Source organism: Nicotiana tomentosiformis, chromosome 5, assembly GCF_000390325.3.
Source record: "Nicotiana tomentosiformis chromosome 5, ASM39032v3, whole genome shotgun sequence".
Lineage (NCBI taxonomy): Eukaryota > Viridiplantae > Streptophyta > Magnoliopsida > Solanales > Solanaceae > Nicotiana > Nicotiana tomentosiformis.
The window spans coordinates 138846271-138990449 of record NC_090816.1 but is presented as its reverse complement, the minus strand read 5'-3'; the positions used below and the strand labels follow the sequence as shown (position 1 = coordinate 138990449).

The window sequence follows — 144179 nt, the reverse complement described above, 5'->3', positions numbered from 1 at the left end:
AAACCCTAAACCCTAAACCTTAAACCTTAAACCCTAAACCCTAAACCTTAAACCTTAAACCCTAAACCTTAAACCTTAAACCCTAAACCTTAAACCTTAAACCCTAAACCTTAAACCTTAAACCCTAAACCTTAAACCCTAAACCCTTAAACCCTAAACCCTAAACCTTAAACCCTAAACCCTAAACCTTAAACCCTAAACCTTAAACCCTAAACCTTAAACCTTAAACCCTAAACCCTAAACCTTAAACCTTAAACCTTAAACCTTAAACCCTAAACCTTAAACCTTAAACCCTAAACCTTAAACCTTAAACCCTAAACCTTAAACCTTAAACCTTAAACCTTAAACCTTAAACCTTAAACCTTAAACCTTAAACCTTAAACCTTAAACCTTAAACCCTAAACCTTAAACCTTAAACCCTAAACCTTAAACCTTAAACCCTAAACCTTAAACCTTAAACCCTAAACCCTAAACCTTAAACCTTAAACCCTAAACCTTAAACCTTAAACCCTAAACCTTAAACCTTAAACCTTAAACCTTAAACCTTAAACCTTAAACCTTAAACCTTAAACCTTAAACCTTAAACCTTAAATCCTAAACCTTAAACCTTAAACTTTAAACTTTAAACCTTAAACTTTAAACTTTAAACCTTAAACCTTAAACCTTAAACTTTAAACCTTAAACCTTAAACCTTAAACCTTAAACTCTAAACCTTAAACCTTAAACCTTAAAACTTTAAACTTTAAACCTTAAACCTTAAACTTTAAACCTTAAACCTTAAACCTTAAACTTTAAACCTTAAACCTTAAACTTTAAACCTTAAACCTTAAACCTTAAACCTTAAACCCTAAACCTTAAACCTTAAACCCTAAACCTTAAACCTTAAACCCTAAACCTTAAACCTTAAACCCTAAACCTTAAACCCTAAACCTTAAACCTTAAACCTTAAACCTTAAACCTTAAACCTTAAACCTTAAACCTTAAACCTTAAACCTTAAACCTTAAACCTTAAACCTTAAACCCTAAACCTTAAACCTTAAACCTTAAACCTTAAACCTTAAACCTTAAACCTTAAACCTTAAACCTTAAACCTTAAACCTTAAACCTTAAACCTTAAACCCTAAACCTTAAACCTTAAACCTTAAACCTTAAACCTTAAACCTTAAACCTTAAACCTTAAACCTTAAACCTTAAACCTTAAACCCTAAACCTTAAACCTTAAACCCTAAACCTTAAACCTTAAACCCTAAACCTTAAACCTTAAACCCTAAACCTTAAACCTTAAACCCTAAACCTTAAACCCTAAACCTTAAACCTTAAACCCTAAACCTTAAACCTTAAACCTTAAACCTTAAACCTTAAACCTTAAACCTTAAACCTTAAACCTTAAAACCTTAAACCCTAAACCTTAAACCTTAAACCTTAAACTTTAAACCTTAAACCTTAAACCTTAAACTTTAAACCTTAAACTCTAAACCTTAAACCTTAAACTTTAAACCTTAAACCTTAAACCTTAAACCTTAAACCTTAAACCTTAAACCTTAAACCTTAAACCTTAAACCTTAAACCTTAAACCTTAAACCTTAAACCTTAAACCTTAAACCCTAAACCTTAAACCTTAAACCCTAAACCTTAAACCTTAAACCCTAAACCTTAAACCTTAAACCTTAAACCTTAAACCTTAAACCTTAAACCTTAAACCTTAAACCTTAAACCTTAAACCCTAAACCTTAAACCTTAAACCTTAAACCTTAAACCTTAAACCTTAAACCTTAAACCTTAAACCTTAAACCTTAAACCTTAAACCTTAAACCTTAAACCTTAAACCTTAAACCTTAAACCCTAAACCTTAAACCTTAAACCCTAAACCTTAAACCCTAAACCTTAAACCTTAAACCCTAAACCTTAAACCTTAAACCTTAAACCTTAAACCCTAAACCCTAAACCCTAAACCCTAAACCCTAAACCTTAAACCTTAAACCCTAAACCTTAAACCCTAAACCTTAAACCTTAAACCCTAAACCTTAAACCTTAAACCTTAAACCTTAAACCCTAAACCTTAAACCTTAAACCCTAAACCTTAAAACCTTAAACCTTAAACCCTAAACCTTAAACCTTAAAACCCTAAACCTTAAACCCTAAACCTTAAACCTTAAACCCTAAACCTTAAACCTTAAACCTTAAACCCTAAACCTTAAACCTTAAACCCTAAACCTTAAACCTTAAACCTTAAACCTTAAACCCTAAAACCTTAAACCTTAAACCTTAAACCTTAAACTTTAAACCCTTAAACCTTAAACCTTAAACCTTAAACCTTAAACCCTAAACCTTAAACCTTAAACCCTAAACCTTAAACCCTAAACCTTAAACCCTAAACCCTAAACCTTAAACCTTAAACCCTAAACCTTAAACCTTAAACCTTAAACCTTAAACCCTAAACCTTAAACCTTAAACCTTAAACCTTAAACCTTAAACCTTAAACCTTAAACCTTAAACCTTAAACCTTAAACCTTAAACCCTAAACCTTAAACCTTAAACCTTAAACCTTAAACCCTAAACCTTAAACCTTAAACCCTAAACCTTAAACCCTAAACCTTAAACCTTAAACCCTAAACCTTAAACCTTAAACCCTAAACCCTAAACCTTAAACCTTAAACCCTAAACCTTAAACCTTAAACCCTAAACCTTAAACCTTAAACCCTAAACCCTAAACCTTAAACCCTAAACCTTAAACCTTAAACCCTAAACCTTAAACCTTAAACCCTAAACCCTAAACCTTAAACCTTAAACCCTAAACCTTAAACCCTAAACCTTAAACCTTAAACCCTAAACCTTAAACCCTAAACCTTAAACCCTAAACCTTAAACCCTAAACCTTAAACCTTAAACCCTAAACCTTAAAACCTTAAACCTTAAACCTTAAACCCTAAACCCTAAAACCTTAAACCTTAAACCCTAAACCTTAAACCTTAAACCCTAAACCTTAAACCTTAAACCCTAAACCCTAAACCCTAAACCTTAAAACCCTAAACCTTAAACCCTAAACCTTAAACCTTAAACCCTAAACCTTAAACCTTAAACCCTAAACCTTAAACCCTAAACCCTAAACCTTAAACCCTAAACCTTAAACCCTAAACCTTAAACCTTAAACCCTAAACCTTAAACCTTAAACCCTAAACCCTAAACCTTAAACCTTAAACCCTAAACCTTAAACCTTAAACCTTAAACCTTAAACCCTAAACCTTAAACCTTAAACCTTAAACCTTAAACCTTAAACCTTAAACCTTAAACCTTAAACCTTAAACCTTAAACCTTAAACCTTAAACCTTAAACCTTAAACCTTAAACCCTAAACCTTAAACCTTAAACCTTAAACCTTAAACCTTAAACCTTAAACCTTAAACCTTAAACCTTAAACCTTAAACCTTAAACCTTAAACCTTAAACCTTAAACCTTAAACCTTAAACTCTAAACCTTAAACCTTAAACCTTAAACCTTAAACCTTAAACCTTAAACCTTAAACCTTAAACCTTAAACCTTAAACCTTAAACCTTAAACCTTAAACCTTAAACCTTAAACCTTAAACCTTAAACCCTAAACCTTAAACCTTAAACCCTAAACCTTAAACCTTAAACCCTAAACCTTAAACCCTAAACCTTAAACCCTAAACCCTAAACCCTAAACCCTAAACCTTAAACCTTAAACCCTAAACCTTAAACCTTAAACCCTAAACCTTAAACCCTAAACCTTAAACCCTAAACCTTAAACCCTAAACCCTAAACCCTAAACCCTAAACCCTAAACCTTAAACCCTAAACCCTAAACCCTAAACCTTAAACCCTAAACCCTAAACCCTAAACCCTAAACCCTAAACCCTAAACCCTAAACCCTAAACCTTAAACCTAAACCCTAAACCCTAAACCCTAAACCTTAAACCCTAAACCCTAAACCTTAAACCCTAAACCTTAAACCCTAAACCCTAAACCCTAAACCCTAAACCTTAAACCCTAAACCTTAAACCCTAAACCCTAAACCTTAAACCCTAAACCCTAAACCCTAAACCCTAAACCTTAAACCCTAAACCCTAAACCCTAAACCTTAAACCCTAAACCCTAAACCCTAAACCCTAAACCCTAAACCCTAAACCCTAAACCTTAAACCCTAAACCCTAAACCCTAAACCCTAAACCTTAAACCCTAAACCCTAAACCCTAAACCCTAAACCCTAAACCCTAAACCCTAAACCCTAAACCCTAAACCCTAAACCCTAAACCCTAAACCCTAAACCCTAAACCCTAAACCCTAAACCCTAAACCCTAAACCCTAAACCCTAAACCTTAAACCCTAAACCCTAAACCCTAAACCCTAAACCCTAAACCCTAAACCCTAAACCCTAAAACCCTAAACCCTAAACCCTAAACCCTAAACCCTAAACCCTAAACCCTAAACCCTAAACCCTAAACCCTAAACCCTAAAACCCTAAACCCTAAACCCTAAACCCTAAACCCTAAACCCTAAACCCTAAACCCTAAACCCTAAACCCTAAACCCTAAACCCTAAACCCTAAACCCTAAACCTTAAACCCTAAACCCTAAACCCTAAACCCTAAACCCTAAACCCTAAACCTCAAACCCTAAACCCTAAACCCTAAACCCTAAACCTTAAACCTTAAACCCTAAACCTTAAACCTTAAACCCTAAACCTTAAACCTTAAACCCTAAACCCTAAACCTTAAACCCTAAACCTTAAACCCTAAACCCTAAACCTTAAACCCTAAACCCTAAACCTTAAACCCTAAACCTTAAACCTTAAACCCTAAACCTTAAACCTTAAACCTTAAACCCTAAACCTTAAACCTTAAACCCTAAACCTTAAACCTTAAACCCTAAACCTTAAACCCTAAACCTTAAACCTTAAACCCTAAACCTTAAACCCTAAACCTTAAACCTTAAACCCTAAACCTTAAAACCTAAAACCTTAAACCCTAAACCTTAAACCTTAAACCCTAAACCTTAAACCTTAAACCTTAAACCTTAAACCCTAAACCTTAAACCTTAAACCTTAAACCTTAAACCTTAAACCTTAAACCTTAAACCTTAAACCTTAAACCTTAAACCTTAAACCTTAAACCTTAAACCTTAAACCTTAAACCTTAAACCTTAAACCTTAAACCCTAAACCTTAAACCTTAAACCCTAAACCTTAAACCTTAAAACCCTAAACCCTAAACCTTAAACCTTAAACCTTAAACCTTAAACCCTAAACCCTAAACCTTAAACCCTAAACCTTAAACCTTAAACCCTAAACCCTAAACCTTAAACCTTAAACCCTAAACCTTAAACCTTAAACCCTAAACCTTAAACCTTAAACCCTAAACCTTAAACCTTAAACCCTAAACCTTAAACCTTAAACCCTAAACCTTAAACCTTAAACCCTAAACCTTAAACCCTAAACCTTAAACCTTAAACCTTAAACCTTAAACCCTAAACCTTAAACCTTAAACCCTAAAACTTAAACCCTAAACCTTAAACCTCTAAACCCTAAACCCTAAACCTTAAACCTTAAACCCTAAACCCTAAACCCTAAACCCTAAACCCTAAACCTTAAACCCTAAACCTTAAACCTTAAACCCTAAACCTTAAACCTTAAACCCTAAACCTTAAACCTTAAACCCTAAACCTTAAACCTTAAACCCTAAACCCTAAACCCTAAACCTTAAACCCTAAACCTTAAACCCTAAACCTTAAACCCTAAACCCTAAACCCTAAACCCTAAACCCTAAACCTTAAACCCTAAACCCTAAACCTTAAACCTTAAACCCTAAACCCTAAACCTTAAACCTTAAACCCTAAACCTTAAACCTTAAACCCTAAACCTTAAACCTTAAACCCTAAACCTTAAACCTTAAACCCTAAACCCTAAACCTTAAACCCTAAACCTTAAACCCTAAACCTTAAACCTTAAACCTTAAACCTTAAACCCTAAACCTTAAACCTTAAACCCTAAACCCTAAACCTTAAACCTTAAACCCTAAACCCTAAACCCTAAACCTTAAACCCTAAACCTTAAACCCTAAACCCTAAACCCTAAACCTTAAACCCTAAACCCTAAACCCTAAACCTTAAACCCTAAACCTTAAAACCCTAAACCTTAAACCCTAAACCCTAAACCCTAAACCTTAAACCCTAAACCTTAAACCTTAAACCCTAAACCTTAAACCTTAAACCTTAAACCCTAAACCTTAAACCTTAAACCCTAAACCTTAAACCTTAAACCCTAAACCTTAAACCTTAAACCTTAAACCCTAAACCTTAAACCCTAAACCTTAAACCCTAAACCCTAAACCCTAAACCTTAAACCTTAAACCCTAAACCTTAAACCCTAAACCTTAAACCTTAAACCCTAAACCTTAAACCTTAAACCCTAAACCTTAAACCTTAAACCCTAAACCTTAAACCTTAAACCTTAAACCCTAAACCTTAAACCTTAAACCCTAAACCTTAAACCTTAAACCTTAAACCTTAAACCTTAAACCTTAAACCTTAAACCTTAAACCTTAAACCTTAAACCTTAAACCTTAAACCTTAAACCTTAAACCTTAAACCTTAAACCTTAAACCTTAAACCTTAAACCCTAAACCTTAAACCTTAAACCTTAAACCTTAAACTTTAAACTTTAAACCTTAAACTTTAAACCTTAAACCTTAAACCTTAAACCTTAAACTTTAAACCCTAAACCTTAAACCCTAAACCTTAAACCTTAAACCCTAAACCTTAAACCTTAAACCCTAAACCTTAAACCTTAAACCTTAAACCTTAAACCCTAAACCCTAAACCCTAAACCTTAAACCTTAAACCTTAAACCTTAAACCCTAAACCCTAAACCTTAAACCCTAAACCTTAAACCCTAAACCTTAAACCTTAAACCTTAAACCTTAAACCTTAAACCTTAAACCTTAAACCTTAAACCTTAAACCTTAAACCTTAAACCTTAAACCTTAAACCTTAAACCTTAAACCTTAAACCCTTAAACCTTAAACCTTAAACCTTAAACCTTAAACCTTAAACCTTAAACCTTAAACCTTAAACCTTAAACCTTAAACCTTAAACCTTAAACCTTAAAACCTTAAACCCTAAACCTTAAACCTTAAACCTTAAACCTTAAACCCTAAACCTTAAACCTTAAACCTTAAACCTTAAACCTTAAACCTTAAACCTTAAACCTCTAAACCTTAAACCTTAAACCCTAAACCCTAAAACCTTAAACCCTAAACCTTAAACCTTAAACCCTAAACCCTAAACCTTAAACCTTAAACCCTAAACCTTAAACCTTAAACCCTAAACCTTAAACCTTAAACCCTAAACCTTAAACCTTAAACCCTAAACCTTAAACCTTAAACCCTAAACCCTAAACCTTAAACCTTAAACCCTAAACCTTAAACCTTAAACCTTAAACCTTAAACCTTAAACCTTAAACCTTAAACCTTAAACCTTAAACCTTAAACCTTAAACCTTAAACCTTAAACCTTAAACCCTAAACCTTAAACCTTAAACCCTAAACCTTAAACCCTAAACCCTAAACCTTAAACCCTAAACCCTAAACCTTAAACCTTAAACCTTAAACCTTAAACCCTAAACCTTAAACCTTAAACCCTAAACCTTAAACCTTAAACCCTAAACCTTAAACCTTAAACCCTAAACCTTAAACCTTAAACCCTAAACCTTAAACCTTAAACCTTAAACCTTAAACCTTAAACCTTAAACCTTAAACCTTAAACCTTAAACCTTAAACCTTAAACCTTAAACCTTAAACCCTAAACCTTAAACCTTAAACCTTAAACCTTAAACCTTAAACCTTAAACCTTAAACCTTAAACCTTAAACCTTAAACCTTAAACCTTAAACCTTAAACCTTAAACCTTAAACCTTAAACCTTAAACCTTAAACCTTAAACCTTAAACCTTAAACCTTAAACCTTAAACCTTAAACCTTAAACCCTAAACCTTAAACCTTAAACCTTAAACCTTAAACTTTAAACCTTAAACCTTAAACCTTAAACCTTAAACCTTAAACCTTAAACCTTAAACCTTAAACCTTAAACCTTAAACCTTAAACCTTAAACCCTAAACCTTAAACCCTAAACCCTAAACCTTAAACCCTAAAACCTTAAACCTTAAACCCTAAACCTTAAACCTTAAACCCTAAACCTTAAACCCTAAACCTTAAACCTTAAACCTTAAACCTTAAACCCTAAACCCTAAACCTTAAACCCTAAACCTTAAACCTTAAACCTTAAACCTTAAACCTTAAACCTTAAACCTTAAACCTTAAACCTTAAACCTTAAACCTTAAACCTTAAACCTTAAACCCTAAACCTTAAACCTTAAACCCTAAACCTTAAACCTTAAACCCTAAACCTTAAACCTTAAACCCTAAACCCTAAACCTTAAACCCTAAACCTTAAACCCTAAACCTTAAACCTTAAACCCTAAACCTTAAACCCTAAACCCTAAACCTTAAACCTTAAACCCTAAACCTTAAACCTTAAACCTTAAACCCTAAACCTTAAACCTTAAACCCTAAACCTTAAACCTTAAACCCTAAACCTTAAACCTTAAACCCTAAACCTTAAACCTTAAACCCTAAACCTTAAACCTTAAACCTTAAACCCTAAACCTTAAACCTTAAACCCTAAACCTTAAACCCTAAACCTTAAACCTTAAACCTTAAACCTTAAACCTTAAACCTTAAACCTTAAACCTTAAACCTTAAACCTTAAACCTTAAACCTTAAACCTTAAACCTTAAACCTTAAACCTTAAACCTTAAACCTTAAACTCTAAACCTTAAACCTTAAACCTTAAACCTTAAACCTTAAACCTTAAACTTTAAACCTTAAACCTTAAACCTTAAACCTTAAACCTTAAACCTTAAACCCTAAACCTTAAACCTTAAACCCTAAACCCTAAACCTTAAACCCTAAACCCTAAACCCTAAACCCTAAACCCTAAACCCTAAACCTTAAACCTTAAACCCTAAACCCTAAACCCTAAACCCTAAACCTTAAACCTTAAACCTTAAACCTTAAACCTTAAACCTTAAACCTTAAACCTTAAACCTTAAACCTTAAACCTTAAACCTTAAACCTTAAACCCTAAACCTTAAACCTTAAACCCCTAAACCTTAAACCTTAAACCCTAAACCTTAAACCTTAAACCCTAAACCTTAAACCTTAAACCCTAAACCTTAAACCTTAAACCCTAAACCTTAAACCCTAAACCTTAAACCTTAAACCCTAAACCTTAAACCTTAAACCCTAAACCTTAAACCTTAAACCTTAAACCTTAAACCCTAAACCTTAAACCTTAAACCCTAAACCTTAAACCTTAAACCCTAAACCTTAAACCTTAAACCCTAAACCTTAAACCTTAAACCTTAAACCTTAAACCCTAAACCTTAAACCTTAAACCTTAAACCTTAAACCCTAAACCTTAAACCTTAAACCCTAAACCTTAAACCTTAAACCCTAAACCTTAAACCCTAAACCTTAAACCCTAAACCCTAAACCCTAAACCTTAAACCTTAAACCTTAAACCTTAAACCCTAAACCTTAAACCCTAAACCTTAAACCTTAAACCCTAAACCTTAAACCTTAAACCCTAAACCTTAAACCTTAAACCCTAAACCCTAAACCTTAAACCTTAAACCCTAAACCTTAAACCCTAAACCCTAAACCCTAAACCCTAAACCTTAAACCTTAAACCTTAAACCTTAAACCCTAAACCCTAAACCTTAAACCTTAAACCCTAAACCTTAAACCTTAAACCCTAAACCTTAAACCTTAAACCCTAAACCCTAAACCCTAAACCTTAAACCCTAAACCTTAAACCCTAAACCTTAAACCCTAAACCTTAAACCTTAAACCTTAAACCTTAAACCTTAAACCTTAAACCTTAAACCTTAAACCTTAAACCTTAAACCCTAAACCTTAAACCCTAAACCTTAAACCTTAAACCTTAAACCTTAAACCTTAAACCTTAAACCTTAAACCTTAAACCTTAAACCTTAAACCTTAAACCTTAAACCTTAAACCTTAAACCTTAAACCTTAAACCTTAAACCTTAAACCTTAAACCCTAAACCTTAAACCTTAAACCCTAAACCTTAAACCTTAAACCCTAAACCTTAAACCTTAAACCCTAAACCTTAAACCTTAAACCCTAAACCTTAAACCTTAAACCCTAAACCTTAAACCCTAAACCTTAAACCTTAAACCCTAAACCTTAAACCTTAAACCTTAAACCTTAAACCTTAAACCTTAAACCTTAAACCTTAAACCTTAAACCTTAAACCTTAAACCTTAAACCTTAAACCTTAAAACTTTAAACCTTAAACCTTAAACCCTAAACCCTAAACCTTAAACCCTAAACCCTAAACCTTAAACCCTAAACCTTAAACCCTAAACCTTAAACCTTAAACCTTAAACCTTAAACCCTAAACCCTAAACCTTAAACCCTAAACCTTAAACCTTAAACCCTAAACCTTAAACCTTAAACCCTAAACCTTAAACCTTAAACCTTAAACCTTAAACCCTAAACCTTAAACCCTAAACCTTAAACCCTAAACCTTAAACCTTAAACCCTAAACCCTAAACCCTAAACCTTAAACCTTAAACCCTAAACCTTAAACCTTAAACCCTAAACCTTAAACCTTAAACCCTAAACCTTAAACCCTAAACCTTAAACCTTAAACCTTAAACCTTAAACCCTAAACCTTAAACCCTAAACCTTAAACCTTAAACCCTAAACCTTAAACCTTAAACCCTAAACCTTAAACCTTAAACCCTAAACCCTAAACCTTAAACCTTAAACCTTAAACCTTAAACCCTAAACCCTAAACCTTAAACCCTAAACCTTAAACCCTAAACCCTAAACCTTAAACCCTAAACCCTAAAACCTTAAACCCTAAACCTTAAACCTTAAACCCTAAACCTTAAACCTTAAACCCTAAACCTTAAACCTTAAACCCTAAACCTTAAACCCTAAACCTTAAACCTTAAACCTTAAACCTTAAACCCTAAACCTTAAACCTTAAACCCTAAACCTTAAACCTTAAACCTTAAACCTTAAACCCTAAACCCTAAACCTTAAACCCTAAACCTTAAACCCTAAACCCTAAACCTTAAACCCTAAACCCTAAACCCTAAACCCTAAACCTTAAACCCTAAACCCTAAACCTTAAACCTTAAACCCTAAACCTTAAACCTTAAACCTTAAACCTTAAACCTTAAACCTTAAACCTTAAACCTTAAACCTTAAACCTTAAACCTTAAACCTTAAACCTTAAACCCTAAACCTTAAACCTTAAACCCTAAACCTTAAACCTTAAACCTTAAACCTTAAACCTTAAACCTTAAACCTTAAACCTTAAACCTTAAACCTTAAACCTTAAACCTTAAACCTTAAACCTTAAACCTTAAACCTTAAACCTTAAACCCTAAACCTTAAACCTTAAACCCTAAACCTTAAACCTTAAACCTTAAACCCTAAACCTTAAACCTTAAACCCTAAACCTTAAACCTCTAAACCTTAAACCTTAAACCCTAAACCCTAAACCTTAAAACCCTAAACCTTAAACCTTAAACCTTAAACCTTAAACCCTAAACCTTAAACCTTAAACCTTAAACCTTAAACCTTAAACCTTAAACCTTAAACCTTAAACCTTAAACCTTAAACCTTAAACCTTAAACCTTAAACTTTAAACCCTAAACCTTAAACCTTAAACCTTAAACCTTAAACCTTAAACCTTAAACCTTAAACCTTAAACCTTAAACCTTAAACCCTAAAACCCTAAACCTTAAACCTTAAACCCTAAACCTTAAACCCTAAACCTTAAACCTTAAACCCTAAACCCTAAACCTTAAACCCTAAACCTTAAACCTTAAACCTTAAACCTTAAACCTTAAACCTTAAACCTTAAACCTTAAACCTTAAACCTTAAACCTTAAACCTTAAACCTTAAACCTTAAACCCTAAACCTTAAACCTTAAACCCTAAACCTTAAACCCTAAACCTTAAACCTTAAACCCTAAACCTTAAACCTTAAACCTTAAACCTTAAACCCTAAACCTTAAACCTTAAACCCTAAACCTTAAACCCTAAACCTTAAACCTTAAACCCTAAACCTTAAACCTTAAACCCTAAAACCTTAAACCCTAAACCTTAAACCTTAAACCTTAAACCTCTAAACCCTAAACCTTAAACCTTAAACCCTAAACCCTAAACCTTAAACCTTAAACCCTAAACCTTAAACCTTAAACCCTAAACCTTAAACCTTAAACCTTAAACCTTAAACCTTAAACCTTAAACCTTAAACCTTAAACCTTAAACCTTAAACCTTAAACCTTAAACCTTAAACCCTAAACCTTAAACCTTAAACCCTAAACCTTAAACCTTAAACCCTAAACCTTAAACCTTAAACCCTAAACCTTAAACCTTAAACCCTAAACCTTAAACCTTAAACCCTAAACCTTAAACCTTAAACCCTAAACCTTAAACCTTAAACTCCTTAAACCTTAAACCTTAAACCTTAAACCTTAAACCTTAAACCTTAAACCTTAAACCTTAAACCTTAAACCTTAAACCTTAAACCCTAAACCTTAAACCTTAAACCTTAAACCTTAAACCTTAAACCTTAAACCTTAAACCTTAAACCTTAAACCTTAAACCTTAAACCTTAAACCTTAAACCTTAAACCTTAAACCTTAAACCTTAAACCTTAAACCTTAAACCTTAAACCTTAAACCTTAAACCTTAAACCTTAAACCTTAAACCTTAAACCTTAAACCTTAAACCTTAAACCTTAAACCTTAAACCTTAAACCTTAAACCTTAAACCTTAAACCTTAAACCTTAAACCTTAAACCTTAAACCTTAAACCTTAAACCTTAAACCTTAAACCTTAAACCTTAAACTTTAAACCTTAAACCTTAAACCTAAACCTTAAACCCTAAACCTTAAACCTTAAACCCTAAACCCTAAACCTTAAACCTTAAACCCTAAACCTTAAACCCTAAACCCTAAACCTTAAACCCTAAACCTTAAACCCTAAACCTTAAACCTAAACCTTAAACCTTAAACCCTAAACCTTAAACCCTAAACCCTAAACCCTAAACCCTAAACCCTAAACCCTAAACCTAAACCTAAAACCCTAAACCTTAAACCCTAAACCTTAAACCTTAAACCCTTAAACCTTAAACCTTAAACCCTAAACCTTAAACCTTAAACCTTAAACCTTAAACCCTAAACCTTAAACCTTAAACCCTAAAACCTTAAACCTTAAACCTTAAACCCTAAACCCTAAACCTTAAACCTTAAACCTTAAACCTTAAACCCTAAACCTTAAACCTTAAACCCTAAACCTTAAACCTTAAACCCTAAACCTTAAACCTTAAACCTTAAACCTTAAACCTTAAACCTTAAACCTTAAACCTTAAACCTTAAACCTTAAACCTTAAACCCTAAACCTTAAACCCTAAACCTTAAACCTTAAACCCTCTAAACCTTAAACCCTAAACCTTAAACCTTAAACCTTAAACCTTAAACCCTAAACCTTAAACCCTAAACCCTAAACCTTAAACCTTAAACCCTAAACCTTAAACCCTAAACCTTAAACCCTAAACCTTAAACCTTAAACCCTAAACCTTAAACCTTAAACCCTAAACCTTAAACCCTAAACCTTAAACCTTAAACCCTAAACCTTAAACCTTAAACCCTAAACCCTAAACCTTAAACCTTAAACCCTAAACCTTAAACCTTAAACCCTAAACCTTAAACCTTAAACCCTAAACCTTAAACCTTAAACCCTAAACCCTAAACCTTAAACCTTAAACCCTAAACCCTAAACCTTAAACCTTAAACCTTAAACCTTAAACCCTAAACCTTAAACCTTAAACCCTAAACCTTAAACCTTAAACCCTAAACCTTAAACCTTAAACCCTAAACCCTAAAACTCTAAACCCTAAACCTTAAACCTTAAACCCTAAACCTTAAACCTTAAACCTTAAACCCTAAACCTTAAACCTTAAACCTTAAACCTTAAACCTCTAAACCTTAAACCCTAAACCTTAAACCTTAAACCCTAAACCTTAAACCTTAAACCTTAAACCTTAAACCCTAAACCTTAAACCTTAAACCCTAAACCTTAAACCTTAAACCTTAAACCTTAAACCTTAAACCTTAAACCTTAAACCTAAACCTTAAACCTTAAACCTTAAACCTTAAACCTTAAACCTTAAACCTTAAACCTTAAACCTTAAACCTTAAACCTTAAACCTTAAACCTTAAACCTTAAACCCTAAACCTTAAACCCTAAACCTTAAACCTTAAACCCTAAACCTTAAACCTTAAACCCTAAACCCTAAACCTTAAACCTTAAACCCTAAACCTTAAACCTTAAACCCTAAACCTTAAACCTTAAACCCTAAACCTTAAACCTTAAACCCTAAACCTTAAACCCTAAACCTTAAACCCTAAACCTTAAACCTTAAACCCTAAACCTTAAACCCTAAACCCTAAACCCTAAACCTTAAACCTTAAACCTTAAACCTTAAACCCTAAACCTTAAACCTTAAACCTTAAACCTTAAACCTTAAACCTTAAACCTTAAACCTTAAACCTTAAACCTTAAACCTTAAACCTTAAACCTTAAACCCTAAACCTTAAACTTTAAACCTTAAACCTTAAACCTTAAACCTTAAACCTTAAACCTTAAACCTTAAACCTTAAACCTTAAACCCTAAACCTTAAACCTTAAACCCTAAACCTTAAACCTTAAACCTTAAACTCTAAACCCTAAACCTTAAACCCTAAACCTTAAACCTTAAACCCTAAACCTTAAACCTTAAACCCTAAACCTTAAACCTTAAACCTTAAACCTTAAACCTTAAACCTTAAACCTTAAACCTTAAACCTTAAACCTTAAACCTTAAACCTTAAACCTTAAACCCTAAACCTTAAACCTTAAACCCTAAACCTTAAACCCTAAACCTTAAACCTTAAACCTTAAACCTTAAACCCTAAACCCTAAACCTTAAACCTTAAACCCTAAACCTTAAACCTTAAACCTTAAACCCTAAACCTTAAACCTTAAACCCTAAACCTTAAACCTTAAACCTTAAACCTTAAACCTTAAACCTTAAACCTTAAACCTTAAACCTTAAACCTTAAACCTTAAACCTTAAACCCTAAACCTTAAACCTTAAACCCTAAACCTTAAACCTTAAACCCTAAACCTTAAACCTTAAACCCTAAACCTTAAACCTTAAACCCTAAACCCTAAACCTTAAACCTTAAACCCTAAACCTTAAACCTTAAACCCTAAACCTTAAACCTTAAACCTTAAACCTTAAACCTTAAACCTTAAACCTTAAACCTTAAACCTTAAACCTTAAACCTTAAACCTTAAACCTTAAACCTTAAACCCTAAACCTTAAACCTTAAACCCTAAACCTTAAACCTTAAACCCTAAACCTTAAACCTTAAACCCTAAACCTTAAACCTTAAACCCTAAACCTTAAACCTTAAACCCTAAACCCTAAACCTTAAACCTTAAACCCTAAACCTTAAACCCTAAACCTTAAACCTTAAACCCTAAACCTTAAACCTTAAACCCTAAACCCTAAACCTTAAACCTTAAACCCTAAACCTTAAACCCTAAACCTTAAACCTTAAACCCTAAACCCTAAACCTTAAACCTTAAACCCTAAACCTTAAACCCTAAACCTTAAACCTTAAACCCCTAAACCTTAAACCTTAAACCTTAAACCTTAAACCTTAAACCTTAAACCTTAAACCTTAAACCTTAAACCTTAAACCTTAAACCTTAAACCTTAAACTCTAAACCTTAAACCTTAAACCTTAAAACCTTAAACCTTAAACCTTAAACCTTAAACCTTAAACTTTAAACCTTAAACCTTAAACCTTAAACTCTAAACCTTAAACCTTAAACCTTAAACCTTAAACCTTAAACCTTAAACCTTAAACCTTAAACCTTAAACCTTAAACCTTAAAACCTTAAACCTTAAACTCTAAACCTTAAACCTTAAAACCTTAAACCCTAAACCTTAAACCTTAAACCCTAAACCCTAAACCTTAAACCTTAAACCTTAAACCTTAAACCTTAAACCTTAAACCTTAAACCTTAAACCTTAAACCTTAAACCTTAAACCTCAAACCTAAAACCTTAAACCCTAAAACCTTAAACCCTAAAACCCTAAACCCTAAACCCTAAACCTTAAACCCTAAACCTTAAACCCTAAACTCCTAAACCCTAAACCCTAAACCTTAAACCTCAAACCCTAAACCTTAAAACCTCAAACCTTAAACCTTAAACCTCAAACCTTAAACCCTAAACCTCAAACCTCTAAACCTCTAAACCCTAAAACCCTAAACCCTAAACCTTAAACCTTAAACCCTAAAACCCTAAAACCCTAAAACCTAAACCCTAAACCCTAAACCTCAAACCTTAAACCCTAAACCCTAAACCCTAAAACCCTAAACCCTAAACCCTAAACCCTAAACCTTAAAACCCTAAACCCTAAACCCTAAAACCCTAAAACCCTAAACCCTAAACCCTAAACCCTAAACCCTAAACCCTAAAACCCTAAACCCAAAACCCTAAACCCTAAAACCCTAAACCGTAAACCCTAAACCCTAAACCCTAAACCCTAAAACCTTAAACCCTAAAACCCTAAACCCTAAACCCCAAAACCCCAAACCCCAAAACCCCAAAACCCAAACCCCAAAACCCCTAAACCCCAAAACCCTAAACCCTAAACCCTAAACCCTAAACCCCTAAAACCTAAAACCTAAAACCTAAAACCTAAAACCCTAAACCCTAAACCCAAAATCCTAAACCCTAAAACCCTAAAACCCTAAACCCTAAACCCTAAACCCTAAATCCTAAACCCTAAAACCCTAAACCCTAAACCTTAAACCCTAAACTAATTTGGTATACAACTCATACTAATTTGGTATTACTTTCTAAGAAGAAAGAGGTTGCTACCTTTTCAGATATGAGGCCTATAAGCTTGAGTAATTTCATAAATAAGGTCTTTTCTAGAGTTATACATGACAGTTTGGTACATTTACTACCTAACCTTATTTCCGACGAGCAAGCAGGCTTTGTGAAAAGTAGAAGCATAATTGAAAATGTACTTCTAACACAAGAAATAATTACCGACATAAGGTTGAGAACAAAGGTTGGGCCAAATGTTGTCATCAAGCTCGATATGACAAAGGCATATGATAGACTCTCTTGGTTATTTTTAACTAAGGATCTAAGGAAAATGGGTTTTTGTGAACAATTTATTGGTTTGATTTTTGGGATCATCTCGAACAATTGGTATTCTGTGCTCATCAATGGCCAACCAAATGGTTTCTTCAAATCGACGAAGGGTGTCAATCAAGGAGATCCTTTGTCTCCGGCTTTGTTCATATTAGCTGCAGAGGCACTTTCTAGGAGTTTGAATGATTTACATCAAAACCTATACTTTTGTGGATTTGGATTGCCGAAGTGGATCCCAAAAATTAATCACCTATCATATGCGGATGATATGATTATCGTTTCTTCCTCAGATGCTACATCTCTACGTTTGGTAATGGAGGTGCTGAGGGCATATCAGACAACATCTGGTCAATTAGTTAACACAGCTAAATCCTCTGTGTACATGCATCACTCTACTAGAATGGAAGTGGTTACCAAAGTAGAAAGAATCACTGGAATTGGAAGGCATGATTTCCCATTCACGTACCTTGGATGTCCAATTTTTTACTCGAGGAGGAAAATGGATTACTATCAAGGGCTAATTATTAAGGTGCTTGATAAGCTGCAATCATGGAAAGGGAAATTACTATCTATTAGAGGTAGGGCTATCTTAATATCCCATGTGCTTCAGAGTATGCCCATACACTTACTTTCAGCAGTAAGTCCCCCTAATTTTGTCATCAATAAACTACATAAGCTTTTCGCACAATTATTTTGGAGTAGTTCAATTTGAGGTAAGAGTAGACATTGGGCATCGTAGTTGAATTTGTGTTTGCCTTGTGAAGAAGGTGGAGTAGGTTTTAGATCATTAAATGATATTTTTAAATCCTTATTTTGTAAATTATGGTGGAATTTTCGGACAAAGCCAAGCCTTGGGAGCTCCTTCATGAGTCAAAAATATTGCAAGAAATTAAATGCAATAATATTTCCATGGTGGCAAGGATCACAGCTGTGGAAGAAGATGTTGGAATGTAGAGATATCATTGAGCACCAAATTGTATGGCATCCTAAAATGGGATCTTCTCTATTTTGGTTTGACAATTGGATGGGAATGGGGTCATTATATTTCTTAATGCCTCAAAACTTTGGAATAGACGAATCAATTCACAATGTATATGACATAGTGGAAGAAGATACCTGGAATGTGAACAAAATACTAGAAACACTACCTGAAGAATATGTTCTGCACATTGTCGAAAGAATAAAGCCTCCAACTTTACCTGGTGTTCTGGATAAACCATACTGGATGCTTGATTCTCATGGGAAATTCACTGTTAAAACAACTTGGGAGTATTTGAGGAGGAGAAATGACACAAGAATTGCGTACAAGATGATATGGGTAAAGGGGTTACCTTTCAAAATATCTTTCTTCATGTGGAAGGTGTGGAAAGATAAATTATCACTGGATGATTTCATGAAAAGATTGGGATATCTAATGCCATCCAAATGCTGCTGCTGTGAAAAACCACAAGAAGAAACGTTATCTCATTTATTCTTCACGTCACATGCTGCTAACAGAGTTTGGAATTATTTCCTAACAAGAGAAGGAATAAGGATGGAGGGTTTGACTTTACATCAAGTTGTTACCAGATGTTGGAATGCCCGGGTTTTGCATAGAATCAAACCTATTATGCAAGCACTGCCATCATGTATTGTTTGGGAACTATGGAAGCGAAGGAACAGTCGTAGGTATGGGGAGGCTGTGACTGTCAACAGAGTGATCTATCAAATTTCAACAACAATGCAATTACTAGTGAAAGTTCGCAAGCCTGGTTTACAGTCAGTTCCACATACATGGAATGAGCTACTACAAATGTTGGAAAATTATACACCTCGTCTGCAGGTGGAGAAGGTCTGTTGGGAATTTCCACTTGAAGGCTGGATGAAAATAAATATAGATGGTGCATCGAGAGGAAATCCGGGAAGGGGTGCAATTGGTTTCTGCATAAGAAATGATACTGGCGATGTGACATTTGCAGTTGGAAAGGAGATTGATGAGTCCACAAATACAGAAGTAGAAGCATGCACAATTTTGGAAGCCTTGAAGCACTACAGGGACAATCGATACATTCAGTTTTACCTCCAAATAGATTCCTTTTTATTGAAGAATCTAATTTATGGTACATGGAAGCCTCCTTGGATAATTGCAACCCAGATTGAGGAAATTAGACCGCTTATGTAGGGATGCAATATTAGACTGTCACACATTTATAGAGAAGGGAATAAGTTAGCTGGCCATCTTGCTAATTATGCACTTGATTTTGCAAACTTCGAATGGCATGGGTTTTGGCAACTGGACATAAAGGGCAGAAGAATCGTGCATGATAATAAATTACAATGTTCGTACCTTAGGGTAAAGGTAGCAAAATACTTGAAAGGAAGGGTGGGTTACAGCAGTACAACCAACTGCAGTTTTAGCCATGGACAACTTATCAGCTCCATTTTTCAATACAACTGGAGCAGACACTTTCAACAAATGGAACCACATGCCAACACTGAAGCCAGAATTTTCGTTTAATTAACCTGTTTGTTTTATCTATGCAGGAACAACTGTAGGAGGAATGCAAATCATAACGCATCATAATTGTAACAGCAGCACAATGTAACAGTATGCAAATGTTGAGACAAATCGGGACTTTCAGAGTTTTAATGTTAGTGTTTTGGAAGATTATTACCAGTGGTATTAGCATACAGTGCATGCTCATTCTGGGAATATTTTGACAACATACAACAACATTAAATCATTCACTAAAGGGAAGCTCAGCAGTCCAGTGCAATAAAGGGACTGATGCTACTCAATTGACTGCATCTGTAAAGCTAGAGCAGTTTCAGCAGTCTCTACTGCATAAACAAATGCAGTCCTGTACTGCTGTCCTTTAGAAGATGCTCTTCAGAGATTTGGAGTGAAGGATGGAGTGGAAGCCACAACTCATGGGGCTATAACAATTGAATGTGGTCCTTTGACATGGCCTAACAACATCAAGTAGAGCTTCACGGCAAGCATACACAGAACCAAATGGGTTTTCGCAACAGAAACAAAAAACAAGGAAAAAAAATAAAGCGAGGAAGAATGACAAGACATGCGTCATTTGCTGTTTTTGTCATTTTTAATTAGTTTAAATTGTACTACCATATTCAAGTATTTTTGCTCGATTTTGGTAATAGGGGATATGTATACGGCAAAATTATATTACCTACTATAGGTAAGACACTACTCTTAGATATTTTTGTTTTTTTATTTGATTTAGTTATATATATAAAATCTAGCCCTAGGCACTTGCCTAGTGGATTACCAAAAAAAACAATACCATGGAGTATTAGCAAAGAACTGAGGAAGATTAAGGAAATCAAAGAACGATTCAATGTCATATTTTAGCACGTATTCAGGGAAGGCAATGCAGTAGCGGATTATCTAGCTAACATGGTGTTCTCTTTTGCAGGTACTGTAGTTTCTCTAGTGCTGGTAGGACTCTAATCAATCATGACAAGAGTCAATTACCAAATCTAAGGATTAGGGTGGCAAGAAACAGAGCATCTGTACTGTGACATACACTGCCCACATCTGGAATCACAAACTTCATAATTCAGAACAAATCAGAAATATTCTATTTTTATATGCTTCCATACACATTGATATTATCTTTAGTTACTGCATATTGTGTGGCTAAGGCATCAGGTCATTGGAATATAATGTCTCAATATTCATTAAAGATTACATCATGCAATTATTGGTTGGGTATAGCTGGTTATTCACAAGCACATGGGCATGTACTTTGGCAAATGCTTCTTCCTTATTTCTGTGTTTACTGCCCCCTCAACAGATGGCCATTTGATGTAGTGGGTGGGGAGGTTTTGCATGCCTTTGTACTCAAATTGCAACAAACAAGAGGTTTATCAAAGACTAGTTACACGATTTGCCTAAGATTGAAGTTGTATGTGGTAGATGCATCATTTAAAGAGAAGTTACTGCCCAGCTATTCACTGAGGAATACACAAGCTCAAATACATATACATGTGATTTGGCTATTTCTTTGTATGTACTGTTGTGATTACTTTACATTCATGTGCTTCAACATGATAACCAAGCTACAATTCACCAGGTGGACTAAAGCTGCTGTGCTTAGGGAGGTACTGCATGGTCATGTAAAATCTAATTACTTCCAAGTGGTATTAGCATGGAATCATGCTCATACTGGGGGTGGTTTGAATTAACACAACAACAATTTACCAACTGCACAGCATCCACAACAGTCCACAAAAACTCAATACCCAATGTTCTTTACTAATGCCAGCAACCACAAGAACCTGTTAGCAGAATTTGTTATCCTAACCTGTTTGATACATATTGCAGATTACATAAAAACAAGTCACAACCAATTATCCTTAGTTAATCCCATAAGATAGCACTCCTACTCATCCATCATTACCATCCATCATAGTTTCACTACTCCCAGAATACACAAGTTACTGGAAGAACTTTTCCCCCTAACTTGTTTGTTACAATTCGCAGGATCTAGATATAAGCTCATACTCTTGAGGCAGATGCAGGTTGCTTTTACTTCTGCAGCACAAGCTCATAAGACCCTACAACTGGAGCAATGCTTGAATAGTTACAACAACAGTCCAAAATTTAATAGACTAATCATCTGGTACTGCTACTGCTGCAAGAACATTGAAGCTAGAACTCACATCAATATGGATCAGTGTTGCTGCTATAACACATATTACTGCTACTCAGTTTGTTTTGAAGATGTTGACGTATTTCTTCTGCTTATGTTACTACTGCTACTCATATTTTTCAACAAATACAACATGGATTTTTCAACATGGAAGATCTCTATTTCTAAAAGATGCAAAAAAATAGAAAGATATATACACTTTGCTCTACACTATTGGATACACTGAAGGATAAAAATGTGGCTAAAATAGCAAGTGTACTTCTACAAATACATCACCAGAGTTACATTTTACAAGAAGATCAAACTTTACTATTTTTGCACAACAACTGCCAACCGCTTCTGTTATTTCGAAGGTAATAACTGTTTGTTTTTTATCAAATCAATACCCAGTGGTATTAGCTTGTGACCATGCTCACTCTGGTATTGTTCGAGAGATTACAACAACTATACTTCAACAAGGCAGCTTTCAGTATACAACATGGGCACACAATTAGAAGATATAACTATACTGTTCATCAACATCATGGGACAGTTCTGCTACATTTGTTCACATAAATGTCAAATGGAGTATATCTATTCACATGAAATACTACAAAAACTGCTACTTGAATCTGTTCTTGTTTACTACAACATAGTGTTTTATCATCGTCCAGTGGTACTAGAGTGCATGCACGCTCAATCTGGAGATGAGAGAATACTATATTGTCCTCATATTTCAAGTACGTAGTATTGTCTCTTTGTTGCATGTACAGTCCACATTGAAAATCCATTTGAAGATCCACTGAAGAAACACTACTCCTGAAGTAACGCAGGCCCAAAATGCAGATGTCCAAACTGATTTGCTTCACAACTAATAGATTATACATACCTATTCCTTTGGATTGCAACAAATGGCGCCGGGTGAGAGCTTTGGAGGTGCTACAAGGAATTGTTTGCAACAGGAATGTGAATTCATTATCGTCGGCAACAATTAGATGTTTCAAATTAATATTTATGTACTTTTCAATTTTCATTATGCTATTGCTACACTGTATTTGGTAGCAATAGCCATTAGCTCTCTTTGTTTCTTTTTTTTCGTTTACTTGCACATTATGTAACACTATCCCACTTTTTTGGGAATTATTATATATATTAGCAATTAGGTGATTAACCTAGTAGTATATTTGCTAAAAACAAAACCCCATGCATGATTTTTACACCATGGTTCTTTCTAGTTCTTACTTTTTACATGCATGCTAGTAGGTGAGGCTATTTTATGCCTCGATAGTATTAGTAAGGTAAAGTTTAGCCCAGTTTGTGTTGCTTTTATCCTATATCTTTGGAAAGAAATCCAAACGGCTATGAGATTATATGCCCTCGTGAGACTTTGCCGGCAGATACACCATGATCATCTACATGAGGCTGGCATCATAAGGCAATGAGAGGTGCAGAGGAGTGACTATATAGCCAAGGCATATAGGCAACACTACTGGTGCTATTGTCCCCTTTATTTTGTACTCTTCTTGTGTGGTTTATTTTTTTATTTTATTTTATTATTATTAATAAAATAGCTACTAGGCATGCTTCAGTGTGCATGATCTGAATATAAGTCCATATTCTTGATGCAGCTACAGGGCTTTTGGACTTCTGGAACTAGAGCAATGTTTGAACTGTGGAAGCTCAAGCTCAATTGTTTCTGCACAACAACTGTCAACTGCTACTACCTCAACAAGGCAGCTCTCAGTATACGAAATGTGCACACAATTAGAAGATATCAACACACTGATCAGCCACATCATGGGACTGTTTTAATATTTGTTCACATAAGTCATGCAGTACTGTAGTCGGTATGCATTCATTTTACAGCATCAAAGGTGGAAATCATGCTGCCACGACTGCTTTTATTACAACTGCTACACTTTTGTCCACAAATACAACATGGAGTTACCAACGGGGAAAATCTCTAACTACAAAAGAGGCAAATAACAGAAGATCAAGCTTCACAACTTTTGCACAACAACTATCAGTTTGCTTATGCTCAACAAGACAGCTTTCAGTATACAATATGAGCACATATTTGGAAGATATAATTAAACATTTCAGCACTACATGGGACTGTTTTGCTACATTTTATCACATAGGTATAAGACTGCACATATGATCAGCCTTGTGGTTTCACATGACATGCTACAAAACTGCTGCTTGAATATTACTACAGTATAGTGATTTATCATTGTCCAGTGATATTAGTGTGCGCGCATGCTTAATCTGGAGATGAGAGAACACTATACTGTCCTCATATTTCAAGCACACAGTACTGTCACTTAGTTCCATTTACATTCCTCATTTAAGATCCATTTGAAGACCCAATGAAGCAACACTGCTGCTGAAGTAATGCAGGCCCAAAATGAAGATGTCCAAACTGATCTGCTTCACAACTAATGGATTATACATACCTATTCCTTTGGATTACAACAAATGGCACCAGGTGAGAGCGTTGGAGGTGCTACAAGGAATTATTTTGCAACTGGAATGTGAATTCATTGTCGTCGGCAACAATTGGATATTTCAAATTAATAGTTGTGTACTTTTCAACTTTTCATTATGCTACTGCTACATTGTATTTGGTAGCAAGAGCCATTAGCTGTCTTTGTTTATGTATTCTCGTTTACTTGAACATTGTGTAACATTATAACATTTTTGGGACCTATTATATATATACAAGCTACTAGTTAAACAACCTATTAGTATATTTTCTAATATAAAAAAAACCCAAACCCCTCCCCTCCTCAAAAAAATCCGAAACGCTCTCAATAAAGGCGACTGGTGTGAACAGTCGCACCGCTGCACAAACATGGAACCACAACCACCGTCCGGTGGTGGGAAGCCACCAGACCAGTCCCAAACGACGCGTCTCTCTATACCACACAAAACCCACCTTGTATCGACCAATTATTCCACTCCAGCAGCTGCAACGGTAAAAAATGGTGAAGGATCCACTGTAGCACAAAATCACCTGGAGAGCTCAACCATTATCTCTGGCAATTCTGCACCAAACCGAGTGATTCCAAGCCATGAATTATCTCCTACAATACAAATGCTGCATACAGATACAAACATGGACCATTTTGCTGTAGAAAATCACATCCGCCAAAATTTACAGAGCGCCGATGAACACCAGTTGGTCGGAAATGGCGTTCCGGTAGTCCAAGAGTTCCAAACTCAATATCAATCCCTTCAACAAGATGAAGATGCTATGAATACCAACCTAATTCAGCATGGGTATCAACCAATTATGCCAATTCTGGATTCGCGCACCATAGCTGTGTAGAATGGGTATCAACCATGACTTGTGCAGGAGGTCAAAGCAACCAAACCCAATGCGAAATGATACCTACAGGTAAAGAAAATGTCTCTGAATTACCACAACCACAGCTCATTAAACCAAGCTCCACAACATTGCACCAGGAACAAATTGTAGAAGTCAGTACACCAGGTATCGATTAAATACTGACACCCATCCTAGACCATCTCAGCCAATCCCAATTATAGGAGATCAATCAATAACTCACAAGGAACCTCACGACAAAATCTCATAGCAATCCAGCACAGGAACCGGCTACCTTGAATCTCTAAAAGTTTCAGTTATCTCTCAGTTAATCGATAATGGTAGTGCGACTGAGCAGGTGACATCATACCAAATGAAGTTGCTCTCGAATGCCTTATTCAATGTTTCTACCATCCTGGCGCAACCAAATGACCATCACAATTCCACAACAATCTCATAGAGAGCCTCAACTCCACATTTAGTAGAGAATGCTGCACCAATTGCCCCGTGTGATCACATTTATGTTAATGGAAATCCTGGCATCATGGCAAAGAGGCAAATACTAGATTCTGCCCAAACCAACCAACCAAAATATCAAACAATGCTCAACTCAAACCCAGGGATACTCCAATCTGCCACTGCAATTCAAGTTGTTAACAAAGAGGTTCCAACTCCTCCAATTATCGATAATACTCCCAAACCAGTTCATAATGCTCCTCCTAAGGTGTCCAGTAACTTTGATAGACCAAACATAAGTACAAATCATCAAAGAAATAATGCCAACCCTTCTGAACCAATACAAACCAATCAGCCTAATCAGCCTAGTCAAGCCAATGTTGCTAACCTTCCACATAATACTGCACCAAATAAAACCAAAGCGCCTATATCACAACACCCCCCTCCACCACCAATTGTGACCCACTCATATTCCACCAGGATGAGGGCCAGACAAAATGTAGAAATAGCCCCAATAGAATTCACTCCTCCCATCATTACCACCAAACAAGGTAAACCGGTAGTAATTTTCAGAAAACATAACTACATGGTAAAGTTTGCCGACAAATGAAAGTACACTGTGGTTGGCAAGTTTACCAGCACAATGCCAAGGATGGATGTTATTAGAAGGAGCTTCATAAAAAAAAATAGAACTCAGAAGAGGTGTCAAAATAGCTCACTTCAATGCAAAAACAGTGTATATCGACCTGGATAATGAGTATGATCATGCTACAGTCTGGACAAAGCAACACATGTACATCCAAGGCCAAATGATAAGAATTGAAGCATGGAATCCTATCTTCAAACCTAATGAGGATTCACCTATTATCCCTATTTGGATTATGATACTTGAACTATCATAGCATCTATACTACATGAACTCCTCTGTTGTCGTTAATTGGAAAATCATTATTTCTGGACTTAGCCTCCTTTCAAAAAACTAGAGGTAGTGTGGTGAAAGTAAAAATACAGATTGACCTCACCAGAGAAAGACCAACCCATGTTTGGATAGGATATGATGAAGACCAAGATGTAAATGGGGATGGGCAATGGATTGATGTCCAATATGATAACCTCCCAATGTACTGCACCCATTGCAGACACCAAGGTCACTCAATGCAGTCATGTCCAGTTAGGCTGAGGGAATTTGCAATCCAGAGAAAGAAAGAGGAAGAAACAGCTGCAATAACTAACTCACAGGACAATTCATAGCAGAAGCCCACAGAAGAGGCAGAAACAAGTAGAAAACATCAAAATAGTACACTGCAAGAAGCACCAAAAAGAGGAGGGCAAGAACAAAATAACAACAAAAAGGCAGCAGAACACCAACAAGATAAGCACCACCAAAATGATGTAACAGATCTCCCAAAAGATGACTGGCAAACACAAAAGAGGAAAAACTTTAAAGGTAATTCCCAAAGCAAGAAACAACAGCAGATGTATAAACCAAGACAACAGAATAATCAACAAGCTAATGTTGTGAATGAATCTGGGATCCAGAATCATGCTGCCCACTCCCCATCCCCAAACATCAATATTTCTATTAAAGAAGCACAAGGAGGACTGGAGAAATGTCAGGAGAAACATATAGAAGCCAAGGAAGGGGCACCATCAGGGGAGGGGATTCCTCATGTTTTGTATGAGTGTGCTAGTGCACAATTGACTAACCATAGGATGGACTGTCCAACCCCTATTACCACTGCCCTGATCTCTGGCAATAAGCAGCTACACCAAAATGCTGATGAAGATGAACATTGTGAAATGATCAGCTCTGATGAGGAACAATATGTGCAGGAGAATGAGAAAATAATAAGTCGGTTGAAAGGAAAAGCCTATGAACCTGCAGATTTCAGTATCCAGACTCTCAAATCCAAAAATAAGCCTAGCCAAAAGAAGAGGAACTCTATGAGGAAACAAAATGCAGGAATCAACATCAATGAACCTAATGATAACATGCACCCAAATACCACCAACACCCAAGGAGTTGCTGTTAAGTCACAAGTAACACCTACTCCTATTCCTAGAGACCCTGTTATGCTCCAACTCCTAAATGTGCCAATGAACCAATCTTGCCAGGAGATACCATCTCAAAATTGTCTGGACTCCCCAAAGTCAACAGCAGCAATAAGATTTGATAAGCAAGTATGGAGTGAGACCTGCGAGGAATCAAACCTCAGGGCAGATGTAATGGAAAGTTTGCCAGCTACAGAGCAGATCCATAAAAATCAAGCAGACAACCCACATCATTCCTTAGCCTCAGACCTTCAAACCACTGATACAGGGCAGAATCAACAAAACAATTACATCACACTGTTAGAGCACATATCCGGGCAGCAGGAAAATCTTTTTACTGCAGAAGCATCAAAAGACACAATGATCTATCACCTACAAACAGAGAGTGATGTGATTACAAAACTGGGGGAACAACAGATGAGGATCACAGTGGTGGAGAAGTCCATGCCAAGTACATGTGCCTCAACTACTAGATCACCAATTCAGATCCAATTAAATGTGCCATTGATACCTCCACACCCGGTATTACATGACATCATTATACACAAGGATTTCCCTATTGAGATTCAACAAACTCTACTTGATGAAGACAATCATCTGGAACATAAGATCTGTTAATACTCAACATACCTTTCAAAGGGTTATCAACATGCAAAAGCAACACAGATTTTGTATTGTATCACTGTTAGAACCTTTCCAGAAACAATGGTTCATACACAATTACAGGATAAGACTGGGAATGGAAACTGCATTATCAAATATCAATGGGAAGATATGGTTATTCATTGATGATGTTGTGGAGTGGGAACTCCTAATAGACATTGACCAGTAACTAACAATCAAAGTTTTGCATCATGGAATTGGCATGCACATCATCATGACTGTGGTATATGCAAAATACTCCTCACTTGAAAGATTAGAGCTATGGGACAATTTATATTACCTGGCATCTGATATGGAACTCCCCTGGCTAGTTGGAGGGGACTTTCATGTAATTCTTAATGAAGAAGAGAAGATTGGAGGACTCCCAGTGTATCCACCTGAGTATGAAGATTTTGCTTTTTGTGTCAACTCTTGTGAATTATTTGATACTGGACACACAGGCAGTCCCTTCACATGGTGGAATGGTAGAGCTAATGAAGAATGCATTTTCAAGAGATTAGACACAATTTTTGTCAACCAACAATTCAACTTATTATTCCCAAGGATTAATGTTGAACATCTCATAAGGACTGGGTATGACCATGCACCTTTGCTAATGACATGTGGGGAAGATGCTGCTCACTTTATCAAACCTTTCAGGTTTCTCAATTTCTGGACTACACATGAATCCTTCAATGAAGTAGTGAAACAAAACTCAATTGCAGACTTTGTGGGTGACCCTTTCCTTATGTTCAAGCAAAAAATGAAAAGACTAAAAGAAGCACTATCCCATTGGAGTAAGATCACCTTTGGGATATTTTCAAGCAACTGACAATTAGAGAGGATATTGTCAGGATAAAGGAGATGCTTTTTGAGGAAGAACCAACTACCGAGAACAGAATTGTACTACAACAGGCACAAGTTACACTAAAGAGGTACTTGAGCTTTGAAGTGCAATATTGGAAACAAAAGGAAAGCATGAAATGGTTTGCTGAAGGAGATAGAAATACCACTTTCTTCCACAATCATGTTAATGGAAAGAGACAGAAATTGCAACTCAAAAGGATTCAGAATGCCAATGGAGATTGGCATGATGACCAAAAGGGTATTGGTAATGCTGCAACTACATTCTTTCAGGCGCAATTCACAGAGGAAGGACAACTCACCAACATTGAACTCCAAGAACTCATAATGGCCATATCGGGTCCTGAAAGCTGTCTTAAGAATATTTGAATCCCGAATCTTGAGCTGGTGATAATCGGACCTCAAATCAATCTTGGAGAACACCCTCGCTCCCTGAAACTGGTCGAATAAATCATCAATACGAGGCAAATGATACTTGTTCTTGACTGTGACTTTGTTCAACTACCTGTAATCAATACACATTCTCATGGAAACATCCTTCTTTTTCACATATAGAACTAGTGCACCCCAAGGTGACACACTAGGCCGAATAAACCCCTTATCAAGGAGTTCCTGAAGTTGTTCTTTCAATTACTTCAACTCCGCCGGTGCCATATGATACAGTGGAATAGAAATCGGCTGAGTGCCCGGTACCAAATCAATAACAAAGTCAATATCCCTGTCAGGCGGCATACCCGACAGGTCTGCAGGAAATACATCCGAAAAATCACATACCACCGGAACAGAATCAATGACAGGAGTCTCTACACTAACATCCCTCGCAAAATCCAAATAAGATAGGCAACCCTTCTCAACCATACGCTAAGCCTTCAAATATGAAATCACCCTACTTGCAATAGATGAACAAAATGGTATCAGAGCTATAGATTAAAAAAAAATGAACAAAGAAGAATTTGCAATAGATGAAAAAACCTATGAAAACCAAGACGGATTAAAAATAAAAATAATATTTTCAAACTTAGGCAGAAGATATAAAAAAATAGGAGACCAATTATACTTAATGATAGAAAAAGAAACAGCAAGATTAGAAGATAGCTTAACAGCTATGACAAGAATAAGTAGAGAAAATGAGGAAATTGATAAGAAAAAAGAAATTGAAATTATTAAAAAACAAGCAAGCAAAGAAATACAACAATTGGAAGAAACCAAAAATACAAAGATTATAGCATTAGAAAAAGAATTAAATATGTTAAAAGCACTATATGAAAACAAGCAAAGAGAAAAGAATAAAGAAATAGAATTAACAGATGAAATAAATAAATTTAAACAAATATTACAAACAGAAGAAACTCTCAGAATTGAAGAAATAGATAATAATATAGATGACCAAGAGTCAGAATCAAGCGAAATAAGTGAAACATATACAGAACTTTTAGAAAGTATAGAAAAAACAAAAAATGTAGAAGTAAATACAGGAGATGTAAATATGGATGAAAAACCTAGTACATCAGGTGTAAAAAATCCAAAAGAATTATACCCAGATTATTATACAGCTAATTATGAACAACATGATAGATATAATACACTATGGGATAGTAGATTAAATAAAAAATCGACACCAAAACCAATATCAGAACAATATAACTTTTTAGATTTAGATTGCGTAGCAGATATAAATAAAACAATCCAACTATGGATAGGATATGTATCTAAACAATTGGTAGATAATAAAATAGGAATGACAGAAACACCAGAATATATAGAAAGAAGGAACGGTAAAATTATGGTTACAAAATTTAACTAGAGAAAGTATAGATACCTTAAGAAGCAATAAAAAATTTAATGGTGAAATAGTAACAACAAATATAGAAATATTATACAAATATGAAATAGCCATAAGAAACGAATTTAGTAGCATGACTACAGAAATTGAAGAACAAAATAAGGAAAAACAAATAAATAGAAATCTAATAACAAAATTAGCAATATGTAATATGTGTTATATAGACGAATATACTTGTGCATTTAGAGAATATTATTATAAAGGAACATATAATGCAGAAGAAAGAAAAAAAATAAGAAAATTATATTTCACAAAATTACCAGAACCTTTTAATTCTAAAATAATAAAAGAATGGAATGAAGCAGGATTAGCAGATACTTTAGGAGCTAGAATAAAATTTCTACAATAATGGTTTATACAATTATGTGAAAAATATAAAGAAGAAACAAAAATAGAAAAAATATTAATAAAAAACTTAAGATGTTGTAAAAATAAAACAGCACCACAATTTGGATGTACAGATAAATATAATAATAAAAAATGGAAAACAAAGAGATATAATAAATATAGATCAAAATATAAAAATAAAAAACCAAGAAAAAGATATTATGTAAAAAATTATCAGAATAAAAGATCATTTAGACCAAAAAAGAAACTAACAGAATGTACTTGTTATAACTGTGGAAAATTAGGACATATAGCTAAAGATTGTAAAGCACCTAGAAATCTAAAGAAAAAACAAATAACAGAAATCATGATTGATGATGAAGAATATATGCAAATAGAATATATAGATTATGAACTAGATAGTGAAGATAGTATATATGAAATATCAGATACAGAAGATGAAATAGAAATAGATAATGATATAACCAAAGAAGATAATAATGACTGAAAAAGAAATAGAAGTAATAACACGAGAAGAATATAAAGATGAAGAATCATCAGAACAAAAAATTATATTTGATAATAATATATTTGAACAAATAAAAGGAAAAGAGTTAGACCTCAGTGTCGAAAAAATATTTGAAGTACCCACAATAAAAAATTGGTTTAAAAGACAAAGAGAAGAATACTACGTAGTTAGTCAAAAAGAACATATAATTAACTGTAAATATACAAAAGGAAAAGCTAAAATACCAATAATAAATAAAAGAATAATAAATAAATAAATACAAGATATAAAGGCAAAAAACCCAATTAAATATGTACACCTAGGAGGAACTGAAATACTAATAAAAGCATGTTTTAGAGAAGGAATAGATACCCCTATAGAAATATATTTAGCAGATGATAGAATAATCCAACCTATAGAAAAAAGCATAATAAGTGCAATAAAAGGAAATCTTATATACCAAAAATTTAAATTCATAATAAGTGCCAATTATTCAATAGCAATAAACGATAGAAATATAGATAAATCATTAGTATTATACTGGAAAATGTCAGGAATAGAATTAACACCTGGAAGTAAGATATTTACAGCTAGATGTAAAAAAACAACAAAACATAAAATAGCAGCAAAAAATAAAATTAATAAAATAAAAATAGAAAATTCATTTGAAAGAATAGTTACAGTTATTGATAATAATGAATATAGTTATAAAGAAATTGACATGGAAGAAGACTTAGAAATAGTAAAAGAAAGATTAAGTACATCAAGTATACCAAACCAATTAACTTATGAAACACCAACATCATCAAGGATAAGTACATCAAGAAGGGAATATATAATCCCAAAAAACTTAATAAGAAACACAAAAGAAAAAATAAATCCATACCATTACTATATAACTGGAATCATGGAACAAAGAAAATATCAAATATTAATAAATACAGGACAAGAAGAAAATTATATCACAAGAGAATTAGTAACAGAAACTGAAATAATAACTACTGAACAATTATGCCCTGAATTACCTAAAGAATTAATAATAAATGAAGAAATCACAGAGAAAGAAATAATTATTGGAGGAATACCTTTGATAATACAATTTAAAATATATCAAGAAAACAAAAACGAAAATATTACATTAGGAATAAAATGGTTAGAAAAAGTAAAACCATACAATATAGGAGATAAACAATTAACCATAACATACAAAGATAAGAAAATAATAATAAAAAGAACAGAAGAATGAAAATATATATACTCGCAAAAATTATAGTAGAAGGATATTATAATAGATACTATACACCAATGATAGACACAGGAGCAGAAGCTAATATATGTAAATATAATTGTTTACCAACAGATAAATGGGAAAAATTAAAAATACCTATGGTAGTAACAGGATTTAATAATGAAGGCAGTATGATTAACTACAGAGCCAAGAATGTAAAAATACAAATATGGGATAAAATATTAACTATAGAAGAAATATATAACTTTGAATTTACTACAAAAGATATATTACTAGGAATGCCATTTTTAGATAAACTATACCCACATATAATAACAAGGACACACTGGTGGTTTACCACACCATGTAAAAACAAAGTAGGAGCAAAAAGAGTAAATAATAAACAAAGAAAAAATACAGAATGGATAAAAGGAAGTGAAAAAATCACACAAAAATTAGAAAATATAAGTAAAAATATAACTACTCAATTAGAAATTATTATATTTACAATAGACAAAGTAAAAATAATCCAGAATGAATTAGAAAAATTATATAATGATAACCCTCTAAAAGGTTGGAATAAACATAAAACAAAAATAAAAATAGAATTAATAGAAGAAAACAGCATAATAACACAAAAACCTTTAAAATATAACTTTGATGACTTAGCAGAATTCAAAATGCATATAAAAGAATTATTAGATAACAATTACATACAAGAAAGTAATAGTAAACATACAAGTCCAGCATTTATAGTAAATAAACATAGTGAACAAAAAAGAGGAAAAAGTAGAATGGTTATAGATTACCGAAACTTAAATGCAAAAACTAAAACATATAATTACCCAATACCTAATAAGATATTAAAAATAAGACAAATCCAAGGATATAATTACTTCAGTAAATTTGACTGTAAATCAGGATTTTACCATCTAAAACTAGAAGATGAATCTAAAAAACTAACAGCATTTACAGTACCACAAGGATTTTATGAATGGAATGTCTTACCATTTGGATATAAAAATGCACCAGGAAGATACCAACATTTTATGGATAATTATTTTAGCCAACTAGAAAACTGTATAGTATATATAGATGATATATTACTATATTCAAGAACACAAGATGAACATATAAAATTATTTAAAAAATTCATACATATTGTAGAAAACTCTGGTATAAGCTTAAGCAAAACCAAAGCAGAAATTATGAAGAATCAGATAGAATTTTTAGGAATACAAATAGATAAAAATGGAATAAAAATGCAAACACATATAGTACAAAAAATAATTAAACTTGACGAAAACATAGATACAAAAAAGAAATTACAATCATTTTTAGGACTAGTAAACCAAGTAAGAGAATATATACCCAAATTAGCAGAAAACTTAAAACCTTTACAGAAAAAACTAAAAAAGGATGTAGAATATGGGTTTGATGAAAAAGATAAAGAACAAATAAGGAAGATTAAAATATTGTGCAAGAAATTACCAAAATTATACTTCCCAGATGAAAACAAGAAATTTACTTATATTGTAGAAACAGATTCGAGTAATCATAGTTATGAAGGAGTTCTTAAATATAAATATGATAAAGAAAAAATAGAACATCATTGCAGATATTATTCAGGATCTTATACGGAAGCACAAGAAAAATGGGAGATAAATAGAAAAGAATTATTTGCATTATATAAATGTTTATTAGCATTTGAACCATATATAGTTTACAACAGATTTATTGTAAGAACAGATAACACCCAAGTTAAATGGTGGATAACCAGAAAAGTACAAGATTCAGTTACAACAAAAGAAATACGCAGACTGGTATTAAATATATTAAACTTTACATTTACAATTGAAATAATCACTACTAAGAAGAATGTTATTGCAGATTACTTATCAAGACAAAGCTACCCAAACTGAACCAGATGACACAATGAAAAATATACTCTTAGCTATGACTACACTTTGTAAAAAAGTAGAAAGCATAGAAGAAGAGATACAGATAATAAAGAAAACAGCTAGTGGTCAGCAGCATGACTTGAAAAATGCGGAGATAAGATGATCGGAAGTCTCTAAAATTCCAGAGCTAGAAGGTGACGTTGAGAAACACCTAAAAACTCATAACAGTTTGTTAAATGCAGTTGCAGGAAGCAGCACAGCTAGCAGTTTATCTGCAAAGAAAAAGGAAGAAATTAAACCTAGATATACAAATACAAATATGAACAATCTATTTTCAAAACCATTCATACAGAAAAATATCCAAAATACCCAGAAAGAAATATTCCTACCACCACAGATAAACACCTACAAAGAAAGCCTAAACCAAGCCAAAAAGACATACAACCATATAACCCGTACATATATAGACAACATATATAAAATACAAAACTTCCTAAACAAAAATCCAAGATCCCAAACTACCCAAAATCCAGATGAAGATTATATTACTCATTATCTAACAGGATATAATAAACTAATAGCATTACCAAATACAAATGCAAAACTAGTAGCCACTTGTTACAATTACGGATTGCTAGATACAGTATATACACAAACAGGACAAGAGATAGCTACCATACCAGAATTATACAGAGCATTTATGCAATACAAAAGGATAACCAAAGGAACATTGTTCTATATAAGATTTTATTCAGCTACAGCAGAAATACTATATGAAGAGATAAAACCTATCATACAAGTTATCAAGATCGGACTTACAAGAGAGATGCTCATACCAGAAAAAATAGAAGAACAAGAAGAGATAGAAAAAATAAATATTCCAGACTTTTATGCAAATAAAAGGATTATCGGAATATCCACAATACTAAATGAACTAGCAAACAACTACCTAAACCAGAATGCTATTTGGAGTTATTATTCAAGAGAACAGACAATGATATATTCAAATTGTAGAGAAATACGAGAACCAGATATGGAAGAATTAAGACAATGGGTCTTAAGTCTTTTGAAGCCAGAACAATCTACAACCACAAGAGCTATAAGGACAAATTTTATTTCTCCAGAATTATTAACAAGATATTGCAAGTTAATCAGTCACAAATATCCAGACCACATATGCTCAAAATGCAAAGGAGAAGATAATATTGTTCCAGACGTACAACTGGAATAAACAAGAAGAAGATTACTGAAGAAGAAGACGACAAACTAGACGACAAAGAAATATGGCAGACAAAATAATATGAAAGATATATTAGATTCTTTTCTTTTTTTTATGTTATTTTGTTTTTTGTAAAAGTCGTAAAGTAAATAGTAAGAGTCAAGAGTCAGTTTCATGAACAGTAAAGGTCGTTCATGAATAGTAAGAGTTAAGAGTCAGTTTCATGAACAGTAAAGGTCGTTCATGAATAGTAAGAGTCAAGAGTCAGTTTCATGAACAGTAAAGGTCGTTCATGAATAGTAAAAGTCATTTTGTAATATTATAAATAAGCCTTTCGTTTATGAAATAAAACAGGCTACATCTTCAGGCCAAGGGCTTCTCTCTCCTCTCTCTTCTCTTCTCACAAGAAATACTTACAGATAAAATACTTAAAGAAAAAATACAGGAAAGCTATGGAAGATAAGCAAGCTATGAATCAGCAAGAAAATATGAAAGATCAACAAGAAGACACCAAGAATCTACAAAAACAGGTATGTAACACTATAAACATGACTAGCTAAACTAGTATATTCCTGATAATCTCATACATGTAGATTATAATTATCCATCATATAATAGTACTGTTATAAAAATCATCTTGAGTAAGTTTGCCATGAAAATATGCTAAGAGTAGGTAAGCCCAGACTATGCATCCTAAAGTTGAAACCGGTAGGCAGAAGGCCGTTTAGGGGAGTAAACATGAGTTGAAGCGCTGTTAGGGTAACTGATTGAAGCAGAAAATCATGGTAGTGACCAGAAAAGGTGATTAAAATAACTTATTATAATATGATGAATAAGGATAATAAACATAGAGATTAAAAGGAATATGTTTAGCAAATCATATGATAAGATGAACACTTACTTAATAGATGACGATATTAGCTATAAAACACTTATACTATATATACTAAAAAACATTAATAATGATGTAAGAAGAATAATCTATGAAAAATTAATTAGTTTTGAAATAACAGAAATAATGAATCAAAACTGGACAGAACTAATTATACCAGAAACAGACTTATATGAGCTAGATCTATATTTTGATAACATATAATGAATCATACATATCTACAATACTGGCAACAAACTACAGATAAAATAAATTTACTAAAAAACCTAGTAAAAGATAATATAGAACAATATCAAAGAACCCAAGATATAGAATACATAGAATATGTATTAGAATGTATATCAGAAATAATTAGAATAATTCCACTACAAAGAGAATTTTATGAGAAAGCTTTCTCATCTGATTAAATTATAAATGAAAACAATAAGGACCTTCAAAATGGTTATCATATCAAAGTCGACCATACTGAGCAGCAAAAGGTCCACTTGGGTCTCTAGACCCCCAATAGTCACCACACATGACCGATATACGCAGTCCACAATAATAGTATCGCCCATAGGAGTAGATACATGTACAGATGAAACTAAAGACTCACAGGGCATATCCAGAAAATGGGCGAAATACGAGAAAACATATAAATACGTGGAACCAGGGTCAAATAATACTGAGGAATCTCGGTGACAAACTGAGACAATATCTGTAATCACAAAATCTGAAGCAATAGCGTCTTGTCTGACAAAGAGGGCATAGAAACGGGCCTGGCCACACCCTGATCTGCCTCCCCCTCTAGGGCGACCCCTAGCTGACTGACCTCCACCCCGAGCTAACTGGGCGGGTGGTGAGGTAACTGGTGCTGAAGTCGGAGGCTGACTTCTCTGCTGAGATAGACCTCCATGATGATGAGGACAATGCCTCCACATATGCCCAAGCTCCCCACACTCAAAACAACTCCCTAGTGGTGGTGGCGGAAACTAAAGGGAACCCCCAGCACCAAGATTACTGGTAGAAGAACCTGGCATGGAAGACCCCTGAACAGATGGAGCATGGGACGAACTCTGAGCTAGAAGGGCACTAAGTGATGAGTGGCCCTGGTGAGAACTGTGAGAACCATGGCCAGATGATGCACCCCGATGAAATGGCAGAGCTGACTGAGCCTGTCTGAAATGACGACCTTTACCGTGCTGGAACTGACCCCCAAAAGGAGCACTGTTGAATCCACCCTGACCACGAGGCCTTTTGTCCTCCCTCTCAACCCTCTCCTGACTGCAAACCATCTCAATCTGTCGAGCAATGTCGACAACCTCATAAAAAGTAGCACCCGAAACCCTCTCTCCAGTCATGAGAAACTGTAGATAATAAGTAAGACCATCAATAAACCTCATGATCCTCTCTCTGTCCGTGGGAACCAACCAGATCGCATGACAGGCCAACTCGGAGAACCGAATATCATACTGTGTCACAAACATATCACCTTACCGGAGGATCGAGGAACGAACTTCTCCAAAATGACCATGGAGAACTACTGCCAAGTAAGGGGTGCTGCGCCAATAGGCCTACGCCTCTCGTAAGTCTCCCACCATCTGAGTGCAGCCCCATAGAACTGAACGGTAGTGATTGAGACCCCACAAGTCTCCAGAATACCAGTAGTACGGAGTATCCTCTGACACCTGTCCAAAAGGTCCTGAGCATGCTCTCTCTCTGTGCCACTGAAAGGTGGTGGCTGGAGTCTCCCAAACCTCTCCAACCTACGTTGATCATCCTCATGCATAGCAGGAACCACATAATCTTGAGCAACTGCAACCGGTTGGGTTAGTGGTGCCTCCGGTGTCTGAAGTCCCTGAATAACCTTCTCGGGGACGGGAGTCTGAGTGCCTCCCCTAGCCAGAGAAGTGGCTACAGCCGTCGAAATAGAGACCGCCTGAGCAAGGCTGGTACACGCTGTCAGAATCTGAGATAGGGCCTCATGAAGTCTTGGAATCACAATAGGCATAGGTGGTGCCTGAGCTTGTGCATCAACAACTGGATCCTAGTCCTGATCTGGGACAATCGGTGGATCTACAGGTACTGCCCCAGCTGTTGTATGGGCTGCACCTCTGCCCCTACCACGACCTCTACCTCGGCCTCTCGCGGCCCTGGCTGGTGGTACTGGTGGCTGGCCGACATGACCGGTAGCACTAGTCCTGAAACATAAGGAACCCTGATCGCCTTAAATTTGCTGTGGAGACTCAAGGTAAATTTGTTGCTACATTCGCAAGCTTCGGAGTCACCTTCCAGTTTTCGTTTTGCACTGTTTATCCTTATTTCTAGACAGTTATATTTAGAAGTTTTCTAGCAAACACTCTATAGAGCTTATGACTTGTACCACCGGTTTTGGAAATTTTAAGAGATTCTATTTAAATAATATTGTTATTTTAATTATTGTTAGGCTTACCTAGTCCCTAAGACTAGGATGTCATCATGATACCCAACGGAGGAAATATTAGGTCATGACAAGTAGGTTTACCTTGAGTCTCCACAGCAATGACCCGCACATTTACTAACGAAACATACCTGGATCTGCACAAAACAAAATGTGTAGAAGTGTAGAATGAGCACACCACAGCGGTGCCTAGTAAGTATCAAGATTAACCTCAGCGGAGTAGTGACGAGGTACAGTCAAGACACTCACTAGTCAAATAACCTGTGTCCTACTAAAATAATCGAGAACAAATAGCAGTGATATAAACAGTAAGGCAGCAAGAACACCATAATTATTGCTCCGACAAATAAGAAAGAACACAAGTACAACCAATTAAACAAGTCTTTCACATAAAAACCCTTCAAATAAAATACCTTCCAAATATATATTTCCTTCAAATATGTATCCATCGAATATAAAATTATTTCAAATAAATATCTTTAAAATAAAATTCTTCAATTTAAAATTCACCATGTGACACCTCATTTCATAATCATCAAATACGGGTCTCAACCCACCTTTATATTTCCACGGCACCTTTTGCCCATGTTTCTATCACAACTGCACGGACTACTCGTGTGCCAATAATATCAATATATATTCCCAATAAGGTAAGTTTAAAATATTTAAATCAAGTAGGAAATCAACAAAAGAATGAGTTTATTTTAAAAATTATTTGGGTGGAGAAAATAACATTTCAATAAAAATAAAACACCTGATAGTTGCTGATTTGAATGTGAAACTTATAAGAATTAAAGCATCTAACAATTTCTTTTATTCAAAACAACTTAACCTTAAAAATTAGTAAAAGCTGGAAACACAAATCCTCAGAGTCTCGTACAAGGGTCAAAGCCAACACATTACAGCAAGGAATAAAAACACACAATAAAATCAAATAATACATCGCGAAAGAACACAAGGATTTACATATCACGGAAAAACAAAATAACAAAATGCAAGTGCAACCATAGAAAATATCAACAAAAAGAGTACTCTCGAGGTACCGCCTCGTAGTCTCAAAAGTAAATATGCAACATCAACAATGCCCCCAGGCCATCACAAATCAATCCCCGACAAAACCCACCTTGTCTCGCCACGTGTGCAATAGTAAAGTGAATGCCTACCTTGTCTCGCCACACGTGCACAATAATGTTTCTACCTTGTCTCGCCACATGCGCAACCCCCCTTCCCCCCTCCCCTCCACACACACACACATATATATATATATATATATATATATATATATACATATATATATATATATATATATATACATATATATGTATATGTGCAAATATCAATAGTTATAATAGCACGACAGAAACCTCGTGCAAACACACGAACATAACTCCCACAATATAATGTGCCAATATCACATCTTATAAAATGCACCTCAAGTGCTCAAATGTTACAACATAGCATAGACTGCACATCAAATGCTCAAATATTACAATTATCATAGATTGCACATCAAGTGCTCAAATATCACAACTTGCCACAAAAATCAACCATACTTTATTTTCCACAATAAGGAGCCCATGGCTCGATCATAATGTGCACAAAAATCTTAACAAAATATTCGAAAATTAACAACTCAACAAAATAATATTTCACATAAAAATCAAGGTGGCAATTACACCAAATCATCATGTAAAAATAATTTCAACAAACAAGGATCTAGGCATGACAAATAGAGAATTTAATAGGTGCAAATAATTTTCCATTTAATACATAAGGGCGTCTAAAGATTTTTAACCAATGTAATTTGCACATATAACCCAAGTACGTACTCGTCACCTCGCGTACATAGTTTTTAATTATACAAATTGCACATAAGACTCAATGCCTAAGGGGTAATTCCCCCACTCGAGGTTAGGCAAAATACTTACCTTTTGAAGTTAGGCCGATATTCTAAAATAGCCTTCTTGCTTGAAATGACCTCCGGACGGCTCAAATCTATCCAAATTAATTGTATAACTTCATTAAAATTCATCGAAAATAATTCCGGATAATAATACATTGACTAAAAATATTATTCTAAAAAGTCAACAAAAGTCAACGCGGGACTCGCCTCTCGGAACCCGACATAATTTTCATGAAATCCGAACACCTTTTCCGATACGAGTTCAACCATACCAATTTTATCGAATTCCAATAATAACTCGACTTCCAAATCTTAAATTTTCGTTTTTGGAAGATTTTATAAAATTCTTGATTTTCTTCCATTAAATCCGAATTAAACGATAAATATAATCATATATTCATGAAATATAATCACTTTAGGATATAGAACACTTACGCAAGTCAAAGTCGTGAAGAACTCCTCCAAAATCGCCCAGAAACCGAGCTCCAAAATCTCAAATCGAAAATGGCGAAATGACCATTTTTGGTCCTAAATGTTCTGCCCAGATTCCGCTTATGCGGACTAATTTCACGCACCTGCGAGCTCGCTTTTGCTAGAAATTTCTCGCTTCTGCGATGCCCACTGACCTCTCGCACCTGCGGAGAAGTTCCGCTTCTGCGGTCTCGCAGGTGCGGGATAATTTTTGCACCTGCGACCACCGCCCATGCCTGCTCCTTTCGCATCTGCGCTCCATTTCATCGTAGATGCGATGACACCAGTGGCAGATTTCCAGCAGTTCCTTCAAGTCCAAATTTTGGTCCGTTTAACCATCTGAAACTCGCCCGAGGCCCTCGGTACCTCAACCAATTATACCAACATGTCCCAAAATACAATACGAACTTAGTCGAGGCTTCAAACCACATCAAATAACGACGAAATTACGAATCGCGCGTCGAATCAAATTTTGAGTTCTCAAATCTTCCAACTTCTATATTTTGTGCCGAAACGTATCAAATCAATCCGGAATGTCTTCAAATTTTATACACAAGTCATAAATAACGTAATGGAGCTATTTCCATCTCCGGAATCAAAATCTGACCCTGTTATCCAAAAATTCACCCTTCGGTAGGATTTTTCCAAAAATCTTCTATTTTTCAACTTTTGCCAAAATGCATCAAATTGTCCTACGGACTTCCAAATCCGAATCCGGTCATACGCCAAAGTCCGAAATCGCCATATGAAGCTATTGACATCATCAAAATTCTATTCCGAGGTCGTTTGCTCAAAAGTTAACTTCTGGTCAATTCTTTCCATTTAAGCTTCAAAATGAGAATTTTTTTTCTTTAAATTAAATTCCGAATCTTCCGAAAACCAAACTCGACCACACATGCGGGTCACAATACATATTGCGAAGTTTCTCGAGACTTTAAGTCACTGAACAGGGCTTAATTTCTCAAAACGACAAGTCGGGTCGTTACACTAATATCCATATATAGCATGATTATGTAAGAATTGTTTCAGCAGTATTTGAGTTAATATTTCCATAAATTTCGATTCTACAAATGACATTTGATGTAAATATAAGTTTAGCATACTCGATTATCACTTTACTATTTCTCACCACAAACCTCACCTCTTTCGTATGAAATTAGAGTTGAATTTAAAGGCTCACATGAAAATTAAGCATTTGTCTCACTCGAATGGGGAAGGAGGTTAGACATGACAAATTACCAGTGCTTGTTGTAATAGCATAAGGGTGTGAACAAAATTTACATTTCCGAATTTTAGCAACTTTATTTGCCTCAAAATACTTGAGACACACTGATGTTGTGGACTTATGCATTGGTTTTGCTCTACGAGCAGCATTCCCTTTCTCTTTCTCTGAAGCTCCCAAACCGAGCTCGATGTCTACAGGTTCCATTTCTGCTCCCATGAAATAGAGAAAGAGAAAGAGATGAGATCATAAATGCATAGCAAATGCAGTAAGACCAACAAAGGTCAAACAGCTTTGTGAAAAGAATTGTATACAAATCTTTTTAATGAATCAATCAATTTAACTACACCTCAATCCCAAATTCAATTAGGGTCATCTAAGTGAATCTTCTACATCTATTCTGCTTTATTCAGTACTATATACAAACCTGATAAATAGGAGGGGGAAAAAAGCAAGTTCCTTTTTTCTTTTGTTTAAATAGATGCAAGGTCTTAAGTAGAAGAGTACCTCTTAAGGTCTTACAAGCACAATAAGAAGTGGAGTAAAAGGCTTATGTAAAGACTCGATTAGATAACCATGAATCAGAGAATACATATTGAAAAACATATAGAAGTAACCATTTAAATCCTACTAGTCTTGTACGTCACAATACAATGAACTTATTTAGGAATAGTATTCTCGTAAATGTTACTCCATCCATCCCAAATGAATGGTGTGATCCGAAGTATGAGAATTCTAAACGTAACTAATCAAATACTCCTTTCGTTCCATTTTATGTGAACCTATTTCCTTTTTGGTCCTTTCCGAAAAGAAAAAAGACCTATCACTTTAGTCCATTATCTTTTATTTATAGTTTCCTTTATTTACACATTGCACCCTTAATTTCCTTTTGTCTGTTATGTGAGAAGTCCAGACCAGTTAGTAAAGACTCGGTATGATATTTAACCATGAACCATAGAATACATAATGAAAAACATACAGAAGTAACCGAGATAATCCAACTTGTCTTGCACGTCACATTTAAATGAGCTTATTTAGGAATAGAAATATAGTAAATGATATTCCTTCCATCCCATAATGAACGGTGTGGTCCGCAGTACGATAATTCTAAAAGGATCTAATAATCAAATATACAAGTAACTTCCAGACATTGATTCATTCTTATAATCAAATATATACAAGTAACTTTCAGACATTGATTCATTCTTATAATCAAATATATACAAGTAACTTTCAGACATTGATTCATTCTTTCTCGGAAAATGGAGGTTCAATTTTAGAACTAAATAGATAATATCTTATACCATTTTTTTGATAAAGTAAGATTTTATTGATATTTGAAAAATACTTGATACCATGCTTTTAAATAATTGAAAATACTAAGAATGAGTTTGATCAAGTCTTGGTCAAACCAAGAATCGTTTGCTTCTTTAAAACAATACTCAAAATGGGATAGAGGGAAGTAAGAAGATAGACTTGTCAAAGCAAACATCAACTGTAAAGCAATATATATGGAAAGAAATGACAAAAAGACATAAAAGCCATCAATTTGGAAGAAAAAAAACCATGACATAAAAGTAAAATATATATGGGTCCGGGCCGCCGACCCAGATCGTCTAAAATTTTGTCGGACCATCAAATACTACCTAAGGAACAATAGTCACCGCCTCGCCATGATCGTTCCTCATTTTTTGGCTTTTTAGGGCCATAAAACTGGAATTTCGCCCGATTCCCAGATTTTTGTGTGCTATAGCCCACACCTTCTACATGGGCCAAGACGCCGGACCCTAATCGCCTAAAGTTTTGCTGGACCATGAAAAATGACATAAGGAACTGCCTCACCATGATTGTTCCTCGTTTTTTGGCGTTCTTGGGCCATTAAACTAGAATTCCGCCTCATTCCCAGATATTTATGTGTTATAGCCCACCCTCCTGCATGGGCCCAGGCCGTCGGACCCGGATCGCCTAAAATCTTGTCGGACCATCAAAATCGACCTAAGGAAATATAGGCGCCGCCTCGCCATGACAGTTCCCCATTTTTTGGTGTTCTAGGGCCAAAAAACTAGAATTCCATGCGATTCCCAGATTTTCATGTGCTATAGCCCACACCTTCTGTATGGGCTCTGGCCGCCGGACCCGGATCTCCTAAAATTTTGTCGGACCATCAAAAATCACCTAAGGAACAATACACGTCCTCGCCATGACTGTTCCCCGTTGTTTGGTATTTTAGGGTATAATACTAGAATTCCGCCCGATTTCAAGATTTTTCCATGCGATAGACCACACCTTCTGCATGGGCCCAGGCCGTCGAACACGGATCACCTAAACTTTTGCGGGACCATAAAAAATGACCTATGAAGCAATAGTCATCGCCTCGACTTGACCGTTCCTCATTTTTTGGCGTTTTAGGGCCATAAAACTAGAATTCCCCCCGATTCCCAGATATTTGTATGCTATAGCCCAAGCCTTTTGCATGGGCCCCGACCGCTAGACTCGTATCGCCTAAAATTTTGCCAAACCATCAAAAACCACCTAAGGAACAATAGTCACCACCTCGTCATGACCATTCCCCATTTTTGGCATTTTAGGGCCATAAAACAGGAATTCTGCTCGATTCCCAGATATTAGTGTGCGATAGCCCAATCCTTCTGCATAGACACAGGCTGCCGGACCAGGATCACATAAACTTTTGTCGGACCATCCAAAATTACCTAAGGAACTATAGTCACCGCCTCTCCATGATCATTCCTCATTTTTGGCGTTTACGGTCATAAAACTAGAATTCCACATGATTCTTTGATTTTCATGTGCACCCATGCCTTCTGCAAGGGCCTGAGCCGACGGACCTGGATCGCCTAAAATTTTGGCTGAATATAAAATACGACCTAAGTAACAATTTTCACTGCCTTGCGATGACCGTTCCTCTTTTTTGGCGTTTTAGGGCCATAAAAATAAAATTCTACCTTATTCCGAGATGTTCGTGTGCTAAAACCCACGCCTTCTGCATGAGGTCGGGCCACCGGACCCGGATAGCCTAAAATTTAGCTGAACCATCAAAAACGTCCTAAGGAACAATAGTCATTGAATCGCCAGGACCGTTCCTCGTTTATGGCATTTTAGGGCCATCAAGCTTGAAATTCTCCCCTAATTCCCAGTTTTTTGTGTGCTATAGCCCACGCCTTCTGCATGCATCGGGATGTTTGATCATCATAAACGACCTAAGGAACTATAGTCACCACCTCGCCATGACCCTTCCTCATTTTTTGGCGTTTTAGGTCCATAAAACTGGAATTCCGACCGATTTCTAAATTTTCGTGTGTTAGCCTACGCCTTTTGCATGGGCCCTAGCCGCCGGACATGGATCGCCTAAAAGTTTTTCTGACCATCATAAACGTACTAAGGAAAAATAGTCACCACCTCGCCATGACCGTTCCCCGTTTTTTTGGCATTTAGGGCCATAAAACTGTAATTCCGCCTGATTCCCATATTTTCGTGTACTACAACTCACGCCTTCTGCATGGGCCAGGGCCGCCAGACATGGATTGCCTAACAGTTTGCCGGACAATAATAAACAACATAAGGAATAATAGTCACCGCCTCGCCATGACCGTTCCTCATTTTGTTGGTGTTTTAGGGCCATAAAACTGAAATTCTGCCCAATTTTAAAATTTAGTGGGCTAAATCCCACGCCTTCTGCATGGCCCGAGTAGACGGTCCCGGATCACCTATATTTTTGTCGTACCATCAGAAATGACATAAGGAACAATAGTCACCGCATCGCCATGACCATTACTCGTTTTTTGGCATTTTAGGGCCATAAAACTGGAATTTCGATCTATTCCTAGATTTTCGTGTACTACAGCTCACGCCTTTTGCATGGGCCTGGGCCGCCGGATATGGATCGCCTAAAATTTTGCCGGACCATAAAAAATGACCTAAGGAACAATAGTCACCTACTCGCTATGACCGTTACTCGTGTTTTGGTGATTTACGATCATAAAACTAAAATTCTGCCAGATTCCCTAATTTTTGTTTGCTATAGCCCACGCCTCTACATAGGGCCGGGCCGCAGAACATGGATTTCCTAAAAATTTTCTGGACCATAATAAACGACCTAAGGAATAATAGTTACTGACTCGCCATGACCGTTACTCGTTTTTTGGCGTTTTAGAGTCATAAAACTGGAATTGCGCTCGATTCCCAAAATTGCTAATGCTATCGCTCATGCCTTCTGCATGGGCCAGGGACACCAGACCTATACCGCCTAAAATTTTGTCGGACCATCAAAAGAAACCTAAGGAACAACAGTCACCGCATCGACATGACTGTTCCTTATGTTTTGGCATTTTAGGGCCATAAAACTGAAATTTTGCCCGATTCCTAGATTTTCAAGTGCTATAGCTCATGTTCTGCATAGGCCTGGGCCGTCGGACATGGATCGCTTAAAATTTTGCTTGAATATAAAAAAACAACCTAAGTAACAACTGTCACTACCTCGCGATGACTGTTCATCATTTTTTGGCATTTTAGGGCCATAAAATTGGAATTCATTCTGATTCCCAGATTTTTCTGTGCTAAAGCCCACTCCTACTGCATGGACTCGGGCCGCTGGACCCGGATCGTCTAAATTTTGCTAGACTATCAAAAATGGCCCAAGGAACAATAGTCACCGCCACTCCATGATCGTTCCTCGTTTTTGGCATTTTAGGGCTATAAAACTGGAATCCCCCCCCCCCTGATTCCTAGATTTTTGTGTGCTATCACCCACGCCTTCTGCATGGGCCTAGATCGCCTAAAATTTTGCTTGATAATCAAAAATGTCCTAAGGAACTATAGTCACCATCTTGCCAAGACTGTTCCTCATTTTTGGCGTTTTAGGGCCATAAAACTGGAAGTCCACCTGATTCCCAAATTTTCATATGCTATGGCCCATGCCAATGCATTGGCCCGGGCTGCCAGACATGAATCGCCTAAAAGTTTTCTTTACCATCATAAACGACCTAAGAGAAATTAGTCACCGCCTGGCCATGACCGTTCCTCATTTTTGACATTTTAGGGCCATAAAACTGAAATTTCGCCTCAATCCCATATTTTCGTTTGCTACTACTTACACCTTCTACATGGCCCCAGGCCGCCGGACATGGATTGCCTAAAATTTTGCCGGACCATCATAAACGACCTAAGGAACTATAGTCACTGCCTCGCCACCACTGTTCCTCATTGTTTTAGCGTTTTAGGGCTATAAACTGGAATTCCACCCAATTTAAAGATTTTTATGTGCTTTAGCCCACGCCTTCTGCATGGGCCCGGGCCGCCAGACCATCAAAAACGACCTAAGAATTATAGTTACCGCCTCTCCATGACCATTACTCATTTTTTGGCATTTTAGGGCCATAAAACTAGAATTTCGCCCGATTCTCAGATTTTCGTATGATGTTGCCCACGCCTTCTATATGCGCCTGGGTCACAGTAAATTTTGCCAGACTATAAAAACAACCTACGGAACTATAGTCATCATCTCGTCATGACTGTTTCTCATTTTTTGGCATTTTAGTGCCATAAAACTAGAATTTTGACCGATTCCTAGATCTTCATTTGCTATAGCCTATACCACCTGCATGGGCCCAGGCCGCCGGAACCGGTTTACCTAACATTTTGCCGTTCCATAAAAAATGACCTAAGGAACAGTAGTCACCGCCTCTCCATAATTGCTACTTAGTTTTTAGCATTTTAGGGCCATACTATTAGACTTCTGCCCGGTTCCCAGATTTCCGTGTGTTATAGAGCATGCCTCTGCGTGGGGCCGAGACGCCAGATACAGATCGCCTAAAATTTTTCTGGACTATAAAATATGGCCTAAGGAACAATAGTCACCGCCTCGCCATGACCGTTCGTTTTTTGGCATTTTATGGCCATAATACTGGAATTCCGCCCGATTCCCATATTTTCGTGTGCTATAACCCACGCCTTCTGCATGGGCCCAGGCCGCCGGACCTTGATTGCCTAAAATTTTGCTGGACCATAACAAATGACGTAAGGAACAATCGTCACTGCATCGCCAAGACCGCTCCTCATATTTTGGCATTTTAGGGCTATAAAACTAAAATTCCGCCTGATGCCCAGGTTTTCGTGTACTACACCTCACGCCTTTCGCATGGGCCCGGGCCACAGGACATAGATTGCCTAAAATTTTACTAGACCATCAAAACGACTTAGGAAATAATAGTCATCGCCTCGCCATGACCGTTCCTCATAATTTGGCATTTTAGGGCCATACAACTGGATTTTCGCCCGATTTCCAGATTTTTGTATGCTATATAGCCCACTCCTTCTGCATGGGCCCGGACTGCTGGATCCAGATAGCCTAAATTTTGTCGGACCATCAAATACAACCTAAGGAATAATAGTCAACACCTCCCCATGATTGTTACTCATTTTCTGGCATTTTAGGGCCATAACACCGGAATTCTATCTGATTTCCACATTTTCCTGTGCTATAGCCTACGCCTTCAGCGTGGGCCCGGACCACCGAAAGCAGACCGCCTAAAATTTTTCTTGACCCTAAAAAATGACCTAAGGAACAATATTCACAGTCGCGCTATGACGGAAATAAAACTGGAAATCCGCTCAATTCTAGAAACTAAGAACAATCATGTCGGGGCGGTGACCGATGTTCCTTAGATTGTTTATGATGGTCCATAACACTTTTGGGCAGTCCGGGTCCGATGGACCGGTCCCACATGGAACCCGTGGGTTATAGCACACGAAAATATGGAAATTAGGCCGAATTCCAGTTTTACGGCCATAAAATGCCAAAACAACGAGAAACCATCATGGAGGGGTGGTGACCGATGTTACTTAAGTCATTTGTTATGGTCATTAGAACTTTTGGGCTTTCCGGGTCGGGTGGCCTGAGCCCACGTGAATGGCGTGGTCTATAGCACACGAAAATATGGGAATTGGGCCGAATTCAAATTTTATGGTTGTAACACGCTAAAAACGAGGAACGATCATGGCGGGGCAGTGAGAGATGTTCCTTAGGTCATTTTTAATGGTCCGTAATAATTTTGGGCGGTCCGTATTGGGTGTCCCGAGCCCACGCAGAAGGCGTGGGCTATAGCACGTGAAAATATGGGAATCAGGTTGTATTCCAGTTTTATTGCCGTAAAACGCAAAACAATGAGGAACGGTTATGGCAAGGCATGACCGATGTTCCTTAGGTCGGTGTTTATGGTCCATAAATATTTATGACGATCCGGTTCGAGTAGCCCGGGCCCACATAAAAGGCGTGGGCTATAACACAAGAAAATATAGGAATCGGGCCGAATTCCAGTTATATGGCCGTAAAAATGCCAAAATACGAGGAACGATCATGGAGGGGCGGTAACCAATGTTCCTTAGGTCATTTTTGATGGTCTATAAATATTTTTGATGATCCGGTTCGAGTAGCCCAGGTCCACGCGAAAGGCGTGGGCTATCGCCTACGAAAATATGGGAATCGGGCCGAATTCTATTTTTATGGCCGTCAAATGACAAAAATGAGGAACGGTCATGGCGGGGCGGTTACCGATGTTCCTTAGGTCATTTTGGATGGTCCGTAAATATTTTGGACGATCCGGGTCGAGTTGCCCGGCCCACGCGAAAGGCATGGGCTATAGCACACAAAATTATGGGAATCGGGCCGAATTCCAGTTTTATGGCCGTAAAATACCAATAAATGAGGAACGATCATGGCGGGCGATGACCGACGTTCCTTAGGTCATATTTTAAGGTCCGTAAGAATTTTGGGCAGTCCATGTCGGGTGGCCCGGTCCCACGTGGAAGGTGTGGGTTATAGCACACGAAAATATGGGAATCCACTCGAATTACAGTTTTATGGCCGTAAAACACCAAACAACGAGGAACGATCATGGCAGGTCGGTGAACGATGTTCCTTAGGTCATTTTTGATGGTCCATAAAAAGTTTGGGCGGTCCAGGTCGGGCGGCCAGGGCCCATGCGAAAGCGTATGATATAATACGAAAATATGGGAATCAAGTCGAATTCTAGTTTTATGGCCGTATAATGCCAAAAACCGAGGAACGGTCACAGCAGGGCGGTGATCGATGTTCCTTAAGCCGTTTTTGATGGTCCATAAAATTTTTGGCATGTCTGGGTTGGGCCCATGCAGAAGGCGTGGGCTATAGCAAACGCAAATATGGGAATCTAGATGAATTCAAGTTTTATGATCGTTAAACGCCAAAAAACGAGGAACAGTCATGGCGGGGTGGTGACCTATGTTCCTTAAGTCATTTTTTATTGGTCCGTAAAAATTTCTGAAGGTCCGATTCGGGCCCCCGCGGAAGGTGTGGGCTATAGCATATGAAAATATGGGAATCAGGCCGAATTCTAGTTTTATGGCCGTTAAACGCCAAGAAAATGGGGAACGTTCATGGTGGGGCGGTGACCAATGTTCCTTAGGTCATTTTTGATGGTCCGTATAAATTTTGGGCGTTCCGGATTAGGTGGCCCGGGCCCACACGAAAGTCGTGTGCTATAGCACCCGAAAAAATATGAATCAGGCCGAATTCCAATTTTATGGCAGCAAAATATAAAACGAGGAACGGTCATGGCGGGACGGTGACCGATGTTCCATAGGTCATTTTGGAATGTACGTAAAAATTTTGGAAGGTCCGGGTCGAGTGGCCTGGGCCCACGCGGAAGGCGTGAGCTCTAACATACGAAAATATGGCAATCGGGCCGAATTCCATTTTTATGGCCCTAAAACATCAAAAAAGAGAAAATGGTCATGGAGGGGCAGTGATCGATGTTCCTTAGGTCGTTTTTGATGGTCCGTAAAAATTTTGGACGGGCTGGGTCAGGCGGTCTGGGCCCAGGCGGAAGGCAAGGGCTATAGCACATGAAAATGTAGGAATCGGGCCGAATTCTAGTTTTATGCTCGTAAAATGCCAAAACACGAGGAACAATCATGACGGGGCGGTGAACGATGTTCCTTAGGTCATTTTGGATGGTCCGTAAAAATATTGGGCAGTCCGAATCAGGCGACCTTGGCCCACGCGGAAGGCGTGGGCTATAACACATGAAAATATGAGATCAGGCCGAATTCCAGTTTTATGATTGTAAAATTCCATAAAACGAGGAATGGTCATGGTGGGATGGTGACCGATGTTCCTTAGGTCATTTTGGATAGACCATAAAACTTTAGGAAGGTGTGGGCTATAACACACGAAAATATGGGAATTACGCTAAATTCAAGTTTTATGGCCCTAAAACACCAAAATAAGAGGAACGGTCATGGCGGGGAGGTGACCGATGTTTCTTAGGTCATTTTTTATGGTTCGTACAAATTTTGGAAGGCCCGGGTCAGATTTTCTGGGCCCACGCGGAAGGCGTGGGTTATAGCACACGAAAATATGGCAATCGTACCGAATTCCATTTTTATGGCCCTAAAACACCAAAAAAGAGGAACGGTCATGGAGGGGTAGTGACCGATGTTTCTTAGGTCGTTTAGGATGGTCCGTAAATATTTTGGACAGTCCGGCTCGGCGGCTCGGGCCTAGGCGGAAGGTAAGGGCTATAGCATACAAAAATATGGGAATTGGCCGAATTCTAGTTTTATACTCGTAAAATGCCAAACCACGAGGAACAATCATGAAGGGGCGGTGACCGATATTACTTAGGTCATTTTTATGGTCTGTAAAAATTTTGGGCGGTTCGGGTCGGGGTGCCTAGGCCCACGCGGAAGGCATGGGCTATAGTACACAAAAAATATAGGATCGAGCCGAATTCAAATTTTATGACCATAAAACATCAAAAAATGAGGAACGGTCATGATGGGGCGGTGACCAATGTTCCTTAGGTCATTTTTGAAGGTCTGTAAAAAATATTTGTGGTCCGTGTCGGGTGGTCTGCGCCCAAGCGAAAGACGTGGGCTATAGCATACGAAAATATGAAAATCAGGTCGAATTCAAATTTTATGAACATAAAATGCCATAACACGAGTAACGGTCATAGTGGGGCGCTGAACCATTTTCCATAGGTCATCTTCGATGGTCCATAAAAATATTTGGCTGTCCGGGTCGGGTCGTCCTAGGCCTACGTGATAGCACATGAAAATCTGTGAATCGGGCCGAATTCCAGTTTTACGGCCGTAAAACTCCAAAAAACGAGGAACGGTCCTGGCGGGGCGGTGAACTATGCTCCTTAGGTTGTTTTTGATGGTCCATAAAAAGTTTGGGCGCTCCGGGTCAGAGGCCCGGTCCCACTAAGAAGTTGTGGGCTATAACACACGAATATATGGGAATCGTGCCAAATTCTACTTTTATGGCCGTAAAACGCCCAAATACGAGGAACGATCATCGAGGGGCGGTGATAGATGTTCTTTAGGTCATTTGTGATGGTCCGTAATAATTTTGGTCAGTCCAGGTTAGGCCCACGCGGAAGCCGTGGGCAATAGCAAATACAAATATGGGAATCAGGTCAAATTCTAGTTTTATGGCTGTTAAACGTAAAACAATGAGGAACGGTCATGGTGGGGCAGTGAAAGATGTTCCTTAGGTCAATTTGGATGGTCCATAAAAAATTTTGGTTGTCCGTATCGGGTAGCTCGGGCCCTCGCGAAAGGCGTGTGCTATAGCTCACAAACATATGTGAATCAGGCCGAATTCCAATTTTATGGCCGTAATATGCCAAAAAATGAGGAACGGTCAGGATGATGGACGATATTCCTTAGATCATTTTTGATAGTCTGTAAAACTTTTGGAAGGTCCAGGTTGGGTGGCTAGGGCCCACGCGGAAGGCGTGGGCTATAGTAGATGGAAGGTTGAGAATCTGGACGAATTCCAGCTTTATGACCCTAAAACGCCAAAAAAGAGGAACTGTCATGGAGAGGTGGTGACCGATGTTCCTTAGGTCATTTTTGATGGTTCGCAAAAATTTTGGACGGTCCGGGTCGGGCAGCCCGGACCCACGCGGAAGACAAGGGCTATAACACACGAAAATGTGGGAATCGAGACGAATTTCAGTTTTAACGCCGAAAAATACAAAAAAATAAGGAACGGTCATAGCGGGGTGGTGACCAATGTTACTTAGGTCATTCTGTTTTTTTTGTAAAAATTTAGGGCGGTCCAGGTCGGGCGGCCAGAGCCCAATTGGAAGCCATGGGTTACAGCACACGAAAATATGGGAATTGGGTCGAATTCTAGTTTTATGCCCGTAAAACGCCAAAAAGAAGGAACGGTCATAGAGGGGCGGTGACCGATGTTCCTTTAGTCATTTGTGATGGTCCGTAAAAATTTTGTGTTGTCCGGGTCGGGCCCATGCGCAAGGCGTGGGCTATAGCAAACGAAAATATGAGAATCTGGTCGAGTTTCAGTTTTATGGTCGTTAAACGCCAAAGAACGAGGAACGGTCATGGCGGGGCAGTGACTGATTTTCCTTAGATTATTTTTTATGGTTCATAAATATATTGTGCGGTCCGCATCGGGAGGCCCAGGCCCATGCGAAAGGCGTGGTCTATAGCTCACAAAAATACGTGAATCGGGCCGAATACCAATTTTATGGCATTTAAACACAAGAAAATGAGGAACGGTCATGGCGGGATGGTGACCGATGTTCCGTAGGTCATATTTTATATTCCGTAAAAGTTTAGGAAGGTGTGGGCTACAACACACGAAAATATGGGAATCGGGCCGAATTCTAGTTTTATGGCCCTAAAATACCAAAAAGGAGGTACGGTCATGGCGAGGCAGTGATCGATGTTTCTTAGGTCATTTTTGATGGTTCGTAAAAATTTTGGACGGTGCGGATCAGGCGACTCGGGCCCACGCAGAAGGCAAGGGCTATAGCACACGAAAATGTGGGAATCGGGACGAATTACAGTTTTATAGCCATAAAATGCCAAACACGAGGAAATGTCATGGCGGGGTGGTGAACAATGTTCTATAGGTCATTTTTATGGTCCGTAAAACTTTTGGGCGGTCCGAGTCAGGTGGCCCGGGCCTACCCGGAAAGAGTGGGATATAGGACACGAAAATATGGGATCGGGCCAAATTTTAATTTTATGACCGTAAAATGCCAAAACATGAGGAACGGTCATGGAGGGGTGGTGACCGATGTTCCTTAGGTCATTTTTGATGGTCCATAAAACTTTTGTGCAGTCCGGGTCCAAGTGGAAGGCATGGGCTATAGCATACGAAAATATGGAAATCGGGTCGAATTCCAATTTTATGACTATAAAATGAAAACACACGAGTAAAAGTCATGGTGGGGCGGTAACTGATATTCCTTAGGTCATTTTGGATGGTCCGTAAAAATTTTGGGCGGTCCGGGTCGTGCGGCCTGGGCCCACACGGAAGGCGTGAGTTATAGCGCACGAAAATATGAGAATTGGGCCGAATTACAGTTTTATGGCCATAAAATGCCAAAAGATGATAAACAGTCTTGGAGGAGCAGTGACAGATGTTCCTTAGGTCATTGTTTATGGTCCGTAAAAATTTTGGGCAGTCCGGGCACATGCGGAAGTCATGGGCTTTAGCATTCAAAAATATGGGAATAGGGTCGAATTCCAGTTTTATGGTCGTAAAGCGCCAAAACAATGAGGAACGAACATGGAGGAGCGGTAAACGATGATAATTAGGTCATTTTTGATGGTCTGTAATAATTTTGGGCGGTCTGGGTAAAGTGGCCCGGGCCCACGTGCATGGCCTATAGCACACGAAAATATGGGAACTGGGCCGAATTCTAGTTTTATCCATAAAATGCCAAAAAATGAGGAACGGTCATAGAAGGCCGGTGAGAGATGTTCCTTATGTCATTTTTGTTGGTCCGTAAACTATTTGGGCGGTCCGGGTCTAGTGGCCCGGGCCCTGGAGAAAATTATGAGCTATAACACACGAAAATATGGGAATTAGGTAGAATTCCAGATTTATGGCCATAAAATTCCAAAAATGAGGAACGGTCATGGGCGGTCCGGGTCTAGTGGCCAGAGCCCAAGGTGTTAGCACACAAAAATATGGGAATTGGGCCAATTTCAAGTTTGTGGCCATTAAACACCAAAAACCGAGGAATGATCATGGCGGGGAGGTGACCAATGTTCCTTAGGTCAGTTTTGATTTTCCGTAAAAATTTTGGGTTGTGCGGATCGGGGTAGTCCGGGACCACACGAAAGGAGTAGCACACGAAAATAAAGGAATCGGGCTGAATTCCAATTTTATGCCGTAAAATGCCGAAAATCAAGGAACAGTCATGGCGGGATAGTGACCGATGTTCCTTAGGTCATTTTGGAAAGTCTATAAATATTTTGGAAGCTCTGTGTCGGGTGACCCAGGCTCACGCGAAAGGCGTGGGCTATAGCACACGAAAATATGGGAATCGAGCTGAATTCCAGATTAATGGCCCTAAAGCGTCAAAAAAAGGGAATGGTCATAGCAGGGCGGTGACCGATGTTCCTAAGGTCGTTATTGATGGTCCGTAAAAATGTTTGGCAGTCCGGATCGGGCGGCCCAAACCCATGCAAAAGGTGTGGCCTATAGCACATGAAAATATATGAATCGGGCCAAATTCTAATTTTATGGCTGTAAAATACCAAGAATAAGGAACGGTCATGGCAGGATGGTGACCGATGTTCCTTAGATAATTTTTTATAGTCCGTATAAATTTTTGAAAGACCGGGTCGGGTGGCCCAGAAAAACACCAACAAAAGAGTTAATGTTTCTTAGGTTGTTTTTTTATGGCTCGTAAAAAAATTTTGTTGTCCGGGTAGGGCGGCCCGGGACCACGTGGAAGGAGTGGTCTATAGCACACGAAAATGTGGGAATCGGGCTGAATTCTAGTTTTATGACGGTAAGACGCCAAACAATGAGGAACTGTGATGGTGGGGTGGTGACTGATGTTTCTTAGGTCATTTTTGATGGTCTATAAAAATTTTAGGCGGTCTGGGTTGGGTGGCCCGGGCCCACACGGAAGGCGCGCACACGAAATTATGCGAATCTAGCCGAATTCCAGTTTTATGGCCCTAAAATACCAAAAAAAGAGGAACGGTCAGGGCGGGGCAGAGGTCGATGTTCCTTAGGTCCTTTTTGATGGTCCGTACAAATATTGAACGATCCAAGTCGGGCATCCCGGACCCACGCGAAAATGTGGGCTATAACACAAGAAAATATGGGAATCAGGCTGAATTCCAAGTTTATGGTCGTAAGACGCCAAAAAAGAGTAACGGTCATGAAAGGGCGGTGACCGATGTTCCTTATGTCATCCGGGCCCATGTGGAAGGCGTGGGCTGATGACTTCGCATGCAATATAATTTACCTAACTATGAATCAGGGTCGAATCCCACAGAGAACAATATGTAGGCAATTAGGCGTGTAAGAGAATTATCACTTATTATGCTACGCCAAACACTTAGAAATGTTTGAGAAAATATATATAACTAATTGCAAAAATATAACTAACGTAGAAAGCAAGTAAAATGATCAATGGAAACAAGCATGGATGCATTGGGAATTTACACTCAAGTAACGATCCAATGTATTTCACGATTTTACAAATATGAGCGAGTTTATCATTAATTAGCCTCGAGTAATAATTCTATATTAGATTCTTCCGAAAACTAACAAGACTTCCTAATTGAATTATCCCTAAAATAATTAAGAGATTAAGCACACCCGAATATGGCTACAAGTAGTTCTATCCTATTCCTAGGTAGAATCTATAAAGTGAGGGTTAACGCCTCAAGTTCTTGTTAATTAATCTTTCCCAACCCCGAATTATTTTTCCCAAAATTAATTCGAAGTGAATGGGCGTGTCCTGGGGTTAGCTAATCCCTTTGGATATATTTAATAACAAGATTAATTAAGGAAACAACAACTCACTTCATAATAAATAAAAATCATTCAATACATAAGCACAACAAGGTATTTAATCCACACTTTAATTATGAATATTCCCATAAACAAGATTTAAATGCTGGAAAAAATACTATACACTTAGATATTCAATACCAAGCAAGGAAATGAAGAATTGAACATAAATGGGTAAGCAATTCTCAACCAAAAGCTCCAAATCTTCAAGACCCAAGTGTGTGTGCAAGAACATAGCTCCAAAAATTGATAAAAGCTGCAAAGGCTGCTCCCAGATGCCAAAGATACTGACAAATGAGCTCGGTTGTGTATTAAATTATTTGGGGGTAAAAAATATGAAATTCCAGAACTGCCCAGTATTTCCACCCATTTCTTCTTCGCGTTCGCGATCCTACCTTTGCGTTCATGAAGGCTTGGTTTCCAACAGCTTCGCGTTCGCGATCTGTCCTTCGCGTTCGCGAAGGTTTGGCTTGTGCAGCTTCGTGTTTGCGATGTATCCTTCGCATTTGCGAAGGTTTGGCTTGTGCAACTTCGCGTTCGCGGTCTATCCTTCGTGTTCGCGAATGTTTTGATTTTTGCTTGCTTCGCATTCGTGAAGGGTAATTCACTATGCAGATTTTCATTCTTCATTTTAGCTCCTTTTAGACTCGTTTTCACTTGGTTTCTTCACGATCACTTCTAAATCTCATAAAACCTATAACATAGAAGTAAAAGACATTAGACACACGATTTTATCAATCAAACATAGCAAAAATATAAGATCAAAGGCGAGATAAGTTGGTAAATTACCCACTTATCATGGTTTATAGCATTCAAAAATATGGGAATCGGGTCGTATTCCAATTTTATGTTGTTCGGATCGGGTGTCTCGAGCCCAAAATTCGGGAACCAGAATGTATTCCAATTTTATAATTGTAAAACGCCGAAAAATGAGGAACGATCATGTTCCTTAGGTCGTTTTTGATCTTCTGTAAAAATTTTGGATTGTCCGGTTCGGGTAGCCCGGGACCATGCGGAAGGGGTGGGCTATGGCTCACGAAAATATGAGAATCGGGATGAATTTCATTTTTTTGGCCGTAAAATGCTAAAACATGAGGAACGTTCCTGCTGAGGCAGTGATCGATGTTCCTTAGGTAGTTATTGATGGTCCGTACAACGTTTGGGCCATCTGAGCCCACGCGGAAGGTGTGGGCTATAGCACACGAAAATAAGGGAATATTGTCGAATCCCTGTTTTATGACCATAAAACGCCAAAACAATGAGGAACAGTCATGGCAGGGCGGTGAGAGATGTTCCTTAGGTCGTATTTGATGGTCCGTAAAACTTTTGGGTGGTCTGGGTCTAGTGGCCTGAGCCCACGTGGAAGGCATGGGATATAACACACAAATATATGGGAATCACGCCAAATTCCAATTATACGGCCATAAAACACCAAAAAAGAGGAACGATCATTTTGACATGTTCCTTAGGTCATTTTTGATAGTCCGTACAAATATTTGGGTTATGGTGGGACAGTGAACGATGCTCCTTAGGTTGTTTTTGATGGTCCGTAAAAATTTTGGATGGTCTGGATCGGGTGTCCCAGGCCCACGCTAAAAGTGTGGGCTATAGCACACGAAAATATGAGAATCAGATCGTATTTTAGTTTTATGGCCATAAAATGCCAAAAAATGAGGAACGGTCATGGTGGGAAGTGACTGATATTCCTTAGCTCGTTTTTAATGGTCTGTAAAAATTTTGGACCGTCTGAATCGAGTATCCCGCGCCCATGCGGAAGACGTGGGCTATGGAACACAAAAAATTGGGAATCAGACCGAATTCAGTTTTATGGCCATAAAATGCTAAAAACGAGCAACAATCATGATGGGGTGGTGACCGATGTTCCTTAGGTGATTTTTATGGTCTGTAAAATATTTTTGCGATCTGAGTCGGGTGGCCCAGGCACACGCAGAAGGCGTGGGCTATAGCATACAAAAGTCTAGGTATCATGCCGAATTTCAGTTTTATGGTCGTAAAATGCCAAAAAATGAGGAACGGTCATGTAAGGGAGGTGAACGATGTTCTGTTGGTCATTTTTGATAGTATGTATACATTTTGGGCATTCCAGGTTGAGTGGCCCGGGCCCACACGGAAGGTGTGGGCTATAGAAATGAAAATATGGGAATTAGGCCGAATTCCAGTTTATGGCCATAAAATATCAAAAAACGAGGAACAGTCATGGCGGTGCAGTGAGAGATGTTCTGTAGGTCGATTTTGATGGTCCGTAAAAATTTGGGTTATGGTGGGACAGTGACCGATGTTCCTTAGGTTGTTTTTGATGGTCCGTAAAAATTTTGGGCGGTCCGGATTGGGTGTCCCAGGCCCATGCGAAAAGCGTGGGCTATAGCACACAAAAATAAGGAAATCAAACCGTATTCCAGTTTTATAACCGTAAAACGCCAAAAAATAAGGAACAGTCATGTTCCCTAGGTCGTTTTTTGATTTTCTGCAAAACGTTTGGACGGTCCTAAAATATGGGAATCGGGATGAATTCTAGTTTTTTGGCCGTAAAATGATAAGAAAATGAGGAACGGTCATGGTGGGTCGGTGACCGATGTTCCTTAGGTCGTTATTGATGGTCTGGACAACTTTTGGGTCGTCCGGGCCCACGCGAAAGGCGTGTGCTGCCGAATTCTAGTTTGTTTTACCATAAAACGCCAAAAAATGAGGAACGGTTTTGGTGGTTCGGTGAGAGATGTTCCTTAGGTTGTATTTGAGGGTTCGTAAAATTTTTGGGTGGTGTTGGTCTAGTGGCCCGAGCCCACGCGGAAGGCGTGGGTTATAGCATATGAAAATATGGGAATCACGCCGAATTCCAGGTTTACGGCCATGAAACACCAAAAACTGAGGAACGGTCATAGCGAGACGGTGACTGATGTTCCTTAGGTTGTTTTTGATGGTTTGTAAAAATGTTGGGCTGTCCGGATCGGGCGGCCCGAGCGCACACGAAAGGCTTGAACTATAGCACATGAAAATATGAGAATCGGGCTGAATTCCAGTTTTATAGTTGTGAAATGCCAAATAATGAGGAGCGGTCATAGCGGGGTGGTGACCAACGTTTCTTAGGTCATTTTGGATGGTCCGTCAAAATTTAGGCAGTCCAGATCTGGTGTCCCGCGCCCACGAGTAAGGTGTGGGTTATAGCACACACAAATATGGGAATCTTGCCGAATTCCTGTGTTATTACCGTAAATCGCCAAAATAGGAGGAACGGTCATGGTGGGACGGTGACCAATGTTCATTAGGTTGTTTTTGATTGTCTGTAAAACATTTTGGGAGTTCCGGATCAGGCAGCTCGATCTCACGCGGTTGGCGTGGGCTATAGCATTTGAAAATATCGGAATCGGACCATATACCAGGTTTATGGCCGTTAAACGCTAAAAACGAGGAACGTTCATGGAGAGGCATTGACCAATATTCCCTAGGTCATTTTGTATGGTCGGTAAAAGTTTTGGTTGGTTCGGGTTGGGTGGCCAAGGCCCACATGGAAGGCGTGGACTATAGCACATGAAAATATGGGATTGAAGCGAATTTTAATTTTCTGGCCGTAAAATGCTAAGAAATGAGGAACGGTCATGGCGGGGTAGTGGCCGACGTTTCCTAGGTCATTTTTGATGGTCCGTCAAAATTTGGGCGGTCCGAGTCTGGTGGCCCACGCCGACGAGGAAGACGTGGGATATAGCACACAAAAATATGGGAATCGGGTCGAATCCCTATTTTATGGTTGTAAAACGCCACAAAATGAGGATCGATAATGGAAGGGCGGTGACTGATGTTCCTTAGGTTGTTTTGGATAGTTCGTAAATATTTTGGGTGGTGTGGGTCGAGCGGCCTGGGCCCATGCAGAAGGCGTCTGCCATAGCACACGAAAATATGGGAATCGGGCCAAATTTCAGTTTTATGGCCGTAAAACGCCAAAACACGAGAAACAATCATGGGCAATGACCGATTTTCCTTAGGGCATTTTTTATGGTCCGTAAAGATTTTGGGCGGTCCGGGTTGGGTTTGCCGGGCCCACGCAGAAGGCATGGGCTATGCACACGAAAATATGGGAATCGGGCCGAATTCTAGTTTTACGCTCATAAAATGCCAAAAACCGAGGAACGGTCATGGCGGGGTAGTGACCGATGTTCCTTAGGTCATTTTGGATGGTCCGTAAATATTTTGTACTATATGGGTTGGGTAGCATGGGCTCACGTAGAAGGCGTGGGCTATAACACACAAATATATGGGAATGAGGCTAAATTCATGTTTTATGGCCGCAAAATGCCAAATAATGAGGAACGGTCATGGGGGGCGGTGACAAATATTTCTTAGGTCATTTTTGATGATCCGTCAAAATTTGGGCGGTCCGGGTCAGGTGGATCGCCCCCACGAGGAAGGCGTAGGCTATAGCACAAAAACATATGGGAATTGTAGCCGAATTCCTGTATTATGGCCGTAAAAGACCAAAGAATGAGGAACGGTCATGGCGGGGCGATGACCGATGTTTCTTAAGTCGTTTATGATGGTCCGTAAAAATTTTGGTGGTCCGGGTCGGGTGGCCCAGGCCCACACGGAAGGCGTGGGCTATAGCACACGAAAATATAGGAATTGGGCCGAATTCCAGCTTTATGGCTGTAAAACGCCAAAAAATGAGGAACGATCATAGCGGGGTGGTGACTGATGTTCCTCAGGTCGTTTTTTAATTTTCCGTAAATATTTTGGACGATCTAGGTCGGGTAGCATGGGCTCATGCAGAAGGCGTGGGCTATAGCACGCGAAAATATGGGAATCGGGCTGAATTCCAGTTTTATGGCCTTAAAACACCAAAACATGAGGCACGGTCATGGCGGGGCGGTGACAAACATTTCTTAGGTCATTGTTTATGATTCATCAAAATTTAGGCAGTCCGCGTCAGGTGGCTCGCACCCACAAGGAAGACATGGGCTATAGCACACAAAACTATGGGAATCGGGGAAGAATTCCTGTATTATGGCCATAAAACGCCAAAACATGAGGAACGGTCATGGAGGGGCGGTGACCGATGTTCCTTAGGTCATTTTTTATGGTCTATAAAAACATTGGGCGGTACGGGTCTGGTGTCCCTGGCCCACGCGGACATTGTATGCTATAACACACGAAAATATGGGAATCAAGCCGAATTCCTGTTTTATGGCCATAAATGCCAAACAACGAGGAACGATCATGGCGGAGCGGTGACCGATGTTCTTTAGATCATTTTTGATGGTCCATAAAAATTTTGAAGGTCCGAGTCGGATGGCTCAGGCCCACGCGGAAGGCGTAGGCCATAGCACACGAAAATATGGGAATCGGGCCGAATTTTAGTTTTCTTGCCGTAATACGCCAAAAAATGAGGAAAGATCATGGACGGGCGGTGACCGATATTCCTTGGGTCATTTTTAATGGTCCATAAAATTTTTGGGTTATGTTGGGACAGTGAACGATGTTCCTAAGGTTGTTTTTGATGGTCCGTAAAAAGTTTGGGTGGTCCGAATCGGGTGTCCCAGGCCCATGCGAACAGTGTGGGCTATAGCACACGCAAATATGGAAATCAGATCGTATTGCAGTTTTATGACCGTAAAATACCGAAAAATGAAGAACGATCATGGCGGGGCAGTGACCGATGTTCCTTAGGTCGCTTTTGATCTTCTTTAAAATATTTGGACGGTCCGGGTAGGTAGCCCGGGCCCATGCGAAAGGTGTGGGCTATGGCACACAAAAATACAGGAATCGGGCCGAATTCCAGTTTTATGACCGTAAAACACTAAAATATGTGGAACGGTGAAAGTAGGGTGGTGATCGATGTTCCTTAGGTCAATTTTTATGGTTCGTACAACTTTTGGGCGGTCCGCGCTCATACGGAAGGCGTGGGTTATATCACACAAAAAAAGGAAATTTGGTCGAATTTAAGTTTTATGACCAGAAAATGCCAAAACACGAGGAACGGTCATAGCGGGGCGATGAGAGATGTTCCTAAGGTTGTATTTGATGGTCCATAAAATTTTGGGTGGCCTGGATCCAGTGGCCCGAGCCCACGCGGAAGGTGTGGGCTATAGCACACGAAAATATGACAATCAGGTTGAATTCCAGTTTTATGGCCATAAAACACCAACAAACGAGGAAAGGTTATGGTGGTACGGTGGTCGTTGTTACTTAGGTGTTTTTTGATGGTTCGTAAAAATTTTGGGCTATCCGGATCAGGCGGCCCGGGTGCATGCGCAAGGCGTGGACTACCATATTTGCGCATGCACACGCAAATATGGGAACCAGGCCGAATTCCAGTTTTATTGCCGTGAAACGCCAAATAATAAAGAGTGGTCATGGCGAGATGGTGACCGGTGTTCCTTAGGTCATTTTTAATGGTCCGTAAAAATTTTGGACGTTCCGCATCGGGCGATCCGGGCCCTCGCGGAAGGCGTGGGCGATAGCACACAAAAATTTAGGAATCGGACCTAATTCCAGTTTTATGGCCATAAAATGCCAAAACACGAGGAACTGTCATTGTGGGGCAGTGACCGATGTTCCTTAGGTCGTTTTATTATTGTCCGTAATAATTTTGGGTGGTTCGGGTCAGGTCTCCCAGGCCCTCGCGAATGGTGTGGGCTATAGCACATGAAAGTGGATATCAGACCGTATTCCAGTTTTATGACCATCAAACGCAATAAAATGAGGAACGGTCATGGCGGGGCAGTGACCGATATTCCTTAACTAATTTTTAATGGTCCGTAAAACTTTTGGATGGTCCGAGTCGGGTAGCGCGGGCCCATGCGGAAGACGTGGGCTATGGCACATGAAAATATAGGAATCGGGCCGAATTCTAGTTTTATGGCCGTAAAATCCTAAAAAACAAGAAACGGTCATGGTGGGGCGGTGAACGATATTCCTTAGGTCATTGTTTTATGGTACGTAAAACCTTTGGGCGGTCCGGGCCCACGCGGAAGGCGTGGGCTATAACATACAAAAATATGGGAATCGGACCGAATTCCAGTTTGATGATCGTAAAATGCCTAACAAATGAGGAACGGTCATGGAGGGGTGGTGAACGATGTTCTGTAGGTCATTTTTGATGGTCCGTAAATATTTTGGCCGTTTCGATTCTAGTGGAACGGGCTCACGCGGAAGGCGTGGGCTGAATTCATGTTTTATGGCCGTAAAACGCCAAAACAACAAGGAACGGTCATGGTGAGATGATGACCGATGTTTCTTAGGTCATTTTTGATGGTCCGTATAAATTTTGGGAGGTCAGGATCGTGCTGCCTAGGCCCACGCGGAAGGCATGGGCTATAGTACACGAAAATATGGTAATCAGGCCGAATTCTAGTTTTAAGGCCGTAAAATGCCAAAACATGATGAACGATCATGGTGGGAAGGTGATCGATGTTCCTTAGATCTTCATTGACGGTCCGTAAAAATATTTGGCTTTCCAGATCAGGCAGACCGATCCCATGCGGAAGGCATGGGCTATAGCACTTGAAAATACGGGAATCAGGCCGAATTCATGTTTTATGGCAGTAAAATGCCATAAAATGAGGAACGGTCATGGAGGGGCAGTGACCTATATTCCTTATATCGGTTTTGATTGTCCGTAATAATTTTGGGCAGCACGGGTCGGGTATCTCGGGCCCACGCGAAAGGCATGGACTATAGCACACGAAAATATGGGAATCAGACCGTATTCCATATTTATGGCCGTGAAACACCAAACAATGAGGAATGATTATGGTGGGGAAATGACCAATGTTCCTTAGGTCATTTTTGATGGTTTGTAAAATTTTTGGACGGTCTGGGTCGGGTAGACCGGACCCATGCGGAAGGCGTGGGCTATGGCACACGAAAATATAAGAATTGGGACAAATTCTAGTTTTATGGCCGTAAAACGCTAAACAATGCGGAACGGACATGGTGGGGTGGTGACCGATCTTCCTTAGGTCATTTTCGACGGTCCGTAAAAGTTTTGGGTGGTTAGGGTCGGGCGGCATGGGCCCACGCGGAAGGCATGGTTAATAGCATACAATAATACCGGAATCATGTCGAATTCCAATTTTATACAATAAACAAGGAATGGTTGTGGAGGGGTGGTGAAAGATGTTACATATGTCATTTTTGGTGGTCCGTAAAAAGTTTGGGCGTTCTGGGTCTAGTGGCCTAGGCCCACGCGGAAGGTGTGGGCTATAACATACTAAAATATGGGAACCTAGCCGAATTCCAGTTTTATGGCCGTAAAACGCTAAATAATGAGGAAAGGTCATGGAGGGATAAAATTTTTGATGGTGGGATAAAATTTTGGGCGTTCCGGATACGGCGGTTTGGGCCCACGCGGAATGCGTGTACTATGCACACAAAATTATGGGAATCGGGTCGAATTCCAGTTTTATAGCCGTACAACACCTAACAATGAGGAACGGTCATGGTGGGGCGGTAACCGATGTTCCCTAGGTCATTTTGGATGGTCCGTAAAAATTTTGGGATGTCCGAATCTAGCGATCTGGGCCCACGCAGAAGGCTTTGCCTATATCACACGAAAATATGGCAATCGGGCCAAATTCTAGTTGTATGGCCGTAAAATACAAAAAAATGGGGAACAGTCATGGCGGGTGGTAACCGATGTTCCTTAAGTCATTTTTGAGGCTTTGTAAAAATTTTGGGCATTACGGATCGGGCAGACCGGGCCCACACGGAAGGTGTGGGATATAGCACATGAAAATTTGGGAATCAGGCAGAATTCTAGTTTTATGGTCGTAAAACGCTAATAAAACGAGGAACGGTCATGACCAATGTTTCTTGGGCGGTCCGGGTTGGGTGGCATGGTCCAATGCGGAATGCATGGGCTATAACATGCAAAAATATGAGAATCTCGCCGACTTCTAATTTTTAGCCGTAAAACGCCAAAACACGAGGAACGATCATGGCGGGGTGGTAATCAATGTTCCTTAGGTCATTTTTTGTGGTCCGTAATAATTTTGGGTGGTACTGTTTGGGTGGCCTGGGCCCATGCGGAAGGTGCGGGCACGAAAATATAGGAAACGGGCCGAATTCCAGTTTTACAGCCGTAAAATGCCAAAAAATGAGGAAATTTCATGGCGGGGCGATGATCGATGTTCCTTAGGTCATTTGTGATGGTCCGTAAACATTTTGGGCATTCCAGATCAGGCGGCCCGATCCCACGCGGAAGGCGTGGGTTATAGCACCTGAAAATATGGGAATCAGGCCAAATTCCTGTTTCATGGGCGTAAAACACAAAATAACGAGGAACGTTCATGGCGGGGTTGTGACCGCTATTCCTTAGGTCATTGTTTATGGTCCGTAATAATTTTGGGCAGTCCGGGTGGGGTGTCATGGGTCAACGCGAAAGGCATGGACTATAGCACACGAAAATATGGGAATCAGACCGTATTCCAGTTTTATGGCCGTGAAACGCCAAAAAATGAGGAACTGTCATGGCGGGGAAGTGATTGATGTTCTTTAGGTCATTTTTGATGGTCCGTAAAAATTTTTGATGGCCCATATCGGGTAGCCCGGGCCTATGGAGAAGGCGTTGGCTATGGCACATGAAAATATGGGAATCGGGCCCGAATTTCAGTTTTAAGGCCGTAAAACGCTAAACAAATGAGGAACGGTCATAGTAGGGAGGTGACCGATGTTCCTTAGGTCATTTTTGATGGTCCATAAAATATTTTGGTGGTTTAGGACGGGCGGCCCTGGCCCACGTGGAAGACGTGGGATATAGCATACAAAAATACGGAAATCTGGCCGACTTCCAGTTTTATTACCGTTGAAATGCCAAAAAATAAGGAACGGTCATGGTGGGGCAGTGAATAACGTTCCATAGGTCATTTTGGATGGTCCGTAAAATTTTGGGCATTCCGTGTCTAGTGGCCCACGTGGAAGGCATGGGCTATAGCACACAACAACATGGGCACTAGGCCGAATTCTAGTTTTATGAGCATAAAACGAAAAACAACAAGGAACGGTCATGGTGGGGCGGTGAGAGATGCTCCTTAGATCATTCTTTATGGTCCGTAAAATTTTTGAGCAGTCTAGGTCTAGTGGCCCGGCCCCACGCGGACGGCGTGAGCTATAGCACACGAAAATATGGGAATCGGGCCGAATTCCAGTTTTATGGCTTTAAAACATCCAAAATCGAGGAATGGTCATGGAGGGATGGTGATCGATGTTCCTTAGGTCATTTTTGATGGTCCGTAAAAATTTTGGGTGGTTCGGATCAGGCGATCTGATCCCATGCGGAAGGCTTTGGTTAGAACACATGAAAATATGGGAATCGGGTCGAATTCTAATTTTAAGGCCGTACAATGCCAAAACATGAAGAACGATCATTGTGAGACGGTGATCGATGTTCCTTAGGTCAGTTTTGATGGTGCATAAAAACCTTTGGCGTTCCGGATCAGGCGGCCTGATCTCACGCGGAAGGCATAGGATATAGCACTTGAAAATATCGGAATCGGGCCGAATTCCTATTTTATGGCCATAAAATGCCAAAACACGAGGAACGGTCATGGCGGGGTGGTGACCTATATTCCTTAGGTCATTTTTGATGGTCTGTAATAATTTTAGGCGATCCGGGTCGGTGTCACGGGCCCACGCGAAAGGCGTGGGCTATAACATACAAAAATATAGAAATCAGACGTATTCCAATTTTATGGCCGTGAAACACCAAAAAAAGAGGAACGGTCATGGAGGGGCAGTGACCGATGTTCCTTTGGTCATTTTTGATGGTCTGTAAAAATTTTGGATGGTCCGGGTAGGGTAGACCGGGCCCATGCGAAGGCGTGGGCTATGGCAAACAAAAATATAGGAATCAGGCTGAATTCCAATTGTATGGCCGTAAAATGCTAAAAAAGGAGGAACGGTCATAGTGGGGTGGTGTCCAAGGTTCATTAGGTCGTTTCTGATGGTTCGTAAATGGTTTGGGCGGTCTAGGTTGGGCGTTCTGTGTCTAGTGGCCCGGGCCACGTGGAAGGCGTGGGTTATAGCAACAAAAACATAGGCATTAGGCTGAATTCCAGTTTTATGACCATAAAACGCCAAACAACAAGGAACGATCAAGGTGGGGCCGTGAGAGATGTTCCTTAGGTCATTTAATGTGGTCCGTAAAATTTTTGGGCGGTCTAGGTCTAGTGGCCCAGGCCCACGCGGAAGGCGTGGGCTATAACACACGACAATATGGGAATCTGGCTGGATTCCAGTTTTATGGACAGAAAATGCCAAAGCATGAATAACGGTCATGGCGGGATGGTGATCGATGTTCCTTAGGTCATTTATGATGGTCCGTAACAATTTTTGGCATTCCGGATTAGGTGGCCTGATGCCACACGGAAGGCATAGGCTATAGCACTTGAAAATATGGGAATCACGCCGAATTCTTGTTTTATGGTCGTAAAATGCCAAAACATGAGGAACGTTCATGGCGGGGTGGTGACCTATATTCCTTAGGTCATTTTTGACGGTCAGTAATAATTTTGGGCGGTCCGGGTCGGGTGTCTTTGGCCCACGCGAAAGGCGTGGGTATAGCACACGAACATATGGGAATTAGACCGTATTCCAGTTTTCTTGCCTTGAAACACCAAACAATGAGGAATGGTCATGGCGCGGTAGTGACCAATGTTCCTTAGGTCATTTTTGATGTTCGGTACAAATTTTGGACTGTCCGGGTCGGGTACATCTGGCCCTTGCGGAAGGCGTGGGCTATGGCACACAAAAATATAGGAATCAGGCCAAATTTCAGTTGTATGGATGTAAAACGCTAAAACACCAAGGAACGGTCATGATGGGGTGGTGTCCGAAGTTCACTAGGTCATTTCTGATGGTCCGTAAATATTTTGGGCGTTCTGGGTTGGGCGTTCTGTGTCTTGTGTCCCAGGCCCATGTGGAAGGAGTGGGCTATAGCACACAAAAACATGGGCATTAGGTCGAATTCAAGTTTTATGACCATAAGACGCCAAAAAACAAGGAACGGTCATGGTGGGGCGGTGAAAAATGTTCCCTAGGTCGTTTTATATGGTCAGTAAAATTTTTGGGCGGTCTAGGTCTAGTGTCCCGGGACCACGCGGAAGGCGTGGGACATAGCACACGACAATATGGGAATCTGGTCGAGTTTCAGTTTTATGGCCATAAAATGCAAAACAATGAGGAACAGTCATGGTGGAACGGTGACCGATGTTCCTTAGGTCATTTTTGATGGTCCGTAAAAATTTTGAGCGTTCCGGATCGGGCGGCCCGGGGCCACGCGGAAGGCGTGGGCTATAGCACACAAAAGTTTGAGAATCGGGCTGAATTCTAGTTTTATGGCCGTAAAATGCCAAAATATGAGAAACGGTCATGGTAGGATGGTGACTGATTTCCTTAGGTCGTTTTTGATGGTCCGTAAAATTTTTGGGTGGTTCGTGTCTACTGGTCCGGACCTACGTGGAAGGCGTGGACTATAGCACACAAAAACATGGGCATTAGGCCGAATTCCAGTTTTATGACCATAAAACGCTTAAAACAAGGAACAGTCATGGTGGGGCGGTGAGAGATGTTCGTTAGGTCATTTGCTATGGTCTGTAAAAATTTTGGGCGGTCTAGGTCTAGTGGTCTGGGCCCACACGGAAGGCGTGGGCTATAGCACAAGAAAATATGGGAATCTGGCCGAATTCCAGTTTTATAGCCGTGAAATGCCAATAAATGAGGAATGGTCATGGAGGGATGGGGAACGATGTTCCTTAGGGCATTTTGGATGGTCCGTAAAAATTTTGGGCGTTCCGTATCAGGTGGCGCGAGCCCATGCGGAAAGTGTGTACTATAGCTCATTGATTATGGGAATCGGGCTGAATTCCAATTATATGGCTGTAAAATGCCAAAATATGAGGAACGGTCATGGAGGGGCAATGACCGATGTTCCCTAGGTCATTTTTGATGGTCCGTAAAAATTTTGGGCGGTCTGGATTAGGCGATTCTGGCCCACGCGGAATATTTTGGCTATAACACACGCAAATATGGCAATCAGGCCGAATTCCAGTTTTATGGCCATAAAATGCCAAAACACGAGGAACAGTGATAGCGAGACGGTGAACGATGTTCCTTTGGTCGTTTTTGAAGGTCGGTAAAATTTTTGGGCATTACGGATCGTGCGAACCAGGCCCACGCGGAAAGCGTGGGATATAGCACATGAAAATATGGGAATCGGGCCGAATTCCAGTTTTATGGTAGTAAAACTCCAATAAAATAAGGAACGTTCATGGTGTGGCAGTGACCGATGTTCCTTTGGTGGTTTTTGATAGTCCATAATTATTCTAGACGGTCTAGGTCCGGCTGACTGGGCCCACGCGGAAGGCATGATCTATTGCACAAGAAAATATGGGAATCGGGCCGAATTCCTGTTTTATGGCCGTAAAATGCAAAAATATGAGGAACAACCATGGAGGGCAGTGACCGATGTTCCTTAAGTCATTTTTTATGGTCCGTAAACATTTTGGGCGGTTCGGGTTGGGCAGCACGGTCCGATGCGGAATGCGTAGGCTATAACATGCGAAAATATGGGAATTTGGTCGACTTCTAGTTTTATAGCCGTAAAATGCCAAACCACGAGGAACGGTCATGGTGGGGAGGTGACCGATGTTACTTAGGTCGTTTTTTATGGTCTGTAATAATTTTGGGCGGTACGGTTTGGGTGGCTTGGGCCCATGCGGAAGGTGTGGGCACGAAAATATGGGAATCGAGCCGAATTCCAGTTTTACAGCCGTAAAACTCCAAAAAATGAGGAAATGTCATGGCGCGGAGATGATCGATGTTCCTTAGGTCTTTTTGGATGGTCCGTAAACATTTTGGACGTTCCGAATCAGGCAACCCGATCCCACGCGGAAGGCGTGGGTTATAGCACACGAAAATATGGGAATCAGACCGTATTCCAGTTTTATGGCCATGCAACGCCAAAAAATGAGGAATTGTCATGGCGGGGCAGTGACCGATGTTCTTTAGGTCGTTTTTGATGGTCCATAAAAATTTTGACGGTCCGGATCGGGTAGCCAGGGCCCATGGAGAAGGCATGGGCTATGTCACACGCAAATATAGGAATCGGGCCCGAATTCCAGTTTTATGGCCGTAAAATGCTAAAACATGAGGAACGGTCATAGTGGGGAGGTGAAAAATGTTCCTTAGGTCATTTTTGATGGTCCGTAAATTTTTTTGGTGGTTTAGGACGGGCGGCCCTGGTCCACACGGAAGGCGTGGGCTATAACATACAAAAATAGGGAATCTGGTCGAATTCTAGTTTTATGGCCGTCGAAATGCCAGAAAATAAGGAACAATCATTGTGGGGCTGTGAACAATGTTCCATAGGTCATTTTTCATGGTCCGTAAAAATATTTGGCGTTCCGTGTCTAGTGGCCCACGTGGAAGGCGTAGGCTATATCACACAAAAACATGGGCATTAGGCCGAATTCTAGTTTAATGAACATAAAACGAAAACAAACAAGGAACGGTCATGGTGGGGCAGTGAGAGATGTTCCTTAGATCATTTTTTATGGTCCGTAAAAATTTTGGGCAGTCTAGGTCTAGTGGCCCGGCCCCACGCGGAATCAGGCCGAATTTTAGTTTTAAGGCCGTAAAACGCCAAAACATGAGGAACGATTATGGCGGGATGGTGACCGATGCTCCTTACATCATTTGTTATGGTGCATAAAAAATTTGGGCGTTCCAGATGAGGTGGCCCGATCCCACGCGGAAGGCATAGTCTATAGCACTTGAAAATATGGGAATCGGGCCGAATTCCTATTTTATGGCCGTAAAATGCCAAAACACGAGGAACGTTAATTTCAGGGTGTTGCCCTATATTCCTTAGGTCATTTTGATGGTATGTAATAATTTTGGGCGGTCCGGGTCGGGTGCCCCGGGCCCACGAAAAAGGCGTGGGCTATAGCACACGAAAATATGGGAATCATACAGTATTCTAGTTTTATGGCCGTGAAACGCCAAACAATGAAGAACGGTCATGGAGAGGTAGTGACCGATGTTCCTTAGGTCATTTTGGATAGTCCGTAAAAGTTTTGGATGGTCCGAGTCGGGGAAACCGGGCCCATGCGTGGGTTATGGCACACGAAAATATATGAATCAGGCTGAATTCTAGTTTTATGGCCGTAAAAATACTAAAACACGAGGAATGGTCATGGTGGGGCGGTGTCCGAGGTTCATTAGGTCATTTCTAACGGTCCGTAAATGTTTTGGGCGGTCAGGTTTGGGTGGACTGGGCCCATGCAAAAGGCATCGGCTATAGCATACAAAATACGAAAATCAGCCGAATTCTAGTTTTTTGGCCGTAAAATGCCAAACAAAAAGGAAGGATTATGTCATAGTGGTGAATGATGTTCCATAGATCATTTATGATGGTCCGTAAAATATTTGAGCGTTCCGGGTCTAGTGGACCGGGCCCACGTGGAAGGCGTGGGCTATAGCATATAAAAATATGGGAATAAGGCCGAATTCCAAGTTTATGGCCATAAAATGCCAAAAATGAGGAATGATCATGGTGGGTCGGTGAGAGATGTTCCTTAGGTCATTTTTTATGGTTCATAAAATTTTGGGATGTCTAGGTCTAGTGCTTTGGGCCCACGCAGAAGGTGTGGGCTATACCACACAAAAATATGGGGATCTGGCCGAATTCCAGTTTTATGGCCGTAAAACGCCAAAACATGAGGAACAGTCATGGAGGGGAAGTGACCGATGTTCCTTAGGTCATTTTTGATGGTCCGTAAAAATTTTGGGCATTTTGGATCGGATAGCCCGGGCCCACGCAGAAAGCATGGGCTATATATAGCACACAAAAATATGAGAATTGGGTCGAATTCCAGTTTTATCGCCGTAAAATGCCAAACACTGAGGACCAGTCAAGGTAGGGTGGTGATCGATGTTCCTTAGGTCATTTGTGATGGTCCGTAAAAAGTTTGGGTAGTCCGGGTCTTGTGGTCCGGACCCATGCGGAAGGCGTAGGCTATACGAAAATTAGGGAATCAGGTCGAATTCTATTTCTATGGCCGTAAAACGCAATAATGCAAGGAACGGTCATGGCGGGATGGTGACCGATATTCCTTAGGTCGTTTTTGATGGTCCGAAAGAATTTTGGGCATTTTGGATCGGGTAACCCGGGCACACGTGGAAGGCAACACACAAAAATATGGAAATGGGCCGAATTCTAGTTTTATGGCCATAAAATGCCAAAAAACAAGGAACGGACATGGCATCACGGTAAGAGATGTTCCTTAGGTCCGTAAAACATTTACGCTGTCCAGGTCTTGTGAACCGAGCCCACGTGGAAAAGGCGTGGGCTATAGAACATGAAAATATGGGAATGAGGCCGAATTCCAGTATTATTGCCATAAAGCACCAAACAACGAGAAACGGTTATGGCAAGACAGTGAATGATATTCCTTGGGGTGTTTTAGATGGTCCGTAAAAATTTTGGGTGGTCAGGATTGGGGGGGCCTGGGCCCACGCGGAAAGCGTGGGCTATAGCACACAAAAATATGGGAATCGGGTCGAATTCCAATTTTATGGACGTAAAATGCCAAAACAACGAGGAACGGTCATGGAGGGATGGTGATCGATGTTACTTAGGTCGTTTTGATGGTTCGTAAAAACTTTGGGCATTCCGGATCGGGCAGCCCGGGGCTATACGGAAGGCGTGGGCATAACACACGAAAATATTGGTACCGGTCCAAATTCCTGTTTTATGGTCGTAAAACTCCAAAACACGAGGAACTATCATGGCATGGTGGTGAACGATGTTCCTTAGTTCGTTTGTTATGATTCGTAAAATATTTTGGGGGTCCGGGACTGGTGGCATGGGCCCACGCGGAAGGCGTGGGCTATGGCACACGAAAATTTGGGATTAGGATGAATTCCAGTTTTATGCTCGTAAAACGAAGAACGGTCATGGCGGGGTAGTGACCGACGTTCCTTAGGTCATTTTGTGATGGTCCGTAGTAATTTTGGGCGGTCCGGGTCGAGTTGCCCGGGCCCATGCAGAATGCGTGTGCTATAAATATGGGAAAATATGGGTATGAGGTCGAATTCAAGTTTTATGGACGTAAAATGCCAAAACACGAGGAACGGTCATGGCGGAGCTGTGACCGACATTCCTTAGGTCCATTTTGATGGTCCGTAATAATTTAGGGCGGTCCAGATCATACGTCTCGGCCCCACGCAGAAAGGATTGGCTATAGCACATGAAAATATGGGAATCAGGATGAATTATAGTTTTATGGCCGTATAACGCCAAAAAATGAAAAACGGTCATGGAGGAGCGGTGACCGATGTTACTTAAGTAATTTTTGATGGTCTATACTAATTTTGGGCGGTCTGGGTCGGGTGTCCCGAGCCCATGCGAAAGGGGTGGGCATAGCATATGAAAATATTGTAATCAGACCGTATTCCGATTTTATGGCCGTAAAACTCCAAAAAATGAGGAAAGGTCATGGAAGGGCAGTGACCCGATGTCCCTTAGGTCATTTGTGATGGTCCGTAAATATTTTGGACAGTCCAGGTCAGGTAGCCCGGGCCTATGCGAAAGGCGTAGGGTATAGCACACGAAGATTTGAGAATCAGGCCCAATTCCTATTTTATGGTCGTGAAACGCTAAAAAATGAGGAACGGTCATGGAGGGCAGAGACCGATGTTCCTTAAGTCATTTCTAATGGTCAGTAAATATTTTAGACGATCCGGATCGAGTATTTCGGGCCCACGTGGATGGCGTGGGCTGTAGCACAAGAAAATATGGGAATCAGACCGAATTCTAGTTGTATCGCCATAAAACGGCAAAACATGAGGAACGGTCAGGGAGGGGCGGTGGAAGATGTTTCTTAGGTCGTTTTTGATGGTCTGTACTAATTTTGGGCGGTCTGGGTCGGGTGTATAGGGTGCACGCGAAAGGCGTGGGCTATAACACACGAATATATGGGAATCCGACTATATTCCAGTTTTATTGTCGTAAAACGCCAAAAAATGAGGAACAGTCATGGAGGAGCAAAGACCGATGTTCCGTAGGTCATTTTTGATAGTCCGTAAAAATTTTGGACGATCCAGGTCGGGTAGGCTGGGCCCATACAAAAGTCGTGGGTTATAGCATACGAAAATATAGGAATCGGGCCGAGTTCCAAGTTTTATGGTCGTAAAATGCTAAACACGAGGAACAATAATGGTGGGGCAGTGACCGATGTTACTTAAGTAATTTTTGATGGTCTATAATAATTTTGGGCGGTCCGGGTCGGGTGTCCCGAGCCCATGCGAAAGGCGTGGTCATATCATATGAAAATATGGTAATTAGACCGTATTCCGATTTTATGGCCATAAAACTCCAAACAAAGAGGAAAGATCATGGCGGGACAGCTAACCGATGTCCCTTAGGTCGTTTTTGATGGTCCATAAATATTTTGGACAGTACGGGCCGGGTAGCCCGGGCTTATGCGGAAGGCGTAGGGTATAGCACACGAAGATATGGGAATCGGGCCAAATTCCTATTTTATGGCCGTAAAATGCTAAAACAAGAGGAACAACCATGGAGGGGCGGTGACCGATGTTCCTTAGTTCATTTTTGAAGGTCTAGATCGGCGGCCTGGGCCCAGGCGGAAGGCGAGGGCCATAGATACGAAAATCTGCGAATGAGGCCGGATTCCAGTTTGATGGTCGTAAACTGCCAAAACATGAGGAACGGTCATGGCGGGAAAGGGGAGATGTTCCTTAAGTCATTTTCGATGGTCCGTAAAAATGTTGGGCAGCCCAGGTCGGGTGGCCCGGGTCCACGCGGATGACATGGGCTATAGCACACAAAAACTAGGGAATCGGGCGAAAATCTAGTTTTATGGTCGTAAAATGCCAAAATATTTGAAACAGTGATGGTGGGACGGCGACAATGGTTTCAGGTAATTTTTTATGGCCCGGAAAAATTTAAAGACATCCGGGTCCAGGCGCCAGGGCCCATGCGAAAGGAGTGGGCTATAGCACACGAAAATCTGGGAATCATGCGAAAATCCAGGTTTATGGCAGGTAAAAAGTCAAAACATTTGGATAGGTCATGGATGGGAGGTGACTATGGTTCCTTAGTTCATTTTCTATGGCCCGAAAAAATTTAAGGCATTACAGGTCCATGGGCTCGGGCACGCAAAATTCTAGTTTTATGGCAGTAAACCGCCCATGGCAAGGCAGTGACTATGGTATCTTAGGTAGTTTTTGATTTCTCAAAAATATTTCAGGCGATCAGGGTCCCGAGGCCCGGGCCCATGCGGGAAGCGTTGGCTATATCATAAAATATTAGGGAATCGGGCGAAATTCTAATTTTATGGCCGTAAAATGCCAAAAACCTTGGAACGGTCATGGCGGGGTGATGAGTATGGTTCCTTAGGTCATTTATGATGGCCCAAAAAAATTTAAGGCGATCTGAGTAGGGGGACACGGGCCCATGCAGAAGGCGTGGGCTATAGCACAAAGATAATTATAGAATCGGGCAGAACTCTAATTTTATGGACGTAAAACAAAAAAACAATTAACGATCATGGCGAGGCATTGACTATGGTTCAGTAGGTCACTTTTGATGGCCCAGACAATTTTAAGGCGATCCGAGTCCGGAAGACCTGGCCCATGCGGAAGTCGTGGGCTATAGGACACGAAAATTAAGGAATCAGGCGTAATTTTAGTTTTATGGCCGTAAAACGCCGTAAAATATAAAACAGTCTTGGATGGACGGAGACTATGTTTTCTCAGGTCATTTTTTATAGCCCAAAAAAATTTAAGTAGATCCAGGTCCACTAGCCCGGACCCATGAGGAAGGCATGGGCTATAGCACACGAAAATCAGAGAATCGGGAGAAATTTCAGTTTTATGAATGAAAAATGCCAGAAATCTTGAAATGCACATGGCATGGTAGTGGCTATGGTTCTTTAGGTCATTTATACAGCATGATAAATTTTAAGGCAATCTGGGTCCGGGGGCTTGGGCCCATGCTAAAGGCATGGGCTATATCATACGAAAGTCAGAGAATCTGGTTAAATTCTAGTTCTATGGTCGTAAAATGCCAAAAACCTTGGAACGGTCATGGCGGGGTGATGAGTATGGTTCCTTAGGTCATTTATGATGGCCCAGAAATATTTAAGACGATCCAAGTCGGGGGACAAGGGCCCATGCGGAAGGCGTGGGATATAGCACACGATAATTAAGGAATCGGGCGGAATTCTAATTTTATGGACGTAAAACACAAAAAAACTAACGGTCATGGCGAGGCATCGACTATGGTTTAGTAGGTAATTTTTGATGGCCCAGAAAACTTTAAGGCGATTCGGGTCTGGAGGACTTAGCCCATGCGGAAGTCGTGGGCTATAGGACACAAAAATTAAGGAATCGAGTGTAATTCCTGTTTTATGGCCGTAAAATACCAAAGAATATAGAACGGTCTTGTATGGACGGTGACTATGTTTTCTTAGGTCATTTTTGATGGCCTAGAAAAATTTAAGGCGATCCAGGTATGGGCGCCAGGGCCCATGCGGAAGGAGTGGGCTATAGCACACGAAAATTAGGGAATCAGGCGGAATTCCAGTTTTATGGCCGTAAAACGTCAAAAGATTTGGAATGCTCATGGAGGGGAGGTGACTATGGTTCCTTAGTTCATTTTCATTGGCCCGAAAAAAATTAAGGCATTCCGGGTCCATGGGCTCGGGCCCGCAAAATTCTAGTTTTATGGTAGTAAACCGCCCATGGCGAGGCAGTAACTATGGTATCTTAGGTAGTTTTTGAAAGCTCAAAAACTTTGAGGTGATTAGGGTCCCGAGGCCCCGTCCCATGCGTAAGGCGTTGGCTATAGCATAGAAAAATTAGGGAATCGGGCGAAGTTCCAATTTTATGGTTGTAAAATGGCAAATTACTTGGAACTGTCATGGTAGAGCGGCGACTATGGTTCCTTAGGTCATTTTTGATGGCCCAGAAATATTTAAGGCGATCCAGGTCCAAAGGGCCCAGGCCTATGCGGAAAGCGTGGTATATAGCACATGAACATCAGGGTATCAGGCAAAATTCTAGTTATATGGTAGCTAAATGGCAAACAAACTTTGAACGGTTGTGGCAGGGCGGCGGCTATAGTTCCTTAGGTCATTTTTGATGGCTTGAAAAACATTTAAGGCGATCAGGGTTCAGGAGGCTCGGGTCCATGAGGAAGGCATGGGGTATAGCGCACAAATCTCAAGGAATCTAGCAGAATTTTGATTTTATAGTCGTAAAATTCCAAAAAACATGGAACGGTCATGGTTGGGCAGTGACAATGGTTTCAGGATATTCTTTATGACCCTGAAAAATATAAGGCGGAACAGGTCCGGTGGCCCGGGTCCATTCACAAGGTGTGGACTATAAGCACACGAAAATTAGGGAATCTGGGGGGATTCTAATTTTATGGCCGTAAAATGTCAAAATAATTTGGAATGGTTATGGCGGGGCGGTGACTATGGTTTCTTAGGTCGTTTTTGATTGCTCGAAAATATTTGAGGCGATCAGGGTCCCGAGGCCCACGCCCAAGTGGAAGGCGTTGGCTATAGCACACAAATATTAGGTAAATGGGTTGAATTCCATTTTTATGATCATAAAACACCAAAAAACATGCGAAAGGCATGAGCTATAGCATACGAAAGTTAGGAAATAAGACTGAATTCCAATTTTATGGCCGTAAAACGCCAAAAATTTGGAACGGTCATGGCGAGGAAGCAACTATGGTTCCTTAGGTCATTTATCATGACCCAAAAATATTTAAGGTTATCTGGGTCGGGGGACATAAGCCCATGCTGAAGGCGTGTGCTATAGCACACGATAACAAAAATTCAGGCGGAATTCCAATTTTATGGACGTAAAGCACAAAAAACCTAACGGTCATGGCAGGGCGGCGATTATGGTTCCGTAGGTCATTTTTGATGTCCCGAAAAAATTTAAGGCGATCCGGGTCCGGAGGACCTGGCACATGCAGAAGGCGTGGGCTATAGCATATGAAAAGTAAGCAATCGGGCGTAATTCCAGTTTTATGGCCGTAAAATGCCAAATAAGATGGAACGGTCATGGCTGGATGGTGACTATATTTCCTTAGGTCGTTTGTGATGGCCTGAAAAAATTTAAGGTGATCCACGTCTGTGGGCCAGGGCCCATGCGGAAGGAGTGGGCTATAGCACACGAAAATCAGGGAATCAGGTGGAATTCCAGTTTTATGGCCGTAAAACGTCAAAAGATTTGGAACGGTTATGGTGGGATGGTGACTATGGTTACTTAGATCATTTTTGACAGCCCGGAAAAAATTATGGCATTCCGGGTCGATGGGCTCGGGCTCGAAAAATTCTAGTTTTATGGCAGTAAACCGCCAGAAAACATAGAACGGTCATGGAGAGGCAGTGACTATGGTATCTTAGGTCATTTTTGATTGTTTAAAAAACCATTGAGACGATCAGGGCCCCGAGGCCAGGGCCCATGCGGAAGGCGTTGGATATAGCATACAAAAATTAAGGAATCGTGCGAAATTCCAATTTTATGGACGTAAAATAGCAAAACACTTGGAACGGTCATGGAGGGGTGGTGACTATGGTTCCTTAGGTCATTTATTATGGCCCAAAAATATTTAAGGCGATCCCAGTCTAGGGGGCAGGGACAATGCAAAAAGTGTGAGCTATAACACATGAAAATCAGGGTATCGAGTGGAATTCCAGTTATATAGCAGTTAAACAGCAAACAAACTTTGAATGGTCGTGGCAAGGCGGTGACTAAAGTTCCTTAGGTCATTTTTGATGGCCCGAAAAAATTGAAGGAGATTAGGGTCCAGGGGGCTCGGGTCCATGCGGAAGGCATGGGTTATAGCACACGAAAATCAAGAAATCTCGCAGAATTTCGATTTTATAGCCGTAAAATGCCAAAAAACTTGGAACGGTCATGGTTGGGCGGTGACAATGGTTTCAGGACATTTTATATGACCCGAAAAAATTTAAGGTGATCTGGGTCTGGGGGCCCGGGCAGATGTAGGGCGATGACTATAGTTCCTTATGTTGTTTTTCATGACCGAAAGAATTTAAGGTGATCAGGGTCCCATGGGCCTGACCACCCCGTGATCTGTCTCCCCCTCTAGGGCAACCCCTATCTGACTAACCTCCACCCCGAGCTGACTGGGCGGGTGGTGAGGTAACTGATGCTGTAGTCGGAGGCTGACTCCTCTACTGAGATACACCTCCATGACGAAAAGGACACTGCCTCCACATATGCCCAAGCTCCCTACACTCAAAACAACTCTCTGGTGCTGGCGGCAGAAACTGAAGGGAACCCCTAGCACCGGGATGTCTGGTAGAAGAACCTGGCATGGAAGAGCCCTGAACAGGTGAAGCACGGGACGAACTCTGAACTGGAAGGGCACTAAGTGATGAGGTTCCCTGATGAGAACTGTGAGAACCATGGCCGAGCTGACTGAGCCTGTCTGAAATGACGACCTCTACCGTGCTGGAACTGACCCCCAAAAAGAGCACCGCTGAATCCACCCTGACCACGAGGCCTCTTGGCCTCCCGCTCAACCCTTTCCTAACCGCGAACCATCTCAATCTGCCAATCAATGTCGACAACCTCATCAAAGGTAGCACCCGAAACCCGCTCCCTGGTCATGAGCAACTGTAGCTGATAAGTTAGGCCATCAATAAACCTCATGATCCTCTCTATGTCTGTGGGAACCAACCAGATAGCATGACAGGCCAACTCATAGAACCGCATCTCATACTGTGTCACAGACATATCATCCTAGCGAAGCCGCTCAAACTGTTTGTGCAGCTCCTCTCTGTGGGATCGAGGCACGAACTTCTCCAAAAAGACCACGGAGAACTGCTGCCAAGTAAGGGGTACTGCGCTAATAGGCCTACATCTCTCGTAAGTCTCCCACCATTTGAGTGGAGCCCCATAAAACTGAAAGATAGTGAATGAGACCCCACAAGTCTCCAAAATACCAGTAGTACGGAGTATCCTCTGACACCTGTCCAAAAAGTCTTGAGCATCCTCTCTCTCTGTGCCACTGAAAGGTGGTGGCTGAAGTCTCCCAAACCTCTCCAACCTACGCTGATCATCCTCAGGCATAGCAGGAACCACATAATCATGAGCAACAGTAACCGGCTGGGCTAGCAGTGTCTCTAGTGTCTAAAGTCCCTGAATAACCTGCTCGGGTGTTCGAGCGATGGGAGTCTGAGTGCCTCCCCTGGCCTAAGAAGTGGTTGCGGCCGTCGAAATAGAGACAACCTGATCAAGGCCAGTACACGTTGTTAGAATCTAAGCTAGGGCCTCTTGAAGTCCTGGAATCATAATAGGCACAGGTGGTGCCTGAGCTGGTGCATCAACAACTGGAACTTGGTCCTGATCTGGGATAACCGGTGGTGGTTGAAATGTATTAAAGGAAACTCCGCTCACTTCGACAACACTCATGGGGCGAAGAATATGGTGACAATTTTCTAGAAATCCTTGGGTATCCTCTGTAGCTGTGCCACTGAAAGTAGGTGGACTATACCTCTTAAACCTTTCAAGTCTCTTTTGTTCTTCTTCTGATGCCTCTGTCCTGACCTCAGGCCGAACTGGAATAACGGGTTGTACCGGTACTACACCCAAAACCTGACCAACGTGAACCTGCCACTCTGGAGTTATGGTAGGAGTCGGAGCTACTCCCCTAATCTGCGGAATATTTGGTGCAACAGAGATCAATATCGCATGGGTTAATGTACCGAACATACTCAGAAATTATGCCAACATCTCTTGATTTCCGGGGGTAACAACAAGTGCTTCTGGTACTTGTCCCCCAACTGAAGCTACTAATGGCTTCTCCACTGTTGTTCTGACAGGTGCTCTTGTCGCGGCACGTGCCCTTCCTCTACCTCTACCTCGGGCCTGACGTCTTGCATCCCTAACAGTATGTGCGGATGCCTGCTCAAATAACCTGGTTGCATGTATCCTCACCATCTGTAAGAGAATAGAGATACAAAGGCTCAAATTTCAAATTCAACAAATTCCGCATGACATGAATGAAAGATGTGGAAATTTACTAACAGTTCTGTAGCCTCTCGAAGATAAGTACAAACATCTCCGTACCGATCCACAAGATTAAACTAGACTCATTCGTGACTCATAGAACCTATGAACCTAGAGCTCTGATACCAATTGTCACGACCCAAAATTCCCACCATAGGCATCGTGACGGCTTACCTAGTCTTATAGACTAGGTGCCATCAAGACGCCTGTGGTGGGAATTTTGGTTCATGACAAGTATGAGCACCAGCGGCCAGGTGGGTTGCTTCAGAAGTTAGAGATTCCGGAGTGGAAATGGGAACGGATCACTATGGATTTCGTTGTTGGACTCCCATGGACTCAGCGGATGTTTGATGTAGTATGGGTGATTGTGGATAGGCTGACCAAGTCAACTTATTTCATTCCTGTGATGACTACCTATTCTTCCGAGCAATTGGCTCGAATTTATATCCGTGAGATCGCCAAGCTTCATGGCGTACCGGTATCCATCACCTATGACCGGGTACACAATTTACATCATGGTTATGGAGGGCTGTAGAGCAGGAGTTAGGTACTCGGGTTGAGTTGAGAACAATATTTCACCCTCAGACGGACGGACAGTCCGACCGCACTATTCAGATACTGGAGGATATGCTCCGTGCTGGTGTGATAGATTTTGGGGGTGCTTGAGATTAGTTCTTGCAACTTGCGGAGTTTTCTTACAACAACAGTTATCAGTCGAGCATTCAGATGGCGCGATATGAGGCCTTATATGGTAGGCAATGCCGGTCTCCAGTGGGGTGGTTTGAGCCGGGCGAAGCTATACTATTGGGTACGGACTTGGTTCAAGATGCTCTGAAAAAGGTTAAATTGATTCAGGATCGACTTTGTACAGCCCAATCTAGACAAAATAGTTATGCAGATCGGAAGGTTCATGATGTTGCATTCATGGTTGGTGAGCGGGTATTGCTCTGAGTTTCACCCATGAAGGGTGTTATGAGGTTCGGAAAGAAGGGCAAGTTGAGCCCGAGGTATATCAGACATTTTGAGATTCTTGAGAGAGTTGGAGAGGTGGCTTATAGACTTGCACTACCACCTAATCTCACTGCAGTTCATCCAGTGTTCCATGTTTCGATGCTCCGTAAGTATCACGGCAATCCATCTCATGTGTTAGACTTCAGCTCAGTCCAGTTGGACAAGGATATATCTTACGTTAAGAAACCAGTGGCTATTCTGGACAGACATGTTAGAAAGTTGAGATCAAAGAGAATCGCCTCAGTAAAAGTACAGTGGAGGGGTCATCTGGACGAGGAGGCGACTTGGGAGACCGACCATGATATGTGCAACTGTTATCCTCATCTTTTCACCACTCCAGGTAAAATTCTAAACCCGTTCAAGGACTAACGTTTGTTTAAGAGGGGGAGGATGTAACGACCCGGCTAGTCATTTTAAAAGTTGTAGCCTCATTTCCCTATTTATTGCTCATTCTATACTTTATAACTGTTATATGACTTGCTGGGGTAATTAGTTCGGGTCCGATGAGGTTTTTAGAATGAATTGGAATACTGAGTTCCAAAGTCAAAACCGTAAGTTGAAAAGGTTGACTGGATGTCAACCTATGTGTAAACGACCCCAGAATAGAATTTTGATGATTCCAACAGCTCCGTATGGTTATTTTGGACTTAGGAGCGTGATCGAAATTTTATGTGGAAGTCCGTATTTAAATTAGGCTTGAAATAGCTAAAATAAGAATTTAAGTTTGGAAGTTTGACCGGGGAGTTGACTTTTTGATATCGGGGTCGGAATCTAGTTCCGAAAATTTTCATAACTTTGTTATTTCATTTATGACTTGTGTGTAAAATTTGAGGTCAATCGGACTTGATTTGATAGGTTTCGGCATCGAATGTAGAAGTTGGAAATTTTTAAGTTTCATTAACCTTGAATTTGGGGTGTGATTTGTGATTTTAGCATTAGTTGATGTGATTTGAGGCTTCTACTAAGTATGTATGATATTTTAGGACTGGTTGGTGTATTTGGTTGAGGTCCCGAAGGCCTTGGGTGAGTTTCGGAAGGTTAACGGGTCATTTTCGGACTTGGGAACAACTGAAGGATTTCTGGTGTCCAGCTCTGGTTTCCTTTTTCGCGTTCGCGAGAGAGGTTTCGCGTTCGCGAAGGGGAACTGGGGCACGCGAGAAATTTCTCCCCACATTCGCAAAGAAGGGACCGCATTCATGAAGGGTGATGGAAGTGTTCATCGCGAACGCGCGAAAGTGTTCGCGTTCGCGTAGAAGGGCGAGTCCAAGCTGGGTTATTGGGTATTAAAGCTTCGCGTTTGCGAAGGAGGGATCGCGTTCGTGAAGGCCAGGTTTGGTAAGGCATCGCGTTCGCGAGTGAGCCCTCACGTTCGTGAAGAGGAAAGTTGGGCAGCACATTTTTGTGCTTCACGAACGCGAGGCACTGACCGCGTTCGTGAAGAAGAAATGTATGAGCAGAGAGTTTAAGTTTGTCCCATTTTCCATTTTTGATGTATTGGAGCTTGGGGAGAGGCGATTTTCGGGAGATCTTCAGAGAAAACATCGGGGTAAGTGTTCTTAACTCAAATTTGGTTAGATTACCCGAATCCATCACTGTTTTTATCATTTAATTGGTGAATTAAGTTGAAAAAGTTTGAAAACCCTCTTAGATAAATTTGAGGATTTGAGGGCGAAATTGTTATCTAAATTTAGCAATTTTGGTATGGTTAGACTCGTAGTTAGACGTGGGCCCCACAGACAAAGTTTGAGTTAATTTCGGATTTTATTGAAAAATATAGTATTTTCTTCTGAAATTGATTCCTATAGTTTTTGTTGACTGTATCGAATTATTTTGGCTAGAGTCGAGCCATTCATAGTTGGATAATTGAGGAAAAGGCCTACTAGTGGATTAAATTGGAGCAAGTCGAGGTAAGTGACTTGTCTAACCTTGTGTGGGGGAAATTTTTCCTAGGATTGGTATTGATGTGAAAATTGTAATGTGTTGAAAATCGTGTACACGAGGTGACGTGTGAGTACACAGGCTAACTGTGGAAGATTATATTTTTTAATTGTGTAGATCACTGTGCATATTAATTAAATTATTTTATTTTGTTATATTCTTCATCATTGATCTGATTTTTATACTTTAAATTTGCTTGACCTTTTTCTGCTAATTGTTTTACCTGTTTAGTTGAAACTTGGTTTCTTTTATTCTGTGCATTATTTGAAGGTTGAATTTCTTTAATTTAAATATTATTAATGTAAAGTATTTGATATTTTAAATTTGGTACGGAGGCAATGTGTTAAAAATTTTAAAATATTATTTTTGCTGAGTTATTTATTCCCGAATATTTTGTGAGATTTGTTTGTACTCATTGTGATGGAGCCGTGAGCTCTTTGTTATGAAAAAATATTGTTGTTGATTTATTTTGGCAAGTTAAAATATTTGGGCACATGAGGTGCAAATTGTGATATATTATGATATTGATACACATGCGGTTGTATAAGGTCTGAGTGTTGAAACGCATGTGGTGAGATAAGGGTGGCTTGATGTGTGTGGCTAGTAGGGGGAATTACTAGAAGTCATGCAGTATGATAAGGACCAAATGGTCATTTGTTAATGTCGGTGCCACCATATATATTTATAATATTTTTCATACACATATACGTATATATGCAGTGTCTCCTGACCGAGGTGTGCGGGTGGCGTGCCACCCCATCCCTCCTTAGTAGATTCGTCCCTGGCCCCAATACAGATATCAGATACCGAGTGGGATATCAAAAAGACCTTAATTGTGGTGTCCTCAATAGACTAACAGATTACCAAGCCAATACTCTCATAAGGACACCAACCATCTCAGAAATAAAACAACAACAACAACAACAACAATAACAACATACCCAGTATTATCCCACAGTGTGGGGTCTGGAGAAGGTAGTGTGTACGCAGACCTTACCCTTACCTTGTTGAGTTTGATAGTTTGGTACGATTGTGATCCATGATGTTGGGGCATTGTGTATGCCTTTGTACATCACCTGAGCATTGTGTATGCTTCTTGATATATATATTTGGAGCATTGTGTATACTTCAGTGAGCATTGTGTATGCTCTATTACATATTTGAGGCATTATGGTGCAGTTGTAGACTTATAGAGGTGTTGGTTAATTTGTTTCGATGTAGTTATGACAAGTCCTTAGTATGTAGTGGGTTGAGATATGTGTTCTTGTTGGTTAATTGTATTTTAACTCTACTGATATTATAATTATTGCGTTTAGTATATTTTTCTTATTATGGTGTGTTTGTATTTTCTAACACTTGTTCCAGAGGTATTCAAAGTGGCGGGTCGAGGATCTTACTGGGTTATATTTACGTATAACTCACTCCTTACCTGTATGTCCATGTAGATATTGTTGTCGAGGATGAGGCCAGTGGCTAACAAGTTCGTTGAGTGGATACTATTCCTGAGGTAAGCCGCCGCATTATTCGTGGAGGCTGCTGTTTCAGCTCCATCTATCTTATGTCTATTATTTCTTTCGGGTCTGCATGCCCGTCAGTTAAACTTCTATTACTCTGTTAGATGCTCCATGGTCTTAGTATGAAATTTGGGCTAGAGATTTATTATTTGAGTGCTCATTAGAATTTATAAATAATAAATTATGATTTTAGTGGATAATTGTTTTGTATTTAGTAATATTTAATGTGTTTGATTTGGGCTAGGGCATATTTCTCTCAATGCTTATATAAAAGGTTAAGAGTACAAGAGCTAGTTTACCTAGCGGGTAGTGTTAGATAGGTACCAGTCACGTTTAGGGGTAGTTTGAGACGTGACAGGGGTCCTCTCCCAAACTTGGATTAGAAATAGTTTAGCTAAAATCTTTGATATTACTAAATCCCATTCTTACTTGGCAGGTCTTGGTCTTTGTAGGGGTTGTTTATCAGTTAGACTGAGAGCCCGTTTGGACATAAGAAAATTTTTCCTTTTTTTCAAAACAAATTCACTTTTTTCGGAATCAGTATTTGTTCATAAAATTTCTAATTTTCACTTGAAGATAAATTTTAAAAATTTTCGAAAATTTGAAAAACTTCAAAAAGCAGTTTTCAGAATTTTCACTCACAAAACTTCAAAAATAACCCAAAATTATATTCATGTCCAAACACAACTTTAAATTTCAATACCATTTTTATTTTAAAAAAAATTTCCCCCTATTTTAGAATTTTACAATTCTTATGTCCAAACGCCTACTTAGTGAAGATGGCCATGTATGAAACTTTGTCAGTGAAGTGTGAAATAAATGGAAATTTATGGGTTGGATCAGTGCCATTCGCAATTAAAGAGAAAATGGCTAGCTAATTAGGAAAAGTTATACACTTTCTAGTCATAATTTTTGAATCTTGTTTTTGGTGACCGTTTACCCGAAAAATCGGATAGAGTTAAATTTGTGCATGGTTTTAAGGACACATGATATAACTTGATACAAATTGTAGAGTGAAATGTAAAAATCTCTATATTTGGCAAATCGAATGAAATATAAGGCAGAGAAAAAGGAAATATTGATGAACAAGGCAACGCAATGCCCCTTCAATATGTTAACATCCCCCTCTTATATTAGTGAGATCCTACTTTATCTATAATAATAAAAATATATAGTGGAGGACCTACGATGAATTATCTTTTCCTCGATTTCCGCCAAGATTCTCTCCCATAGTGCGGTTACAACGACTCTTGTCTGCGAGCTCAATACTGGCTCGTGCTTGGTATTGGATCGAGCCCTCAGCCTTGGTAAGAGCTCGATTCTTACTTGAGGTCTCGATATTCGGGGTGAGTGCTGGTCAGTCTATGCATCTTCGATAATCTCCGCTTTGCCTCGTAGTTCGATTTGGATATGAGCTCGATAATGATACCGAGCTTGTCATTGATCGATCTTAGAGCTCGAAGCTCGACGCCCTTACTTTGGACCTCGACCAAGCTTGTCATGCAGATACCCTTTGATCGAAACATTATCATCTCGACCAGTCCGTACGACTGACTCAATAGGTTTTGACTGTACACAGATAGTCCCCTCGTTTCTCAGAAAAGGATGTGGCGAGAAACGATATGACTTCCCAACAGATCGATCAGATATATGCTGACATTTACATCGATCCCGACCATGATGTATGTGAGAGTTGTCCCATCGGTTCGGTTTTACCAAGGCATTTAATGTGTGTCAGATGGTGGTCGGCCACCGCTGATATTGAACCATCATTGATTCAATCTATATAGCCTTTCCTTCCACCATTCATCACTTTTACGTCTTCAATCTTCCAAATTTTCTAAGTTTCTTTTCGTCTTTTCTGAGTTTTCTTCCTGCAAATCTGTGAGTTTTACTGCAAACTCTTTATTAAAACACCAAATACTCTCGTTCTTTGTTCACGAAATTTTAAATGGCAAAAACGTCTAAAACTGTTCCGCAAAAAAAGACCGCTTCTTCATTTAAGGATGTGGAAGAGCCCCGCCCTGAGGAATTCATCCCGGTAGGGTGTTTGACTGTAGGTGATTTTAAAATTGAAAAGCCTTCTCCGATATCAGGTCGGTGTGAGCCGATGTCGAGGTACTAATGTTCAATTACCGAAAAAGTTCTCGATAAAGTCATACAAGAATGCAACTGGGATAATAAACTCATAGTAATCCCATCGCCTGATGAATCAATTACTGCCCACGTCGAAGAGTTTTTAAGTGTTTACACTTATCCTTTCACGTTGGGACCTCTAGACCCAGTCATCGTTGCCTTTTGTAAGAGGTACGATGTGACCCTCAGCCAATCCACCCTTCCTTTTGGAGGATAGTGACTCTTCTTCGATTTTTCTCGAGAAAGGTCGAGGGGCGTATCTTCACCCTCGATCATCTTATGCGCCTTTACAGTCCCCGACTTTATCGAGGAGGGTTGATCAAGCTTTCTCGCCGAGCAACCAAAGTGCCATTCTCGAGCATAGACAAGACTCGGAATCGGGGTTGGATAGGCCGTTTTGTTTGAATCAAAACCTCTGACCTGATCCCTGTCGATGACTTTCCATTTCCCGAGAAATGGAATATGAGCCGTGAGTTAACGTTTCTCTTTTGCCCGTTTTGATTTTGTGATTGCCTTTTATTTTGTTGATCCATTTTTCTTTTTTTATCACAGTCGTAGATCGAATGCCGGAACCGATCCCAGATCTTAAACAATGGGTTGAAAGTCTGAGGTGATCGAGGTCAATAAAAGAGCTGATGCCAAAGTGGCTCTGTTCAGGATCGATGTTGAGGTTAACCAAGCCAAAGCTGAGAGCATGGTCGAACATGAAAAATGGAAAGCTCGGAGAGAAGCTCTCGAGGAGGTCAGAGCTTAGGGCTTCGATATTGGGGCCGAGATTGAAGTCGCCAGGGCGGAGGAGAACAAAGCTCTAAGGTTGGCCTTTCCTGAGGAGGACTCCGATGACTCGGGGGAGTTTGAAGATGAGGACGATGCCGAGAATACGACCTCTGATGAAGATTGAGTCATTTAGGGCCTTAGGTCGTTTGCTGCATTCTTTTGATACCGCTTTCAGTTTTTGTATGTAGAAATTCTTTTTGGCAGAGTAGCCGCCACTGTACAAAAAATTTGTAAATATAAATCTTTCTTCCTTTTGAAGCAAAATAGCCTTTCAAGGTAAATAGATAGATTGAATTTTAATCTCGGTTGCCTTCGGGCCTTGTGGATAGTCCCCTTTGCTTTATCGGGCTCGAACATCCTTCAGCCTTAAGTAGTCAAGTGTTCGTTTGAATTCGAAGAAATGAGTAATTTTACTTGAAGTAATGTAGCCCGTAGGAGTAATGGTCGAGTGAGTGCTTGCTTGAATTAGAAATAAAAGTAGCACATAGGCTTAGTGAATGATTCGAACTCGATGCAATGTAGCCCGTAGGCGTAATGGTCGAGTGAGTGCTTGCTCGAACTCGAAATAAAAGTAGCCCGTAGGCTTAGTAGTCGAGTGAATGATTCGAAATCGATGTAATGTAGCCCGTAGGCATAATGGTCGAGTGAGTGCTTGCTCTAATTCGACTAAAAATAGCCCGTAGGATTAGTAGTCGAGTGAATGATTCGAACTCGATGTAATGTAGCCCGTAGGCGTAATGGTCGAGTGAGTGCTTGCTCGAGCTCGAAATAAAAGTAGCCTGCAGGCTTAGTAGTCTAGTGAATGATTCGAACTCGATGTAATGTACCCCGTAGGCATAATGGTCGAGTGAGTACTTACTCGAACTCGAAATAAAAGTAGCCCATAGGATTAGTAGTCGAGTGAATGATTCGAACTCGATGTAATGTAGCCCGTAGGCGTAATGGTCGAGTGAGTACTTGCTCGAACTCGAAATAAAAGTAGCTCGTAGGCTTAGTAGTCGAGTGAATGATTCGAACTCGATTTAATGTAGCCCGTAGGCATAATGGTCGAGTGAGTGCTTGCTCGAACTCGAAATAAAAATAGCCCGTAGGCTTAGTGATCGAGTGAGTGCTTGCTCGAACTCGATCCTGTTTGCATAATAAATCTTGAACATAGGATATCGGTAAAGAAGAGGGCTTTCTTTGCAAGTCATTATACATGTTTTCATGTTTTGCATCAGGGCTCGGGCCAACAACAAACATGGTTCGTTTTGACTATTTTTATCTTACAACGTTTCCTGTCGAGACACTGTTTGTCATGAAATAACAAAGTAACTTCCTTTACACCGAACTTGATAATTATCACAGATACGTTCAATGATAAAGTCCCCCAGTATACGAGGTTGATTTTAAAGAGGCCTCGGATACTCAGCAATGGTATCGTTTTAGGCGTTACACGTTCTAATTGCTTGGTAGTTGATTGCCATTTTATCAGACCGGGTTTGGAGGATTTTTGCTATATGGCCGGTATCGATCCCTGGTCGACCTTTTCTTGGTAGTTCTTTTAGTAACGGACCTAGAAATCAACTGGTCATCTTCGACTCTTATTTTGGATTGATATCGATTGTGCACATCGGTCTAAGTAATAGCTTGGTACTCGATCAGATTTTGCTTCAGCCACCGTGAAGCCATCAAGCTCCGCTCGTTTAGACCTTGAGTGAAAGCTTGAACAGCCCAATCGTCTGTGACTGGTGGCAGATCCATTCGTTCCATTTGAAAACGAGATACGAACTCCCTTAGCATCTCGTTATCCTTTTGTATTACCTTGAACAGGTCCTACATTCTGGTTTCAAACTTTATGGCTCCGGCATGTGCTTTTACGAAGCAATCTGCAAGCATAGCAAAAGAATCAATAGAGTTAGATGGTTAATTATGATACCATACCATTGCCCCATTTGACATGGTTTCACCGAATATTTTCAATAATACAAATTCGATCTCATCATCTTCCAAATCATTTCCCTTGATGGCACACGTGTAAGAAGTGTCGTGCTCGTTGGGTTCGGTCGTTCCGTTATATTTGGGTATTTCGGACATACGGAATTTTTTAGGGATTGGTTTTGGGGCCGCGCTCGAGGGAAAAGGTTTTTGCATGGATTGTTTGGAATCCAACCCTTTTATCATTGGTGGAGCTCTCGGGATCTGATCGACCCTAGAGTTATAAGTTTCTACTTTTTTTATCATTGGCTTCGACTCGCTTTGTGAGTTCCTCGATCAATTTAGCAATTTCGGGAGTAGTCCCCAATTCTTGCTCATTTGACTTCACTATGGCTGGCTCCGTTCTGTGGGTGATTTCTCGAGGTGGACTGGGCTCCGGCCTGCTTTGTAGCTGGGTTTGGCTCTGCAACTGAGCTATTGTTGCCTATTGGGCTTGCAACATTTTAAAAATCATACGCAAGCTAGCGCCGTTTTCCTCGACGTTATGGGTATCTCGAGCTGCAGACCGAGTGCCACCATGGATGTCATTCTCGGGTTCAGCATGGAGGTCTGCCTCAATGGCTACATGCGAATTGATATCTATTGGCGCTCCGATTCATGCTCCAATGACATTTACAAGTGGCCTTTCGGTACTGGATGTCAAGTTATTGTTCTCATCTTGAAGACCGGCTCAGTTGTCGATTGGTGAAGCCATTTGATTGGTAGTTAGTCGTTGCTAATCCGAAATCCACGATATTTTCGGAACCGAGCGTAAAACACAACAGTGTGTTTCTTCAGATTCGTATTAAATAACCACTGTTATCCTTAGCCCCACGGTGGGCGCCAAACTGTTTACCCGAAAGATCGGATAAAGTTAAATTTGTGTATGGTTTTAAGGACACGTGATATAACTTGATACAAATTGTAGAGTGAAATGTAAAAATCTCTATATTTGGCAAATGGAATGAAATATAAGGCAGAGAAATGTTGATGAACAAGGCAACGCAATGCCCCTTCAATGTGTTAACATCCCCCTCTTATATTAGTGAGATCCTACTTTATCTATAATAATAAAAATATATAGTGGAGGACCCACGATGAATTATCTTTTCCTCGATTTCCGTCAAGATTCTCTCCCATAGTACGGTTGCAATGGCTCTTATCTGCGAGCTTGATACTGGCTCGAGCTCGGTATTGGATCGAGCCCTCGGCCCTGGTTCGAGCTCGATTCTGACTTGGGGTCTCGATATTCGGGGTGAGTGCTGGTCGGTCTATGCATCTTCGATAATCTCCGCTTTGCCTCGTAGTTCGATTTGGATATGAGCTCGATAATGATACCGAGCTTGTCATTGATCGGTCTTAGAGCTCGAAGCTCGACGCCCTTACTTCGGACCTCGACCGAGCTTGTCATGCAGATATCCTTTGATCGAAACATTATCGTCTCGACCAATCCGTACGACTGACTCAATCGATTTTGACCGTACACAGTGACCATGGCTAGAGGAAGGTAACAGGAGAGTCGGATCTCTTTACAACTTTGGTAAAGGAGAAAAGTATTGAAAATCTGCATTTTTTTGACGAGAGAACCGTCTTACCATTGGATTCATGGGGCAAGTTTTATAAGGAGAGATGTATAAACCTTTCTCCTTCCGGCTCAAACCAAAATTAAGATGCTTTATCTCTAGAACTGTTTAAAATTTTCCAAAAATAAAGTTCATTTTTATACTTAAAAAATAAAGCCTATACTATCGGCTCATTAATTGTCAAAATTTCATTTGGGGAAAAAGTACATTTGGTCCTCGTATTATTACTTTATTCTAGTTTAGAACAGTAAACATTGGGACCAAAATAAACCTATGACAAATCAAGATAGAAATTAAAAAAAAAAAAAGCAGAATGAAAAAATGAAGATATAACAAATCATTCCGCAGCAGGATCTTTCTTTTCAAGCCTTAGAATTGGTTTAAGTCAAGACAAGATGCATGTTGTTCAATACTTCGAGGATTTTATTGATGCATATTTAGATATGATTGGTCATATCGACATACTTCTGTTACATGGAAAACAGGTGAAACATAATTCTGAGGTAACAACTAACTGACTAAGCATGAGCCTTTAGACCTTGGACATGCTTCAAACATTCCTTTTCTTTATATGGCATGTCAATTCAAAAGTCTCAAACGTCGAGATAAAAAAATTGCAAAATTCTAAAGCAAGCTACATAAATTCAAACGCCTCAAACAAATTGGAGAAGTCTATTTCCTAGGAAAACCAATCAATTGTCCATGCCACATCTGAAACACTAAATAGTGACAACTGCCAAATCATATTCACGTAGCTCAAATAAGAAAATTAATATGTCCACATACTATGACAAACACTCAAAGTACACTCATATTTCAAAATGTTTGAAAAATTGAGTTGTTTAGCGTCAAAGGCGAGAATTTTGTGTTTTCCCAACCAGCCAGTGTCCTTTAGTATCGTACCAATTATCACTATATATTCTTACAAAGTCATGCACATATCAGCAGAGTAGTTATTTATTTATTTATTATTATTATTAGTAATATTATTGTTAAAGGTAGTATATTGATTTCAGCAGCAAGAATGTGCTGTGAGATAATTACAAGGGGGACTGCTTTACGGATTGTGTAATGAGCCCAAAAAGTCAAGGCATGACATCTATGTCATTTAATAGCCATATCAGATGTGCCCAAGGCAGTTCCTTTGGCAAACAGGGAGATGAGTTCCAAGTATTGCAAAACACCCCAATGTTTCAATACTATATACAGGTATTCCTCAAAGTATGATTCACAAGAAGAAATTTTGATGCTCCAAAACAATATATCACAGCACTTCAGGTCAGGAAATGAGGGACAACTTCAATGTGATATTTCAACATGTGTTCAGAGAAGGCAACTTAGTGGAAGATTTTATAGCTAACATTATTTTTTCCTTTGTAGGTACATCTGAGTTTCATTAATCTTAGGATTAGGATAGCTAAGAGAAGAGCTCTAGATTAATGACATCAAAAGGTTTGATCCTGCACCTGCCTACTTATTTCTTTTTCTTGATCAACTTCTGTATGCTATTAGGGTACTTTCCAGTGGTATTAGCATGTTTACATGCTCATTCTCGAAGTGCTTTTCTATTGTATAAAGGTTCTATCATAAGCAAGTTTAGGATAGTGCACTTCATGTTATTTCTGGATTATCCAAAAGTTATTCAAGAAGGTAAAAATATAGGTTGGATTGCTTTCTATTGTCCTCATGGTATCTACACTTGGACACATATCAAAAGTTGGGATCCAATGCCCTATTTGTGAATGGATGTATTTAAAAGGGGTGAGGGACCGGTTAGGAATGGATGGCAATTTGGGTAGTCGGGTTGCTGCATAACGAGTGAGACGTTTGGGTTCACAAATTGGGAAAAACAAAGAAATTGACAGTGTGATGACATGGCACCGTTTCAACTGTTTAAAAAATTGTGCATGAGAGTACAGATAAACTACTAACCTGTGTCGGGGGAGCCAGGTTCCCTAACAGATTGTGCAAATGTAAACCTCATACTTTGACCAATGTGCAATGCATTAGCTACTTGTCTGCTCCATAATCGTCATGCGTGTCTACCTGTAACGGTATAGAGGTGATTTAGACTGCTCCAGAAAGAACATTTTAGCTATTTTACCTGTACATTTATTTCATAGCCAATCATCGAGGGACCAGGTCCTCAACTTGATTTTATCAATCCTAGTGCCATGCGATTCTTTTCAAAGTGCTATCTACTCCGTGCTTTGGTGAGGATATCTGTAATTTGATCTTTTGTGCTACAAAACTTCATGTAGATGATCCCTTTCTCAACATTGTCTCTGAGGAAGTGATGTCGCACATCAATATGCTTTGTTCTCTTATATTGAACTGAATTTTTTGCCATGTTGAGAGGACTAGTGTTGTCACATAGTAAGTGTTGTCTCTTATGCTGCAACATACTCAGCTTCTGTAGTTGAAAAGGCCACTGAGTTTTGTTTTCTTGTGCCTCGTGAGATTAGACACGAACCCAAAAAATGTGCCATACCAGAAGTACTTTTCCTATCCATCAGATAACTAGCATAGTCAGTATCAGCATACCCTATCAAGTCAAAGTTATCTCTTGAGGGATAGTAGAGAACCAGGTTCATCCATATCCAGGTGAGTGGCAGTGGAAATAGGTGTATTAATGATCTTTGAACTTTCCATCTCAAATCTCTTCAGAAGCTCTTTGATGTACTTTTGCTGATTTATCATTGTGCCCCAAGGAGTTTGTCTGACTTGTAGACCCAAGAAAAAATTCAATTTCCCCATCATTCTCATCTCAAACTCACTTCCACCATGAGTTTTGCAAATTCCTCACACAATGAATCGTTTGATGCTCCGAAGATGATGTCATCAACATAGACTTGCACAATGAGCAGGTTTCACCCTTGTTTCTTCATAAATAAGGTGTTGTCAATTTTTCCTCTTGTAAAGTCATTTTCTAGAAGAAATTTAGACAACCTTTCATACCAAGCACAAGGAGCATGCTTTAGCCCATATAGTGCCCTGTAAAGATTGAAAACATGCTCACGATGTTCATGATTCTCAAATCCAGGAGGTTGCTAAGACTTCTTCTTTAAGAAAGCTATTCAGAAATGCACTTTTAACATCCATTTGGAACAATTTGAACTCCATATGAGACGTAGAGGCAATGAGGATTCCGATTGACTCCATTCGAGAAACTGGAGCAAATGTTCCATCATAGTGAATCCCTTATTCCTGATTGTACCCTTGAACTACCAGCCTTGCCTTATTTCTAGTTGTATTTCCATCAAGTTTGTTTTTGAATACCCACCTGGTTCCTATAACAGTTCTGTCAGTAAGTCATGGAACCAGGTTCCATACACTGTTCCTCTCAAATTGATGGAGTTCTTCTTGCATGGTTGTAATCCCATCAGCATCTTTAATGCTTCTTTGATATTCTTGGGCTCAATTTGAGAGAGAAAAGATGAGAAGGCAAGCACATTTCTTGCCTTTGGTCTAGTTTGAATTCCTAAATCAAGAGGAGTGATCACATTTTCCAGAGGATGTGAACTTTTGTTTTTCTAGTTAGACACCTGAACCTTGTTGTGGGATGGTCTAGGTATTTCTGAATGTGATTCTCTATCTGCATGTGTGGTCCCTTGATCTGCATCAGCAACTCTGTTTTCAACTTCAGTTGTTGTGATTGAGGAATCAGGTTCCTCTATGTTAACTGGAGATTCAGCTGTGCCATTGTCAATGACATAAGCAGGGACAATTGACTGTTCTTCCTCTTGATCAATCTTATCATGTGAATCCTTCCCACATGAGTGGTGAGATTCATCAAACATCACATGTATACTTTCCTTAACACATTGTATCGCACACCTTGTGATCCTTGAAGCTTGAGTTGGGCAGGCCACGAACCAGGTCCTTCTTGACCAACTTGTTCAGCAACATGAAACTTGCATGGCCCAGCCTTCTGTGCCATAGTTCAGCATCATCATCAACAACACTTAGACAGTTGAGTTCACCACTCTAGTTTCCCTTGTCACAGATTTGGGAGACACTTAATAGGCTGTACTTTAACCTATTTACGTAGTACACATTTTCAATTGAGTGAGAAAGAGACTTCCCAATTCATCCAATTCCCAGAATGTATCCCTTTTTGCCGTTTCCAAAGGATACACTCCCTCCTTGCAGGGCTTTGAGTGAAAGAAAATTATTTGTGCTTCCAGTCATGTGCTTCAAGCAACCACTATCTATGTACCATTGTTGGATGCTCCCTTTCACTCCTCCCTGCACAAGAAAATCAAGGGTTAGACTTAGGAACCCAAACAAGTTTGAGTCCCTTGTAATGAGGAAAGGGATGAATCAAGACCTTTTTTTTCCAAGCAGGCATCATGCATATTTTATATGAGGGATAAGGTTCTCTAATAGTAGTTACCTATTTAGCAAAAACTTTGTTTTTCTGTTGAGACTGAAACTTGGCCTTACAGGTTTCCTTAAAGTGCCAGTGTTACCACATTAAGTGCAAAGCTAGTTATTAGGTACATTAACACACTTGCTATAAGGATTGTAAGGAGTCTTTTCCCTTTGAAACCCTATCACTTGCATGTTTCCCCCATTGTTTTTATACAAGGTAGTGATAGTATCACAGGACCAGGTCCACTTGAGTGATTTTTCTAGATCATTCTTAACTCTGCCTAGATCATCCTGAAGTTGTCTGTTTCTCTCCATTTCGGCACACATACTAGATTTCACTGATTTTAGCTCATCTTCAAGCCTAAGGTGTGCCTCACTTGCAACTTCTTTTCCCTTTTGGGTGAATTCATACCTACCTTCCATTTTTAGTTCCTCAATTGTTTCCTTTAGTTCCACGACTACTACTAATAGGTCATCTCTCTCATGCTCTATGTTTGTAATTCTCTCAGTCAAAGTATCTTTTTCCCTTTTTAAAATCTCAATGGTCTCTCTAAGATCAATCACAACCACCACTAGTTCATCTCTCTCGTTTTCTATTTCTCCTACTTCCGTGGTTAGCGCATTGTTATCATTAATGAGACTATGATAAGCATCAATTAAAACATTAGCCAAAGATATAAGCTTCTTTTGAGAATAGTATTTCAAATTTCTTTGAACATCCAGTGTTACCACAGCATCTTTAAAGCAGTGTTATGGGGTTCATTATGAGATCTATACTGATCACCAGAGTCTGCAGTATCTGTTAAAGCAGAAGGATCTTAATTTGTATCAGCAGAGATGGTAGGAGCTTCTTAAGGACTATGATATTACTATTCTGTACAATCCGAGGAAGGCCAATGTGGTGGCCGATGCATTGAGTCGCCGGGCAGAGAGTTTGGGGAGTTTAGCATATCTTCAAGCAGTAGAGAGACCTTTGGCATTGGATGTTCAGGACTTAGCAGGCCAGCTTGTCAGATTGGATATTTCGGAGCCTAGTCGGGTATTGGCTTGTGTGGTCTCCAGATCTTCTCTTTATGACCGTATCAGGGAGCGTTAGTATGATGACCCCCAATCCCATCTTCTTTACTGACCTTATCTGCTTGAGATCCAAAAGTTTCTATAACATTATCAGTGCCACCAATAGGTTTTACAACAGCTATATTAGGCTTAGCTGGAGGTAAGACCTAACTAGGATTGGGACTTAAAAATTTTCTCGACTCCACCACTTTCTGAGATTGTTAGATTCTTTTCCTTTTGAGCATTTTCCTCTTCACTGATGCTTCTCTCTCCCATTCTCTCTTGATTTTTGTACTTAGCATTAACACTTTTTTTCTCTTGATCATTCTCTTCATCAGTTGAATCCTCTTCACCAATGGCACCATTAGGCAATTCCCCTTCCTCTGAATCCTCTTCAACTTGATCACACCATAATTTTCCTCCACTAATTTGTAACCTTTCACCAACCTTACACACCCCATTTGGCATATTACGGCCATAAAACTGGAATTCTGCCTGATTCCCAGATTTTTGTATGCTATAGCCCACGCCTTCCTCATGGGCCCGGGCCCGTCGACTTGGATCGACTTAAATTTTTCCGGGCAATCAAAGATGACCTAAGGAACCATAGTCGTTGCCCCGCCATGACTGTTCCAAGTTTTTTGGCATTTTACGGTCATTAAATCGAAATTCCGATCGATTCCTTGATTTTCATGTGCTATAGCCCATGCCTTCCGCATGGGGCCATGCCACTGAACCCAGATCGCCTTAAATATTTTGGGCCATAACAAACGACCTAAGGAACCATAATATTCTCCCCTCCATAACTGTTCCAAGTTATTTGGCATTTACGGCCATAAAACTTGCATTCTGCCCGATTGCCTTATGTTCGTGTGCTATAGCCCACGTCTTTCGCATGGGCCCGGGCCCCCGAACCTGGATCGCCATAAATTTTCCAGGCCAACAAAAATGACTTAAGGAACCATAGTCGCTTCCCCTCCATGACCGTTCCAAGTATTTTGGCATTTTACGGTCATAAGACTGGAAGTTTGCCCAATTTCCTGATTTTCGTATGCCTATGCCTTTCGCATGGGCCCGGGCCTCCGGACACAAATTGCACTAAATTTTTCCGCTCCATAAAAATTGACCTAAGGAACCATTGTCTTCCTCCCACCATGACCATTCCAAGTTTTCTGTCATTTTACGGCCATAAAATTTTAATTTTTCTTATTCCCTAATTTTCGTGTGCAATAACCCGCGCCTTTCGCATGGGTCTAGGCCCTCGGACCTGGATCGCCTGAAATTTTTTTGGGCCATCCAAAACAACCTAAGAAAAGATAGTCACCGCCCTGCCATGACCTTTTCAAGTTTTTTGGTGTTTTACTTCCATAAAACTAGAATTCCGCCGGATTTTCTGATTTTCGTCTGCTATAGCCCAAACCTTTCACGTGGACCCGGAACCACAGACCCGAATCGCCTTAAATTTTTCTAGGTTATCAAAAATGACCTAAGAAACCATAGTCTCCGCCTCGCCATGACTGTTCCAAGTCTTTTGGCGTTTTACAACCATAGAACTGGAATTTTGTCTGATTCCTTCTTTTTCGTGTGCTATAGCCCAAGCCTTCCGCATGGGCCCGGGCAACCGGACCCAGATCACCTAAAAATATTTTGTGCCATAAAAGATGACCTAAGGAACCATAGTCACTGCCCCTCCATGATCGTTCCATGATTTTTGGTATTTTACGTCCATAAAACTTGAATTTTGCCCGATTCCCTGATTTCCGTATGTTATAGCCCACTAGTTCCGTAAGTTTGGGCCATCAAAAATGTCCTACGGAACCATAGTCGCCACTTTGCCATAACCGTTAGTGTTTTGACATTTTACAACCATAAAACTGGAATTTCGCCTGATTCCCTACTTATCGTGTGCTATAGCCCACGCCTTCCCCGGCCCATATCGCCTTATTTTTTTTCGGGCCATAAAAAATAACCTAAGGAACCATAGTCGCTGCCCCACCATGACCATTCCAAGTTTTTTGGCATTTTATAGCCATAAAACTATAATTCCGCCTGATTCCCTGATTTCTGCTTGCTATAGCCCACACCTTCCGCATAGAACCAGGCCCCTGAACCCGGATCGCCTTAAATTATTTAGGGACATCTAAAACGACCTAAGGCTCCATAGTCGCCGCCCTGCGATGATCATTCCAACTTTTTAATGGCATTTTACGGCTATAAAACTGGAATTTTGCCCGATTCCCTAAGTTTTGTGTGCTATAGTCCACTCCTTCCGCATGATCACGGGTCTCGGGACACGAATCGCCTAAAATATTTCGGGCAATCAAAAATGACTTAATAAACCATATTCACTGCCTCGCCATGACCGTTCCAAGTATTTTGGCATTTTACTACCATCAAACTAGAATTATGCGGGCCCGAGCCCATGGACCCAGATTGCCTTAATGTTTTCTAGGCCATCAAAAATGACCTAAGGAACCATAGTTACCGCCCCACCATGACCGTTCCAAATTTGTTTGACGTTTTACGGCCATAAAACTAGAATCCCGCCTGATTCCCTGATTTTCGTGTTCTATAGCCCACGCCTTCCACATGGGCCCGGGCCCCCAGACCTAGATCGCCTTAAAGTTTTTCGAGCTGTCAAGAATGACCTAAGAAAACATAGTCGTCGTCCAGCCATGACCGTTACAAGCTTTTTGGCATTTTACGGCAATAAAACTAGAATTCCACCATATTCCCTGATTTTCGTGTGCTATAGCCCACGCCTTCTGCATGGTCCCTGGCCCCAAGACCCGGATCACCTTAAATTTTTCTGGGCAATCAAAAATGACCTACAAAATCAAAGTTGCCGCCCCGCCATGACCGTTATATGTTTTTGGCATTTTACTGCCATAAAACTAAAATCCCGCGGGCTCGGGCCCCCTGGACCAAGATCGCCTTAAATTTTTCGGGACATCAAAAAAGACCTAAGGAACCATAGTCACCGCCCCTGCATGAACGTTCCAAATTTGTTTGATGTTTTACAGCCATAAAATTGGAATTTCGCCTGATTTCCTGATTTTCGTGTGTTATAGTCCACGCCTTCTGCATACGACTAGGCCTCCAGATCTAGATCGCCTTAAATTTTTTTGGGCCATCAAAAATAACCTAAGGATACATAATCATCGTCCAACCATGCCCGTTACAAGTGTTTTGGCATTTTACGGCAATACAACTAAAATTTTGCCTGATTCCCTGATTTTCGTATGCTATAGCCCACGCCTTCTGCATGGTCCCGGGCCTCCAGACCCAGATCTCCTTAAATTTTTCTGGGCCATCAAAAATGACGTACGGAACCATAGTCTCCACCCCGCCATGGTTGTTAGTTGTTTGGCGTTTTACGACCGTAAAACTGGAATTTTGCCTGATTCCTTGATTATCGTATGTGATAGCACACGCCATTCGCATGGGCCCGTTCCCCCGACCCAGATCGCCTTAAATGTTTTCATGCCATAAAAAATGACCTAAGGAACCATAGTCGCCGCCCCGCCATGACCGTTACATGTTTTTTGGAGTTTTACTGCCATAAAACTAGAATTCCGCGAGCCCGCCCCCCCTGGACCTAGATCGCCTTAAAGTTTTCTGGGAAATCAAAAACGACTTAAGGAACCATAGTCGATGCCCCTTCATGACCGTTCCAAGTTTTTTGTTGTTTTATGGTGATAAAACTAGAAATTACACCCGATTTCTTGATTTTCGTGTGTTACAACCCATGCCTTCCGCATAGGCACGTGCCTTAGTACCCGTATTGACTCAAAAGTTTTCGGGCCATAGAAAATGACCTAAGAAACCATATTCACTGCCTCGCCATGACTGTTCCAAGTTTTTTGGCATTTACTGCCATAAAACTGGAATTTCGCGGGCCCGGCCCCCCTGGACCAAGATTGCCTTAATTTTTTCCGGGCCATCAAAAATGACCTAAGTAACCATAGTTGCCGCCCCACTATAACCGTTCTAAATTTTCTTGATTATTTACAGCCATAAATCTGGAATTCCGCCCGATTCCCTAATTTTCGTGTTTTATAGACCACACCTTACGCATGTGCCCGGGCACCCAGACCGGATCACCGTAAATTTTTGTGGGCCATCAAATATGACCTAAGGATACATAGTTGTCGTTCATCCATGACCGTTCCAAGTTTTTTGGAGTTTAACGGCCATAAAAACAAAGAGCTTTTTTCCGGAATGCGGCGATGAGGAAGTGACAGTTGGAAAACAAAGAAGAGCTTTATTCGGGAATGCGGCGATGCTATGACTTTGAGAATTTAGTACTCACCAAGAGTCGTGCCAAGTGCTGGCCGAATTCTGAGTGGGATGATAGCACTAAGAAGTATCTTCCACATTGAGTATGGGAGGATCCCGCCTATGCAAGAGGAATATGGAGCAAAGTTGTGAGTCCGGAAGCCAACATATCTTTAAGGTACTGAGGGCAAGGAAAAGCTACGGGAGCGAAAGGCTACGGGAGCTATGCCAGAGGGCGTTTGAAGGCTAAGTTAGCGACGGAGCTGCAAAAGACACGCCAAAGAGCACGTTGATGTGCTTACCTGTGAAAGGAAAGCTTCAGACGGACATGAAGGCCGTGAGGGTCATGGTGTGATTGACTAGTGTGGGTCGATCACAAAGTTAGACACCAGAGGGTGCAAGTGCGGAGGCACTTTCTAAGTGAACACCAAAATGAGGTAAAGTGCAGAGGCACTCTTGGAAGATACTTAGGGGAGAAGTGTATGGGGCACGACTCCTTTTGAGACTGGACTTCAACGAAGTCCAACCCACAGGACAAAGGGAGCCGAAGTGAACATACCTGAGGGGGCAGACTCTGGGATGTCTTAGTCCATGATGTATCATCAGTGACGATGACATTATGAGTATGGGAGGATGTCACAACCCGCACATCGGGGTTGTGACTTCGGCAAAGAACTGGTGAGAAAAAGCTCTTCTGATTGTCTGACGTAGGTCTGTCTACTCGGGCAACTTGGGCTTTTTAATTTTAAGAATATATAAGGGGGGTATAGGTGATGAAAGCTCCGACCTTCCTCCCCCATACGTGCTTCCACCAAGCCGTATCGAACGAGCTACCTTGGGGGCGATCTCAAGGGCCTACCTGGATGACTCAAAGGAGTATCCTAGGTATCCATACGAGTTAGAAAACTTTATGGATGGCGCGACGCCTTCGGTATAGCGTTGGGCACCAAAGTGGCGCTGGAGGCACGATGTGTGGGACGGCCAGCCCCGCGGGCTACCGAATGTTGGAAGGCGACCTCCGTGCCGATTGGATACTTGACGCACCTATCTTAGGGGAATCATGTGTCGACTTGTGATCATGGCTTGGGTTCAACCATGCAAGCAAGGATCCGTTGGCCAAAACCTGCAGTTGTGGGGCGACACTGAACTATTCAAGATGGAAGCGTGTCGCGAGGGCTATGTATGGGCATGGCACGAAATACGTGCATGACAATGGCCAAGGACTAAAGGTTGCCTTACTCGGCCGAGGCACGAGCTAGTTATGGGTTCACTAGGCGAGTGTCAAGCCTGAGGATTGGGCTGTGCATGCGAGAGCGATGCTCAGTCTTAGGCGAGGGACAAGACATGTCCTAAGCCAATCCCCTAGGGCGCTCATGGATTATGATCCTAAGATGAAGAGCCACAACATGTCTAGGGACAAGTGCCTAGACATCTTACTGGTGGCACAAGTTGGGGCGAGCCCTATGGGAGAGTTCCACCAACAGGCACAGGATTGTGCTTGAAAACCTGGGAAAGGATGAAGGCTGGCCTGCAGCGAGGGGAACTGTAGGTGCCACACGGGTAAATCGGTGCCGCTGGCGAGCGTAAGGACGTCGGCAAGTGCCTTGATTTTTGTGTGCTATAGCCCACGCCTTCCACATGGGCCCGAGCCCCTGGACCCGAATCACCTTACATTTTTTCGGGCCATCAAAACTAAACATACGGAATCATAGTTGTCGCCCCGCCATGACTGTTACATGTTTTTTGGCATTTTACGGTCATAAAACTGAAATTCCGCATGATTCCCTAACTTTCGAGTGTTATAGCTCACGCCATCCGTATGGGCCCGAGCCCCCGGACTCAGATCGCCTTAAACTTTTTCGGGGCAGCCAAAATGACCTAAGGATCTACAATTACCGCCCCCGCCATGACCGTACCAATTGTTTTCCATTTTACAGCCATAAAGCTGGAATTTCGTCTGATTCCCTATTTTTTGTAATAGCCCATGCTTTCTGTATGGGCCTGGACCTCGGGAAACGGATCCACTCAATTTTTTTCTGGCCATAAAAAATGACCTATGAAACTATAGTCACCGCCTCGCCATGACCATTTTGGCATTTTACTGCAATAACACTATAATTCCGCGATCCGGGTCCATGGACCCGGATCGCCTTAATTATTTTTGGGCGATCAAAAACAACCTAAGGAACCATAGTCACCACCCCGCCATGACCATTCCAAATTATTTTGTTGTTTTATGGCCATAAAACTAGAATTCTAACAGATTCCCTGATTTTCATGTGTTATAGATCATGCCTTCCGCATGGGCCCAGACCCCCAGACCTGGATCGCCTTAAATTTTACCGGGCAATCAAAAATGACCCAAAGAACCATTGTCACCGCCCTGCCAGGAGCGTTTGTTTTTTGGCATTTTACGGCCATAGAACTGGAATTCCGCCCGTTTCCCTGATTATCATGTGTTGTAACCCATGCCTTCCGCATGGGTCTAGGCCCCCGGACCCGGATCGCCTTAAATTTTCTGGACCATCAAAAACATCTCAAGTAATCATAGTCGCTACCCCGCCATGACCGTTCTAAGATTTTTGGCGTTTACGGCCATAAGACTGGAATTCCGCCCAATTTCCTGATTTTCGTGTGCTACTGCCCACGCCTTCCGTATGGTCCCGGGCCCCTAGACTCGGATCACATTAAATTTTTTCGGGCTATCAAAAATGACCTAAGGAATCTTAGTCGCTGCCCTGCCATGACCAATCAATGTGTTTTGGTATTTTATGACCATAAACCTAAAATTCCGCATGATTCCATGATCTTTATGCGATATAGTCCACGCCTTCCGCATGGGCCCGTGCAACCAGACTCGGATTGCCTGAAATATTTTTGGGCCATCTAAAATGATCTAAGAAATCATAGTCACCACCCCGCCATAACCATTCTAAGTGTTTTGGCATTTTACGGCCATAAAACTGAAATTCTACGCGATTCCTTGATTTTCGTGTGCTATAGCCTACGCCTTCAGCTTGGTCAAGCGCCTCCGGACCCGGATTGCCTTGAATTTTTTCGGGACATAAATAATGACCTAAGGAACCGTAGACGCCACCCCACCATGACCATTCAAAGTTTTTTGGTGTTTTACGGCCATAAAATCGGAATTCCGCTTGATTCCCTAAATTTCATGTGTTATTATCCACGCCTTTCGCATAGGCTTGTGTCCCCAGACTCGGAGCGCTTTCACTTTTTCAGGCCATCAAAAATGACCTAAGGAACCATAATCACCGCCCCTCCATGACCATTCAAAATATTTTTGATATTTTACGGCCATAAAACTAGAATTCCCCATGATTCTCTGATTTTCGTGTGCTTATAGTCCACGCCTTCTACATGGACCCGGGCCACCGGACCTGTATCGCTTTAAATTTTTTCGGGCCATCAAAAACGACCTAAGGAACCATAGTCTCCGTCCTACCATGTCCGTTCCATATTCTTTGGCGTTTTACGGCCATAAAACTGGAATTTCGCCCGATTCCCTGATTTTTGTGTGCTATAGCCCACGCCTTCCGCATGGGGCCCGGGCCCCCCGGACCTGGATCGTCTTAAATGTTTCCTGTACATCGAAATACCTAAAAAACTATAGTGACCACCCCGCCATGTCCGTTCCATGTTTTTTAGTATTTTACGGAAATAAAACTGGAATTTCGCCCGATTGCCTTACTTCATGTGCTATAGCCCACGCCTTACGCATGGACACGAGCCTCCGGACCCAGATTGCCTTAAAATTTTCTGTGTTATAAAAATAACCTAAAGAACCATAGTCACTTCTACGCCATGACGGTTTCAAGATTTTTGGCGTGTTACGTTCATAAAACTAAAATTTTGCTCGATTCCTTGATTTTCATGTGCTATAGCCCACACCTTCCTCATGGACCCGGGTCCCTGGATCTGGATCAACTAAAATTTTTCCGAGCATCAAAGATGACCTAAGGAACCATAGTCGTCGTCCTACCGTGACTGTTCCATGTTTTTGGCATTTTATGGCCATTCAATCGAAACTACAACCGATTTCTTGATTTTCGTGTCCTATAGCCCACGCCTTCCGCATCGTCCCAGGCCACCGAACCCAAACCACCTTAAAGTTTTTTGGGCCATCAAAAACGTCCAAAGGAACCATAATTTTTGCCCCACCATGACCGTTCCAAGTGGTTTCCCGTTTTACGGTCATAAAACTGAATACCACCTATAGTTCCTTAGGTCGTCTTAGATGGCCTAAAAATATTTAAGTCAATCCAGGTCTAGGGGCCCGGGCCCTGATTATCCTCTTCTATACTGGCCTTCTTCTGAAAACCCGAAGAAGTAAGGTCTTGTTTAGCCATAAACCTTAGGTAGAGAAATTCAGTAGAAACTCTCGAGAAACTTGAAGATTAGTGAAGATCCAAGCACGAAAAGTCGATTAAACGCAGAGATTGAAAGAAGCCCCAAATTTCACGAACGTACTCTGAACGTCGACGACAGAATCAATCTCTGACGATTTCAATCAAGGTTACCATCGGAAGGAAGCTTGCGACGAGAGGAATCTATATTCCTGCTCTGATACCATGTTAGGTTAGAAGCTTGTTAGCTATGGCGAAATTGAAAGAAGAAAACCCTAGAAGGGTTGCGAGAAGAAGAGAGAGACGAGTGAGTCGGTCAAAATGTAATTGACCAAAAACTGATTTTATTATTGTGTAGAGACTATTTATATTTACAAGTGTAAAATAAGAAAAATAATTGTAAAATATTTACATTGCTAAAATACAACATATGTGGTTAAGTGTGTATAAGTGGGTCTTCTGCTTTCCTTTAACCGATTGGATCTGTGTCAACTGGGCCTAAGATGTATCTGGGCTAACAGCACCATGAAGTCAAACATAAATTAGAGGATATCCTAATGAATCGTTAAGCTAGAGCTTGATCCAGACCACTAACATAAGGTACAGTTTTTTAAAGCAACCTCGCATGCATAGAAAATTTGTCTACACTATTACACTCATAGAAGCAATACGGTTAACCACTTTTAAATCTAGTTAGCTCCAGAAAAGAAAGCAGGTGATTCATTTCTATTTCTTTAATTCAAAAAATCTCCTAATAAGATACAGAAAGTACAATGGATGTGTGAAGCCTAATTTCATGAATTATGTAAGATGTTTTTAACTAATGTTGTTCTTCTATGATGGGTCTCAAATAGGGTATAAAGTCAAGACCATCGACAAAACAAGCAACGATTCGATAGCCATGTGGTAAGAGCTAATTCCATAGAACTGTCTGTGCAACATACCATGCATGAAGAGCATTATCAAGAGTCCACACAACATGTTTAATTTGATGTGGTGTAGTCACTTCCCCTAGATGTATATTGCAATTTCAGCAACACAAATATGATCTATGAGAAGTATAAACTATTTATATTTGGAAAAACAAAAGAATGTTCTCAAAAAAAATTCGCACATCAACAGTGAAGCAACAGAGAATTGCCCAAGATTCAAGGCCTGAGTCTTACCTCTCATGCCGATTGAAAAAACTAATACAGGACAACTCATAATAACCCAATAAAGAAGGTGTGAGTTTTGGTTTCTGGGAACAACAGAAAACAACAGACACCTATGTCCCACGAACACTAAACAAAGGTATCAAAAGGTGTAACACAAGATTTCACATAATTAAATGCTATAAACACATGCTCATTTATGACAATAAAATGACCCATCAACTAGAAGATAAAAAGTTTATATCAAATTTCGATGAGGTAGCATTTTATCAAATAACTAAGAGGACAACTTTGTCCTTGAAGATAAAAAGTAGCTAGTGTCAAATTACATGATTATATATATCATGTTAAATACTATTTTGCACATGTAAAAGAGTAACGGAATATCTAAATAAATATCCATATCAGAAAATTGAAGTCAAAGTAGGATAAGCAAAGAAAACCTCAACAGGTAAAAATCTGCTTGTTATCAGCTTTAAGTTCATGGCAGTTGAGATTAAATGCTCCCTGAAGAATGAAAGCCTGCTATTTACTCGAAAAATCGGATAACGTTAAATTTAGATATGGTTCTAAGGGTATGCAAATTTTTTTGATATAAAATGACAATATAGGTATTTTTGATGTGAAAATGGAAAATGATGGAAGGGAAGACTGAAAAATATTAGAAGAACAAGCACAATGAAATCTTGATCTGCCCTCCCTATTGCAGTCTATCTCCCCTTTTATAGTAGAGGGACACTACTTTATTTGTAACAACATAAAATAATACATATAGTGGAGAACCCATGATGGTTTGTCTTTTCCTTGATTCTCGCCAAGATTCTCTCCCTTGGTGCGGTTGTAACGGCTCTTGTCTTGCGAGCTTGGTGCTAGATTGAATCCCCAGTCTTAGTTCGAGCTCGGTTCTGCCTTGGAACATCGATATTCGGGGTCTGTGTCGGTCGTCGTTACCCCGTAGTCCGGTCCGAACGCGGGTTCGATAATGATATCGAGTTTTGCGGTTGATTGGTCTTATGGCTCGAAGCTCGATGTCTCTACTTCGAAATTCGTCCGAGCTCGCCATGCGGATACCCTTCGATTGAAACATTATTGTCTCGACCGGTCTTTATGATTGAGAATCGGTTTTGACCGTACACAGATAGTCCCCTCGTTTCTCAGAAAGGATGTGGCGAGGAACGATATGATTTCCCTGCGGCTCGATCAAATTTATGCCGACATTTCTATCAAACCTGATCTCGATGTATGTGATGGCTGTCCCATCAGCTCGGTTTTACTGAGGCATTTAATGTGTGTCAGACGGTGGTCGGCCATCGCTGATACCGAACCGTTAGGCCTTAGTCTATAAATAATCTTTCCACACAACTTTTACCATTTTTGCGCCTTCTCTTCCTCCAGACTTTCCTATTTATCCTCTCTACTTTGCTGCTACGGGGCCGTTCATACCAGAATTTTGGTGCTGTCTATTTCTTCCCTTGCACTCTTTCCTTTTAAATTAATAGCGAAAACTTCCAAAACTGTACCTCGGAAGGAAAAAGCCTCTTCCTCACGGCTGTCTGATGATAAGGCGCCGGTGGAGCCGTCAGTTCATGACTATGTTCCTGGCCCGTGCATTTTGAAAACCGATTTTAAGGTGGAGAACCCTTCTTCTATTCCGGGTCGATGTGAACACGTATCGATGTATACATGCTCTATAACGGAGGATCACCTCGAGGCCGTTCGAAAAGACTGCAACTGGGGTTCCGAGGTCGTGCTGCAAATTTCGTCTTCCGACGAGGATGTTACCACTTACGAGGAGGATTTTTTAAGTGTTTACACTTATCTCTTCATACTGGGACCCGTTGACCCGGTGATTATTGATTTCTGTAAAAGGTATCAAGTCACCCTTTGGCCAAATCCATCCCTCTTTATGGCATATAATGATCTTACTGCGCTTCTTCTCTACCAAAGCCGGAGGGTTGGATTTTTCTCTGAACCACCTCATCCGAATGTATCGGCCTCAGATCTTTCGAGGACTAATCAGACTTCATCTTCGGGCATCGAAGACATTGATGTCGAGCATCGATGAAGACAAGGATCGAGGTTGGATGGGTCGTTATATCCGAGTGAGGACCCGTGATATCATTCCGGAGGAGAAGATGTCGTTCCCTAAGCAACGGAATTTTGACCGTAAGTGATTTTTGTTCAGTTTTCAGATGCTTTTTCGATTTTTTCTGATGTCCTTCCCTGATGTTCAGCTGCCCCTTGGATGCCACAAGCGGTGCTCGACCTCGAGGACTGGGTTCGGAAGTTGGCCTCGACCTCCTCTTACACCGAGCGCGCTTGGCGTGATTTGGCAAAAGGCGGATGGGAGGCCAAGAACAATGGTGAGGTTTGCTTCTTGTTTCCTTCGAAGTATTCTTTGTGTTCTATTCGTTACCGATTTCCTCTTGTGCAGGTGTAACCAGGGATGCCATTTTGAGGCCTTCGAACGGCGAGGAAAGAAACAAATCCCTGGTCCCTAAACAGGGGGAAGATAAGAAGCGAAAAGCTTCCTCTCGGTCAGAGGACCCCAAGCCCAAAACTCGCAGGGTGAAGAGAAAAACAATTGCCCTTTCGATTGACTCGGTCCAATGAATGAGAGAAGGAGAAGAAGAAAATAGCTCATCGGCTTTGGTAGTTCGGTCTACGGAGGCCATCGAGGTTGCCAGAGCTCCCGAGCCGATGGCGGCTGTACCTGTCGGGGTTGTTCCCGAAGACCAAAATCTCGACTGGAGTACTCCGAGCGATTTGCTTGGGGCTATGACAATGGGTGATTCGCCTTCTCTTCCATCTTTTTCTGAGGAGGCTCTGAAGGAAGCTCGAGAATTGAAGACTCCTGATATCGGCGCAGGCTCTGGTGCAGGGGATCCTTTCGGGGATTGTTTTACTAGAGTCGACGACGGTTCCGATATCAGTGACGCTTATCTTTTATTGGAGGAGGCTCAGCGTTTCATTACTTGGGTAATGATTCTTCCATACTTCGTTTATTTGTTCTTTTCCATACTTGACTTCGTGTTTCTTACTGTGCAGGCCATTGGTAGGTTTTGAGTCGATTTTAGCCAGTGTGAGGCCAAGCTCTGGAAGGTCTCAGGTGAGAGAGATGCCCTGCGGCATCTTTACAGCCAAAAGGACGAGGCTATAAAGAACCTCCAAGCGGATTTGGCTAAGGTTCGTGAAGAAGGGGTCGAGCTTGATAAGTAGGTGAGCCTCGTTCTGTTAAAGTATGGGTTTGACTCAACCGTGGAAGTTAACCCTTCGTTGTCTCAGTTACAGCAAAAGATCAAAAAGATCGGGTTACTTCGAGAAGAAGTCGATCAAATCCGAGCTGAATGCAATCGGTGGAAGGAGACCCTCGACCGCCTGGCAGCGGAAAAAGAAACCATCTTACCAAAATTATTATCGGCCGACGTTCAACTTCGAAGTGTCAAGCAAAAGGGGTCGGTTCAAGCTAAGAAGATCGAGGAGCTTGAAACACGACTTGCTGAGGCTAAGGCAGAGGTTGAGTCGTCGAAAGTCTTGGTGGATAAGTCCATTGCTGTATATCGGGCTGATGCTGAGGCTGCTCAGATGGAGGCCCGGAAAGCGGCGAAGACCGCTGATACTCGAGCTCATTGGGTTGCCAAACTTGCTAAGTGTAGGTCTCGGAGGGAGACCCTCGAGGAGATACACGCTCGAGGTTTCGACCTTGCCGAAGAGGTAAAAAAGGCAAAAGAGCTCGAAGCGGAAGCTGAAGCCTTGGCTTCTGACGACGATGATGATGATGGTAGAAAAATCGGATCCGAGGACAGGGAAGAGCTCGACCAGGAAGCTTAGTTTCTAATTCTTGATGTTTGTACATTAATCTTGTAGGCAAATTTTGTATATACATGTGTAATCAGGTTGACTTGTTTTTGTTTTGTGAAGACTTTTAATCGAATGTTGACCTTGTAGTTTCTCTGATCGATCAGATTTGTAGCCCCTGAGTTTGCTTGTTGAGTCGATGATTCAAACTTTGAGGGAACATAATCCGTAGGTGTAATGTAATGGTTGAGTTAATGTAAAATCAGAGTGAAAGTAGCTTATTAGCCGTCGAGTGAATGTTTCAAACTTGAGATCATGTGGCCTGTAGGCTTAATATTCGAGTGATTATTTTGAACTTGGAATGAAAGTAGCCCATAGGCTTAATGGTCGAGTGAGAGCTTGCTCGAACTCGGAATAACAGTAGCCCGTAGGCTTAATATTCGAGTGAGTGTTTCAAACTCGAGATAATATGGCCCGTAGGCTTAATTGTCGAGTGAGCGTTTGCTCGAACTTGGAATAACAGCAGCCCGTAGGCTTAATGGTCGAGTGAATGTTTCGAACTCGAGATAATGTGGCCCGTAGGCTTAATGGTCGAGTGAGTGCTTGCTCGAACTCGGAATAACAGTAGCCCATAGGCATAATAATCGAGTGAATCTTAATTCTGGTTGAACAATAAATCTCAAGTCATTGCACATGTGTTCATGTTCGGGCCAATCTATACGAGCATGGTTCATTTTGACCATTTGGCTCTTATAATTTTTCCTGTTGGAACCCTATTGTTGTGAGATGACTTTCTTGTATCTGAACTCAATGTATTTGAGGGCCCTGATACCCTCCCCCCCCCCGGTATTCGAGGTCTGTCGGAAAGAGGCCTCGGATATTGTTGAAAGTGCAGCACGATCGATGGTTGCCTCATTAAAAACCTTGCCGAAAAACCCATTTGGGAGAAAACCGGTCTAAGGGAAAAAGAGTGCAACGCGTGCTCTTGATTGGAATATCTTCTTTATCTCTCGTTCGGACTTCTGCATGGGCTAGTTAGATGAATATGGAAAGGCCGTGCCTTAGCAGTAGTACCGATTTAGATGTGATACATTCCAACTGCTTGATAGCTGTTTGTCGTTTATGATGCCGAGCCTGTATGATCCTTTTCCAATGTTCTCGAGCACCTGGTATGGTCCTTCCTAATTTGGTCCCAATTTTCCTTCGTTTGGATTCCGAGTATTGATGGTGACCTTTCTTAACACTAAGTCCCCGGGCTTGAAATGGCGGAGTTTAGTTCTTCGATTATAGTACCTTTCGATTCGTTGCTTTTGGGCGGCCAGTCGGATGAGGGCAGATTCTCGTCCTTTGTCCGATAGTTCAAGGCTGGTGTTCATGGCCTCGTTATTTGATTCTTCTGTCATGAATCAAAATCTTGGACTAGGTTCACCGACTTCGACTGGTATCAATGCTTCGGAACCATATACTAAGGAGAACGGGGTCGCCCCCGTACTGGATTTTGACGTTGTTCGGTATGCCCAAAGGACTTCGGGCAGGATTTCTCTCCATTTTCCTTTCGCGACGTTCAATCTCTTCTTTAGGTTTTGAAGAATAGTCTTGTTCGTTGATTCGGCTTGATCTTTCCCACTGGGGTGGTATGGTGTTGATAATATCCTTCTTATTTTGTGATCTTCGAGGAATTTTGTGATTTTGCTGCCAACGAATTGCTTCCCATTGTCGCATACTATTTCGGCGGGTATCCCGAATCGGCATATGATATGATCCAAAATAAAGTCTATGACTTCTTTCTCTCTTATTTTCTCGAATGCCTGTGCTTCAACCCACTTAGAAAAATAGTCAGTCATAAATAAAATAAATTTGGCTTTACATGGGGTTGACGGCAGAGGGCCGACGATGTCCATCCCCCATTTCATGAATGGCCACAGGGATAGGACCGAGTGAAGTTTCTCCCCGGCTTGATGGATCATTGGCGCAAACCTCTTACATTTATCACATTTACGAACAAATTCTTTCGCATCTTTTCCCATATCGATCCAATAATACCCTGCTCTGATCACTTTTCGGACTAATATGTCGGCGCCGGAGTGATTGTCACAAGTGCCCTCGTGTACTTCCCGGAGGATATAATTGGTATCTCCCGGACCCACACATACCGCCATCGGTCCATCGAATGTTCTTCGATATAGTGTTCCGTCTGCAGCCAACGTAAATCGAGCAGCTTTAGTCCGTAGGGCCCTGGAATCGTTAGGGTCTGAAGGGAGCTTTCCTTTTTTTAAGTACTCAATATACTTGTTTCTCCAATCCCAGGTTAAGCTAGTAGAATTTATTTCGGCGGGCCCTTCTTCGATTACCGATCTTGAAAGTTAGACGACAGTCCCCGAGCTCAAATCACCTACCTCGACCGACGATCCCAAATTTGCTAGAGCATCGGCCTCATTATTCCGTTCTCGGGGGACATGCTGTAGGGTCCATTGTTTGAAATGGTGTAAGGTGATAAGCAGTTTGTCCAGATACCTTTGCATCCTACCTTCTCTGACTTCGAAGGTTTTGTTTACTTGACTCACTACCAGCAAAGAGTCACAGTGCGCCTCAATGATTTCTGCTCCCAAGTTTCTAGCTAGTTCGAGACCTGTAATCATGGCTTCATACTCTGCCTCGTTGTTAGTTAACCTAATAGTTTTAATAGCTTGCCTAATAATGTTACCCGTGGGGGGTTTTAAAACTATGCCTAACCCGGACCCCTTTATATTCGAAGCACCTTCCATAAAAAGGATCCATACCCCGGACGATATATCTGATTTCAAAAGGAGTTCCCTTTCGACTTCGGGTATGAGGGTTGGCATGAAGTCGGCCACGAAGTCTGCCAAAATTTGAGACTTGATGGTCGTGTGGGATTGATATTCGATATCGTATCCACTGAGTTCGATGGCCCATTTGGCCAATCGGCCTGATAGTTCGGGCCTATGTAAGATATTTCGGAGTGGGTAGGTGGTTAATACGCTTATGGGGTGACATTGGAAATATGGCCTTAACTTTCTAGATGCGCTTACCAGGGCAAGTGCCAATTTTTCTAAGTGCGGATACCTAGTTTCTGTTTCTCCTAAGGTCTGACTCACGTAATAAACGGAAAATTGCGTACCTTGCTCTTCTCGACCTAGGACGCTGCTTACGGCGATTTCTGATACCGCCAAGTACAGGTAGAGCTGCTCGTCTGCTTTCGGAGTATGAAGCAGTGGCGGACTCGAGAGGTATCGTTTCAATTCCTATAACGCTTGTTGGCATTCCGGCATCCAGGCGAAGTCGTTCTTCTTTTTGAGTAGGGAGAAAAAATTGTGACTTCGATCCGATGATCTTGAAATGAACCGGCCTAAGGCTGCAATTCTTCCCGTTAACCTTTGTACAGCTTTCACGCTGTCCACGATGGTGATGTCTTCGATGGCCTTGATTTTGTCGGGGTTGATTTCAATTCCCCGATTTGAGACCATGAAGCCGAGGAACTTGCCCGAACCGACCCCGAAATCACATTTTTCGGGGTTGAGCTTCATGTTGAATTTCCTCAGAATCTTGAACGTTTCCTGCAAATGGGCCAAATGGTCCTCTGCGCGCAGGGACTTAACTAGCATGTCATTAATATAAACTTCCATCGTTTTACCTATTTGTTCTTCGAACATTCTGTTTACTAGGCGTTGATAAGTAGCTCCTGCATTTTTTCGCCCGAAGGGCATTATGTTATAACAATATGTTCCATATCAGGTCGCAAATGAAGTCTTTTCCCAATCGTCCGGATTCATTTGAATTTGATTATACCCGGAATAGGCGTCGATAAAGGTGAGAATCTCGTGGCCGGCCGTGGCATCGATCATACGATCGATGTTGGGTAGTGGGAAGGAATCTTTGGGGCATGCTTTGTTCAAATCCCACATTCTAAGTTTGTTTTCTTTTTTAGGTACAACAACCACATTGGCTAACCATTCGGGGTATTTTACTTCCCGAATGGACCCTATCTTGAGAAATTTGGTTACCTCGTCCTTTATGAATGCGTGCTTTTCCTCGGAATGGGCCTTCTTTTTTGCTTCACCGGTCTAAACATAGGGTTCAAGCTTAGCTGGTGCGCCGTTATGTCCGGTGGGATACCTGTTATATCTAGATAAGACCAGGCAAAACAATCGATGTTATTGATAAGAAATTGAATGAATTTCTTCTTGAGTTCGGGGCTCAAACCCGTTCCCAGGTATACCTTTTGTTCGGGCCAGTGTTCGATCAGTACGATTTGCTCCAGTTCCTCAATTATTGATTTGGTGGCATCGAAATCATCGGGGGTTACGAAGGATCGAGGGATCCATCGATCATCATCGTCCTCTTCAACGTTTTGCTTACCTGGTCGGGTCGAAGCTGATGTCTGTGATTGCTATTTGGCACTCAGCTTTGACCCTGATCCTTTCATTGGTGAAGGTGAGGATATTGATTTTGCTTCTTCGATGGAGAACATTTCCTTTGCGGCCGGTTATTCCCCGTACACTATTTTGATACCTTCCGATGTTGGGAATTTGAGGACCTGGTGTAGGGTCGAGGGTACGGCTCTCATGCTGTGGATCCAAGGCCTTTCGAAGAGGGCGTTATATCTCATATCATCTTCGATTACATGAAACTTTGTTTGCTGGATGGTTCCGGCTATGTTTATCGGTAGGGTGATCTCGCCTTTAGTGGTTTCACATACCATATTAAATCCGTTTAGAACCAGAGTTGCGGGTACGACCTGATCCTGCAGGCCGAGCTGTTCTATGACCCTTGATCTGATGATATTGGCCGAGCTACCTGGATCAATTAACACATGCTTAATCTTAGTTTTATTCATGAGTATGGATATTACCAGCGCGTCGTTATGGGGTTGGATGATTCCCTCGGTATCTTCATCACTGAAGGATAAAGTCCCTGCGGGTGCATGATCTTGGGTTCGAGATCGCTTCACAATTGACGTTTTAGCGTGTTTAATCATCGGTCCCTGGGGGCATTGACGCCGCCGACAATCATGTGAATGACGTGTTGCGGTTCTTCTGGCTCGTTTTACTTACCGAATTCCTTGTCTCTAAAATGGTTCTTCGCCCTATCGCTCAGAAATTCCCGAAGGTGCCCTTTATTAAATAAGCGGGCCACTTCCTCTCTTAGTCGCCTGCAATCTTCCGTTTTGTGACCATGGGTGCCATGATATTCGCACATTTGATTGGGATTCCTTTGGGCAAGATCGGTTTGCATGGGTCGAGGTCATCTGGTGTCTTTGATACGTCCGATGGCCGATACGATGGCGGATGTACCAATGTTGAAATTATACTCCGATAGTCGAGGGATTTCTATAGGATCCGTATATTTATCAAAGCCGCTCTTACTCATAAGTCCCGAGAATTTTGCCCCCGATCAATCCTTCGGTTGTTCCGAACTGTGTCACGTGCTGAACTGTTGTTCATCCGATCTGTGTCATACGGTTGGTATCGATCTCTGTTCGACCTTTGCTCTCTGTTGGCTTCCCTTTGATTTTTAGTGGTTGTGTGGTTCTGTCGTACGGGCCCATACGGAACTCCTAATTGATCATCTTCGACCCTGATTTTTTATTGGTACCGGTTGTGTACATCTGCCCAAGTTATTGCGGGGTACTCGATCAAATTTTGTTTCAGCCGACGTGATGCTGTCGAGCTTAGCCCGTTCAGTCCTTGGGTGAAAGCTTGTACGGCCCAATCGTCTGTGACCGGTGGCAAGTCCATACGCTCTATTTGAAATCGGGATACGAATTCCCTCAGCATCTCGTTACCCCTTTGCTTTACTTTGAAGAGGTCCGATTTTCTTGTTGCAACCTTTATGGCACCAGCATGTGCTTTTACGAACGAGTCCACTAACATGGCGAAAGAATCAATGGAATTCGGCGGTAAGTTGTGATACCAGATCATCACTCCTTTTGCGAGGGTTTCTCCAAACTTTTTCAACAACACGGATTCGATTTCATCATCCTCCAAATCGTTGCCTTTGATGGCGCACGTGTAGGAGGTGACATGTTCGTTAGGATCGGTCGTACCGTTATATTTGGGAATTTCGAGCATACGGAATTATTTGGGGATTGGTTTTGGGGCCGCGCTCGAGGGAAAAGGCTTTTGTATGAATTTTTTCGAATCGAGCACTTTTATCATTGGCGGAGCCCTGGAATTTGATCGACCCTAGCATTATACGTTTCCACTTTTTTGTCATTGGCTTCGACTCGCTTCGTGAGTTCCTCGAGCAATTTAGCAATTTCAGGAGCAATCCCTGATTCCCGCTCGTTTGATTTCACTATGGCGGGTTCCGTTCTAGGTGAGACTTCTCGAAGAAGTGGATTGGAGTTCGGCCCGCTTTGTGTATGGGTTCGGCTCTGCAACTGAGCTATTGGTGCATGTTGGGCTTGCAACATTTCGAAAATCATACGCAAGCTGACCCCGATTTCCCCCGTGCTGTAGGTGTCTCAGGCTATAGATCGAGCACCACCCTGAACGCTCCTCTCTGGTTCAGAACGTTGATTCGCTTCTAGAGCTATTTGCGAATTGATATCCAGTGGTACTTCGGCTCGAATTTTAGGTTCTTCGATTCGAGCCTCGTTACCGTTGTTAGATAGCCTTCCGGCCCCGGACACCAAGTTGTTGGTTTCATCTTGAAGGCCGGCTTCGAGGTCGATAGGTAGAGCCATGGCTGATTCGAAGTTGTAAGCTGGAGTGTACTGTAGATTTATATCAGACAATCACCGTTACCCTTAGCCCCACGGTGGGCGCCAAACTGTTTACCCGAAAAATCGAATAACATTAAATTTAGATATAGTTCTAAGGGTATGCAAATTTCTTTGATATAAAATGACAATACAGGTATTTTTGCTGTGAAAATTGAAAATGATGGAAGGGAAGACTGAAAAATATTAGAAGAACAAGCACAATGAAATCTTGATCTGCCCTCCCTATTACAGTCTATCTCCCCTTTTATAGTAGATGGTCACTACTTTATTTGTAACAACATAAAATAATACATATAGTGGAGAACCCATGATGGTTTGTCTCTCCCTTGATTCTCGCCAAAATTCTCTCCCTTGGTGCGGTTATAACGGCTCTTGTCTTGCGAGCTTGGCACTGACTCGAGCTTGGTACTAGATCGAATCCCCAGTCTTAGTTCGAGCTCGGTTTTGCCTTGGAGCATCGATATTCGGGACTTGTGTCGGTCGTCGTTACCCCATAGTCCGATCCGAATGCGGGTTCGATAATGATATCGAGTTTTGCGGTTGATTGGTCTTATGGCTCGAAGCTCGACGTCTCTACTTCGGAATTCGTCCGAGCTCACTATGCGGATACCCTTCGATTGAAACGTTATTGTCTCGACCGGTCTTTATGACTGAGAATCAGTTCTGACCGTACACACCTTCAAATCTTGCAGGTATATAATCATAGAATAAGTGCCAAATTTCATCCTAGATAATAAAAGCAGGAGCGCCAATATATATTAAAAGCATTCTTTTCCCCTAAAGTTACAGTGTCATCTGAAACTATATATATTTAGCAAAAAGGCCAATTAAAGAAGTAAAGCAGCAAAACTTCACTTCATGCAGCAGATAGAAAGTGGAGCATCAGGATCCTTCTCCTTTTGTTTCTTCTCTGTATTTTTTATATCAAAGTTTCAATATTTGTTCCCTCCATAAATAGAAAAATAACGACTTTAGCCATGATACTGGCAAGTCCGAAGAGAACTCAAAGAAGATCTGGGCAAAAATTAAAAGAGGACCAGATCTGAAATTGTTTGGGCAACTAAGAAGATGAAGAACTAAATAGCAATCCTTGTAAGTATTCAGAAAACTGAAAGAGATGACGTGATAGGTATTTCAAGATTTTTCTGTGTGACACGTGGAGTGAACAATGATTAGATAGGGCAGAACTAATAAAATCAGCTAGTGGTAAAAACATCCCGTAGCCACAGCTCTTCGGTTCGAGTCACGCGGAAGAAAACATGAAAATACTTTTAAATAAGAAAGAATAAAAAATCAGCTAAAAGAATTACCACTTTTCCCTTGGTCGTCCATCATGGTTTTTCCATATAATAGAAACATGGCAAGTGTTCCTGCTAAATATTCTTCGCATAAACAAACATGCAATAATATAGCAAGTGGTCGAGTGAGAAGACACAACACATAACAAGAAACAGACCTCGATCCTCAATATGCCTGATCTTCAGAACAAAAACTTTATCAGCAACTAGGTCCTGGAATCCTTGCTTTACTGTTAGCATTGTATAGGAAATGAACTTCAGAACAAAAAAAAGAACTTCAGAACAAAACATGAACAAAAAAAGAGCTTCGGAACAATTAGCATCAACTGAACCGACTAGGTGCTGGAATCCCACCTGTCATATAATTTTCAGCTGCTGCAGAATTGGTAGCTTCATTAAATTCTCATTTCAAGTGATTTATCATTAAATTCTCAATTTCAAGTGATTTATACTTCAACTTAAATCCACTTTGCATTCATGACTTTACACAATGCAAAGCTTGCTGCAGAAAAGGTCTTCAGGCGCCAAAGCAGTTGCCTGTAGAGCCAAAAAGCCTCGAGCCATCACCTATAACCGTGGGTAGCTTGAGCTCTTCACCTTCCACCATTCCAAGACATCAGTTTTCATATCAGCAGGAAGCTCTTTGAAATATTGGGTCAGCTTATCTGTGGTAGAGGACCATGTCCCACACTGCATTGTTTCGCGTATCTTAAGAGCAATTTCCTCTGCAAAGGAAACCCCCCCCTTCATCTCCTAGCTCTTGTGCAACGTAAGAAAAAGGAAGATGGCTGGTGGAATAGTTTTTAATGAAATAGTTTTTGGATTCCTTCAAGTACTTTTTGGACTTGAGACTTTTAGGAATGAGCTTATCATTTATTCTTGGATCAAGAATAGCAGCCATATATGTGAGGACATTGAAGACCTGGCCATTATAGCTTTCGGCTTTTGTAGCCATATCCAGGGGCGGCTCGAACACTATTGGAGGCCTGAAGCCAAACTAGCACAAGAGGCCTTTAACCCTTTTTCCAAAAAAAAAAAAAAAAAATCTTATATACTATAATTTATTTAAAATCTATTTTCTAACTTTTTGAGATGCAAAATTATTAATAAATATTTTATTATAAATTTCTTCTAATATTTTTTTTTCAATCGGTAATATAGCTAATCCATTCAACTTTTTTTGCGCCATGGTTGATTTTAAGTAAGATTTTATCAATTTTAATTTTAAAAAACTTCTTCCAAGTTTCTAGTTTGTGGTCGAGGGCGGCTAGAGATAATTGTTACAGGAACTGATATCATTATTCTATAAGCAATATAACTATTTGAAAAAGAATCAAGTCATTTTATCTAATTGAGTATATCGACTAGAGTACTATCATCTCTTCTTTTTTGGGATTGTATCAATGATTCAACTTTTTTTTCCCCTTAAGTTTTGAATAACCGGATTCATACTTTCTATTTGACATATTTAAATTTTGATAAATACTAAAAGGATAATATATGCATGTGTATTGAAATATCAAGCAAAAGAAATGTTAGATGAAAACTAATACTAAAAAGTTGGAATAGAAGAATCTGATTCATTAACTTGACGTGAAAATAAATATTTATTGCTTTCACAATATACTTCTCGTAAGTTTTAGCTCGATAGACGAAAAATACAGAACAATAAGATTTTTTGGAGGCACAAAAGGAAAAATATAATAGTAGTAACATTTGGTGAGAACCGAGAAACATTAAAAAAATATTGAATATGGTGGAAACCAAGAAAGAAAGTAGAAAGATTTACATAATATTTAAGGAGGAAAAGACATAATCACTTGATTCCTTTCATAAATTTTACATTTACATGTTAGGGGTCCACTTTTAAGGAACATAGATATTTTTCCTTTTCAGTTTTTTCCAAGATACATATAATAAGAGTAAAAATACTTAATTTTAAAAAATATTATAGGGTAAAAAGTGGGGCTCCCTAAAATTGGGGCCTAAAGCTTGGGCTTCCGTGGCTTTACCCAAAAGCCGGCCCTGGCCATATCCCCAGCAACACTCTTGACCCAGCCAGGGCTGTCTTGAGAGACTTTACAGAGTGCAATCACCTTAGATAACAAGTGATCCATGAACAAAAGAACCAAACCAAATGTTAGCACTTTGGTTGTGCATATATCAACAACAACAACAATAACCCAGTAAAATCTCACTAATGGGGTATGAGGAGGGTAGTGTGTACGCAGACCTTACCCCTACCCCGAAGGAGTAGAGATATTATTTCCGAAAGACCCTCGGCTCAAGAAAACAAAAAGCCAAAAGGACAAAAATGAGACAATATTAGTATCATCACAGCAATCATAGGAAAAATAAGAACATCATGAAATTCAGAAGAAGGATACAAAGCAAAAGGGACAATATTAGTATCATCGCAACAATCACGGTTGTGCATATATCATTGATGGTTTTATAGAAGGGTTCTAAATATGCATGCATGATCTCACATCATACTTCTCCACCGTGTTCAGGAGCACCCTACTGCCTAGTAGTTCATCATACTTCTGAACAATCGTTTCCATTGATTTACCTTCCTGCATGGCAAAATATAATTAAAGTCATAACTGATCTGTAGATTAAATGTAAAAGTAGAAACATATTTTTCAAATCCCATTTCGTGTCTTTCCCCCTTAAGATAGTCCTGAAAAACAACAAAGTTTTTCTTGAAAGAGAAAATCGCATTTCATTGATGCGAAAACAACACTTAGTGCTAGGATATTTACAACATCAACAATAGAGAATGTTAAAAGAAAGGAAATCAGCGAGCAAAAACTAGAAGGAAAAGTAGATTTGGCTGACTATTAGAGCCTCATTGTAACGAACAGACTTGTCGTTTTAAGAATTTACGCCTCATTCAGTGACTTAAGGTCTCGAGCAGTCTCGCAATATGTATTATGACCCATGTATGTAGTCGAGTTTGATTTACGGACGATTCGGAGTGATTTGGGACACTTAGTCCCTAAGGCGGAAACTTAAGTCTTAAGATTTTGACCGTAGTCGGAACTGTGTGAAGACGACTCCGGAATGGAGTTCTGTTAGTTCCGTTAGCTCCGTTGGGTGATTTTGGACTTAGGAGCGTGTCCGGAGTGTGAATCTGAGGTCTATAGCCAATTTAGGCTTGAAATGACGAAAGTCGAATTTTTGGAGAATTGGAACGGAAGTGGACTTTTTGATATCGGGGTCGGAATCTGATTTCAGAAATTGGAGTAGGTCTATAATGTCAATTATGACTTGTGTACAAAATTTAAAGTCATTCCGGATTGATTTGATGTGTTTCGGCACAAGTTATAGAATTTGAAAGTTCAAAGTTCATAGATTTTGATTTGGAGTGTAATTCGTCATTTTGATGTTGTTTGAGGTGATTTGAGAATTCGACTAAGTTCGTATGATGTTTTAGGACTTGTTGGTGTATTTGGTTAAGGTTCCGGGTGTCACGCCCCGACCTGGAAGCGAGACTGGCACCCGGTGCCTCAACTAACCTAGTGTACCAAATTGAGACTAAGGGACTCTGAACACATAATGTCATACTTTGGCCCTGGGGCCACCTTGCAAGACAATTTGCGAAGCAAAATATAAAATTGAATGGAAACTAGCGCTAACTAAACATCAATATAAAGCTAGGCTAAAAAGGCCGTCATAGCTACTATAGCTGACAAACCACCAAATTATACATACCAGGCCTACAAACCCAACATACTGCACTAACCAACAGGATATGTCTACAAGCCTCTACTGATAGATGTACTATGATCGGAACAGGGCCCCGACCTGCCCATAACATATATATAGATATACATAAGATGTACACAACACTCTAGACCTGGTAACTCCGAAAGACATGGAGCTTACCGATCAGGCTGAACTCGGGAAACACCTACTGAGGAGATCTACTCGTCCGTCTATCTGAACCTGCATGCATGAAATGCAGCGTCCCCGGAAAAGGGACGTCAGTACGAAATAATGTACCGAGTATGTAAGGCAATAACATAACTGAAAATCGAAACTGAACTGATAATATAATAACTGGAAGTAACTGGGAGTCAAAGATGATCTGGAGATATACTTACCTGCTGATACTGACTCAACTCCTTCAATATAGTAAGTAAAATAATTGTACGGCCTTATAAGGCTCGGTATATATATAACTGCTCTGCCATAGTAGGCTCGCTCATAGGCGCTCGGCCATACTAGGCTATGTATCTCGGCCATGCTGGGCTCGCTCATAGGCGCTCGGCCACAGTAGGCTCGGTATATAACTTTCCATCTGATCAGAGGTTGCCCAATAGGGGCCTGCCCATCGATTATAGCTCGATGGTAATGAAAATACTGTAATACTGTATATATAGGCTTGCTGCTCTCTTGACTGGAAGAAGACAATACTAAAATTGAATATAGAGTCTCGATAAGGAATAATATTGTAACTTATGAGACTAGAATAGTGTGAATAAATTCATGAATATGAACTTCTCTTTTTGTCTCATTACTAACACATGTAGCTACGAGATCATGCCAAAATGAAGGAAGGCTTAGCCTTAATATACCTTATCATAATCTTTGTAATAACCAAGTTGAACTCACCTCTTCGCACCTTAATCTACAAGAATGATAATAATACTATCGTTAAGTTACGAAAGGTACAACTATCACACAACGAACGACAAACTTATTTTGTATTAAAACGGGCAGCATCTCCCCTATAATCCTTACTTCCTCCAAATTCAAGATAACACCAACAATACAAGAACAGAACAATAACAACATATATACATCATTTTCCAGCCCTATATACACCATCAAATACTACAAAACAGCCCAACACACCCCAATCTCTTCGTACACAAAACGACCACCGTAGTAGTGTCAAACGACCCGAAAATATTATGACGAACGACCAGCCAACCACCCTAAATTTATATGGTGTTTATAAACCCCCTTCCTCGTCTAAAACTCCACAAAATAGTAGTAAAACACGCAGCCCAACAGCAACATAAAACAGTCCACAAAATAGTCCGCTACAAGTGAATAACTCGAACTCACGGCTTCCGATCACCGTCCCGTGAGTTCTTACAAGTATAGAACGACTTACCATGAATTTACAGAAGAAAAACTGGATGAAAGAGAGCAGTAAACTCACCTTATTTGTTGGATAACTCAGCTCCTATCTTGGTTCTTCAAACTCTAGGTTTTACCTCCAATTAGAACTTGAAAGGGAGAGAAAATCAATTAGGGTTTGTGGGAAATTTTTGGGAGGATTCTTTGCAGAGCTTATGTCTGGTTATTATGCTCTATTTTAAGTCTAATATATGAAGAAAATAGGCCCTTAAAAGGCCTCTTTGGACGACCCGAAATGGCCCATTTTTGGGCTTTCATTTAAGCAAGTAGGTGACACACCTACTTGTCACCTAGCAGCTTGCGCAGTATCGTAAAAATGCCCATATCTAATTACTCCGATGTCATATTGACAAACGGTTTAATGCATTGGAAAATAGACTCATAGATCTTTAATTTTATGAGTGGAACACCCCATAACTCTAAGTATATTGGGAGAAAATCGCAGTTACATTTGACCCAAAGTTTCAGTAAAACTTATGAATGTAACTTGTGATGACTTTCATCGACTTTTGTTCCACAACTCTCTTGACTTCAAAACATAACACACGGATGTCATACGACTAATATAAATCATAACATAATCTCCTTATCATGTTAAGCACCCTAGTCTCACCCCAAAGGTATATGTTATAACATTCCCAACTTGTCGACTTTCGACGAAACATTATTTTCTTCAATTGCTTTAGCTTCTGAACTGTCCAACCCTCTTTGTACTTGTTGTTCATGATCTTCAATATTTGTAACCTCAGAGGTAACATGATTAACTTACTTTATATACTTTTAAATATTATCTCATTTTTGGTCCTACATTAGTTTGCTTACGACGTATTTTTACGTACGAAAATATAGGGTGTAACATCACTCCTCCCTTGGGAACATTCGTCCTCGAATGTTTACTCTTAGAGACTTTGGAAAATTTTGCCAAAGTATCCTTCGTACACTAGGTTAAAACCAACTTGCACGTAGCCAGAAACATACTATGCATGCCACATGGCCAATGTTTATAAATAGCAACACTTTGCCTCACCAACCGTAAATCATAAATACTAAAAGTGAAAAATAAAAGCTTATCTGCTGACCTGCTAGCCTGAATAGAGCTGTGTTGTAGCATCCCATCTCGAGCCATATCTTCAGTTTGAAATAGGTGGGGGTATTTAGACTTCATTTCTTCCTCCGATTCCCACGTCATCTCTTCTACATTCTTGCTCCTCCATAAAACCTTTACGGAAGCTACCTCCTTATTTCATAGATTGCGGATTTGTCGGTCTAGGATGGCAACTGGAATTTCCTCGTATGAAAAGTCCTCTGTAATCTGTACATCATCCGTGGGCACCACTCGGGTAGGATCGCCAATGCACTTTCGTAGCATAGATACGTGAAAAACCGGATGGACAGACTCCAATTCTGAGGGCAACTCTAACTCATAAGCTACTTGGCCCACTCTCCGAATGATCCTATAAGGCCCAATATACCGTGGGCTAAGCTTGCCTTTCTTGCCAAACCTCATCACGCCCTTCATAGGTGATACCTTTAAGAATACCCAGTCATTAATCCTGAACTCTAAGTCTCGTCGCCGCACGTCAGAATATGACTTCTGACAACTCTGAGCTGTCAACAGTCGCTCCCGGATAAGCTTTACTTTCTCTATGGCCTGTTGAACCAGGTCTGGCCCATATAACCCAGATTCCCCAACATCAAACCACCCTATAGGAGATCTGCACTTACGCCCATACAAAGCCTCGTACGGAGCCATCTGAATACTGGAGTGGTAACTGTTATTATATGCAAACTCGACAAGAGGTAGATGTTCATCCCAACTTCTTTTAAAATCCAACACACATACTCGTAACATATCCTCGAGCGTCTGAATTGTGCGCTCGGCTTGTCCATCAGTCTGTGGATGAAAAGCTGTGCTGAGATTCACCTGAGTCCCTAGACCTCTCTGAAATGACCTCCAAAAATGTGCTGTAAACTGAGCCCCACGGTCAGATATAATAGAAACTGGTACTCCGTGTAGCCGCACTATCTCCTTAATATATAACTTTGCATAATCTTCTGCTGTATATGTAGATCTGACCGGTAGGAAGTGAGCTGATTTCGTGAGCCTATCGACTATCACCCATATGGAATCGAACTTACGATTAGAACGAGGTAAACCCGTGATAAAGTCCATGTTTATCGCCTCCCATTTCCATGTCGGGATCTCTATAGTCTGCATTAGCCCTCCAGGCTTCTGGTGCTCTATCTTCACTTGCTGGCAACTAGTACATTGGGCGACAAACTCAGCAATGTTCTTCTTCATATCATTCCACCAGTACACATCCTTAATGTCATGATACATCTTCGTCGACCCAGGATGGATGGAATACCATGAATAATGTGCCTCTGACATAATCCTGTCTCGTAGCCCTGCTACATCTGGAACACACAAACGACCCCTATATCTGAGAACCCCATCTCCCTTTAGCTCTAACAGTGGTTTCTTCTGCTGCGGAACTCGCTCTCTCAGCTCGACCAACTCTGGGTCCTCGTACTGCCTTTCCTTGACTTCCGCTATGAGGGATGATTTTGTAGTGTTTTGGAGTACAACTCCACCATCCTCAGAATCTACTAACCGAACCCCCAACGAAGACAATTGATGAATCTCTCTAGCTAATTGTCTTTTCTCGGGATCTACATGTGCTAAGCTACCCATAGATCGACGACTTAATGCATCTGCTACAACATTAGCTTTCCCTGGATGGTAGAGAATGTTAACATCGTAATCTTTCAATAACTCAAGCCATCGCCTCTGTCGCAAATTCAACTCTTTCTGCTTGAAGATATATTGTAGGCTTTTATGATCAGTAAATACATCAACATGAACACCATATAAATAATGCCGCCATATCTTAAGTGCATGGACAACCGCAGCTAACTCGAGGTCGTGGGTCGGATAATTCCTCTCGTGCTTCCTCAACTGCCTTGAAGCATACGCAATTACCTTCCCATGTTGCATCAGGACACATCCTAACCCGACACCTGATGCATCACAATACACGGCATAACCCTCTAGACCCTCTGGAAGTGTTAGAACTGGAGCTGAGGTCAACCTGTTCTTAAGCTCTTGGAAACTCCGCTCGCAAGCCTCTGTCCATTGAAACTTAGTTTCTTTCTGTGTCAACTTCGTCAATGGTGCCGAAAGGGAAGAAAAACCCTTTACGAACCTCCGATAGTATCCTGCTAAGCCTAGAAAGCTAGAACCTCTGTCGGAGTGGTAGGTCTAGGCCAAGATTTCACGGCCTCAATCTTCTGAGTGTCCACCTTTATCCCTTCATCTGATACAATATGCCCTAAGAATGCTACAGAATTCAACCAGAACTCACATTTAGAAAACTTAGCATACAACTTACGATCACGGAGGGTTTGGAGTACCGCTCGTAGGTGGTCCGCATGCTTATCCTCTGAACGGGAATAAACCAGAATATCATCAATAAATACTATCACGAACAGATCTAAAAATGGCCGGAATAGGCTATTCATCAAGTCCATAAATACAGCGGGTGCATTAGTCAACCCGAAGGACATGACAAGGAACTCGAAGTGACCATATCGGGTCCTAAAGGCTGTCTTCGGAATATCTTTTTCCCGAACTCTGACCTGGTGGTACCCCGACCTCAAATCTATCTTTGAAAAGCATCTAGCCCCCTGCAACTGATCAAACAAGTCATCGATCCTTGGAAGTGGATACTTATTCTTAATAGTTACCTTGTTCAGCTGCCTATAATCGATACACATCCTCAGCGAGCCGTCTTTCTTCCGCACAAATAGTACTGGTGCACCCCAAGGTGAGGTACTGGGCCTGATGTAACCTTTCTCCAGCAAATCTTTTAACTGCTCCTTCAACTCCTTCAATTCGCCAGGTGCCATTCTATACGGAGGGACGGATATTGGTTGAGTTCCTGGAAGCAAATCGATGCTAAAATCAATCTCTCGCTCTGGAGGAATACCTGAAAGCTCATCTGGAAACACATCTGCATACTCTTTGACTACGGGAATAGACTGAAGTGTAGGTATCTCAGCATCTGCATCTCTAACTCGCACAATATGATAAATGCACCCTTTTGCAATCATTTTCCTTGCCTTCAGATAGGAAATAAACCTACCTCTGGGCGTTGGTGTATTACCTACCCATTCAAGGACTGGCTCACCCGGAAAATGAAATCTGGCTGCCTTTGCTCGGCAATCAACTGTGGCATAGCAAGCTGCCAACCAGTCCATGCCCATGATAGCATCAAAATCCATCATCTCTAGCTCAACTAGGTCAGCTGAGGTCTGACGACTACAAATTGTCACCGTACAACCTCGGTAAACCCGTCTAGCAATAATCGATTCTCCGACCGGTGTAGATACCGCAAAAGGATCACTTAGTATTTCAGGCACTATACCAAACTTCCTCGCGACAAATGGGGTAATATATGATAAAGTAGATCCTGGGTCTATCAAAGCATAAGCATCGTGAGAGCAAATGGTTAATATACCTGTCACAACGTCTGGTGAAGACTCCTGGTCCTGTCGACCCGCTAAAGCATAGATACGGTTCTGATTACCATTTGAACTGGAACCTCTACCTCTGCCCCGACCTCTACCAGCCGAAGACTGAGACTCGCGCCCTGAAGGATGCACTGACATAGATGATCCTGTTGCTGAACTCGCTGGTTGTGCCATTCCCCCCGAATATCTATTTGGGCAATCTCGCATCATATGCCCTAGACGCCCACATGTATAACAATCATCAGAACTTGCTCGGCATTGGCCCAAGTGTCCTCTACCACAGATGTCACACCGTGGAGGAAATGACCATGTCTGCGCAGATCCTCGCTGTCGCTGCAAACCCGATGCCCGTGAGCTCTCACCTGGTCCTGACTGAGTATAGCGGTCATACCCGTAACCCTGTAACTGAGGTGGCGGAGGCCTAGGTGGCCGTCCGAAGTACTGGGTCCTATAACTACCCTGAGATTGCTCCTGAGACCTGGGAAATCTCATCCTCTTACGTTGCCCTTGCTCAGCCCTCTCTGTACCCTGCTGCCGACGCCTACCCCTTTCTATATTCTGGGCGAATGCCTGAATCCGGGAGATATCCATACTATCCTGCAATGCAGCGGTGGCACATGCCTCGGTTAACTCTGGGGCTAACCCTGCTATAAACCTGTGAATCCTGTCCCGCATAGTAGCAACTATGGATGGTGCATATCTGGCCAATGAGTCAAAACAGAGACTATACTCTCGAACACTCATATTACCCTGCTTAAGGGCTAGAAACTGATCGACTCGAGCCTGTCGGATCTCCCGTGGTAAGTACTGGTCAAGGAAGGTATCTGAAAAATTCTCCCAAATAGCTGGAGGTGCATCATGTCCCCTGGACCTCTCCCATCCCTCATACCAAAGGATGGCTATATCTCGGAGTCGAAAAGCTGCTAGCTCAACTGCCTCTTTCTCCGTGGCATGCATAACACGAAAGATCCTGTGAAGCTGATCTATGAAATCCTGCGGGTCCTCCTTCTGATCTGTCCCCGTAAACTCTGGGGGACTCAAAGCAATAAACACTCGGACCCTTGAACTCCCAGACCCCTCAGAAGTTCCTGCACTAGCTGATGCCCTAGCCTGTTGCTGGGTAGCTATTTGTTGACCGTACTCCTTAAGTCCTGATCTAATGGAAGTGGAGGGGGAACTGGATGTGCGGTTTCCCTAGGAATATCCGTAGTTGGTGGAGGAGCCGGTAATGGCTGAGTAGGGGTCTCACATTGAGCCTCAGACTGGGCCCCATCTACTGGGGGTACCCTGCTGGTCCCCTCACCTACTGCTGTATCTCTCCTCTGGCTAGCCGTAGTCTTCCTAGTCACCGTCATCTGTGCATGCAAACACCAACACATAAGTTTAATTCAAATTTCCAATAACTCAGTTCTGTAGCACGATTTAGATTTCAAAGAAGGGTGACCAACTCCTAAATGCCCTGTAGTGCCCTGCTTATATAATGTGGTGCACAACACATCTATAAACAAGACCCTACTAGACACGGCTTGTAGACTCCCTAGGACAGAACTGCTCTGATACCAAGTTTGTCACGCCCCGACCTGGAAGCGAGACTGGCACCCGGTGCCTCAACTAACCTAGTGTACCAAATTGAGACTAAGGGACTCTGAACACATAATGTCATACTTTGGCCCTGGGGCCACCTTGCAAGACAATTTGCGAAGCAAAATATAAAATTGAATGGAAACTAGCGCTAACTAAACATCAATATAAAGCTAGGCTGAAAAGGCCATCATAGCTACTATAGCTGACAAACCACCAAATTATACATACCAGGCCTACAAACCCAACATACTGCACTAACCAACAGGATATGTCTACAAGCCTCTACTGATAGATGTACTATGATCGGAATAGGGCCCCGACCTACCCATAACATATATACAGATATACATAAGATGTACACAACACTCTAGACCTGGTAACTCCGAAAGATATGGAGCTTGCCGATCAGGCTGAACTCGGGAAACACCTACTGAGGAGATCTACTCGTCCGTCTATCTGAACCTGCATGCATGAAATACAGCGTCCCCGGAAAAGGGACGTCAGTACGAAATAATGTACCGAGTATGTAAGGCAATAACATAACTGAAAATCGAAACTGAACTGATAATATAATAACTGGAAGTAACTGGGAGTCAAAGATGATCTGGAGATATACTTACCTGCTGATACTGACTCAACTCCTTCAATATAGTAAGTAAAATAATTGTACGGCCTTATAAGGCTCGGTATATATATAACTGCTCTGCCATAGTAGGCTCGCTCATAGGCGCTCGGCCATACTAGGCTATGTATCTCGGCCATGCTGCGCTCGCTCATAGGCGCTCGGCCACAGTAGGCTCGGTATATAACTTTTCATCTGATCAGAGGTTGCCCAATAGGGGCCTGCCCATCGATTATAGCTCGATGGTAATGAAAATACTGTAATACTGTATATATAGGCTTGCTGCTCTCTTGACTGGAAGAAGACAATACTAAAATTGAATATAGAGTCTCGATAAGGAATAATATTGTAACTTATGAGACTAGAATAGTGTGAATAAATTCATGAATATGAACTTCTCTTTTGTCTCATTACTAACACATGTAGCTACGAGATCATGCCAAAATGAAGGAAGGCTTAGCCTTAACATACCTTATCACAATCTTTGTAATAACCAAGTTGAACTCACCTCTTCGCACCTTAATCTACAAGAATGATAATAATACTATCGTTAAGTTACGAAAGGTACAACTATCACACAACGAACGACAAACTTATTTTGTATTAAAACGGGCAGCATCTCCCCTATAATCCTTACTTCCTCCAAATTCAAGATAACACCAACAATACAAGAACAGAACAATAACAACATATATACATCATTTTCCAGCCCTATATACACCATCAAATACTACAAAACAGCCCAACACACCCCAATCTCTTCGTACACAAAACGACCACCGTAGTAGTGTCAAACGACCCGAAAATGTTATGACGAACGACCAGCCAACCACCCTACATTTATATGGTGTTTATAAACCCCCTTCCTCCTCCAAAACTCCACAAAATAGTAGTAAAACACGCAGCCCAACAGCAACACAAAACAGTCCACAAAACAGTCCGCTACAAGTGAATAACTCGAACTCACGGCTTCCGATCACCGTCCCGTGAGTTCTTACAAGTATAGAACGACTTACCATGAATTTACAGAAGAAAAACTGGATGAAAGAGAGAAGTATACTCACCTTATTTGTTGGATAACTCAGCTCCTATCTTGGTTCTTCAAACTCTAGGTTTTACCTCCAATTAGAACTTGAAAGGGAGAGAAAATCAATTAGGGTTTGTGGGAAATTTTTGGGAGGATTCTTTGCAGAGCTTATGTCTGGTTATTATGCTCTATTTTAAGTCTAATATATGAAGAAAATAGGCCCTTAAAAGGCCTCTTTGGACGACCCGAAATGGCCCATTTTTGGGCTTTCATTTAAGCAAGTAGGTGACACACCTACTTGTCACCTAGCAGCTTGCGCAGTATCATAAAAATGCCCATATCTAATTACTCCGATGTCATATTGACAAACGGTTTAATGCATTGAAAAATAGACTCATAGATCTTTAATTTTATGGGTGGAACACCCCATAACTCTAAGTATATTGGGAGAAAATCGCAGTTACATTTGACCCAAAGTTTCAGTAAAACTTATGAATGTAACTTGTGATGACTTTCATCGACTTTTGTTCCACAACTCTCTTGACTTCAAAACATAACACACGGATGTCATACGACTAATATAAATCATAACATAATCTCCTTATCATGTTAAGCACCCTAGTCTCACCCCAAAGGTATATGTTATAACATTCCCAACTTGTCGACTTTCGACGAAACATTATTTTCTTCAATTGCTTTAGCTTCTGAACTGTCCAACCCTCTTTGTACTTGTTGTTCATGATCTTCAATATTTGTAACCTCAGAGGTAACATGATTAACTTACTTTATATACTTTTAAATATTATCTCATTTTTGGTCCTACATTAGTTTGCTTACGACGCATTTTTACGTACGAAAATATAGGGTGTAACACCGGGGGCCTCGGGTTTGATTCGGGGTGGTTCCGGACCAAGTTTGGGTGTTTTGTTGTTGCTGGTTGCTGGTTCTGGTGCTGTTCTTCGCGTTCGCGAAGAAGGAGCGAAGAAGTATTTTGTTGTTGGGACTTTATTCTTCGCATTCACGAAGAAGGAAGTTTTATTGTTCGTCGTCTAACTTTAGAGGCTCATATCTCGTAATCAATAAGGAATTTGAAAATAATCTAAAAATGAAAGTTGTAGCCCTTTGTGTCTAAATTTTGGAAAGTTAAACCATTTGTCATTTGGTTTTGTGAACAAAAAGTTATGGTAGATAGACTATAGGCTGTACGGGAAGAGTTTGGAAATCTCTGTTGCACATGGCTAGCTTTGGAAACTTATATCTCGTAATATATAAGGAACTGAGAGATGAGCAACAAATGTAAGTTATAGCCCTTGGAGTCTAGTTTTCAGAAAGTCAAACCATTCATCATTTGGAGTTTTGTATAAAAAGGTATGACCATTATACTAGAGGCTGTCTGAGAAGAGTTTGAAAATGACTTTTGAAGAATTTGTTCATCGCGAACGCGAAAAACAAACCCCTGGGCAGCAGAATAAAGTCCAAATTCACGTCATTCTTCCATTTTTGAACCAAGGAAGCTCGGGTGAAGCGATTATTCGAGAGTTTTTTAAGGAAAACATTGGGGTAAGAATTCCTAACTTGATTTTGGTTAAATTACATGAATATATTATTGTTTTTATCACTAAATTAGTGAATTGGATTGAAACATTTAGAAAAATCCTCTTGCTTTAAATTTAAGATTTGGAGGTCGATTTGTTATTGGAATTCGATAAAATTGGTATGGTTGAACTCGTATCGGAATGGGTATTCGGATTTCATGAAAATTATGTCGGGTTCCGAGAGGAGGGTCCCGCGTTGACTTTTGTTGACTTTTTTGGAATAAATTTTTAAGTCGACATATTATTATCCGAAATTATTTTCGATGAATTTTAATGAAGTTATACAATTAATTTGGATAGATTTGAGTTGTCCGGAGGTCAATTCAAGTAAGAAGGCTATTTTGGAATATTGGCCTAACTTCAAAAAGGTAAGTGTCTTGCTTAACCTCGAGTGGGGGAATTACCCCCTTAGACATTGAGTCTTATGTGCCATTTGTGAAATGTAAAAAGCCGTGTACGCGAGGTGACGAGTACATACTCGGGCTTATACGTGGATAATTCATTGAATTAAAGTCTTAGGCATTACTATGTAGTAAATTGGGAAATTATGGAAAATTATTAAATCATCTGGTTGCCATGCATGCCTAAATCCTTATTGTTGAATTTGTTTTTATATGATAATTTGATGTGATTGTTACTTGAAATATTTATGAAATTTCGTGATTATTGTTGGTTTAATATTTCTTGAAAATTAATTCCAATATGAATTTTCTTATGCAAATAATTAATTTAAGCGAGCTTAAGAATAAGTGTTAATATAATTATCTAGATTTTTGCATTAATGAAGATTTTGCTTTATGTTGAGTAATTTCTATCTCTATTGATTGTTTTTGTGTGTTATATACATTGTGCGGAGCCTTGGGCTATATATTGTGAAATTAATTGATTTTGTTATATTTTTGAAATTTGGTTGTGGCCATTGGGCAAATTGTGATATGAATTGATTTTATTATGTTGTCGTGTTAAATTCTTGTGTAAATTATTGTGCTGTGTGAGTTATTATTTTGGGGAGATAAGGGTGGCATTTCACCATTGATATTATGTGGGTATAAGGGTTACATTTTACTATTGTTGTGTTTGTTGGAATATTGTCTGGGCGAAACGATAAGGGTGGCTATTGATATTCTCTTGGCGGAGCGATAAGGGTGGCTATAAGAGTGATAAAGGTGACAATAGGAGTGATAAGGGTGGCTATTGTCAGGGAAGATATGTGATGATGTGGGGTTGTGGTATTGATAATTTTCATGTGATGTTGTGATTTTATTGTATTTATTTTTATACCTTGTGCAATTTATCTTGTTGTTGGTATAACAATCTGATTTATGTTAAAATTGAGAGCATGTGGCTATTGCTAGGCGGATTATAAAATGAAATGTGGGCACGAGGCGTCGTGAGTAAATAATGAGGATATTTGGCACGTGAATTGTCCGTCCAGTTGTGATATGAAATGTGGGCACGAGGTGTTGTGATGAAATGATAATTGGCACGTGAATTGTCCGTGCAGTTGTGATATGAAATGAGGGCACGAGGTACCGGGGAAATATGATGATTTAATTATGGGCACGAGGTGCCATGGAAATATGAAAATGGGCTGAGACCCGTATTTTTATGATTATAAAATGAGGTGTCACATGGTGACTTTTTAATTGAAAGAATTATATTCAAAATATTTATTTGGAAGAATTTTTACTTAGAAAGTATTATATGAAAGAATTGTATTTGAAAGATATTTATTTAAGGAAATTATATTTGAAAAGATTTATTGAAAGAATTATATTTGAAAAATAATTATTTGAGAAAATTATATTTGAAAGAGAGTTATCTGGAAGAATTATATGTGAAAGACATTTATTTGAAGGACTTGATTTAATTAGGTGTAATTGTGTTTATTAATTATTGAGTGATATTAATGGTATTCTTGTTGTCTGTTGTGCATATCACTGGTTGTTTTATCCTGCCCTTATTATTATTTATTTCCTATTATTTTGTATGTTATATTGCACAGGTTATTAGACTAGTAAGTGTCTTGACTGTACCTCGTCTCTACTCCATTGAGGTTAGTCTTGATACTTACTGGGTACCGACCGTGGTATACTCATACTACACTTCTGCACATTTTTTTGCAGAGCCAGGTATTGAAGATATCGGACTTGAGCAAAGTGAAAGCGCAATCGTAAGGATTCAAGATAGAGTTGCTTGGCCGTTGCATTCCCTTGGAGTCTTTTCATTTCATTGTACTGTTAATTTGTAATCAAACAGTACTCTATATTCGGTTCTCGTGATCATTCCATGTATTCAGTTAGAGTTTGTGACTCAATACTACCAGTCTTGGGAGGTTGTATATTATAATTATTTTCGCTGTTAGTTTTTATAAAAATAAAAAATAAATGGCTTCAAAAGGTAATCTAAATCGGCTTACCTAGTCTTAAAGATTAGGTGCCATCACGACGCCTGTGGTGGGATTTTGGATCGTGACACTCATCTATACATGTAGAAGTTCTAACATCTCCAATATGGTATCATTTTCCTTGAAATTTCAAGCAAATTGTGTTGGCCACTCCAACGAGCTGAAGCATCATTCAAGGGCGGCTATAGGGTAAGGCAGGCGAAACCCTTGCCTTAGGACCCCAAATATTTAAGTCCCCAAAAATATATATAATTTATAATTATACATTAGTTAATAAAAAATTTTAAATTTTAATATTTTTATTCAAAGAGATTTTTACCTCCCTACACTACATATGGAACTTAATTACCCTCCACAATAAAGTTTTAACTTAATTACATGGTCATATATAATTTATCAATTATATACAAATTAGTTTTAAATGAGTATCCCGTAGCCTTTTAATTTAGTAAATCCCTAAAAATTCTCACAATTCCTTAATTACCAAGACAAACCCTAATCTTTCTAAAGAATTTTCTTCTCTCTCTTTGAAACAACTCTCTTTCTACACCGATTTCTACAAAGTTTTTTCTTTTAAAACTCATAATTTTCTCTAACAATATTGGCGAAGAAAGGGATTAATTTTTTATCGATTTGAATTTTGCCATGGCTGGAGTTTGGAGCTTTTTCGGACTTCCCCTTTTCTAGTTGGTGTTCCGATGGCGGGCTAGCAGTAGATGTATATTAATTATTTGGTTGTAGTGTTCGAATTAAAAATGTCAATCAATAAATTTTGAAGGTGTTTGACTCTCCACCATTGACAACCATTAAAAAGTTTCGAAACTTTGAATTTGAATTCGGATTTTCAAAAAATATTGTTTGTTTGGATTGGGTGTTATTGCAAATGACTGGGAATATTCTATAGAGTTTATATCTCGATTTTGAGGGTATTTGGTGAAGATTGGATTTGATTTGGCTGGATTTTCAGATTGAAATTCGAAGAAAAAGCAGAAGAACACACCACATACAAAATATATACAAAATACATACAAAAGACATATCGTATAAAATTTGTATTTAAGTTGTATGATGTTGTAGTTGTATTTAATTGGGTAATAATGATGTATGAAAGTTGTAAATAAGTTGTATACTGTATAATTAGTTGTTTGGAATTTATTTTTAGTATGTATGTAGTTGTAGATATATCAAATTTTATATTAAATTTGTATAAAATTTATTTTTATTTTGTATGTTGTTGTACCATACATTATTCTTTTTTTAAAATATGCAATTATGGCAAAGAGAGAAGAGTTACGCTAATTATGGCTTAAAATAGGTAACACACAACTGGAAGGAGTCTTATTTAGATGGAAAGACAATTTGAACTTCGTTCCCTTCAGTTACGCTATCTTTCAAGACAAGAATCCCCTAATTTAAGGCACTAATAATGAATTGTATATAAATTGTAAGAAAAATTTGTTTAGGGCGAGTAATATACAAAACTTGGACAAATTTATTAAATAAGTTTCAAATATTGTATAGGAAGGAAAGAAATCCCCTTTTTTAATTTGGTAGAGATAAGTTTGAATGAGTTACTCCCTCAGGTCCACTTTATTTATTTATTTTTGATTGTTTTCACACATATTAAGAAATTCATCTTTTAACATTAATTAGCAATAAAATTGACTATATTGACCTTTACTACCTCTTCACATTTTATTTTATATTTGACATAATGCCATTTTGGGATTTGGGATTTGTGATGTGATGATTAGCGACTCCCAGAACTCGAAGCAACCGACATAACTCATTGAAAACTTTGTGAGCATCAAAGACTATTTCAAATTTTCAACAAGAAATCTCAAATTGTCATGTAATTTCAATTTAAAAACGTCAACGAACCATAAAATGGAGCAAAGAAATTTCAACATTTCCTCTCTAGTTTTATTTTACAAAAATAATTAACATGAATTGTAGGAGATGAAATGATCATCAGATTTTATAATAAGTAGTACGTAGACTACTAGACAAGTAAAATGCCAATCTGAGATGGATGAATCCAAGTGCATTGGAAAATAAATGTAACACATACTCCAATATTATTTACTCCAAAAGTAATTTCTAAATAAATAAATAATTAATTCACTCTTGAAATCTGAAAAAAAAATCAAATATTTTGGACTACAAAAAAAGGCCAAAAAATTAGATAAAGTGGACGAAGGGAGTAATATGATAAATCTTTTATCTCATTAAATTAAATAATATATTTACCTTTTTATCAATTTTACTTTTCTTCTATGTATACTTTTTGTTTTCATGTTTCTTACGATTTTACTTTCTAATTTAACTCAGATTCTCTAAATTAGTTATTCCTTTTGGCACATCCATATGTTAAAAAGCAAGTTCTTTTGTGTCTCTTTTTTTAACTAAAAACTTTTTGAGGCAAGTGTTGCCATATTAAAAAAATCTCGATGAGTAATGCGCTCACTCGTTTTTTATTTTCACTTAATACCATATTTTTGTATAGAGAAGAATTTAATATCATGACGTGCGCCTATCCGACATATCATGCATATGCATTGCGCTCTCACATTAGGCCTTTTTAGAGCCTTATTTTTCTATGAATTTTATGAAAAAGTTCAAGGGTCTTTTGATATATTTTAATTTTAGCCACCAATTTCATTGAGACCATTGTCACGTAAACATGTTTTTCAATCAACTTCATTCGCATTTGTTAACTGAATGGCACATTCACTGTCTTTAGTGTTCTTGTCATTGTTGTCTTATATTAATTGGAACTCTATAAAGTTTAATTAAGAATGTCAAGAATGGATGGTCGCTCAAGAGGGAGCCTAATAAAACCTTCATTTAGGCCCTCGAGATTTTGAGGCTCAAAAAAATTTTTATAGTGAATTTTATGATTTTATTTTAGCTTAGACAATATTACAGTTTGCAGAAAATAAAAAGAATAAAAATTTTGTAAAAGAGAAAGAAAAATAGATTGTCTATTCTTTAATAGTTAAATACTTTAGAACCTTGAATTAAACTACTTATATTTTCATATTGGTAAATATAATTTTTTACAACAATATCAAAGGAATTATATTGTAAATACATGCCTAATATTTTATTTATTCAAATTATCATTGACTAATATAAATAAAATTATTACTATGTAAAATTAAATTTTTGATATCATTCAAGAATATTATATTATAACAACAAGCACGAAAAAATGGTAATAATTGTTTTTATTTTGCATATGTATGTGTGCATACGTATATGAATTCTAGCATAAAAAAGTATAAGGCCTTTTAATAAAATTTGGCTTTAGGCCATTAATTTTATTGAGCCGCCCTTGGCATCAATAGGGAACTTCCAAAATCCTTCTTGATAAGCACTGCAACACTGGAGAAAATCCTGACTCCAATGATGTGTTCATCTTTAGGACAAACTCCCTTGTTTTGGAGATTATTGACTCTGAGTATCTCAGTCTATCATTTGTTATAGAATTCAAAGTGTGAGCAGCACATGGAAGAAAGTAAAAGGGTCTGGCTATCTGGATTTCCTATCTTCTTTGAGTTTATTGCATGCATTTGTGCAACAAATGACTTTGTTATCGTCAATGTAATAAAACCTGAAGACCTTAAACAGAGTAAGGGAAATTTCTGCCCAACAACAAGAAGATATCTGACATATATCAAGACCACTCTCTGAAAAGACCAGTTTTCATCAATCCATGTTCATATAATGGAGTCGCTCATAAGATTCCCAGAAATCAAGAGTTATACACACTTTGGAAGAAACTTGGTCCACTAACACCTTTACTTCTTCCCGCATGCTTTTTAAAACTTCACCAAGTACTGCTTGAAACTTGGCCGCAGGCCATAGTTTTACTCTTGGGCCGAGCATTTTAAATGAATCCCGTAGGCAATGCTCATCCAAACTAGTAGGAGGAAGGGATACTTGAATGAGCCAATTGACGAACAACAAATTGAAATTATCAAGCTCCAACTCGGGTATTTCGACAAGAGGTTGAGGCTTCTCAGGAATGGTAATACATTATGATGTAGAACTGGCATCAATTGTTGTTAAATCATATTCGAGATGATGACTCTTGAGATGGTTTCCCAATTGCCTAGTTAAAGGAAGAATAACATCAAGGGCTTTCTATATTGGCTAATTGTCACGACCCAAAATCCCCTCCGTTTGGGTATCGTGATGGAACCTAGTCTTAAGGACTAGGTAAGCCTAACATTAATTGAAGCAACAACATTATTTAAACAACATCTAACAATTTGAAATAGAAATCTCTTAAAGATTAACAATTCTCAAAACCCGGCAGTACAAGTCATAAGCTCTACATAGTGTTTTCTAGAAAGCTTCTAAATACAACTATCCAGAAATAAGAATAAACAGTGCAAAATGAAAACTTGAAGGTGACTCCGAAGCCTGCGAATGCAACAGTAGTGAAACGACCCGGCCGATCATTTTGAGAATTTAAGTCTCGTTCGGCGGCATAAGGCCCTGAGCACCTTCATATTATGTGTATTGACTTGCATGCGTGGTTGAATTCGGTTACCAGTTGTTTCTGAGTGATTTGGGATACTTAGTCCCTAAAACGGAAGTTTAAGTCTTAGGATTTTGACCGTAGTCGAAACTATGTGAAGACGACTCCGGAATGGAGTTTCGTTGGTTCCATTAGCTCCGTTGGGTGATTTTGGACTCAGAAGCGTGTCCGGACTGTAAATCCGAGGTTTGTAGCTTATTTAGGCTTGAAATGGCGAAAGTCAATTTTTTGGAGATTTGGACTGGAAGTGGACTTTTTGATATCGGGGTCGGAATGCGATTTTGAGAGTTGGAACAGCTCCGTTATGCTATTTGGGACTTGCCTACAAAATTTGACGTCATTCCGAGTTGATTTGGTAGGTTTCGGCATGGGTTTTAGAAGTTGAAAGATATGAAATTTATAAGTTTGATTCATGGTGCGATGCCTAGTTTCAACGTTAGTTGATGTGATTTGAGGGCTCGACTAAGTTCGTATGGTGTTTTAGGATTGGTTGATATGTCCGATTGAGGTCCCGGGGGCCTCGGGTGAGTTTCGGGTGCTTAATAGATTAAAAGTTTGATTTGTGTTACTGCTAAGTCTTCAGGCTTCTGGTATTTTTGCACCTGCGGCGAAGAGACCGCAGGTGCGAGAGCGCACGTGCGGAGAGGCAAGCGCAAAAGCGAAAAAGTGGGGGAGTGCTAGGGGTCGCAGGTGCGAGGAAAATTGTAACGACCCGGGCGGTCGTTTTGAGAGTAATAGCCCCGATCCCCTATTAACTGCTTTCCCCAAATCTTTTTCTGCTATTGTGACTTGCCGTGATGATTGGTTTTGAGTTTCGAAGTGTTTTGGGACACTTAGTCCCTAAATGAGAGCTTAAGCCTTAGGATTTGGACTGTAGTCGGAACTATGTAAAGATGACCCCGGAATGGAATTCTGTCGGTTCTGTTAGCTCCGTTAGGTGATTTTGGGTTTAGGAGCATGTCCGGATTGTGTTTTGGAGGTTCGTAGCTCATTTAGGCTTGAAATGACGAAAGTCGAATTTTTGGAGTTTTGGGCCGGTAGTGGAATTTTTGATATCAGGGTCGTTTTCCGATTCCGGAAGTTGGAGTAGGTCCGTAATGTTGATTATGACTTGTGCGCAAAATTTGAGGTCAATCGGATGTGATTTGATAGGTTTCGACATCAGTTGTAGAATTTTGAAGTTTCAAGTTCTTTAAGTTTAAATTGGAGGGTGATTCGTGATTTTAGCATTGTTTGATGGGATTTGAGAGCTCGACTAAGTTCGCATGGTGTTTTCGGATTGGTTGGTAAAGGAATTTCTGATTTTGCTGGTTCTGGTATTTTCGCACCTGCGGTGGGGAGTCCGCAGGTGCGGCCTCGCAGAAGCGAGACTTGCAGGCGCAGATGCAAGAAAGTCGAGAGTTGCCCTGGGGTCGCAGGTGCGAGGAAGTTCCGCATCTGCAATGCCCACAAATGCGCAAGGCTGTTCGCAAATGTGCAAGATGCGCAGAAGCGGAAGTGATGTCCGCAGGCGCGCGCGCATAGGTGCG

The 144179-nt window shown here is 40.3% G+C and overlaps 1 protein-coding gene and 1 pseudogene across 1 annotated transcript; both read left to right on the top strand.

The window, feature by feature from the left end:
• The first annotated feature begins 28548 nt into the window (after positions 1-28548).
• Positions 28549-29684, top strand: LOC104099357 (uncharacterized). The gene is made up of 3 exons (XM_070177011.1): positions 28549-28637; positions 28725-29181; positions 29277-29684. Exons 1-3 carry the CDS (start codon positions 28549-28551, stop codon positions 29682-29684), a joined length of 954 nt encoding a protein of 317 aa, XP_070033112.1.
• A 5415-nt stretch (positions 29685-35099) lies between these two features.
• LOC138893232 (uncharacterized) lies at positions 35100-97538 on the top strand (annotated as a pseudogene).
• Positions 97539-144179: the final 46641 nt, after the last annotated feature.

Coding starts and splice junctions, on each gene's coding strand:
- LOC104099357 (XM_070177011.1), top strand. CDS start 28,549: ATGGAAACTGCATTATCAAATATCAATGGGAAGATATGGTTATTCATT. Junction 28,638..28,724: donor CTCCTAATAGACATTGACCA/GTAACTAACAAT, acceptor CTCACTTGAAAG/ATTAGAGCTATGGGACAATT. Junction 29,182..29,276: donor AAAACTCAATTGCAGACTTT/GTGGGTGACCCT, acceptor GATATTTTCAAG/CAACTGACAATTAGAGAGGA.